The 105,997-nt window shown below is 43.3% G+C and overlaps 4 protein-coding genes across 13 annotated transcripts; 2 read left to right on the top strand and 2 right to left on the bottom strand.

Annotated features, from left to right (window-relative positions):
- The first annotated feature begins 7,981 nt into the window (after nucleotides 1–7,981).
- LOC106570528 (oxysterol-binding protein-related protein 3) lies at nucleotides 7,982–38,551 on the top strand. 4 transcript variants are annotated; one of them, XM_082961284.1, is made up of 22 exons: nucleotides 7,982–8,090; nucleotides 24,730–24,922; nucleotides 25,397–25,513; nucleotides 25,979–26,032; nucleotides 26,147–26,260; nucleotides 26,344–26,520; nucleotides 26,777–26,873; nucleotides 26,976–27,076; nucleotides 27,258–27,350; nucleotides 27,543–27,699; nucleotides 27,806–27,930; nucleotides 28,085–28,195; nucleotides 28,299–28,395; nucleotides 28,514–28,758; nucleotides 28,972–29,109; nucleotides 29,587–29,650; nucleotides 29,794–29,872; nucleotides 29,968–30,112; nucleotides 30,662–30,806; nucleotides 30,955–31,081; nucleotides 31,265–31,387; nucleotides 32,964–38,551. In XM_082961284.1, exons 2-22 carry the CDS (start codon nucleotides 24,857–24,859, stop codon nucleotides 33,061–33,063), a joined length of 2,475 nt encoding a protein of 824 aa, XP_082817410.1. In that variant the 5' UTR covers nucleotides 7,982–8,090; nucleotides 24,730–24,856; the 3' UTR covers nucleotides 33,064–38,551. The 4 variants fall into 4 exon arrangements, with proteins under 4 accessions (XP_082817410.1, XP_082817408.1, XP_082817411.1 ...); XM_082961282.1 differs by having other exon boundaries at nucleotides 28,511–28,758; XM_082961285.1 differs by having other exon boundaries at nucleotides 26,780–26,873; nucleotides 28,511–28,758; nucleotides 32,964–34,608.
- Nucleotides 38,552–38,860: 309 nt separating this feature from the next.
- Nucleotides 38,861–50,916, top strand: LOC106570529 (gasdermin-E). 4 transcript variants are annotated; one of them, XM_014142954.3, is made up of 11 exons: nucleotides 38,861–39,336; nucleotides 44,529–44,767; nucleotides 44,968–45,160; nucleotides 45,481–45,664; nucleotides 46,137–46,245; nucleotides 46,414–46,572; nucleotides 47,007–47,140; nucleotides 47,312–47,501; nucleotides 47,572–47,642; nucleotides 47,922–48,176; nucleotides 49,421–50,916. In XM_014142954.3, exons 2-10 carry the CDS (start codon nucleotides 44,557–44,559, stop codon nucleotides 48,153–48,155), a joined length of 1,485 nt encoding a protein of 494 aa, XP_013998429.1. In that variant the 5' UTR covers nucleotides 38,861–39,336; nucleotides 44,529–44,556; the 3' UTR covers nucleotides 48,156–48,176; nucleotides 49,421–50,916. The 4 variants fall into 4 exon arrangements, with proteins under 4 accessions (XP_013998429.1, XP_045550867.1, XP_082817413.1 ...); XM_045694911.2 differs by having other exon boundaries at nucleotides 45,588–45,664; nucleotides 46,123–46,245; nucleotides 47,922–50,916; XM_082961287.1 differs by having other exon boundaries at nucleotides 45,481–45,592; nucleotides 47,922–50,916.
- Nucleotides 50,917–50,993: 77 nt separating this feature from the next.
- LOC106570530 (protein PALS2) lies at nucleotides 50,994–93,053 on the bottom strand. Of its 4 annotated transcripts, XM_045694908.2 has the most exons (13): nucleotides 92,959–93,040; nucleotides 73,354–74,053; nucleotides 69,370–69,488; nucleotides 67,515–67,667; nucleotides 62,959–63,111; nucleotides 62,585–62,812; nucleotides 58,707–58,838; nucleotides 58,118–58,214; nucleotides 56,007–56,075; nucleotides 55,618–55,779; nucleotides 52,942–53,144; nucleotides 52,573–52,701; nucleotides 50,994–52,335 (listed from the first exon to the last, which is right to left on the bottom strand). In XM_045694908.2, exons 2-13 carry the CDS (start codon nucleotides 73,511–73,513, stop codon nucleotides 52,159–52,161), a joined length of 1,782 nt encoding a protein of 593 aa, XP_045550864.1. In that variant the 5' UTR covers nucleotides 73,514–74,053; nucleotides 92,959–93,040; the 3' UTR covers nucleotides 50,994–52,158. The 4 variants fall into 4 exon arrangements, with proteins under 4 accessions (XP_045550864.1, XP_013998433.1, XP_013998434.1 ...); XM_014142958.3 differs by lacking the exon at nucleotides 73,354–74,053 and having other exon boundaries at nucleotides 92,959–93,053; XM_014142959.3 differs by lacking the exon at nucleotides 73,354–74,053 and having other exon boundaries at nucleotides 69,388–69,488; nucleotides 92,959–93,053.
- Nucleotides 93,054–94,540: 1,487 nt separating this feature from the next.
- Nucleotides 94,541–96,867, bottom strand: npy (neuropeptide Y). Its single transcript, NM_001146681.1, is given in 4 exon segments — nucleotides 94,541–94,590; nucleotides 94,934–95,023; nucleotides 96,192–96,379; nucleotides 96,794–96,867. Coding segments are annotated over 3 exon segments (303 nt in total). The 5' UTR covers nucleotides 96,794–96,867; the 3' UTR covers nucleotides 94,541–94,565.
- Between the last annotated feature and the right edge of the window lie 9,130 nt (nucleotides 96,868–105,997).

The following is a 105,997-nucleotide window of genomic DNA, read 5'->3' as shown; positions in this document are numbered from 1 at the left end:
GAGAAGCAGGGAAGGAGAGGGGAGGATAGGACATTTAGAAGGGTGTATCTTTCACATCCACTGACTTTGCTGGACTATCAGTCTCATCTCACATGCAACGCTAATACAACGTTACAATGACTACAATGAAACCCAGAAAATAAAAATCCAAAGGGCTCATAACATTACAGTCTGCACCATCTGGAATATACATTTTCTGGTTCCTCAAACCTGTTTCGGGGGAACTCCAGTCACCCTTGACCTTTTGGGTGAACACTGTGGCTTATAGAGGAGGGGGTAAGGGGCCCGAGGGATACTGAGGGACTTCAGTCAGCCTTCTGAGAGTAGGCAGGGGGAGAGAGAGAGAGGGGGTTCCACATCTGGAACACATTATGGAGCCACTATTTATCAGTTGAAAGAAGGGAAGAGATACAGTACAGAGAAAATGTGGAGAGCGATAGAGAATTGAGAGAGAGAGAGAGAGAGAGAGAGAGAGAGAGAGAGAGAGAGAGAGAGAGAGAGAGAGAGAGAGAGAGAGAGAGTGGACAGTGAGAGAGAGAGAGAGCGAGAGAGAGAGGGAGAGAGAGAGAGAGAGAGAGAGTGGACAGTGAGAGAGAGAGAGAGAGAGAGAGAGAGAGAGAGAGGAGAGAGAGAGAGAGAGAGAGAGTGGACAGTGAGAGAGAGAGGACAGTGAGAGAGAGAGGGAGAGAGAGAGAGAGAGAGAGAGAGAGAGAGAGAGTGGACAGTGAGAGAGAGAGAGAGAGAGAGAGAGAGAGAGAGCGGACAGTGAGAGAGAGAGGACAGTGAGAGAGAGAGAGAGAGAGAGAGAGAGAGAGAGGACAGTGAGAGAGAGAGGACAGTGAGAGAGAGAAGGGGGAGGGAGAGAGAGTGGACAGTGAGAGAGAGAGGACAGTGAGAGAGAGAAGGGGGAGGGAGAGGGAGAGAGAGTGGACAGTGAGAGAGAGAGGACAGTGAGAGAGAGAGAGAGAGAGAGAGAGAGAGAGAGAGAGAGAGAGAGAGAGAGAGAGAGAGAGAGAGAGAGAGTGGACAGTGAGAGAGAGAGGACAGTGAGAGAGAGAAGGGGGAGGGAGGGGTGTTGAAGGAAAAAGAGAGGGCTTTGAAAACCTTTCATCGCATGTGTTTGATACAACATGTCAACACACATAATGGAGTTGAATCACATCATTACACTACAGGGACATTATGTCTATAATCTCCACACTCCAATCCATTGTTGTGTGAGATAACACCACAATGCACCACAAATATGCTATGCTAGTCATAAAAGAGCAGGACCACACACACACACACACACACACACACACACACACACCCACACACACACAGCAATAATTCCCGAGGTGTGGTATATGGCCAATATACCATGGCTAAGGGCTGTTCTTAGGCACGACGCAAAGCGGAGTGCCTGGATACAGCCCTTAGCCGTGATATATTGGCCATATATCACAAACCCCTGAGGTGCCTTATTGCTGTTATAAACTGGTTACCAACGTAATTAGAGCGGTTGATATGGTTGATATATCACAGCTGTTAGGCAATCAGCATTCAGGGCTCGAACCACCCACTTTATAATACAGGATACACTCTTAGGTTCATGCATTCACACCCACATTACTCAAGTCAATCTGTCCAGATCAACATAGACCTGTTGATTACAGAGAGAGTGTTTAGCATTGATGTCATTGGGGATCAGCACTGAAACAAGATGCCATGTATGTTAGTTAGGTATCATAACATCTGAAGTGCATCTCTGGTTTCACTGCTACAAGCCTGACAATCAAGACTAGTGATCTCTCTAGGACTGGTCTTGGAGAACAGCACCCTCCGCTGACAGTGTGAGAAACACTATGGGGAAGTGGTGCAGAACTGTATCTAGACTGCAGTGACCACATTAAACCTGTAGATGGCATCATTTCCTATGAAAATATAGGCCATGTCATTGCTCTGATTAATTTTATTAGTATTTTTTTATTTAACCAGGCAAGTAAGTTAATAACTAATTCTTATTTACAATGACGGCCTACCCCAGACAACACTGGGTCAATTGTGCGCCACCCTATGGGACTCCCAATCACGGCCGGATGTGATACAGCCTGGATTTGAACCAGGGACTGTAGTGACGCCTTTTGCACTGAGATGCAGTGCCTTAGACCACTGTGTGTGTGTGTGTGTGTGTGTGTGTTGTTAGACCACTGCTGTTGAGGGTGGGTCTACTCTGCATTAGGCAGTGGTCTGGTTGTGTTGTTACCATGGAGGCAATCATTCTGGTCAGGTATGTGGAGATTGGTCATTCTGGTCAGAGTTTGGCGAGTGATCTCTGATTTAAACATAAACACACGCTAGATAATAGCTATGCACACAGGGAGCGCAAATCCACCATTAGATCAATCCAAAATTAGGTTAGGGCAGGGTCCTCACCCAACAGCAGCTAGCCTTTCAGACAATCTTTTTTCTGCTTGTTGTTTTCCATGTCTGTGTTGTCATAGCAGTGGGCTGGGGCAGGAAGCACTCATGCCATGCAAAGTAGGACATTTGTTTTGTTTAGTAAACAAATGTAGGAGTGAAGCTAACTAAAGCGGACTAAAGCAGTTCATTTGAACGGTGTGTGTTCCTTCCCAAATGAGAAAGCTCCAAAGAACTGCTTGTCAAGAGCATGAAGTATGTGTAGCTCAACAGGTAGCACAATCACATAGTACAGTAGTACAGGTTCTCTCTCATCTCTCTCATCTCTCTTTTTCTCTTACACACACACACACACACACACACACACACACACACACACACACACACACACACACACACACACACACACACACACACACACACACACACACACACACACACACACACACACACACACACACACACACGCCAACATGGACCGACAGACAGACACACTTCGAGTATATAGATGACTGATGGGGAGATTCTCAATTGGATAAAAGTCTCTCCTCGACTCCTCCGTCCTCCTCTGTGACCGGGAGCCGATAAGTGGTTGAGTGATCGAGGAGAGTGTTCATTTGTTATTAGGTGTCTGCACCCCTCCTCCATTACCTACTTCAGCAGAGGATGCACAAGAGTATCCTCCTGGCAGGTAGCGCGGAAGTGTTTTAAAATCTGCCACACTCCCTTAGAATCAGTTGTTGATTTAAAGGGGATAAGATGCACACATTTACAAACAATATGCTACTTATCCTTTTATTCATACAATATCTTGAACAACTAGCTAAATGTGTTTCTATCACTACACATTTATTTTAGGATTTTTTTTGTAAAATTCTCCCCAATTTCGTAATATCCAAATTGGTAGTTACAGTCTTGTCCTATCACTGCAACTCCAGTACGGACTCGGGAGAGGCGTAGGTCGAGAGCCGTGCGTCCTCCGAAACACGACCCCGCCAAGTCACACTGCTTCTTGACACAATGCTTGCTTAACCCGGAAGCCAGCCACAACAATGTGTCAGAGGAAACACCATACATCTAGCGACCGTGTCAGTGTGCATGCGCCAGGCCCGCCACAGGAGTCACTATGGCTCGATGGGACAAGGACGTCCCTGCCGGTCAAACCCTCCCCTAACCCGGGCGACGCTGGGCCAATTGTGCACCGCCTCATGGGTCTCCCGGTCGCGGCCGGCTGCGACAATGCCTGGGATCCAACCAGGTTCTGTAGTGACCGCTGCGCCACTCGTGAGGCCCATCTAGGGATTCATTGAAAGGAAAAAACAAAAACCAATCAGCGTAGATAAAGGGGAGGAGACAGGTTAAAGAAGGATTTTTAAGCCTTGAGACAATTGAGACATGGGTTGTGTATATGTGCCATTCAGAGGGTGAATTTGCAAGACAAAATATTGAAGTGCCTTTCAACTGGTATGTGCCAGTCACACCGGTTTTGTCAAGAACTGCAACTCAGCTGGGTTTTTCACGCTCAACCGTTTCCCGTGTGTATCAAGAATGGTCCACCACCCAATGGACATCCAGCCAACTTGACACAACTGTAGGAAGCTTTGGAGTCAACATGAGCCAGCATCCCTGTGGAACGCTTTCGACACCTTGTAGAGTCCATGCCCTGAAGAATTGAGGCTGTTCCTAATGTTTGGTATAATTAGGTCACACTAGTCACATGTTACACTAAGAGAGAAATAGAAATGGTGTCTTTTTGTAGGCACTATCTCCATGGTTTGGGAGTATTCTTTTTTTTAAATTGTGTATAGTTTTTGGATAAATGCCAAAAATAAGATCTGTATTAAACACAGGATTAGGAGACTTATACATTTTGTTGTGAAAATAGACCAAATTATTAGGGTGAGGCAAATGGGCTACTAATAGCTTACTACACAACATACACTTAGTATTACTTTCTTAGCTACAGTATACAGTTGAAGTCAGAAGTTTACATACACCTTAGCCAAATACATTTAAACTCTGTTTTTCACAATTCCTGACATTTAATCCTAGTAAATATTCCCTGTTTTAGGTCAGTTGGGATCACCACTATTTTAAGAATGTGAAATGTCAGAATAATATTAGAGAGAGAATGATTTATTTCAGCTTTTATTTCTCTCATCACATTCCCAATGGGTCTGAAGTTTACATACACTCAATTAGTATTAGGTAGTATTGCCTTTAAATTGTTTAACTTGGGTCAAACGTTTCGGGTAGCATTCCACAAGCTTCCCACTGTCACGTTCTGACCAGTAAAGGGGTTATTTGTTATTGTAGTTTGGTCAGGACGTGGCAGGGGGGTGTTTGTTTTATGTGGTTCGGGGTTTGTTGGGTTATGTTATTATGTAAGAGGGGTGTTTGTTTAGAGTGTTCCGGGGTTTTTGGGCTATGTTCTTGTTAGTTTATCTTCTATGTTAGTTCTAGTCTTTTTATTTCTATGTTTAGTTAATGGGGTTGACCTTCAATTGGAAGCAGCTGCTCCTCGTTGCTTCTAATCGAAGGTCTTATTTAAGAGGGGTGTTTTTTCTATGGGATTTGTGGGTAGTTGTCTCCTGTTTAGTGTCTGAGTACCTGATAGGACTGTTAGTGGCGTTCGTATAGTATACGTGATTTGTTTGTTTTTCCTTCTTCACATTAAAAAGAAGATGAGTATACACGTTCCCTCTGCGTTTTGGTCTGATCCTTACGACACCCGTTACACCCACAATCAGTTGGTGAATTTTGGCCCATTCCTCCTGACAGAGCTGGTGTAACGGAGTCAGGTTTGTAGGCCTCCTTGCTCACACACGCTTTTTCAGTTCTGCCCACAAATTTTCTATAGGACTGAGGTCTGGGCTTTGTGATGGCCACTCCAATACCTTGACTTTCTTGTCCTTAAGCCATTTTGCCACAACTTTGGAAGTATGCTTGGGGTTATTGTCCATTTGGAAGACCCATTCGCGACCAAGCTTTAACTTCCTGACTGATGTCTCGAGATGTTGCTTCAATATAGCCACATACCTTTCCTTCCTCATGATGCCATCTATTTTGTGAAGTGCACCAGTCCCTCCTGCAGCAAAGCACCCCCACAACATGATGCTGCCACCCCCGTGCTTCACAGTTAGGATGGTGTTCTTCGGCTTGCAAGCCTCCTTTCCCCTCCAAACATAACGATGGTCATTATGGCCAAACAGTTATATTTTTGTTTCATCAGACCAGAGGACATTTCTCCAAAAAATACGATCTTTGTCCCCATGTGCAGTTGCAAACTGTAGTCTGGCTTTTTTATGGCGGTTTTGGAGCAGTGGCTTCTCCTTGCTGAGCGACCTTTCAGGTATGTTGATATAGGACTCGTTTTACTGTGGATATAGATACTTTTGTACCTTTTTCCTCCAGCATCTTCACAAGGTCCTTTGCTGTTGTTCTGGGATTGATTTTCACTTTTCACACAAAAGTACGTTAATCTCTAGGAGACAGAACGCGTCTCCTTCCTAAGCGATATGACGGCTGCGTGGTCCCATGGTGTTTAGACTTGCGTACTGTTGTTTGTACAGATGAACGTGGTACCTTCAGGCTTTTGGAAATTGCTTCCAAGGATGAACCAGACTTTTGGAGGTCTACCCATTTTTTCTGAGGTCTTGGCTGATTTCTTTAGATTTTCCCATGATGTCAAGCAAAGAGGCACTGAGTTTGAAGGTAGGCCTTGAAATACATCCACAGGTACACCTCCAATTGACTCAAATGATGTCAATTAGCCTATCAGAAGCTTCTAAAGCCACAACATCATTTTCTGAAATTTTCCAAGCTGTTTAAAGGCACAGTCAACTTAGTGTATGTAAACTGCTGACCCACTGGAATTGTGATACAGTGAAATAATCTGTCTGTAAACAATTGTTGGAAAAATGACTTGTGTCATGCACAAAGTAGATGTCCTAACCGACTTGCCAAAACTATATTTTGTTAACAAGAAATTTGTGGAGTGATTGAATAACGAGTTTTAATGACTCCAACTTAAGTGTATGTAAACTTCCGACTTCAACTGTACATATCTCCCTGGCATATTACATCATTTATGCAGCAGCATACAAGACATTTGTGCGCACATTCTGACATCAAACTTTAATATTGAGGTCTGCCATTCTCTGTATTTATGGTGCTTTCAAGACAACTCGAGGTAAAAAAAGGTTGAATCATGACGATGTCAGTGATCTTCAGGTCGTAGCTCTAGAAAGTGGCTCGAGTTCCGGATTTACAAGTTTTTTGAAAGTTCAACATTTATTTTCCCAGTCGTATCATTTTTTTCCGAGTTCCCAGTTGTGTCACTAGTCAGATTTTGCAGTTCCGAGAGAACAGTTGTTTTGAGCGCAGCACAAATCATTCTTCATTGACAGCATGGCCAATGTTTATAATTTTAAACTAGGAAAAGATATCCTTAATCTTAGACTTGGGACCACACAGCCACTCAACTGAATAGCAGGCTAATGATTGCTTGCAGTTAGCCACGGATTCCTTCCAAACCACTCATTGTTGAATTTGCAATTTCCAACTTGTTGTGTAATGTTTATGTCCAATGGCCGATAAGCACCAATACGTTTTATCTATCATTTCTCTTCATTATTTCTCTTCATATGACAAGGATTAAAAAGGATTTGCCAGTAGATTGTTGACTTGATTCATGATGATGACTGCTAGCTAAGATTTTGAAAGTATGATGTTGACATGATCAGTCCAATCAAAGCTACTGTAGATATAATGTGATTTGACATCATTTTATCTGTGGCCAATGACCTTGAGCCTTCTTGGATGGGCACTTCTAATGTAACTCTACGGCAGCACCCAAGGGGCTTACATTTTCGATCTCAACCCTTAGACTTGGCGGTGACATAATGTTCCCATGAGTGACAGAACACTGGGCCAATCCCGGCGCAACGCTCCATATTTTCTGCTGGTAATGCCCCACCAACACAGAAAGCACAGAACTACACTCTAAAAAGAGAAGGTTCCTGGAGTATCCTTAGGGGGGTTTTCAAATTGAAACTGTGGGGGAACCTCTATGCAAAACAGGCAAGCCCCCAAAACAGTCTCTGCCCCACCTGCCAATTTACCACTCATTAAATTACTTTTTAAAATTTAACTAGGCCAGTCAAGAACAAAATGTTATTTTCAATAGCCTAGGAACAGTGGATTAACTGCTTTGTTGAGGAGAAGAATGACAGATTTTTAACTTGTCAGCTCAGGGATTCGATAACGCTCTAACCACTAGGCTACCTGCCGCGCCAAGTATTTACTACATTAATCACTACTGGTTTACTACACATCTAAACAGCAATCAAGTAGTAAAAGGTTTTGTGTAGATATTGTGTAGTAGTGATGAGTAGTAATTCAGTAGCACATTTTCATGAGAGCAAGCTGGACCTACCACCTGGACATTTCTAAAGTATTTTACCACGTCATTGTACGGTGGTGTGTTCAAATGTGCCGGCCCCCTTATGTTTGTTGAGTGACGTATGCTCTTTTTACTCGCGAGTCATTGGAGTAAAAGGCTTTCAATCACCCCAGCCTTAGACTCTCCCATCGATGCATTCACTCACACAGCAAGCCAGAGAGTGATAGTTCCCTACAATTTGTGCTGGATTTTATTCACTGAAGTTTTCATCTCAAAAGTGAAAGTAAGCGTTTTTTTGTATTTCATTTAGTATTTAGGCATCTGAAAATGTTGTTTACTTTGCTTTTGCAGTAGGCTACCACGTTGGCTGGTGTCTGATGTGGCACCCTCATCATAATTTGGCACCCTCATCACTATAATTACGCCTAGGCTACGCAATTCATCGACGCGAACTACCTTTAACGCTTATTGAAGGTATCTTCCCGGTGGACTTTTTAAAGAGCCCTGACGCTTGCTCTAAACGTCAGCACGCATCATTTGCGTTAAGGTTTTGAAAACGTATAACCCATCTTTCATATCAGCGATAACTATTTGATTTTTGAAAATTATTTAACGTTAGATGACACCTTTTTACGGTTTGCGTTGCCACAAGGCCATATCTCCACGTTACTTGTGCTATCTAGCATACTCCAAACACCTGTGTGTAACGGAAAAGGCCGGGAAACACGTTAACTGCAATTGCGTCACACGATCCATATGCCTCCATCACACCTTCACCGTTAAAATGGTACGCAGCATCTTCTGGCTATGTGTGCAACAAAAATTCAACATTCACCTTCTGCTACCATTTGTCAAGCCGTCTATGCATACAGTTTGACACATACTTCGATAAATCCAATTTTTGAACCACACAGAACGCATTGCAACTGCCTCTGCAACGCTGCAAGGCAAACAGCGTTCCATTGGAAATGAATGTACTTCTGGCATATCAAAATGCAAAACGCTGTCGGTGTGATTGAGGCGATGCTCCGAACACATTTTCAAATCAAGCATAAATTCTCTTAGTAGCCTACTATAAGTTAGCCCGGGGTTTCCCAAACTAAGTCTTAAGGCACCATCTAGGTGCACGTCTGGTTATTTGTTTTGCCCTAGCACTACATAGCTGATTTAAAATAACTAAAGCTGGATGTTGGTTATCTGAATCAACTGTAGTACTAGGGCAACAAACTAAACGGGCACCTGGACTGAGTTTAGGAAACCCTGAGTTAGCCTACCATGCAGGTTCGCAACTTCCATCATGCTTCCCTTTGCTGACACTGAATCTATGACATTACTTAGGATGCGTAAGACAGAAGTAGATAATTTACTAAATAAAACGATTTGTTTGAACAACAATGTGCATAAACAATTATGCCTTGTGCCGGATTCGACCCCATCCCCTGCAGTCTGTGTCCTGGTCATGACTTCCCGACTCTACCTACTGAGCTACCGTTCAGTTGACAGAACATAAACAAATCCTAACTACATTGTAATTAGGGTGTCTAGTAGAGCTAGTGTTTGATAACGACATGGATCGAAGAAAGCACTGGAACCGCAGCGAAATCGGTGTGATCTCGCGTTTTGTTTGAAAAACCACGTGATCAAACGGAAGGTTTGGACGTTATTGATCACGTGATAATGATCCTTTGAAACAAGCATCGATACATTGTCGGGTCGGTAGTGAGTCAGAAACTGCATCGGAGCTCCGGTAGCAATCGTCCCATCCCTAGTAAGTGTATATTTAGCATTTGTGGGATTATTTTGATGTGACATGAAAGTAAAGACCTTTTATTTTTCTAAAACTATTGCAATTGACAATTGACTCACGTTTAGATACTCTGGCAGCGAAAAACTACCCCTGAAAATAAGTGCTTTCAGAAAATATTCAGACCCCTTGACTTTTTACACATTTTGTTAGTCAGATTTTTTTGGGTCACTGGCCTACACACGATAATACCCCATAATGTCAGTGGAGATAGATAGATATCTCTCTCTCTATAGATATCTTTTAATGAAAAACTGAAATGTCTTGAGTCAATAAGTATTCATTCCCATTGTTATGGCAAGCCTACATAAGTTCAGGAGTAAATCAAGTTACATAAGTTGCATGGACTCACACTGTGTGCAATAAGTGTTTAACATGATTTTTTTGAAGGACCACATTGTCTGTACTCCACATACAATTAATTATCTGTATGGTCCCTCAGTTGAGCAGTGAATTTCAAACACACATTCAACCACAATGACCAGGGAGGACTTCCAATGCCTTGCAAGGAAGGGGACCTATTGGTAGATGGGTAAAAAAAAAAGCAGACATTGAATATCCCTTTGAACATAGTGAAGTTACTAATTACTCTTTGATGGCGTATCAATACACCCAGTCACTACAAAGATACAGGCGTTCTTCCTAACTCCGTTGCCGGAGAGTAAAGAAACTGCTCACGGATTTCACCATGAGGCCAATGGTGACTTTAAAACAGTTTAATGGCTGTGAACAACATAGTTACTCCACAATACTAACCTAATTGACAGAGTGAAAAGAAGGAAGCCTGTACAGAATAAAAATATTCCAAAACATGCATAATTTTTGTAACAAGGCACAAAAGTAATACTGCAAAAAATGTGGCAAGGCAAATCACTTTTTGTCCTGAATACGAAGTGTTTTATGTTTGAAGCAAATCTGATACAACACATTGAGTACAACTCTCCATATTTGGCATAGTGGTGGCTGCATCATGTTATTGGTATGCTTGTAATTGTTAAGGACTTGGGAGTTTTTCAGGGTAAAAAATAAACGGAATGGAGCTAAGCACAGGCAATATCCTAGAGGAAAACCTGGTTGTCAGCTTTTCACCAGACTCTGGGAGATGAATTCCCCTTTCAGCAGGACAATAACCTAACACACAATGCCAAATCTACACTGGAGTTGATTACAGTGAATGTTCCTAAGTGGCCGAGTTACAGTTTTGACTTAAATCTACTTGAAAATCTATGGCAAGACCTGAAAAGTTGTTTAGCAATTTGACAGAGCTTGAATTTTGAAAATAAATATGGGCAAATGTTGCACAATCCAGGTGTAGAAAGCTCTTAGACTTACCCATAAAAGTTCACAGCTGTAATTGCTGCTAGATGCTAGTTGATTCTAACATGTATTGATTAAGGGGGTTGAATACTCATCTAATCAAGATATGAGTTTTTATTTTTCATAAATTCTAACATTTGTAAAAAATAAAAAATAAAATATTCTACTTTGACAGTATTTTGTGTAGATTGTTGACAAAAAATGACAATTAAATCCATTTTAATCCCAGCCAGGCTAGCCTACTACTAGTCTGATATAATCAGGATGTAATACACAATTAATTGGTATATGTAGCCTGAAACTAATTCCTGTAGAATTGTCTGAATGTTCCATACAGGCCAGAATGTTGAATAAACTTACTCTACTGGTTGTCTGTATATCCACAGGAAAGTGTTTTAACTTGACTTTTTAGGGAGCTAGTATTTATATGGTTCCGTTTGCCACTGAGGTAAAGAGAATTTTATATATATATATTTTTTTTTTCTCGTCAATAGATTCCCACGAGGGACCAGTATGTAAAAGGAAACACTTACTAATGTAAGTTTGTCTGCTAAATGACTAAATGTAAAGGCTGTTGAACAACGCATGCCGTGACATTGAAAATGGAATAGAATCAGGGGAGGCTGGAGAACAATTCACACCATTTTTTTGTGCTAACTACTAGCAGTTATATATAAAAAAAAAAGGTTCTCAATCCTCCCCTGATTCAGAATATACAATTTTAATTGTCATGGCTATTGACGAGAGAACCAAATATCAAGTAGAAAACTAACTTTACCTCGGTTCTGAACCATATAATGCTAATAAGTCAGGTAAACAATATTTTCAGGTGGATATTTTGTTAAAAAAAAAAGTATGTGCAGTTGGTCTTTTTGCTGCACATTCAAACAACCGGTAGAGTAAGTTTAATTTTATTAAACATTTTGGCTTGTAAGGAACATTTACATGATTTTGCAGGCATTAGTTTCAGGCAAAGAATTGTGTATTACAGCCTGACTAGCCTACTACATTTGATTAGCTAAGGCTATTTTGTTATTGAATTGCTTTAGGTTGTCTTGGCATGTCTTTATATTCTAAATTGAAGGAAGCCTAGCCTAAAGACAAGTTATGGGTCGCGTTCCACTGCTTAGACGTTGCATGCATCAACCAATGGTTGCTTTAACTTATGATGTGGTTAGCTGATAGGTAAAATACCTTTCCAGGCGTTGTAAGCTCTGGCAAGCATCAACAACGCCTGGGTAGAGGAATGCGCCCAGTATGATGATGGTGGTAGCCTGAACTTGTAAAACGCACATTCCAACAGGACATTTGGACCATCTGAAATATTCTCAAATATATGATTTGAATATGCCTGCTGTGCTGTGCTGAGTTTCTTGTGATCCTAAGGAAAAAGGGGAAAGACAAGCAGTCGTGGCAGTAAAGGCAGACCTTTGCTGTCAGATGACCCTGGACTATTTCGTTAGGCTGTCAGATGACCCTGGACTATTTCATTAGGCTGTCAGATGACCCTGGACTATTTCGTTAGGCTGTCAGATGACCCTGGACTATTTCATTAGGCTGTCAGATGACCCTGGACTATTTCGTTAGGCTGTCAGATGACCCTGGTTAGATTTCAGAGTAGTGGTGCTTTCAAGGCAACTGTAAACTCGAGTGAGGTCAAATCGTGACGTCATTAATCTTCATGTTGGAAAGTCTGAGCTCAAGGATGATGCCCGAGTTTCCCACTTGGAATCCCAAGTTGGGTGACCATTAAATATATTTTTTCCAGAAGGAGCTAGTTTTTTTTTTTTCTTCCTAATTTGTCTTGAACGCACTAAAGTCGGAGGTTGGAGCTTTCTGAGTTCTGAGTTAATTATCTTGAATGGGGCATAGGTCTGTCTTAAATTGTCAGCAACACACTCCTTATCAGTCACTTCAGGGAATTTTCATTGCGACGTCTTGTCTAGGGCGGAAATATCCCACATAGCCTAATGACTCATATTGACAGAGCACCCACAGAAATGTAGCTTAATACAGAACATCTCTATATGATTTTGTGATTTCCTTGACTATAATGTAGGCCTATTCACTAATCATTCTAACTATCTGAGCTCTCAAAATAATGATTCCACCCTTTGATGTGACTTAGGCTACATTTTAAAGTAACTGTCCAATGAAAATCCAGAAAAAACACTTAAAAAAATTACACCTCTAATCTCACACATCTAAACTGTATATAACAGGCCAATCAGCTGTTTACTTTCCTGAATATTTTTTATGACGTATACGCCCACACCATTCTTTTGTTGGGGTAGGCCCACACCATTCAAACACAGAAAAGCTTCTTTTTAATATAGTTCTCCTTCCAAAATGTTTTAATTATTTCACTCATATTGTAATTAATTATAGGTCATATTTCATTGACATCTCAAACACTGGACAGTTACTTTAACTCTAGCTGGTGGCAACACCAAAAAAGAGATCCTGTTTTGGTCGATAATGGCTCCGGTACTATAAATAGATCCATGTGATATGCCCTCAAATTTTCCTTGAAGCCCAAACAAACGGAATACATCCCCTCCCATGTCGGTTGTCTCCATGGTAACTGTATAGAATGAGGTTTGGCTTCAGTATGTCTCAGCTTTAGTCGAAAGAGTTATACAGTAGTGCAGGGGTGGGCAATTCCAGTCCTCCAGGGCCTGATTGGTGTCACAGTTTTGCCCCAGCTAACACACCTGACTCCCATAATCACCCAATCATGATCTTCAGTTTATAATTCAATATGATTAATCAGCTGTGTTTGCTAGGGATGGAGAAACAGTGTGACACCAACCAGGCCCTCGAGGACTGGAGTTGCCCACCCCTGCGGTGTGTGTGTGTGTGTGGTCCTGCTCTTTTGACTAGCATAGCATATTTGTGGTGCATTGGAATGACAGCTCAGACTCACTAGCCTGCTCAGACAGGTAGCTACACACAATTTCTTTATCAGGGCCGTCATGGATTTTAGGCACGGCATCTTGTAGTCTGGTTCTAGATATGCTATTAGGTATTTAATAGTGCTGGGGGGGGGGGGGTCGATAGTTACATATCAAGATATTGTCAAAACGGCACATTGTCAATAATATCGCAATATTATTTTAGCGCTAGTTGGCAGTACTTGCACAACTCCAGTATTTTTTTCCTTCATAGCTTGTTTTCCATCTTCTTTTGAAATAGAGGGACAATTTGTTTATAGCACTTATTTCCACGACTGATCAAAACTAATTTTCTTATTTCATCACCTTCTCATTTAACTTCTCAAATTATTACCAAACAGGACTTCACTGCTGTTGCTTCCCTGTCTCACTGTCTGCCATTTATCCAACTGTTAACGATGACGTGTGGAGCACTTTATATTCGTGGAAAATCATTTGAAAGATGCATAGCCATCTCTTCCTACTTACAGCATTGTTGCGTAAGGTATTTGGTGAATTTACATTTTTGCTTTTATGATCATGATCAGAACCTGTTAATGGTAGTTTTGTGATAACTGCACTGTGATTTTAATTTAGTGAAAAGAACAATGATTTTCGGTTAAGTATGTTTTCTAAACTTTAACAATTCCAAATTCGTTTAAACGTCACATCCCTACTCCCTTCCCCATCTTAATCAGGGAGGTGGCTGTGTAAATGCAACTGTCCTTGTATGGTCCTGAGCTACCTGGCAGACTGGCTTTGCTTCACAGGGCTACCTCTGTTCCATCAGCTCTGTGCCTGAGTTAGCCTAACTCTGTGATTTAAAGTTGACTTTTATCACTCGTGTTTGATGCGTTCGAATAGCTGCTTTCACGATGAAAAGACAGTCAAGATGCTGATGCTTTGATATATTCCCACAGTGTTTCTCTTGACAATATCATGTGATAACTTTAACCAGGTCATTTACAAGCTGTCATGGCCTTAATCATTGCCTTGGTTTCATAAGACACAAGGCCACAATAGAACTTCCAGTGCCCAACCAGATACACCTCCAGGGGTGTACAGTATAAGGTAACTGAAGTGTTTTGAACACTTATTTTCTGATTGTTGTCAAGGTTATGCAGAGCACAACAAAGCATGTACTGCAATATAGGTCTTCCTGTTGCTATTAGCAATGCTTTGTGTTGACATATACAATCTAATTCTGCTGCAGTTGATTAGCCTGGAAAACCATACTGTTTTCGGTTTCACTTCCCTAAGTAGAGCAAAACTAACTTGAAACGGAGCTGAGTACTTGACAGCGTGTTGTAAATGATTGAGTTGCAGCTTGCATTCAAGCCTACAGGAGATCTGAAAAGCAGTGGATTGGTATTGTCGTGTTCTATAATGTTTTGGTGTTCCCCTCCCTCTGTCTGACTCACCCTCCCTCTGTGACTCACCCTCGCTCTAGTTTGACTCAGTGTTTATTTAGCTAGTATCTATGGAACCAGTTGGAGGGTAACACCGCTGCTGTGTACAGTCAATTCAGTGGACTCAATGGATAAGGGTTTTGTGTGTAGAAGTTGTGTGCAGAGTGTTTTGGTTTAATGGTTAATGTTCAGTGTTTTGGCAGAGGGTATCTATGCAGTGAACTGACATAGCTTTTTAATGGACTGGATTTAAACTGCTCCCTTTACTCTCTTCCGAACGTGCTAGACGGCCAGTTCTTACAGCCTTTAGCCGTACCCTTATCCTACTTCTCCTCTGTTCCTCTGGTGATGTGGAGGTTAATCCAGGACCTGCAGTGACTAGCTCCACTCCCACTCCCCAGGTGCTCTCATTTGTTGACTTCTGTAACCGTAAAAGCCTTGGATTCATGCATATTAACATTAGAAGCCTACTCCCTAAGTTTGCTTTATTCACTGCTTTAGCACCTTCTGCCAACCCGGATGTCTTAGCCGTGTCTGAATCCTGGCTTAGGAAGACCACCAAAACCCCTGAAATTTCCATTCCTAACTATAACATTTTCCGCCAAGATAGAACTGCTAAAGGGGGCGGTGTTGCAATCTACTGCAGAGAGAGCCTGCAGAGTTCTGTCTTACTATCCAGGTCTGTACCCAAACAATTCAAGCTTCTACTTCTAAAAATGCACCTTTCCAGAAACAAGTCTCTCACTGTTGCCGCTTGCTATAGACCACCCTCTGCCCCAGCTGTGCCCTGGACACCATATGTGAATTGATTTCCCCCATCTATCTTCTGAGCTTGTGCTGCTAGGTGACCTAAACTGGGACATGCTTAACACCCCGACCATCCTACAATCTAAGCTTGATGCCCTCAATCTCACACAAATGATCAATTAACCTACCAGGTACAACCCAAATCCGTAAACACGGGCACCCTCATAGATATCATCCTAACTAACTCGCCCTCCAAATACACCTCTGCTGTTTTCAACCAAGATCTCAGCGATCACTGCCTCATTGCCTGCATCCGTAATGGGTCTGCGGTCAAACGACCACCCCTCATCACTGTCAAACGCTCCTTAAAACACTTCTGCGAATAGGCCTTTCGAATTGACCTGGCCGGGGTATCCTGGAATGACATTGACCTCATCCCGTCAGTAGAGGATGCCTGGTTATTCTTTAAGTGCCAACCTCACCATCTTAAATAAGCATGCTCCATTCAAAAAATGTAGAACTAGGAATAGATATAGCCCTTGGTTCACTCCAGACCTGTCTGCCCTTGACATTACAAAAACATCCTGTGGATTTCTGCATTAGCATCAAATAGCCCCGTGATATGCAACTTTTCAGGGAAGTTAGGAACCAAAATACACAGGCAGTCAGGAAAGCTAAGGCTAGTTTTTTTCAGAAATTTGCATCCTGTAGTACAAACTCAAAGTTTTGGGACACTGTAAAGTCCATGGAGAATAAGAGCACCTCCTCCCAGCTGCCCACTGCACTGAGGCTAGGAAACGCTGTCACTACCGATAAATCCACAATAATTGAGAATTTCAATAAGCATTTTTCTACGGCTGGCCATGCTTTCCACCTGGCTACCCCTACCCCGGTCAACAGCCCTGCACCCCCCACAGCAACTCGCCCAAACCTCCCCCACTTCTCCTTCACCCAAATCCAGATAGCTGATGTTCTGAAAGAGATGCAAAATCTGGACCCTTACAAATCAGCCGGGCTAGACAATCTGGATCCTGTCTTTCTAACATTATCTGCTGAAATTATTGTAACCCCTATTACTAGCCTGTTAAACCTCTCTTTCATATTGTCTGAGATATGGGGGAGACACTCTAGACCCAAACTGCTACAGACCTATATCTATTCCCCTACCTTTCTAAGGTCTTTGAAAGCCAAGTTAACAAACAGATTACCGACCATTTCAGAATCTCACCGTACCTTCTCCGCTATGCAATCTGGTTTCAGAGCCGGTCATGGGTGCACCTCAGCCACGCTCAAGGTCCTTAACGATATCATAACTGCCATCAATAAGAGACATTACTGTGCAGCCGTATTCATCGACCTGGCTAAGGCTTTCGAATCTTCGAATCACAACATTCTTATTGGCAGACTCAACAGCCTTGGTTTCTCAAATGATTGCCTCGCTTGGTTCACCAACTACTTCTCCGATTAGAGTTCAGTATGTCAAATCGGAGGGCCTGTTGTCCGGACCTCTGGCAGTCTCTATGGGGGTGCCACAGGGTTCAATTCTCGGGCCAACTCTTCTCTGTATACATCAATGATGTCGCTCTCGCTGCTGGTGATTCTTTGATCCACCTCTACGCAGACGACGCCATTCTGTATTCCTCTGGCCCTTCGTTGGACACTGTGTTAACTAACCTCCAGATGAGCTTCAATGCCATACAACTCTCCTTCCGTGGCCTCCAACTGCTCTTAAATGCAAGTAAAACTAAATGCATGCTCTTCAACCGATCGCTGCCCGCCTGTCCAGCATCACTACTCTGGACGGTTCTGACTTAGAATATGTGGACAACTACAAATACCTGGACAACTACAAATACCAAGGTGTCTGGTTAGACTGTAAACTCTCCTTCCAGACTCACATTAAACATCTCCAATCCAAAATGAAATCTAGAATCGGCTTCCTATTTCGCAACAAAGCATCCTTCACTCATGCTGCCAAACGTAAACTGACCATCCTACCAATCCTCGACTTCGGCGATGTAATTTACAAAATAGCCTCCAACACTCTGATCAACAAATTGGATGCAGTCTATCACAGTGCCATCAATTTTGTCACCAAAGCCCCATATACTACCCACCACTGCGATCTGTATGATCTCGTTGGCTGGCCCCCGCTTCATACTCGTCACCAAACCCACTGGCTTCAGGTCATCTACAAGTCTCTGCTTGGTAAAGCCCCACCTTATCTCAGCTCACTGGTCACATAGCAGCACCCACCCGTAGCACGCGCTCCAGCAGGTACATCTCACTGGTCACCCCCAAAGCCAATTCCTCCTTTGGTCGTTTTTCCTTCCAGTTCTCTGCTGCCAATGACTGGAACGAACTGCAAAAATCTCTGAAGCTGGAGACTCTTACCGCCCTCACTAGCTTTAAGCACCAGGTGTCAGAGCAACTCACAAATCACTGCACTTGTACATAGCTTATCTGTAAATAGCCCATCCAATCTACCTCATCCCCATACTGTATTTATTTATTTACTTGATTATCTTGGTCCTTTGCACCCCAGTATCTCAACTTACACATTCATCTTCTGCACATCCTACCATTCCAGTGTTTTTAATTGCTATATTGTAATTACTTTGCCACCATGGCCTATTTATTGCCTTACCTCTCTTATCCTACCTCATTTGCACATGCTGTATCTAGATTTTTCGACTGTATTATTGATTTTATGTTTGTTTATTCCATGTGTAACTCTGTGTTGTATGTGTCAAACTGCTTTGCTTTATCTTGGTCAGGTCGCAGTTGCAAATGAGAACTTGCTCTCAACTAGCCTACCTGGTTAAATAAAGGTGAAATAAAAAATTAAATAAATAAACTGTTGGAGAGTTCTGCCATACTAAAGGGTATCCATGCAGTCTTAGTGTAATAATCTGTTGCCATGACTGCTGTAGCTGAGGTGTAGTCTGATATCTAGGCTCAGTGGTTGGTTACCTCCCAAATGGCAACCTAAATCATATAAGTGTACTGTATTTGACCAGAGCCTTATGTGCACTGGCCAAAAGTAGTGCACTAAATGGGAATTAGGGTGCCACTTGGGGGTGCAATTCCACAGTAATGGAATTGAGGTTTGATTTTTAAAATGTAATTTGAAAGTTGAACAATTTACCAAAACCTATTTAGTGGAAGAACTGCGTAGATGCAAACTTTGGCAACGGGATCACGGTAAAATCTCCCTCTGATATTTAATTCTGTTAAATATCTGCTCTGAATGAAGATTGAAAGATGAATGGGCTGTCAGCTGTGACATGGCACCTTGTGATTTGAACTACAGTAAGTGAAGTGGATTTACACCCGATAATGGAATTACATCCTGGGTCCCTGATCTGGACAACACAGAAATGCATCATAATGGATATGTCATTCTCCTCATGTTTACAAGTTTGGACAGCACAGCACAATATACTATACTGTTACAATATACAATACAATTGTACTATACAATACAATTGTATAGTATACAATATACTATATTAGACTGTGCTTTACTCACTGTACTGTGCTGTGCTATCCAAAATTGTGGAACTTACGTCTATTATATGTTCAGATTTGTTCCAGTCTGTCTGATAACATCAAGGCCAGAGTGGACTGACTAAATTTCAATGTACATGGACATCCGGTGTCTGTCGGTGCTCAGTGGTAAATGGGAAGAAAGAGTGTCAATAAGCGCTGGGAGAGATGGTATGAACTGGACAGCGAGGCAGAGCGAGGGAGGGGTTTTCCACAAATTACCAGTTTTAATCACTTTATAATTCAAAGAAATATTGATATCAGTAAAATCACTAACTAATTGGTAGGTCTAACATTACTTGTTAGTTCTGTGAACTTTAATTACAGTGCCTTGCAAAAGTATTCATTCCCCTTGGCGTTTTTTCCTGTTTTGTTACATTGCAACCTGTAAATTAAATGGATTTTTATTTGGATTTCATGTAATGGACATACACAAAATAGTCCAAGTTGGTGAAGTGAACTGAAAAACAACTTCTTTAAAAATGTTTTTATATATATATTTTTAAACTGAAAAGTGGTGTATGTATTCACCCCTTTGCTATGAAGCCCCTAAATAAGATCTGGTGCAACCAATTACCTTCAGAAGTCACATAATTAAATTGCACACAGGTGGACTAAGTGTCACATGATCTCTCTCTATATATATATATAATATATATACCTGTTCTGAAAGGCTCCAGAGTCTGCAACACCACTAAGCAAGGGGCAGGCACCACCAAGCAAGCGGCACCATGAAGACCAAGGAGCTCTCCAAACAGGTCAGGGACAAAGTTGTGGTGGTACAGATCAGCGTTGGGTTCTAAAAAAAACTTTGAACATCCCACAGAGCACCATTAAATCCATTATAAAAAAAATAAAGAATATGGCACCACAACAAACCTGCCAAGAGAGGGCTGCCCACCAAAAACTCACGGACCAGGCAAGGAGGGCATTATTCAGAGAGGCAACAAAGAGACTAGAGATAACCCTGAAGGAGCTGCAAAGCTCCACAGCGGAGATTGGAGTGTGTCCATCGGACCACTTTAAGCCATACACTCCACTGAGCTAGGCTTTACGGAAGAGTGGCCAGAAAAAAGCCATTGCTTCTTAAAGGAAAAAAAATGAGCAAACACGTTTGGCGTTCGCCAAAAGGTATGTGGGAGACTCCCCAAACATATGGAAGAAGGTACTCTGGTCAAATGTAGGTTTTTGGCCATCAAGGAAAACACTATGTCTGGCGAAAACTCAACACCTCTCATCACCCCGAGAACACCATCCCCACAGTGAAGAATGGTGATGGCACATCGGCAGGGACTTTGAAACTGGTCAGAATTGAAGGAGCTGGAGCAGTTTTGCCTTGAAGAATGGGCAAAAGTCCCAGTGGCTAGATCTGCCAAGCTTATTTAATTTTTATTTTATTTCACCTTTTATTTAACCAGGTAGGCTAGTTGAGAACAAGTTCTCATTTGCAACTGCGACCTGGCCAAGACAAAGCATAGCAATTCGACACATACAACAACACAGAGTTACACATGGAATAAACAAAATATACAGTCAATAATACAGTAGAACAAAAGAACAAGTCTATATACAGTGAGTGCAAATGAGGCAAGATAAGGGAGTTAAGGCAATAAATAGGCCATGGTGGCGAAGTAATTACAATATAGTAATTAAACACTGGAATGGTAGATGTGCAGAAGATGAATGTGCAAGTAGAGACACCCCAAGTGACTTGCAGCTGTAATTGCTGCAAAAAGTGGCTCTACAAAGTATTGACTTTGGCGGGTGAATATTTATGCACGCTCAAGTTTTTTTTTTTTTTTTTCGTATTCCTTGTTTGTTTCACAAAAAAACAAAAAACATTTTGCATCTTCAAAGTGGTAGGCACGTTGTGTAAATCAAATGATACAACCCCCCCCCCCCCCCAAAAAAAAAGTAATAATTTAATTCCAGGTTGTAAGGCAACAAAATAGGAAATATGCTAAGAGTGAATACTTTCGCAAGCCACTGTATCCTCCCTCCATGAGGGAGCAAAACTAGAAAATATATTAAAGATAATATTGCACAAGGCAATATTTCTTACATTTACAGAAGGTAAACAATTTCTACAAAACGTCAACGTTATTGTGTTGTTGTAGTTCTGATACCTTTTTTTTATACTTTCTGCTAGAAGTTTTCTAAGATCCCCTTTCCATCTGTTTTATCCTGAAATCAAAGCCTTTACTTCTGCCTAAAATGGAAAATGTTTGAAAAATGTATCCTTGCCTTCATTTCCCCAAAATATAGACTCTTACAATAGCTTTCATTTGACACCCAATTAGACATGCTCCTATGAACTTCCCATGTTGCTGATCATGGGTCCGTTTCCATGGAAATACTCAGTGGTTGGAGTGTTGTGTCCCAGCGAACATTCCTTCCTGCTGATGACTCATGTCCTGGGCATGGCTCTGACTCTTGAGAGAGGCCTATGGGGAACCAGACAGTGTACACACACTAACAGACAAACCACCACCACACACACAAACATTAGCGCCTTTAGTTGAACTAGACAGCACGTTGGAAAAACACAGACGCATGCATTCTATCCATAAGGCACTGTGTAAATTTCCACAGTATTCAGTCTCTTACAAACTGCAATCCACCCAAAGCATTTCCATGTTTAGGGAGTGGGTCTATAACACACCAGGTTTGGGCATGCCACAGCCTGGATGGAGAAGAGAGGAATGTGAGAATGTGGGCAGATTTGTTCACTTCTTATTAACCATTGACACGCAGTGTACATCCTGATTATCAACATGTTTTTCATACTGTGCCTCACTAAGAATGTTGATCTACAGTGCCTTCAGAAGTGTTCATACCCCTTGACATATTCCACATTTTGTCTTACAGTGTGAATTCTAAATGGATAAAATATTTTTTCTTACCCATTTAGACACAATACCCCATAATGACAAACTGAAAACATGTTTTTATACATTTTGCTTATCTATATGAAATACAGAAATATTGAATTTACATAAGTATTCATAACCCTGAGTCAATACATGTTACAATAATCTTTGGCAGTGATTACAGCTTTGTCTTTTTGGGTAAGTCTCTAAGAGCTTTCCACACCTCGATTGTACAATTCTTCAAGCTTTGTCAAGTTGGTTGTTGATCATTGCTAGACAGCCATTTTCAAGTCTTGCCACAGACTTAAGTCAAAACTGTAGCTAGGCCACTCAGGAACATTCAATGTCGTCTTGGTAAGCGTCTTGGTAAGCGATATTTGTATTCTGTACAGGCTTCATCCTTTTCACTCAATCATTTAGATTAGTATTGTGGAGTAACTACAATGTTGTTTATCCATCCTCAGTTTTCTCCTATCACAGCCATTAAACTCTGTAACTGTTTTAAAGTCATCATTGGCTTCATGGTGAAATCCCTGAGCAGTTTGCTTCCTCTCCGTCAACTGAGTTAGGAAAGACGCCTGTATCTTTTGTAGTGACTGGGTGTATTGATACACCATCCAAAGTGTAATTAATAACTACACAATGCTCAAAGGGATATTCAGTGTCAGCTTTTTTTTACCCCTCTACCAATAGGGGCCCTTTGAGGCATTGGAAAACTTCCCTGGTCTTTGTGGTTGAATCTCTGTTTAAAATTCACTGCTCAACTGAGGGACCTTACAATTATCTGTATGTGTGGGACCTTACAATTATCTGTATGTGTGGGACCTTACAATTATCTGTATGTGTGGGGTACAGAGATGAGGTAGTCATAAAAAAAAAATGTTAACCAATTATTGTTGCACACAGTGAGTCCATACAACTTATGTGACTTGTTAAGCAAATATATACTCCTCAACTTATTTAGGCTTGCCATAACAAAGGGGTTGAATACTTATTGATTTAAAGACCTTTCAGCTTTACATTTTTTTATTAATTTGTAAAAATGTCAAACATAATTAATTTTTGACATTTATGGGGTATTGTGTGTAGGCCAGTGACACACACAATCTCAATTTCATCCATTTTTTAATTCAAGCTGTAACACAACATATGGAATGAGTCAAGAGTGACTTCAGAAGGTTTTCACCCCTCTACATTTGTTTTTTTACTGCAAAAGCAGCCTTGGAAAAAAGCAGGCTTGTATTTATTTATTACTGTACACCACAGCAAAACATTATGCAATGTGAAAACAAGTGTTTCTTATTTAACCTTTATTTAACTAGTCAGTTAAGAACAAATTCTTATTTACAATGACGGCCTAGCAACAGTGGGTTAACTGCCTTGTTCAGGGGCAGAACGACAGATTTTTACCTTGTCGGCTCAGGGACTCGATCTAGCAACCTTTTTGGTTACTGGCCCAATGCTCTAACCACTAGGCTACCTGCCGCCCCTTTGTTGTTAAACAAGTTCAGGCAGTCCCTCCCCATTTTGGTCCGTTTTCTTCTGTTTGGTGCAGTGAATTACGACCCAGGTGTTTGCAGTGCTGTAATCGAAGCCAAGGTAATGTCTACATAGGTTTTGGCCTGGTGCCTTGGTATAGAATGTGGACATTGAATTGGCATTGCTTTACTAATATGTGCTGCTAGCAACTAACGTTTCCTGTCTCCAAATTCACAGAATGTGGACATTTTATTCATCACAATAATGTTTATGCTACTAGCAACTGCAATACAGCAGAATTCTGTGTCTCTACCAGTGTTTGAGTATTAGCATGTGTAGCTACTGGTTAATCTAGTCCTCTGAGATTTGAAGACTTGTATAACCCTGACTCACTTGTGGACTCTGCTGATCAGCACAGTAGCTGTGACTGACTGGCCTGGGAGTCATGTGGATTTGACTGGGCTGCTGCCACTGGTTCAATGCACTACACCATAGTTCATATAGAGAGGTTGGCATTTCCCCATACACAGGGTGTATGCTGCGGAAGTGTTTGTGTCAGAGAGCTCATGCAAACATAAAGAACACCTGACGATCTCGTGCCTAACCTAAAAGTGCACCTAGTTTTGAGGAGGTAGGATAGTTTGTCTGTTCTCTCTGAGAGAAGTCACGTCTCATTGGTCTGCTGCTTCACTAAAGCAACCCTACAGTGGAATGTGGCTTTCATTTCTCTCAGCTCACCTGTTTGTCTCAACATGCTGAAAATGAAGTAATAATGTTCTGTTAATCACCGCGTCTCTCTCTTCCTATTCAACAGGGGTTATTCATGATGACGCCCTCTTGAGGTCGGTGTGCTAGGTGATGTTCCTGTTGACCCCGTTGTGATCTTGTTGGTTTCCACTGAGACTAGACGATCGTAAGCACAACTGTCGAGTCACAGAAAGATGACATCAACATCCCCCTCCCACAGCGACAGCAGTAGCGGCTCGTCCAAACATGGCATCCATCAGGTGTGTGTGTGTGTGCGTGCGCATCTCTGTGTGTGCGTGCGTGCGCATCTCTGTGTGTGTGTGCGTGCGTGCGCATCTCTGTGTGTGCGTGCGTGCGTGCGCATCTCTGTGTGTGTGTGCGTGCGTGCGCATCTCTGTGTGTGCGTGCGTGCGTGCGCATCTCTGTGTGTGCGTGCGTGCGTGCGCATCTCTGTGTGTGCGTGCGTGCGCATCTCTGCGTGTGTGTGCCTGTCTGAATGAACTCCGCTCTGTCTCAAATGTCTTGTTGCGACATTAATATTTTGATGCTTATCTTGACTGACCAAACGTCAGCTGAACTGAAATGAACTGGCTATGGCCTGACTGGAGGGTACCTAGCAACACTCCTAACCCTCCCTGCCTGGGTTAGAGGACACATTAAGGCAGAGATGCAGCCTCTCCTCCTCTGTTCACGTGGTTGTGTATGTGTGTAACCCGATGCGTCTCTGTCTACAGGACAGCTGGGAGATCATAGAGGGGCTGAAGGGTAACCCTGGCAACATCCAGGAGCCAGAGAAACAGGAGGGCTTCCTGCTCAAGAGGAGGAAATGGCCCATGAAGGGATGGCACAAGGTGGGTGCAGCCTCCCTGACCTCTTTACCTCTTGCTGCAGGTAAATCTCAAGTGTCTATCCTTGATTCCTTGCATCCTCTCTCCTCACCTTCTCTACATACATTGGAGGAGAAGGTCATAGGTTCTCTTCAGACCTTCTCTTCTGAACTGAAGGATGTGCGGAGAGGACGTGAGGAATCAAGGAGGCACTTGGCTCTTTTTAACCCCTGAGTTACCTGAAGGGCTGGCACATAGAGGTGTTCTACCTGACACGTACATGGTGCTTATCTAAAGCGCTGATAAGACGCTTATGTTAAGTTGGAGGTGAAGTTTAAATGGATATCTTGTTCATGTAAAAAGCTTTTGTCCACAACTGTAATATCTAAATTGTTGTGACGTTATTTCCTTGGCCCAAAGCAGATTAATGAAAGTTTGAACGTGACAGATGGATGGCTAAAACAGTTTGTACTTTCTCTTGCTATCCAGAGATACTTCTTGCTGGAGAAAGGCATTCTGAAGTACTCCAAATGTAGAGCTGATGTAAGTGCCTATTCAAAAGTATCTGTCAAGCAGATGCAATGCACACACACACAATTGAGTTAATGTATGCGTCATAGTTAGTCACACACACTGACGTTTTGCTTTTGTTTCCAGCTGAAGAAAGGCAAGCTGCATGGCTGCATTGATGTGGGGCTGTCTGTCATGTCAATCAAAAAGAAAACCAAGGCCATCGATCTGGACGCCAACAACAACATTTATCACCTCAAGGTTTCTCTCTCGTTTCTCTCTCTCTCACTCTCTCTCTCTCTCCCTCTTCTGTTTAAATGACATCACATCTCGCTGTCCAATAGGTGAAGTCTGAGAAGTCTCAGGAAGTGAAGTCACAGGAGTTGTTTGATGATTGGGTGTCGAAGCTACGACATCACCGTGTCTTCCGTCAGAACGAGATTGCCATGTACCCCCACGAGAGGCACCTGTTCCACCCCTCCTCACACCTCTCCCCTAACCTCAACGAGTCCATGAGACGGGTACGCTTCTCTTTAGACAGGGATATATGATACATTTTGTGCTTTCCCCCTAATGGTTCAAATTTTGGAGATGGTAAGCTGACCCTAGATCTGTGCCTAAGAGCAAACTCTTACTGACGCTTCTTGACTGACCAATCATAATTTCATTATTGTACTGTATGTATTTTATATGAATCACTGTATGTCTATGCATATTCAATTCATTGTCTCTCACCCTTCCTCTCGCTCTCTCCCTCCCCTGCTTTCTCTCTCTCAGCAGCACTCCAGTCTGGCTAAGCAGGCGTCAGTAGTCCAGCAGGCTAAGGTCAGTGCCTGGCTTCACTCCTCAGAAGACATGGACAGGTGCTGCAGAGGTAGGGAGATCAAACATCTCCTGATGGATCTCACCTTACTTAAGTTCTCTGTATCGACTCGCTCTCACCTTCTCTAATTCATATCCCTCATCGTTCTGTCAGACTTGGAGGACTGTGAGTCTTACCTGTTGGAACTCAACCTGCTGCTGAAGAGTATGGAGGTTCTCCACCGCACTTACTCTGCCCCCGCCATCAGCCTCATGGTAACACAACCTTTGCCCTTTAACCTTGACCCTAACCTTGACCCAGTACACATACTGTACTCAGCCCCTTTAACCTTCACTACCCTTACTCTGACCCTGCTATGAGTACATGGTAGGTATGCACACCTCTCCTAACCCCTAGACTTTAACCCTAACCTCTCCACTTCCACTGGGACACCAGGCCTCAACATATGACATTCCCAAGAAGGAGAAGAGGGGTCCCAGGAAGTGGCGTTCAAAGAATTACACCAAAGATGCCCCGGCCACGCTACAGGTACAAGCTGTTTCACGTTCTCTCAAAGCAACAGCTGCTACCATTCCATGTTAACTTTGACCTGTGCTAAATCTTACAGCCACTTGATAGTGTTGCATTGACTAAAGACTACTAGGAAAATAGTTCTGCGTGACACCCAATACATCCCCCACCTGTAGTTGTCTTTAACCCAGAGGTCCCTCCTTCCACCAGGTTCCTGGCTGTGGCTCACCGCCTGCCTCTCCTCATCTCCATACCTCCCACCCAAACCTCTCTACTGCTGAAGCCAACACCTCCTTCCTGGAAACCCCAGACTCACCGACTGATGCCAACCGCCTCCAGGAAGACTTCTGCAGGCTGGCTAACAATAGTGAGTCCCTGGTGTCAGATCGGTCCACTGGGTCAAGTACAGGTATTTTACAGGCTGGGTATGATGGTTAAAACACAATTATTTTTCTCGCTCTGTGTGTCTCCAGTTCACTCCACTCTGCGGTCAGCCTATAGTTCTCTATCAGCAGAGAGAGACAGAGTGAGACACACTATTGACCTGAAGGCCCCTCCTCCAGCACAGGTCATGGGCCTCAAGGCCGGTTATGGCTCGGTGAGTTGGGTGTGTTTGAGAGAGAGCGTGTGTATGTGCTGTGTTCCACAATACTGCACATGTCAAGTTGATTTCAGGAGATTGTTTATATGCCAAACATGACATTGGGACTGATCTGAACCTCTGCTGCCAATCAACCTCTTCTACCAATCAGGGTCTCCCAGATGGATCCCGCCAACTTGTCCACCAGGCGTCCAATGAGTCCATGTCGGAGTTCTTTGATGCTCAGGAGTACCAGCTGACCTCCAGCTCCTCTGAGAACGAGGTGAGCCTTAAGATCAGATTACCCAACCCTAACCATTAGGGAGATCAACAATGATCTGTCCCTGAACAGTCATTCATATGTTTTTTTCTCTGTTTGTCTCCAGGCTTCTGATGATGACTCGTATATCAGTGATGTCAGCGACAGTGTTTCCATGGACACCGGCTACAGCAACGAGGGAGGAAGTGAGAGACATGACTCTGGTATGCCGTGCGGGTGCATGGGCCAGCATATGAGTATTTCTATGACAAGCATACAATTTGTACGAGTGAGCAAAAGTTTGCTACCTCCATTTTAAGCACCCCCCAACCCACTCAGCAGGCTCAGGAGGAAGTGGTGTTCAGGTGGCCCGCAGGCGGACTACCCTCCCCTCCCCCCAGCCCAGCAGCAGCAGTGTCAGTCTATGGAACATCCTCAAGAACAACATAGGGAAGGACCTGTCCAAGGTAGCCATGCCTGTTCATCTCAATGAGCCTCTCAACACACTACAGAGGCTGTGTGAGGAGGTGGAGTACTCTGAGCTGCTGGATACAGCGAACCACACACAAGACCCGTACCAGAGAATGGTGAGGGTATAGGATGCAAGGACACACACACACACACACACACACACACACACAATGCCTAGCAACGCATGGTGAGAGAATTTGGACATACTCACACCATGATTCTTATGATGCATTGTGGGAACCCAGACACGCAACCTCTACCTACACATGGTAAGTAACACAGTCTCTGTGTGTGTGTGTGTGTGTGTGTGTGTGTGTCCTGTGCTGCAGGTGTATGTGGCAACATTTGCAGTGTCTGCATATGCCTCCAGTTACCACCGGGCAGGAAGTAAACCCTTTAACCCTGTCCTGGGAGAGACCTACGAGTGTGACAGACCTGACAAGGGCTTCAAGTTCATAGCAGAACAGGTAAACAGGAACTATACCTACAGGAACAAGTTGGGGCGGCAGCGTTGCCTAGTGGTTAGAGCGTTGGACTAGTAGCCGAAAGGTTGCAAGTTCAAATCCCTGAGTTGACAAGGTACAAATCTGTCGTTTTGCCCCTGAACAAGGCAGTTAGCCCACTGTTCCTAGGCCGTCATTGTAAATAAGAATTTGTTCTTAACTGACTTGCCTAGTTAAATAAAGGTCAAATAAAATAACATACAGTAAACCAAGAATCACTGGGCTGATTCATTTAGTGCTTTCCACTAAATAGGGGGTTGGACCCCCTATTCCCATTTAGTGCACTAAATTTAACCAGGGCCCATAGTGCTCTGGTCAAAACTAGTGCACTATATAGGGAAAAGGATGCCATTTGGAACAGAACCGTTGCATAGGATGACTGAAGACTCATAACATTGTCAGTCACATGTATTCACCAGTTGAACCCCCTGTCTGTCTTAGGTGAGCCATCACCCACCTGTTTCAGCATGTCACTGTGACTCTAACAACTTCACTTTCTGGCAAGGTGAGCTTCTATGTTTTCAGTAAACATGTCACCACCTTTTCCTTCTATTTCTGATTGTTATTGTGAGGTTATCTGCGCCACTCACCTACTACCCCTGTCTGTCTCTCTGTCCCCTGTCTGTCTCTCTGTCCCATCTCTCTCAGATGTCCAGTGGAAGAATAAGTTCTGGGGGAAGTCCATGGAGATTGTTCCCATGGGAACCACTCATGTGACCCTGCCAGGGTGAGTCTCCTTGATTTGATAGAGTGTGTGTGTGTCAGAGCTGCTTTCATATGAAATAGAGGTGTGTGTGTGTGACAGTTGTTTGTCATCCTCAGGTTTGGAGACCACTATGAGTGGAACAAGGTAACGTCCTGCATCCACAACATCCTGAGTGGCCAGCGCTGGATAGAACACTACGGAGAGATGTCAATCAAAAACACCAGCAGTGACGCCTGCCAGTGTACAGTGACCTTCATCAAGGTGAGGAGATGGACTATACCATACCTGTTACATGAAGGGTGCGTCCCAAAAGGCACCCTATGTCTTATACAGAGCACTACTACCCATAGGACTCTGACCAAAAGTAGTGCACTATATAGGGTGTTATTTAAAACAGCCTAACGCAATTCAATGTAAATTGGCCAACACGTATGAAACCCTGGGCCAGCGTTTCCCAAACTCGGTCCTGGGACCAACGGGTGCACCTTTCAAGTGATCAGCTCATCATCAAGCTTTGATAATTCGAGTCAGCTGTGTAGTGCTAGGGCAAAAACCCAACACACCCCTGAGGGTATTATCAGGTGTAACAGCACCATCTGTTGGGGAACAGGAGGAACAACATCCTGGTGACCATTATCCTGGAAACCTTCAGTAACTAATGAGTGGTGGATGGATTCATGTATTATTTAGAATTCATCACATGATTGACAGCGTTTTATGGGTTTCCGATTTGTAACAGTACATTTGTATTTGTTTTGCATCATTAGTTTAATTTGTTTATTATTCATGTTGTGCATATTTAATCCACAGGCGAAATCGTGGAGCTCAACGGTGAACAAGATAGAGGGAGTGGTCACAGACAGTGGGGGGTGTGTCATCCACTCATTCTTTGGCAAATGGCATGAAGGCGTGTACCAAGGAGACACGCCCTCTGCCATCTGCATCTGGAGAGCAAGTGAGTGACTGGCTCTTTGGGCTGTCCGTCACAACTCACACACCCATATTCACAAACATAAAGTGGCATTCCACGTAAATATTATAGCTTATGATCTTTTACCTTGAAAATAGTTTAAAATAGTGATTTTTGTCATGTGTTTGTGTAGATCCCATGCCTGTGGACCAGGACCAGTACTATGGCTTTACACAGTTTGGTGTGGAGCTGAATGAGCTTGATGCCGCCCTGAAGCCCTTCCTACCCCCCACAGACACACGCTTCCGTCTCGACCAGAGGTAGGACAAACCCCGGGATTCTCTCTTCCTCTCTCTCTTCTTCCTAGCTCTCCCTAATCCAGTATTCCTTTCTCATACTTCCCTGTATTATATCACCCTTCTCATAGGATCCTTTTCACTCGAGTGTCTCTTTTCAGTCTCTCTCTGTCTCTCTCTCTCTCTCTGTCTCTCTCTCTGTCTCAGGTGTTTGGAAGAAGGGAACATTGAGGGGGCTGAGGAGCAGAAACAGAGGATAGAGCTGCTCCAGAGAGAAAGGAGAAAAGCCCTGGAGGAGAACAACATGACGCACAAACCACGCTTCTTCAAGTACGCCACCGTGTGCCTGCCTGCCTGCCTGCCTGCCTGCCTTTCTGTCTGATTCCAGCAGACAAGGGAGTTCATTGTTCACACATTTAGCCACGTAGACAGAACAAGGCTGTCTTAATTCTTAACTGCACAGTATCCTTTACAGCAGTGGTTCCCAACATTTTTCGCTTACCAGTAAGCCTATCATCTCATGAGTCTTCTCACGTACCCTGTGTGGATAGGCCAAGGACCCCTGGTTGGGAACCACTGCTGTACAATATAGAAAAGGTCTGACGGAATGGCACCACTCTGTCTATATAACTTACCACACTGTCACAGGTCTGTCATGTGAATAACACTCCATTAGCCTCTGGGCTCCATTTTAACAAATCTAATGCAATGGTAGATCTAATTGGCTTACAAAAACTAAATAACATGGGTCTACATTATCTTTGCTAAATACGTTAACTTGAACCCATTTGCAGTCCACGTTGTTCTAAGTCACTGCATGGCCTCAATAGCATTCACACTGACATAGGGGCTAGGCTACTGTAAATGACATTATATCTGAGCATGACAATAAGCAAGATTGAATTCAGTATTTTTAAGACCTAAAAAGAAAAGGAATAATTTGAATCAAATTCTAAACAAAACAACTTGTTTTAAATAGACTATGTTACACTTACAGGCACCATCATTTGTCCCGTGGGCATAGAGTATTAAAACAACATCGACTATGGAGGGTTTTACACGCATCCAAAAACGGGACCTGCATGACTAAAATAATGTGGGCCTGCCTACGATGCATAGATAGAAAGGGAATGTCAGATCACTGTTTTGCTTCTATTTGAATAAAGCTTTGGTGATTAAGATTTATTTCCCAGCGGTCTCAGGAGCCGAACTCTTTATCAACAGTCTTGTCTACTTCATTGTTGTGTTGGGCAGGACAAAAAAAAGCCTTTATTGAGAGGAAAGGAGGCTATGCTTGGTTTTTAACCAAATACATTAAATGGTTGGGGGGGAAACATTCGTTTTTTATGGTTCTAAATACAAAGTATAAAGGCACCAAAATCACATTAGGCTGCTCTTGTTCTATGTTCATATGGGCAGTGTGTGTCACGGCTGGATAGGCTGTATCATAACCAACTGTGTTACCACTAAAACCAGCTTTTGGTTGGTCTTAAGTATCCTATCAGCACTGCCTGAAAATAGAAACTTGGATCATGTTTTTAAGGACACACCTCAAATATTTCCACCTCTCCCATCTGGGCGCAAGCATGCTGATGTTAGACAGGTGAATTGCCAAACTTGGCGTTAGGGCTGGGAAATGCCGGTGCGACAGTTTTTTTAAATGACGAAATTGCAAACCTAACGTGCATTTGACACTAGCACCGCCTTATTTCCAGCCGAACATGGAGCCCCTCAGTGTCTGACTGGTTGTTCTGTGTAGTCATGAGATCTCACTGTTCTACTTGAAGGTGTACTGAGGGTTAGGGTTGTACACTTACAGCCAGGTTATGCAGTATGTTTGTTTGGAATATGTGTTAAGTTTTATTTATATATAGAAATGTGACTGCTGTTTTTGTTTATTTAACAGGAAATCAAAGGATGACACGTGGCTGAGCTCTAATACATACTGGGAGCAGCGGAAGGACCCTGGATTCAGCTGTACAGAGGACTTCCCTGTGCTGTGGTGACCCTGTAACCCCACAGGAGTACAGATCTAGGGTCAGATTATCCTTGCCCACAACAGACACAGGATTTTCCAAAACGGGGATCTCCACCTCCACACCAAAATTGCCGTCTATCAAGCCGTCTGCATCACCACACTTCTTTACAGCTGTGAAGCCTGGGTCACTTAGTCGCCACAACAAGCAGCTCTAGCGATTCCACAGAAGATGCCTGCAGCGCATCCTGGGAATCGCCTGGTGTGACTGTGTCCTGTACAGAAATACTTGCTAAGACCAACTGCAAGAGTATGGAGGCCATGGTCACCCAACACCAGCTGAGCTGGCTTGGGCATGTCATTAGAATATCTTGGGAGTGCTTGCTGTGGAAGATCCTGTATGGCAAGATACATCTTGGCCGGCGGTCTGCAGGGGGGGGGCAGCTAAAAACGTGGCTGAGGAAGTGTAACATCAAACCCACAGACATGGAGGATGCTGCTGCCGACCGTTCCACCTGGAGGCAGCTCCGGAGCGGTCTACAGAGGAGGAGAGGAGCTCCGGAGAGACAGAACTATGCCTGCCCCCGCCAACACAGACATATGCCCCACCTGCAATAAAGTTTGGATCTCAGATTGGACTCTACACTCACTAAAGAATTGACCGTTAACTAAGAGGTGGAAGTCCTCATCGGATACGATGGACTACCACAAGCAAGCCCACAACAAACCTTAACCAATACAGGGAAAACTCACAACTGACCTTAGATCAGCACTCGGGAGACAACACTAGTCAAAGCTCTGACCCGGTGACTGGGGACTGCTGAGTGTCAGGGTGACCAAGACCAAAAATGAGCTTCCCGTGTCTGTAGGTAGAGCTTAACTAGGGCTCGATCTCTTCAACCTAATACAGAGTTTTCACTTGATTCTTTGTTTAAAAGAAAAGAAAGCATCTTTTAATTTTTTTGGCATGACTTTAGTCTTTCCAGGGATAGGGTTTTCTTCTTTCAATTTGATCATTTTCTCTATGTATATTTTATACTGTCACTGTAGTTCGGATGCAGTCCAGCCACCAAAGTGCCTTAATATGGAATGCTGTTCTATTCACAGTAACCTGCTGTAGATGATTATGCAAATCCTCACTCACTATTGGTGAGTTGGTGCTTCTGCGCACTTATGTCATTCTTAATGTGGTCTATATAGAAGATCACTGGTGGGGTGTTGAGGTATGCATCCCAAATGGCAACCTATTATCTATATAGTGCTATTTATGGAATATGGAGCAGGGTGTCATGTGGGACACAGTCAAGGGTTGTAACTAGGGGGATTTAACTTGTTCTAAATGTCAAGCATTCTACTGTAAGAGTATGATTCTGTCCAATCACAATACAGATTGTTTTAATACTCCTTAACCACTGGCTGACAGTACGTATGAAATAAGGCCTTATGGAACTTCCTAACACTGCGTGTTAAAGCCTGTATGTTGCCCGGTTATGATAAGATGTATACTGTATATCAGTAAAGAATAGGGCCGTACTATCTTTGAAGATAAACGATAAACAGTGAGACTGTTATACTATATTTGTGTGTGTGTGTTGGATTGCAGAGGCTGGTGGGAGGAGCTATAGGAACGGAGTCAAACCTCTTTTCCATGTTTGTGTTTGAGACTGTTCTATTGATTCTGTTCCAGCCATTACAATGAGCCTCATAGCTCCTCCCACCAGCCGCCTCTGATTGGGTGTTCTAGTGAGTGTTTGGGTGCATTCCAGAGGATCGTCTTTGATGGTCACCGCCTTCCAAAGTGTGTTCCATTATGGGGATAAACCATGTGATCAAAAGTCATGAAGTTTTGACTTCAGTCGACTGCAAGTTTCTGCAGTTGCTCTTCGTCAAGTTAATCAGCCTGCATTTTGGGAGTCTGTATTGCCAATCAATCATTAGGGTGTTTTTGTTTGACCCACGAGAACGTGACCAAAGACCTGACTGAAACCAGAACTAACTTTGCTGTGATTCATGTATACAGTAGATATGTACAAATGTGATATTTGAGGCTCTCACCAGTTGATAGTATAATGTACACACATTTACAGTTTCTGAATTTGTGATATGGGGGTTGGAGACATGTTTATTTCGACATTACAAAGAAAAACTTAGAAACAATGGCAACACCGGCATGTTGGGCTGACCCTTGCTGTTGAAAAACCACATCAGTGTCTGACTTTTGTCTACAGTCTGTTGCCTTACCACTCAAACGAGCACTTTTGTGTTTAGTGGGTGTGAGACAAAGTGTTTAGGGCCCATACTTGCTAACACAAGCAGTCATTTACATTTAAATGGTTTCTCTGGCTCAAATCGTTGATTTACTTGCATGCGAGAGAATGCTACATTGTAGCTGGTCCCATCAGATAACATTGCACATGTTCGCACTCTGCTAACCTCACCAGATAGCAGTGTTTTTTTATTTCCTGAAACAAATTCTTCAGCAGCCTATCAAAGATCTTAGACTTTATATCCACCAACCAAGGGCATTTATTAAATAGGTCAACCCTGGCCACTAGAGGGATATTTTACAAATTCAAGGTGAACTTTTTTTTCCCATTGTGCCAATATTGCATTGATGCATCATTGACTAGCATACTACTAATGAGGGGTCGCGAGTTCTAACTGGGGAAAATCAGTTTGAATGGTCGTCTAACTCGGAATTCCAAGTCAAACTCAAGCTTCTTTCTAGAGATCTCTTTCTAAGATCACTGATGTCATGATTTTGACCAGTTTTATTCCCCCCCCCCCCCCCCCAAGTTCCCAGTTGTCTTGAACGGACCATGAGGTACACTACATGAGCAAAGTATGGTGAAGCATGATTCATCACTCCAGAGAACGTGTTTCCACTGCGCCAGAGTCCAATGGTGGCGAGCTTTACACCACTCCAGCCAACGCTTGGCATTGCGTGAGGTGATCTTAGACTTGTGTGCGGCTGCTCGGCCATGGAAACCCATTTAATGAAGCTCCCAACTAACAGTTACTGTGCTGACGTTGCTTCCAGAGGCAGTTTGGAACTCTGTAGTGAGTGTTGCAGCTGAGGACAGACGATTTGTATGCGCTTCAGCACTCGGCGGGCCCGTTCTGTGCTCGTGTGTGGCCTGCCACTTAGTGGCTGAGCCTTTGTTGCTCCTAGATGTTACCACTTCACAATAACAGCACTTACAGTTGATCAGGGCAGAAATCTGACTTGTTGGAAAGGTGGCATCCTAGGACGGTGCCATGTTGAAAGTCACTGATCTCTTCAGTAAGGCAATTCTACTGAAAATGTTTGTCTATGGAAATTGCATAGCGATGCTAGATTCTATACACCTGTAACCAGGTGTGGCTGAAATGGCTGAATCCACTCATTTGAAGGGGTGTCCACATACTTTGTGTATATACAGTGCCTTCAGAATGTATTTAGTACCTTTTTTGTCTTAACATTTTGTTATGTTACAGCCTTATTCTAAAATTGATTCAATTTTTCCTCAATCTTCACATAATGACAAAGCGAAAAGTTTTTTTTTTTTATGTTTGCAAATGTATAATAAAAAAAATGTAAAACAGAACTTATTTACATAAGTATTCAGACCCTTTGCTATGAAACTTGCAATTGAGCTCAGGTGCATCTAGTTTCCATTGATCATCCTTGATGTTTCTACAATGGCAGGTAGCCTAGTGGTTAGAGCGTTGGACTTGTAACCAAAAGGTTGCAAGATCAAATCCCCAAGCTGACAAGGTAAAAATCTGTCGTTCTGCCCCTGTTCCTAGGCCGTCATTGAAAATAAGAATTTGATCTTAACTGACTTGCCTAAATAAAGGTAAAATAAAAATGTTAAACTTGATTGGAGTCCACCTGTGGTAAATTCAGTTGATTGGACATGATTTGGAAAGGCACACACCTGTCTATATAAGGTCCCACAGTTGACAGTGCATGTCAGAGCAAAAACCAAGCCATGAGGTCAAAGGAATTGTCCATAGAGCTCCGAGACAGGATTGTGTGTCGGTACCCTTCCTCAGATCTGTGCCAAAACATTTCTACAGTATTGAAGGTCCTCAATAACACATTGGCCTCCATCATTCTTAAATGGAAGAAGTTCGGAACCACCAAGACTGGCCGCCTGGCCAAACTGAGCAATTGGGGGAGAAGGGCCTTGGTCAGGGAGGTGAGAAGGGCCTTGGTCAGGGAGGTGAGAAGGGCCTTGGTCAGGGAGGTGAGAAGGGCCTTGGTCAGGGAGGTGAGAAGGGCCTTGGTCAGGGAGGTGAGAAGGGCCTTGGTCAGGGTTTTTATAGTAGAGTGACCAGATGGAAGCCACTCCTCAGTAAAAGGCACATGACAGCCCAGAGAAACAAGATTCTCTGGTCTAATGAAACCAAGATTGAACTCCTTGGTCCTAGTCTGAATGCTAAGTGTCACATCTCAAGGAAACCTGGCACCATATTTTTTCAGCAGCAGGGACTGGGAGACTAGTCAGGATTGAGGGAAAGATGAACGGAGCAAAGTACTGAGAGATCCTTGATGAAAGCCCCAGTCTGAGGTCCTGAGAGCAGGTTAAGGTTCTTCTTCCAACAGGACAATGACCCTAAGCACACAGCCAAGACACTGCAGGAGTGGCTTTGGAACAAGTCTCAATGTCCTTGAGTGGCCCAGCCAGAGCCCAGACGTGAACCGGATCTAACATCTCTGGAGACCTGAAAATAGCTGAGCAGCGACGCTCCCAATCCAACCTGACAGAGCTTGAGAGGATCTGCAGAGAAGAATGGGAGAAACTCCCCAAATACAGGTGTGCCAAGCTTGTAGTATCATACCCAAGAAGACTCGGCTGTAATCACTGCTTCAACAAAGTACTGAGTAAAGGGTCTGGATACTTGTGGTTTTTATATTTAATAAATTAGCAAAAATGTCAACCTGTAAAAATATATTTTAGAATAAGGCTGTAACAATGTGGAAAAGTCAAGGGATCTGAATACTCTGAAAGCCCTGTGTAGTGTATGTTAAGGACTATCAAAGATGTTTAGAAAATAAATATTGGTAGAAAGTGATAAAGCGAAATAAATGGTCTACACCAATACCCACATGCACCTGATAATAAACAAAGCAATGAGTGCTCTAAACAGCTGACTGCAAACAATGATGAAGGAATAGACTTTTGAAGGGAGCATGGCAAACAAATTGTGAAAATGAGCAAGTAGCCTACAAAGGGAAATCCATGTGTTTAAAGGACTGCAGTTGAGGCCTAAATTCAGCACTACTGAGTGGACAGGAAGAGAGGTGTGGGTGTTTGGAAGATTTTATTTCAATATTTACCACTGTAAAACATATTTACCACTACATTTGTAACAAATAGAAGGGTTAAATTAGCATTATTTAGATAACCCAAAGTTGGACCTTTTTGCATTTAGGGGAGCTGAGGCCCCGTGTAATTCACACCCTGATTTTTATGACACTTTTATTGTTGGTGTTATGACATGGTGTTGTAAAAATTGGCCTTCACTCTCTGCCTTGTCTATTGTCTTTATCTTCATGTGCTCGATAATGCGCTGATGCATTTGTTTCTTGTGTGTGTGTTACAGCAATCAGGAACCTTGTTTTACCTTTGTGTTAATCATTAGCAGCTGAAGACTGCTGTTGAAAGAACAGTTAGGATGATGAATACAGAATGATAATGAGACTTGACTCCTTCCTCATATTGTAAGTCAAAGGACAAAGTAGCAGTTATGTTTGGGTTCTGATTATGTAATGGACAACACCTGATTTCAGAAACACTGTGTGGAATTCAGTTTGCTTGATGCATGTTAAGTTAGGACTGAGTTTGACACACACACACACACACACACACACACACTGCTCATGTGATGTCAATTACCTCGGTAGACACTGTGGGGGCGTGGTGGAAACAGAGGCCCAAAGTCTGCCCTTTCAAAAGTGCAGAAGTAGGACGAACCCACTTTGTCTGACTGACAACTCTCTGCTCCAATCGATACCGTAACAATCTTTGGATACCCTATCGTATAGTTGTTGGTGTGTAGCGGCACTCATTTCATCAGAATGTAAAATAAAAATCCAAGTAGCGGGATAAGTATCAATGGGTGGTAAACTGTTTGTCTACTACTGTATAACAGAGTACAACAGTTTCAAGTTATAAGAACAGGGCATCTGAATAGTTTTACACTTTCTTTCGCTGCTGTGCCTCAGGTGACTTTTACTAGAACCGACATTCCAGAAGTGACAGGGTGGATGCGCTGCACTCGATCCCTGTTTAATAAATCCAGACTCTACAACAAGGTAGGTTATGAACGAGTGTTTTTTTGGCGTTGAATATACTTAATTTTTTCATCAAATCTATGCACCTAGTACAACCTTAACGTGAAATGCCTAATTACAAGACAAGAAAATTACATAACGAGGCTATATACAGGGGGGTACTGGTACCGAGCCAATGTGCGGAAGGTACAGGTTAGTAGAGGTGAATTAGTGTTTGTTTTACATACTTCTCTTTCCACATTCAAACCTTACATTTTATTTCATAATATGGTGTATTGGATCATTTGTTTCTATCCTCCTGTCCACATCCACTTTATATACATATGATTTTTACTGCTGAAAATGATGAGCTTTCTTTCAATAACAGCACTTTTTCTTGGAATTCCTAATCAGAATCATGTTTTATTTGGGATCTTATACTTTTGGGCATCAGCAAAGCATGCGTCATTTAGTTATTTTTTTATTTATTTAACTAGGCAAGTCAGTTAAGAACAAATTCTTATTTTCAATGACAGCCTAGGAACAGTGAGTTAAAACTGCCTTGTTCAGGGGCAGAACGACAGATTTTTACCTTGTCAGCTCAGGGATTCAATTTTGCAACCTTTCGGTTACTAGTCCAATGCTCTAACCACTAGGCTACCTGCCGCTCCATAATGAGGGACTAAGGAGGGGAGGGGGTCCTCCTTTTACCAAATTGGGATTTCCCAACCACTATATGAGCCAGTACACTGAAATAACCTCATTAAGACTGGGTTCAGGGAAGGGTTGAAGGCACTGGTCTGGAGGGAACAGAAAGAAGTGAGGGCAGTGTTGGGACTACACATGGTTACATATCTGATTTCTGGTAGCTACCTTCCCTCATTTCTCTCTTGATCTCTCATTGAAGATTTCTGATTTCTGCTTCCCTTTTCTCTCCCTTTCATTCCCTGACTCCTATCGTGAGTTATTTTATTTTAAACATTCCAAACACTGAGATGGATTATGCTATTCTCTCTCTCTCTCTCTCTCTCTCTCAACCCTCTCCTCCCTCTCTTTCTCTCTCTCTCTCTCTCTCCCTTCTTTTTCCCTCAATCTCCCTCTCTCTTCGCCGCTCTTCCGCTAGATTGCTTTAAACTTGTTTTCTGAGCTGCTAGATTGCGAGGGGTGGCGTTAGGGGGTAAATGGTGTTATGTTAACACAGCACAGGGGGCTTCCCTCTTGTAAAATTAGTGAGTCTGTTAGAACACACTTGGGGTGTTAGGTGCACCTCCTACACATTTGAAGGTGAAATTAGGGGAAATACGGTATGACATTTGGAGATCACTAAAGAACACAACAGTAGTCAAATCTTTGTATGATTCATGTTGGTAGGAAATAGGGGCGCAGGTTGGAGACATACAGTGGGGTCTGAAATTATTGACACCCTTGATAAAGATGAGCAATAATGACTGTATAGAATAAACAATTCAAATATTGATCAGTGGAGGCTCCTCAGAGGAGGAAGGGGAGGACCATCAGTGAATATATATATATATATATATATATATATTTTTTTTTTTTAAATAGTGAAACAGTCAAAGTTAATTTTAGATAAAACTATACAAAAATATATTCACGTAACCAAATAATTGATTAAAACACTGTTTTGCAATGGTCTACAGTAGCCTCAATAGCACTCTGTAGGGTACCACCATGGTGTAGCCGGAGGACAGCTAGTTTCCATCCTCCTCTGGGTACATTAACTTCAATACAAAACCTAGGAGGGTCGTGGTTCTCACCTTCCATAGACCTATACACAAATGATGACAATTTACAGAGGATGTCCTCCAACCTATCAGAGCTCTTGTAGCATGAACTGACATGGTGTCCACCCAATCAAAGGGCCAAATAATGAATACTGAAAGCATAAGCTACAGCTAGCTAGAACAGCAGTGCATAACATGTGGTGAGTAGTTGAATCAAAGAGAGAGAAAGACAATAGTTGAACAGTTTGATCAAATTCATTTCTTAAAATATGAAGTGAGAGAAAGAGAGCGAGTGCTATATTTCGTAGTTTTTTTATTGTTGCTTTCACTTAGCTAGTGAATGCACCTAGCTAGTTTAGCATGCTCAAACACCCAGCTCAATATCCAACACTGGAAGTCTTCCAAGTCAAGGTAAGCTTTTGGCTTTATTAGCTTATTGCCACCAGGGGGTTCTACTAAGCTAACATATGGAATTGTTTTAAGATGGTCATACCATGGATCATTTAGCTATTTGATTTAGAATTTTAGGTACCGTTTAGGTATCAAAAAAAGTATCAAAAGGACAATTGTTTTTAAGTGTCTGTTTTCTATCTGAGAGAACCTAGAGTAAAACAACGACGTGGTCGTGAGAGTCTCACCTTTCCATAGAGGGGTCAAATTAGTGTGTAACCCAAACTGTTCAGACGCTACAGACAGAAGATGGCAGATCGGTGGTACCGACATCAGACGAGTCCCGTGACGCGTGTGGGGGTTGTAGGTGTCCTAAAGAAAAACAACCGACATACACTACCATTCAAAAGTTTGCCGTCACTTAGAAATGTCCTTGTTTTTGAAAGAAAAGCTTTTTTTGTCCATTAAAATAACATCAAATTGATCAGAAATACAGTGTAGACATTGTTAATGTTGTAAATTACTATTGTAGCTGGAAACGGCAGATTTTGCTTTTATGGAATATCTACATAGGCGTACAGAGGCCCATTATCAGCAACCATCACTCCTGTGTTCCAATGGCACGTTGTTAGTTAATCCAAGTTTATAATTTTAAAAGGCTAATTGATCATTAGAAAACCCTTTTGCAATCATGTTATCACAGGTGAAAACTGTCATGCTGATTAAAGAAGCAATAAAACTGGCCTTCTTTAGACTAGTTGAGTATCTGGAGCATCAGCATTTGTGGGTTCGATTACAGGCTCAAAATGGCCAGAAACAGATCTTTCTTCTGAAACTCATCAGTCTATTCCATGCGAGAAATTGCCAAGAAACTGAAGATCTCGTACAACGCTGTGTACTACTCCCTTCACAGAGCAGTGCAAACTGGCTCTAACCAGAATAGAAAGAGGATTGGGAGGCCCCGGTGCACAACTGAGCAAGAGGACAATTACATTAGTGTGTCTAGTTTGAGAAACAGACACCTCACAAGTCCTCAACTGTCAGCTTCATAAAATAGTACCCTCAACACACCAGTCTCAACGTCAATAGTGAAGAGGCGACTCTGGAATGCCGGCCTTCTAGGCAGAGTTCCTCTGTCCAGTGTCTGTGTTCTTTTGCCCATCTTAATATTTTATTTTTATTGGCCAGTCTGAGATAAGGCTTTTTCTTTGCAACTCTGCCTCTTGACGTTGAGACTGGTGTTTTGCGGTACTATTTAATGTCTCCACATTGACTCTGTACCGGTACCCCTGTATATAGTCTCCACATTGACTCTGTACCGGTACCCCTGTATATAGTCTCCACATTGACTCTGTACCGGTACCCCTGTATATAGTCTCCACATTGACTCTGTACCGGTACCCCTGTATATAGTCTCCACATTGACTCTGTACCGGTGCCCCTGTATATAGTCTCCACATTGACTCTGTACCGGTACCCCTGTATATAGCCTCCACATTGACTCTGTACCGGTACCCCCTGTATATAGTCTCCACATTGACTCTGTACCGGTACCCTTGTATATAGTCTCCACATTGACTCTGTACCGGTACCCCCTGTATATAGCCTCCACATTGACTCTGTACCGGTACCCCTGTATATAACTCTCTGTTATTATCTATGCATTGTCACTTTAATAACTCTACCTACATGTACATATTACCTCAACACCGGTGCCCCCTGCACATTGACTCTGTACCGGTACCCCTGTATATAGTCTCCACATTGACTCTGTACCGGTACCCCCTGTATATAGCCTCCACATTGACTCTGTACCGGTACCCCTGTATATAACTCTCTGTTATTATCTATGCATTGTCACTTTAATAACTCTACCTACATGTACATATTACCTCAACACCCCCTGCACATTGACTCTGTACCGGTACCCCTGTATATAGTCTCCACATTGACTCTGTACCGGTACCCCCTGTATATAGCCTCCACATTGACTCTGTACCGGTACCCCTGTATATAACTCTCTGTTATTATCTATGCATTGTGACTTTAATAACTCTACCTACATGTACATATTACCTCAACACCGGTGCCCCCTGCACATTGACTCTGTACCGGTACCCCCTGTATATAGCCTCCACATTGACTCTGTACCGGTACCCCTGTATATAACTCTCTGTTATTATCTATGCATTGTCACTTTAATAACTCTACCTACATGTACATATTACCTCAACACCGGTGCCCCCTGCACATTGACTCTGTACCGGTACCCCTGTATATAGCCTCCACATTGACTCTGTACCGGTACCCCCTGTATATAGTCTCCACATTGACTCTGTACCGGTACCCCTGTATATAGCCTCCACATTGACTCTGTACCGGTACCCCCTGTATATAGTCTCCACATTGACTCTGTACCGGTACCCCTGTATATAGTCTCCACATTGACTCTGTACCGGTACCCCCTGTATATAGCCTCCACATTGACTCTGTACCGGTACCCCTGTATATAGCCTCCACATTGACTCTGTACCGGTACCCCTGTATATAACTCTCTGTTATTATCTATGCATTGTCACTTTAATAACTCTACCTACATGTACATATTACCTCAACACCGGTGCCCCCTGCACATTGACTCTGTACCGGTACCCCTGTATATAGCCCTGCTATTGTTATTTACTGCTGCTCTTTAATTATTTGTTATTCTTATTTCTTACTTTTTTTGTTGTTGGTATTTTCTTAAAACTGCATTGTTGGTTAAGGGCTTGTAAGCATTTCACTGTAAGGTCTACTACACATGTTGTATTCGGCGCATGTGACAAATACAATTTGATTCGATTTGATAAAGATTACCGATAATGACTGTATAAAATAAATAATTCAAATAAGGAGCTATAATGTATACTCCAAAAAATTGCTAAATTATATTATTTTATACTAATACAATTGCTCAGAGAACGTTTTTGTTTAACACATAATAATAACAATTTTCAAAAAGGTAGTAGTCAAAATTGTTGACATAGTTGCCATAGGTAACTTCATCTTACACACAAACGCCTCAAATACTAAAGTAATTGTGTCTCCACCTTCCTACAGGTGTTGGCCCTGTCCCCCCCAACAAGTGATGTTTGCCAAGGCGACCGCAAACTTTGTCCGTCAGATCGACCCGGATGGAACTCTGATCTCTGTCTCACGCCTTAACGACTCAGACAAATTGGTTCCCATGGCACTGGTCGTCAAGCGCAACCGTTTCTGGTTCTGGCAACAGCCCAAGTACCAGCCCTCTGGCTTCACACTCAGTCACCTGTTGTTAGGAGACAAAGAACTCACTCCAGGTAAAGTAGAGCCATGGTTACTCCTCATATACACCTCACATACATTTCATATTTTGCCCATACACAGCTGTCTAAAACATATCTGGCCATTCATACCTTACACATCTGACTTAATCCTACTTTGTGCGTTTGTCTGTCTGTCTGAATGTGGGTGCACTCTTCCTACGCTCTTGTCTCTGTCTCTGTGCTTGCTCTCGCAGACGTGTCTGAGTCAGACTTCCTGTCCTATGAGGGTAGGTTTGGAGACAACCTGAGTGGGAAGCTGGATGCCAAGGCTGGGAACGTCAGTGTCAACTTGGAGGGGAGGGGCTCCTCCAGGCTCCAATCATCATTCGGCAAACTGAAGAAACAGGATGTTGATATACAGAAGCTACTGCTAGCCTCCAATGACAGGTACTTCTCTCTCAATGTCAATTTAACGGCTTTATCGGCATGGGAAACATATGTTTACATTCCCAAAGCAAGTGAAATAGATAATAAACAAAAGTGAAATAAATCAAAAACTGAGTAAACATTACACTCACAAAAGTTTCAAAGGAATAGAGTCATTTCATATGTAATATTATGGCTATGTACAGTGTTATAACGATGTGCAAATGGTTAGTGTTTCTCTCTATCTCTCTTGTTTTTCCTTCCTCACACCAGACCCAGTCTCTCCAGTTGTCTTCATGTACATCCCATTCAACCTCTTTAACCTCCCTCTCTGTGTGTAGGATGGTGGACATGCAGCATATTCTAGTGCAGCAGTGTCAGAAGCATACGGAGGTGTTTGCTGTATTGAAGGAGAGGGTCCTAACCACCATCCCCTGCTCCATCTCAGAACAGGTCCAGGAACAGGGCACCTGCCAGAGGGTTCTGGGATTACTGGGCAACCTGGGGACACATGCATTATTAAATGTGTGTGTACACTACCATTCAAAAGTTTGGGATCACTTAGAAATGTCCTTGTTTTTTAAAGAAAAGCACATTTTTTGTCCATTAAAACAACATCAAATTGATCAGAAATACAGTGTAGACAATGTTGTAAATGACTATTGTTGTAAATGACTATTGTAGCTGGAAACGGCTGATTTTTAATGGAATATCTACATTGGCGTACAGAGGCCCATTATCAGCAACCATCACTCCTGTGTTCCAATGGCACGTTGTGTTAACTAATCCAAGTTTATCATTTTAAAAGGCAAATTGATCATTAGAAAACCCTTTTGCAATTATGAAAACTGTTGTTCTGATTAAAGAAGCAATAAAACTGGCCTTCTTTAGACTAGTTGAGTATCTGGAGCATCAGCATTTGTGGGTTCGATTACAGGCTCAAAATGGCCAGAAACGAAGATCTTTCTTCTGAAACTCATCAGGTGTGTGTGTGCAGGAGAATGGCAGTATAGAGATGGACAGTGACATTTCCTTGGAGATTCCCCCTCTCACTGTCATCGCCTACAGCCTCATAGAGCTAGAGGTCAGGAAAGATGGACACTATGGTGAGTGTGTGTGTGTGTGTGTGTGTGTGTGTAGTTGTATCATGAAAGGCTGTGTGTGATATGTGTGTGACCTACTGCTATAGGTACTATTACATTGCGGTTTTACATGGTGAATGAGTAATTCTCTTTCTTTCTCTCTCTCTCTCTGTATTTTCTCTGTATTGTCAGAGCTGTGTCTCCAGCATGGTACTCTTGGAGGATTCGAGGCAGACTCTGGGAGGACCTCGCCGTCCCAGGATTCCTTTGATGCCCTGTGTGTAGTGGACGGGCTGGAGTGGACAGAGAAGGAGATTCCTGAAGGAGCACCACTCAGCACACTGCAGAAAAGTATGTTTCTTTATTTATACATCCATCCACTCATTCATTGCTGATCCAGGTCAGTTGATAATTGAGTTCCCTTTAATGTTGACGTTGAGATATACAGCAGTTGATTTGACCAACATGTGTTTGTGTGTGATATTGTGTCAATGTATAAAACAGGAAGTGAAATCTGTAGACAGCTATTCCACAAAAGAAGTTGAGAATTGTCTTCTTCTTTTCATCAAATAAATAATACTGAGAGAGGAAGTGCAGTGCTGAGTTTGTGTAACTTTGGATAAAATATTTAATGTAACAATTGTGATTTACGTTGTTGTGATTTTTCACACACAGAAACAGCGTTATATAGTGGTCTGTTCGTTCTGTCGTCAATGATGTGTCATCAGAAAAGTGAGCCTAATAGTCAAGCTCTGATTGGTTATTTATCTCTCTCTCCCCTACAGTTTTGCAGGGGTTGGACTTGGAGGTCTATGCAGGTCAGTTAGCGGTTCTCCCAGAGTTGACCCGGTTCGCTCTGTTACAAAAACTCCGGGAGGTTCTAGTGGACAGAACCACACTCTCGGTTCTGGAACACATGGTAAGTTTCACAGGGCCCAGGGCCAAATGTAGTGCGTTATAAAGGTATAAGGGGTCCATTTGGAATGCAGCCCCTGTCTGATGGCATTATTTGGTGGAGTTTTTAGACCAGGCACAGTCATATCTGACACAGTATGATTTGGAAATAATTCTGTCTCTCTCTCTCTCTCAGTTGGAGGGGTTGTGTAGAGGTGAGGAACCTGACCCTGCAGAGGTAAAGCAATTAACTGTGACTCAAAACAAATCTGTTTTCGCCCTATTGGACCTGGTCCAGAAAGGCCCAACCAATGAGATACAGGCTGACAGAGCCTCCGCCTCCCCTCACCTGACCGCCACTCACCTGCTGGTCAGCGCCTTGGAGGGTGAGTGTGTGTGTGTGTGTGTGTGAGAGTGTGTTGCATTCTCTAACCCATGTGTGTTGCATTTCTGTAGCGTTGCCTAAAGCTGCTCTGACTCTGCTGGGAGAATCTAGCCCTGATGTCCTGGAAGCTCTCAACACTCTGGTCAGTATGATTTTATTCACTATGATTCACAAGTCACTTTAAACGACTCACCATTCAATACTGAAGCCCTCAACCCTCTGGTCAGTCTGATTCAATTCACTTTATGATTCATGAGTGACTTTATACAACTCACGATTCACTATTCCTGATTCACAAATAAGGCTTTGATATGAATACTCTGGACAAAACATGGACTGAAATAATGAATCAGATACTAGTCATTATCTATTCCACTGTAGACCCTGTAACTCTTACCAACCTGTGTTGTCTGTCCCACAGGTGACCAAGCTAAAGGTAAACAGTCAGTCCCTCCCCCTTGAGTCGCTGCCCCTCCCCCTACAGGATGAAGGGGCATTCCATTGGGCAGAGCAGCTCCTCTTCTCCTCCAAAGTGACGCTGCGGAGAGAGACTGACAGGCTTTGGGCGGAGACAGGAAGAAAGCCAGGAGTTTTTCCATTGGTCATGTGCATCGCTGTGCAAGGACTTACATCTCTGTATACTGGGAAAGAGTAGCGGGCATAGATAGATGGATGGGTATGTTTAAAATGTATTACCTTTTGTAAATTCCAGTGCATCGCTTGTGTGTTTGCCTTATATACAGTCGTGGCCAAAAGTTTTGAGAATGACACAAATATTAATTTCCACAAAGTTTGCTGCTTCAGTGTCTTTAGATATTTTTGTTACTATGGAATACTGAAGTATAATTACAAGCATTTCATAAGTGTCAAAAGCTTTTATTGACAATTACATGAAGTTGATGCAAAGAGTCAATATTTGAAGTGTTGACCCTTCTTTTTCAAGACCTCTGCAATCCGCCCTGGCATGCTGTCAATTAACTTCTGGGCCACATCCTGACTGATGGCAGCCCATTCTTGCATAATCAATGCTTGGAGTTTGTCAGAATTTGTGGGTTTTTGTTTGTCCACCCGCCTCTTGGGGATTGACCACAAGTTCTCAATGGGATTTAAGGTCTGGGGAGTTTCCTGGCCATGGACCCAAAATATCGATGTCTTGTTCCCCGAGCCACTTAGTTATCACTTTTGCCTTATGGCAAGGTGCTCCATCATGCTGAAAAGGGCATTGTTCGTCACCAAACTGTTCCTGGATGGTTGGGAGAAGTTGCTCACGGAGGATGTGTTGGTACCATTCTTTATTCATGTCTGTGTTCTTAGGCAAAATTGTGAGTGAGCCCACTCCCTTGGCTGAGAAGCAACCCCACACATGAATGGTCTCAGGATGCTTTACTGTTGGCATGACACAGGACTGATGGTAGCGCTCACCTTGTCTTCTCCGGACAAGGTTTTTTCCGGATGCCCCAAACAATCGGAAAGGGGATACATCAGAGAAAATGGCTTTACCCCAGTCCTCAGCAGTCCAATCCCTGTACCTTTTGCAGAATATCAGTCTGTCCCTGATGTTTTTCCTGGAGAGAAGTGGCTTCTTTGCTGCCCTACTTGACACCAGGTCATCCTCCAAAAGTCTTCGCCTCACTGTGCGTGCAGATGCACTCACACCTGCCTGCTGCCATTCCTGAGCAAGCTCTGTACTGCTGGTGCCCCGATCCCGCAGCTGAATCCATTTTAGGAGACGGTCCTGGCGCTTGCTGGACTTTCTTGGGCGCCCTGAAGCCTTCTTCACAACAATTGAACCGCTCTACTTGAGGTTCTTGATGATCCGATTAAATAGTTGATTTAGGTGCAATCTTACTGGCAGCAATATCCTTGCCTGTGAAGCCCTTTTTGTGCAAAGCAATGATAACGACACGTGTTTCCTTGCAGGTGACCATGATTGACAGAGGAAGAACAATGATTCCAAGCACCACCCTCCTTTTGAAGCTATCAGTCTGTTATTCGAACTCAATCAGCATGACAGAGTGATCTCCAGCCTTGTCCTCGTTAACACTCACACCTGTGTTAACGAGAGAATCACTGACATGATGTCAGCTGGTCCTTTTGTGGCAGGGCTGAAATGCAGTGGAAATGTTTTGGGGGGATTCAGTTCATGGCAAAGAGGGACTTTGCAATTCATTGCAATTCATCTGATCACTCTTCATAACATTCTGGAGTATCTGCAAATTGCCATCATACAAACTGAGGCAGCAGACTTTGGGAAAATGTATATTTGTCATTCTCAAATCTTTTGGCCACGACTGTACACTCAATGAATTATGTATTTTTGGAGACACTTACAAAAAGCTGTAAGAGAATCTACTCCAGAATATGAAAGTAAGACTTGTTTTCAGAAACTTTGTGTTTGGAAAGAAATTGTAAACCGAAGTCATTTGTGATTGAGTCGACATACGCAGCGTTTACCGTGAACGGCGTCTCCGCTAAAGCAGGAAAATTGCCTTAAAATGTTAATCATGCTGTAAAGCTGAACTTATGCAATGCGGATTGAATAGAGCCCTCACAGTATATTACCTCTACATTTAATGTAGAAGTGTTTATAAATATATTATATTCTTGTTTACAATAAAAGTGACTCAAATGACACAATGCATCATTTTGTACTGAAGAATGTTTGTTTCAAATGCTTGTTTTGTTTTTCACGTTTTGTGTTTGCTTTTCATGTATTGTGCAATTGATGTGTATATAGTTACAGGTAACTGCCAAAATAAAGGAAACATCAACATAAAGTGTCTTAATACAGCATTGGTCCACTGCAATCCAGAACAGTTTCAATGTGCCTTGGCATAGATTCTACAAGTGTCTGGAACTCTATTGGAGGGATGTGACACCATTCTTCCACAAGAAATGTCATTTTGTGTTTCTGGAGTGGCGCTGTCTCAGGCGCCACTCCAGAATCTTCCATAAGGGTTCAATTGGGTTTAGATCTGGTGACTGAGATGGCCATGGCATATAGTTTACATAGTTCTCATGCTCAACTAAACATTCAGTGACCACTCCTGCCCTGTGGATAGGGGCATTGTTATCCTATGGAGGCATAGCCATGGTAGCCTAAATATCATGCATTGTTATACATGACCCTAAGCATGATGGGATGTTAATTGCTTAATAAACTCAGGAACCACACCTGTGTGGAAGCACCTGCTTTAAATATGCTTTGTATGCCTGTTTATATTATCTTGGCAGTTACCTGTCTATTGCCTCTGTAAGACATCTAGTCAAAGCATATTACTATTTGTGTAAGATTATCAGGCTTTTTAATAATATATCAATATGTTGCATTTCACAGTTCTACGTACTTGCAATGCTGCCGCTAAACTATGCATTCTGTGTTTTTAATAAAATGTACTGTATATTTATGAACCATCCATTGTCTCTGAATGGCGTTAAATATTAACTAAACATAGCCATTACCCAAAACAACAAAGGACAAATACTTTCCAGATGAATTTCTGTAAATTTAATGTAACAATGTATTGCTTTAGAGATGTTTCAAAACACAAGGTTGTTGTTGGGACCTTGTTCAGAATGACCACAGAAAACAGTCAGAATATAGTATTTGTGTTACAGCAAAGGAGGGCTTTGGTGCTTTGACACTGGAGGAGGACTGTGGGATAGTATTGTTTCGTGCCACAGCAACTAATTAAAAAACGTCAAGCACCTTACATACAGATCAGGGTAGATGGTAAAAACAGGATGTAGTCTGTTCAATTTAGAAAACAACACAAAGCAAAGGATCATGGGAGACAAAATTCACTAAGCTAAAAATGATCATCATAGCCACAAAAGACAGTGAATCCTACGGTAATAAAAGAAAAACTAAGAAACACAGTGTTAAAATGCTGATATTCAATAGTACAATGTAAAGTGTAAAGCTCTTTTCCGTTCATTCTCTTTGTAGGATGTGTGAGGGATAGATATTCAGACAAGTTCATTTTTGCCGAGGTCACAATTCTAAAGAGGTAAATACAAACAAATCAGGGGGTAGCCTAAGTACACTGTAGGGTATTGGGGGGGGGGGTCTACGACAATCACACAAGGGATGTCCACAGGATTCGGTCTGAGACACACTAGTTGTCATGGCAATGACATGCGCTGTATAAAAGGTTTCCTTGGCAACACTGCTCAGAGTTCTGGAATATTGCATAGTGTCTCACCTTCATTCTTGACCTGTGTTGATTTAACAATAATAGATAGTCTTCTAGAGCAGTCCCCAGACAAGAAGAAAAAACATCATTCATTCTCGGGATACAACTACAAAAAAACTACTGTAATAACAAATAAATAAAAAAATATGGCCCAAATGTTTGGCCTTGATGTTTATTTTTTGTTTGTTTTTGAATTCCACATTGGTATGAATAGAAAGATCGTTCGTAAAAAGTTACAAAATACTAAAATATTTAAGAACTCTTTCCCTTCGAGTTTCCAGTAGAAAACAGTTGCATTGTGTGCAGGAAGTAAGGAGAGAGGAGGCGGCGCTTGGTTTGGTTGCTTTTCCCCCCGTCAAAGTACCACAGATTACCAACCCCCTTTCTCATGTCCTTTCCCCCGCCTCGGTGGTTGAACACACACGGTCAAGTTGACCCAGTCAGACAGTGTCCGGTTGGGGTTCAGTAGACCCAGTTAACGGGGACCCACTGTGGTTCGGAGCAGAGTTTGTCGACGGCAGCCTGTAGCGTCTCGAAGGCGCGGTCCAGGTTGTCGTTGGTGATGATGAGGTCGAAGTAGTGGTTGTATGCCCTCTGGATACGAGCACTCTCATCAACAGTCTTCCTCAGATCCACATCCTGACAGAGACAGAGGGTGAGTGTGTGTCTTTATCTCTGTGTGTGTGTGAACCTTACTGTGATGCAGTATGGGTAACAAGTCACTATGTGAGTGTTGTGTGTTCTAGAGAGATAATGTTCCATAGAAACCTGTGTTACGCCCTGAAATCACATTACAATGGAAGGATACCAGAAAGCAACATGTGAAAATAATCTAGGAATAAGTGGCTGTGTCTATGCCCAGGAAAAGGTCCTGACCGTGAGTTGTTTGGTGGCGATTCCGGCATCCACCGTAGCTTTGTGCATGGCCTTGAGCGTCTCGAACTCTGGTGCTGCGATGAACACCACATACGGCATGAACTCTGCAGTCTTTAGTACCTTCAGAGCCTACTGTCCAGACAGAGAGGGTCAGTCAACCAGCTAGAGATGACAAACACATCTACAGACAGACAGACATCCACAGACAGACAGACAAACAGGCAGGCAGACAGACAGACAGGCAGGCACATATGTACAGTATCTCATACTAGGATTCTATCTGGAATTGAAAGGTGTTGTTTTACAGTAAAACTATGTTGTACTTTTTAAATGCACTTTAAATAAAGTTTTATTTGATTTGATTGTGACCTGTGGGTTAACGTCCAGGATGCAGGTTCGTCTGGTGTCCACCACCTCATGGATGGAGTCCATCTTGGTTCCATACAGGTTCCCGTCGTACTCGCCGTGCTCCAGGTAACGGCCCGCCTTCACGTCCGCCTCCATCTCCGTCCGTGTTACGAACTGGTACGAGTTACCGTCCAACTCATCGTCACGGGGACGCCGGGAGGTGACTGAGGGAGGAGCGGTGGGTGGAGGAGAGGAGCGACAAGAACAGAGAGACAGTTAGAGAGAGGAGAGATAAGAGACAGATGAGAGAGAATGTATATGATTGAGTGAAGAGAAGAGTGGAGCATTGAGGGAAGCTCACAAGTCAGTCTGACTTAAAACATTCAAATTAAATGTTCTATTGGGTTTCTGTCTGATCTGACAGAGAGTACTGAGCGTACAGTGGTCCATTAGGTTCTGGAGGGGGAGGGGGTTCTAGCATAGAAATAGAACAGTAATGACACCAGTAATTACAACAGTAATTACACCAGCAGTTACAACAGTAATTACATCAGCAGTTACAACAGTAATTACACCAGCAGTTACAACAGTAGTTACACCAGTAATTACAACAGTAGTTACACCAGCAGTTACAACAGCAGTTAAACCAGCAGTTACAACAGTAATTACACCAGCAGTTACAACAGTAATTACATCAGCAGTTACAACAGTAATTACACCAGCAGTTACAACAGTAGTTACACCAGTAATTACAACAGTAGTTACACCAGCAGTTACAACAGCAGTTAAACCAGCAGTTACAACAGTAATTACACCAGCAGTTACAACAGTAATTACAACAGTAACTACACCAGCAACTACAACAGCAGTTACAACAGTAATGACACCAGTAATTACAACAGTAATGACAACAGTAGTTACACCAGCAGGTACACCAGCAGTTACAACAGCAGTTACACCAGCAGTTACAACAGTAATTACACCAGCAGTTACAACAGTAATTACAACAGTAACTACACCAGCAACTACAACAGCAGTTACAACAGTAATGACACCAGTAATTACAACAGTAATGACAACAGTAGTTACACCAGCAGGTACACCAGCAGTTACAACAGCAGTTACACCAGCAGTTACAACAGTAATTACACCAGCAGTTACAACAGTAATTACAACAGTAACTACACCAGTAATTACAACAGTAACTACACCAGCAACTACACCAGCAGTTACAACAGTAATTACACCAGCAGTTACAACAGTAATTACAACAGTAACTACACCAGCAACTACAACAGCAGTTACAACAGTAATGACACCAGTAATTACAACAGTAATGACACCAGCAGTTACAACAGTAATTACACCAGTAATTACAACAGTAGTTACACCAGTAATTACAACCAGTAATTACAACAGTAGTTACACCAGTAATTACAACAGTAGTTACACCAGTAATTACAACAGTAGTTACACCAGTAATGACACCAGTAATGACACCAGTAATGACACCAGTAATGACACCAGTAGTTACACCAGTAATGACACCAGTAATGACACCAGTAGTTACACCAGTAATGACACCAGTAGTTACACCAGTAGTTACACCAGTAGTTACACCAGTAATGACACCAGTAATGACACCAGTAATGACACCAGTAGTGACACCAGTAATGACACCAGTAATGACACCAGTAATGACACCAGTAATGACACCAGTAATGACACCAGTAATTACAACAGTAATTAAACCAGTAATGACAACAGTAATTACAACAGTAATTAAACCAGTAATTAAACCAGTAATGACACCAGTAATGACACCAGTAATGACACCAGTAATGACACCAGTAATGACACCAGTAATTACAACAGTAATTAAACCAGTAATGACAACAGTAATTACAACAGTAATTAAACCAGTAATGACAACAGTAATGACAACAGTAATTACAACAGTAATTAAACCAGTAATGACAACAGTAATTACAACAGTAATTAAACCAGTAATGACAACAGTAATTACAACAGTAATTAAACCAGTAATGACAACAGTAATTACAACAGTAATTAAACCAGTAATGACAACAGTAATGACAACAGTAATTACAACAGTAATTAAACCAGTAATGACAACAGTAATTACAACAGTAATTAAACCAGTAATGACAACAGTAATTACAACAGTAATTAAACCAGTAATGACAACAGTAATTACAACAGTAATTAAACCAGTAATGACAACAGTAATTACAACAGTAATTAAACCAGTAATGACAACAGTAATTACAACAGTAATTAAACCAGTAATGACAACAGTAATTACAACAGTAATTAAACCAGTAATGACACCAGTAATTACAACAGTAATTAAACCAGTAATGACAACAGTAATTACAACAGTAATTAAACCAGTAATGACAACAGTAATTACAACAGTAATTAAACCAGTAATGACAACAGTAATTACAACAGTAATTAAACCAGTAATGACAACAGTAATTACAACAGTAATTAAACCAGTAATGACAACAGTAATGACACCAGTAATGACAACAGTAATTAAACCAGTAATGACAACAGTAATTACAACAGTAATTACAACAGTAATTAAACCAGTAATGACAACAGTAATTACAACAGTAATTAAACCAGTAATGACAACAGTAATTACAACACTATGGGTTACAGACTCACAGGGGATGGTGGTTCCGAAGTGTGTTGGGTTGAGGACCACCAGTCGGTTCTTGAGGCTACGGCGGCCCACCCCCTGGGCTCCAATCAGAACCAAGGTCTTCCTCTGGAACGGGGGCATCTTGGCCACCTCCTCATAGATCTGCAGCTCGTGCCTGTCAAACTCTGCCCTCAGCCAATCACAGAGAGGAACACAGGAGAGTTAGCCAATCAGACAGGAGAATGTTGAGTTGTCAGTCAATAGGGGAAGGGAATGTGGAGATAAACAGCCGATCAGTAAATGGGGAACTACACAAGTCAGGAAGTAAAAGAGTGAGCCCCAGCAAAAACAACCAATGACAAGAATGAGCCATGACAGATTTAGCCAATGAGAGAAGGGTATGAATGCTTACCTGCGTTCCTTGCTGTTAGGTACATCATTTTCTTCTTTTTCTTTCCAGTTATTGTACCGCACAGAATCCCTGTTGACACACATCAGTACATCACACATCAACACACATTAATGCACATCAACACACAATAATACACATCAACACACATCAGTACATATCAATACACATCAGTACATATCAACACACATCAATGCACATCAACACACAATAATACACATCAACACACATCAGTACATATCAATACACATTAATACACATCAGTACATATCAACACACATCAACACACACGTCAACACACGTCAACACACATCAGCACATATCAACACACATCAGTACATATCAATACACATCAGTACATATCAATACACATCAACACACATCAATACACATCAACACACATCAGTACACATCAACACACATCAACACACATCAGTACACATCAATACACATCAATACACATCAGTACACATCAACACACCCCAACACACCCGTCAACACACATCAACACACACATCAACACACACATCAATACAAGTGGAAGCAAGTCTTTCCTATCTGTCGTTGCATCTGAAGGCCACAAGGAGGCAGGCTCAACCCATTCTAAGGTAATAATCTATTAAATCATTATGACTTCATTGGCTGGTCTCACAGTTTAAAGACAAACTAAACGATTTCAAGTAAGTGCTCTCCACTGTCATGGATGTGTTATGGAAAAGGTCCTCGCAGAGTTGCTCAGAGCATGAGCCAGTCAGCTCAGCTCAAATCAAATTATATTCATCACATGCGCTGAATACAACAGGTGTAGGCTTTACCGAAAAATGCTCATTTCCGAGCCCTTTCCCAACAATGCAGAATGAAAAAGTAAGAACAATTTGGAACACATTTCTAAATAAACAGTAACAAAATAAAATAGCAATAAAGAAACTATATAGAAGGAGTACTGGTAGTGAGTATGGTGTCAATGTGTGGTGTCAATATGCGTGTGTGTGTGTGTGTGTGTGTGTGTGTGTGTGTGTGTGTGTGTGGTGTCAATATGCGTGTGTGTGTGTGTGTGTGTGTGTGTGTGGTGTCAATACGCATGTGTGTGTGTGTGCGTGTGTGTGTGTGTGTGTGGTGTTAATATGCATGTGTGTGTGTGTGTGTATGCATGTGTGTGGTGTGGTGTCAATATGCGTGTGTGTGTGTGTGTGTGTGTGTGTGTGTGTGTGTGTGTGTGTGTGTGTGTATGCATGTGTGTGGTGTCAATATGCATGTGTGTGTGTTTTGTGTGTCTGAACGTATGTAGTGTGTGTGTGTGTGTGTGTGTGTGTATGTGTTTTAGTGCTGTAGGGTGCAAATTTCTGTTTGAAAAGGCTAGCCTTTGCTTTCCTAACTGACTGTGTGTTTTAGGTCCTGAAAAGTTGCATATCGCGGGGACTATTCGATGCTAGTGCAGTACACCACAGGGTGTTTATGTGCTGGTCAAGGGCAGTCACATCTGGAGTGAAACAAGGGCCACATCTGTTCTTAGTTCTAACACTTTTGAAAGGGGCATGCTTATTTAAGATTGTGTGTGTGTGTGTGTGTGTGTGTGTGTGTGTGTGTGTGTGTGTGTGTGTGTAAATATATGTTGGAGTATCAGTGTATGTGTGAGTGTGTGGGTAGAGTCCAGCGAGTGTGTGGGTAGAGTCTAGCGAGTGTGTGGGTAGAGTCCAGCGAGTGTGTGGGTAGAGTCCAGCGAGTGTGTGGGTAGAGTCCAGCGAGTGTGTGGGTAGAGTCCAGCGAGTGTGTGGGTAGAGTCCAGCGAGTGTGTGGGTAGAGTCCAGCGAGTGTGTGGGTAGAATCCAGTGCATAGAGTCAGTGCAAATAAAAAGGGGGTCAATGCAAATAGTCCGGGTAGCCATTTGATGAACTGTTCAGCAATCTTATGGCTTGGGGGGTAGAAGCTGTTCAGGAGGCTTTGGTCCCAGACCTGGTGCTCTGTTCAGGAGCCTTTTGGTCCCGGACTTGGTGCTCCGGTACCGTGTGCCGAGCGGTGGCAGACAGAACAGTCTAAGACTTGGGTGGCTGGAGTCTTTGACAGTTTAGCGCATCTTGCTGAAAATGGAGCGAAGAGGCGAAGTAAAGCCTACCTGAGCCGTCAAAGTCTCGTGGGACGAAGGCTTTCCTCTTCTCCTCCAGAAACTGACTGGGGATCAGTCCAGTGGCTCCACCAACCACATGACATGCCTAGCACAGGACAGAGCACATCAGACGACAGAACCAGTCTCACTCAACCAGTAGAAATCGCTATACAACCAGCAGAAACCAGTAAAACCAGGGAGCCGCTGGTTCAAAAACCCGAGCCGACAAGGTGAAAAATCTGTCCATGTGTCCTTGAGCAAGGCACTTAACCCTTATTTGCTCCAGGGGTGCCGTACTACTATGGCTGACCCTGTAAAACAACACATATCACTGCACCTATCCAGTGTATGTGACAATAAAACATCTTATTTACTATCTATAGAAACCAATACAAAACCAGTAGACAGTAGTAACATATTTAAAACCAGTAGAGACCAGTACAAACCAGCAGAGTACAGTGAACAACCAGTAGACAACATTAAAAACCAGTAGATAAAAACAGTTTGTTGTTGTTTTTGAGGATGTGGTCTGTAAATGTGTGGATGTATAAAATCTAGTGGAGGAGAACGTCCTCTTGAAACACGTCATCATCACCACCTGCCACCAGTTGGGGTCCTCTCTGTTGACGATCTGAAGGAGGTCCCCCCTCTTGAAGCCAATCCCCGCCTCTCGACAAGGGATCAGATGGTCATTGGCTGGATCGTAGTCAAAGTGTGGTTGCACATACACCTGAAAAAAGGGAGGTATGATGGTAATCAATGGTGCTTCTACAACCAACCTAAAACTATATGAAGTCAATCTGATTCTCTCTATTTACAGCAGCCAGGTAGATAATGTTGGTGTAATGATTTGCGTTTTGAAATGTTAGAGATTAGACTGAAGTTTTGGTTTAAAACAGAATTAAAGGGCAACTGAACGCACAAAAAAATACTTCTCAGGTTGAAAATGGTCAATGTGGCATTGATATTAGTCAGAAACATTTATTCCAGTGCCAAAATGTACTAAAAAGTGTAAGATTATTGGGGTCAGTACATTCCAAAACTGAGTTGTGTGAGATTTGTGTAACTGAGGTAGTCAAGACTTAGCCCACTGGGCACAGACATCAATTCAACGCCTATTCCACAACGCAGAAACAACGTTGATTCAACCAGTGTGTACCAAGTGGGAGCTACATGAGGGTTGGGTTTGGATTACCATCATGCCCACTTGCCCACTAACATGGGATTGTAATAGATAAAGTTGTAAAACAAAACGGCACAGAAGCACACAGTGATTTGAGAAGCTGATTTAGCTAACGTAGCCTGCTGGCTCAATGTGCCTGTTAGCTAGCTTCATTGACAAAAACATAGCTAAATTTCCATCTAGCAAGTGATTTGGGTCACTGATAAACAGTGTGTAACTTGTGCATGATTTACAATAGTTTGACAGTGCTTATCATGAAGTTGTATACATGTTAGCAGAAATCAGCCATGAGCGCAGCCAGCAGCAGCTGACCGAATACTGTCTGCAGTACATATAGACTACTGTTCATGCAAATGTTTTAACTTGAGAAATACGGCACCAAACTAGTTAGATGTAAAACTGCTTGACTAAGACCTCCTCGGCGATATATATAAAGAACATACCACACCCACATCAAACCACACCCACATCAAACCACACCCACATCAAACCACAAGACGCAAATCAGTTTTTTTCTTAATGAGCAGCAGAAAAGCCTTTGTAAAATTAGTGAGTTCAGCCCCCGTTAAGTGCAGGTAGACAGCGCATTCAGAAAGTATTCAGGCCCCTTCCCTTTTTCCACATTTTGTTACGTTACAGCCTTATTCTAAAGCGGATCAAATTATTTTTTTCCTTCATCAATCTACACACAATACCCCATAATGTCAGTGAAAACAGGTATGTAGAATCTTTTACAAATGTACTCAAACTTAAAAAACAGAAATACCTTATTTACATAAGTATTCAGACCCTTTGCTATGAGACTCAAAATTGAGCCCAAGTGCATCCTGTTTCCATTGATCATCCTTGAGATGTTTCTACAACTTGATTGGAATCCACCTGTGGTAAATTCAATTGATGGAACATGATTTGGAAAGGCACACACCAGTCTATATAAGGTCCCACAGTTGACAGTGCATGTCAGAGAAAAAACTAAGCCATGTCGAAGGAATTGTCCATAGAGCTCTGAGACAGGATGGTGTCGAGGCACAGATCTGGGGAAGGGTACCAAAAAATGTTGCACCATTGAAGGTCCCCAAGAACACAGTGGCCTCCATCATTCTTAAATTGAAAAAGTTTGGAACCACCAAGACTCTTCATAGAGCTGGCCGCCCGGTCAAACTGAGCCATTGGGGGAGTAGGGCCTTGGTCAGGGAGGTGACCAAGAACCCGATGGGCACTCTGACAGAGCTCCAGAGTTCCTCTGTGGAGATGGGAGAACCTTCCAGAAGGACAACTATCTCTACAGCACTCCACCAATCAGCCCTTTATGGTAAAGTGGCCAGACGGAAGCCACTCCTCAGTAAAAGGCACATGACAGCCCGCTTGGAGTTTACAAAAGGCACCTAAAGGACTCTCAGACCACGAGAAACAAGATTCTCTGGTCTAATGAAACCAAGATTGAAATCTTTGGCCTGAATGCCAAGTGTCACGTCTGGAGGAAACCTGGCACCATCCCTACGGTGAAGCATGGTGGTGGCAGCATCATGCTGTGGGGATGTTTTTCAGCGGCAGAGACTGGGAGACTAATCAGGATCAATGGAAAGATGAACGGAGCAATGTACAGAGGGATCCTTGATGAAAACCTGCTCCAGAGCACTCAGGACTTCAAGATTGGGGCGAAGGTTCACCTTTCAACAGGACAACGACCCTAAGCACACAGCCAAGACAACGCAGGAGTGGCTTCGGGACGAGTCTCTGAATGTCTTTGTGTGGCCCAGCCAGAGCCCGGACTTGAACCCTATCGAACATCTCTGGAGACCTGAAATAGCTGTGTAACATGATTCCCCATCCAACCTGACAGAGCTTGAGAGGATCTGCAGAGAAGAATGGGAGAAACTTCCCAAATACAGGTGTGCCAAGCTTGTAGCTTCATACCCAAGAAGACTCGAGGCTGTAGGCACTGCCAAAGTTGCTTCAATGAAGTACTGAGTAAAGGGTTTGAATACTTACGTAAATGTGATATTTAAGTTTTTTTAATATATTAATTTTAAAAAAGACCTTTTTTTAAAACAGTTTTTGCTTTGTCATTATGGGGTATTGTAGGCAGATTGATGAGGGGGAAAAACTATTTAATCCATTGTAGAATAAGGCTGTAACGTAACAAAATGCTGAAAAAGTCAAGGGGTCTGAATACTTTCCGAATGCACTGTATACTGTACAGACACTGGAATGTATTGGGGTGAAGGTCATGCTGTTCACACACACACACACACACACACACACACACACACTGGGATATATCTAGTGCAGAACAGATCACAGATGTTCACACCAACAGTGGTATTTGCCAAGAGAGGCACTGTGTCAGCTTACACTGTCAGCCAGACAGAAACAGTGAAACAAGATCCAGACTGGATGTGTGTGTGACATTTGAGATTGTGTGTGAGGTGTACAGTATGGGTGTGTGTCTGTTCACTATGTGTCAGTTGGTGTGTGTGGGTGTGCGTGTGTGCGTGCATGTGTGCGTCTGTGTTAATGTGTGTGTGTGTTTATGTGTGTTTGTGCGTCTGTGTTTATGTGGCCCAGATATCATGTAGAGAGTTATTAACAGGGCTGTCAACCAGGGTTTAGATTCCAGAGCAGAGCATTCTGGGACTGCCCCAAGACTAACATCACCACCAGCCCCTCCCCACCACCACACAACATCTGCAGCAGCAGTCTGGGGGGGGGGGTTACTGAGAGAGAGACAGAGAGAAAGACAGAGAGAGGGAGAAAGAGAGAGAGAGAGAGAGAGAGAGAAAGACAGAGCGAGGGAGACAGAGAGGGAGACAGAGAGAGAGAGACAGAGAGAGAGACAGAGAGAGAGAGAGAGAGAGAGAGAGAGAGACAGAGAGACAGAGAAAGAGAGAGGGAGAAAGACAGAGAGACAGAGAAAGAGAGAGGGAGAAAGAGAGAGAGACAGAGAAAGAGAGAGGGAGAAAGAGAGAGAGACAGAGAGAGAGTGAGCGTGAGAGAGAGAGAGAGAAAGAGAGAGACAGAGCGAGGGAGAAAGAGAGGGAGAAAGAGAGGGAGAAAGAGAGAGAGTGACGGAGAGTGAGAGACAGAGAGAGACAGAGAGACAGACAGAGAGAGACAGAGAGAGAGAGACAGAGAGAGAGAGACAGAGAGAGAGACAGAGAGAGAGAGACAGAGAGAGAGAGACAGAGACAGAGACAGAGAGAGTGAGAGAGGGACCGAGAGAGAGCGAGAGAAAGCATAAATGCTTGAGAGAGGGCACATGTTTGCATCCATGTGTGTGTGTGTTTGTGTACCTGTGGTGGGGCAGGTGCATCTCTATAACTAGGCAGTATCTTCAGAGTGATTCCTCCGCTGCAGTCCTTCAACATCTCCTGCAGCTCAGTGGGGTTGTTACCTACGTCCCGCCCATTCACTTCCTTTATAATGTCACCCACGTGTAGTAGACCCTGCCTGTCAATCATTCCTCCGTGGAGGATCCTAGCGATGACCAGCTCCTCCTTCTCCACTCTGAACGTCACTCCCTGAGAGAGGGAAGGAACGGAAGGTCAATGAAATCATATTACAGAGATGCAGAAACACACACAAACATGCTCACACGCACACGCACAAACAACCTAATATGTGCACATACACACTCCCCCTCTGACTCCCTCTGTCTCCCTCTCACCAGTGGTTCTCCAGCCTTCTTGCGGATGCCGATCATGCGTACAGCGTCGGCCTGCATCAGAGCACTGTTCACCAGCGCCTCATTGGACAGCTCTGCTGGGGGCACGGCCTCATAGCACTTAGATGCTACCATGTCGTGGGCCTCCAGGAGGGACTAAGAGGGGGAGAGAGAGGGATAGATAGAGAGATAGAGAGATAGAGAGATAGAGAATGAGCAGGAGAAGGAGAGGAAGACGGGTAGGAGAAGGAAAGATGGGAGGGAAGAAAAACATGGAGGTTATAAATTGTGTTTGTTGTCTTAATCTCTGGGGAATGTGGGACGCTAGACACACTATTCAACAGCCAGTGAAATAGCAGGGCGGCAAATTCAAAACAACAAAAATCTCAAACATACAACTATTATATCCCATTTTAAAGATACACTTCTCGTTAATCCAACCACATTGTCCGATTTCAAAAAGGCTTTACGGCGAAAGCATAACATTAGATTATGTTAGGACAGCACCGAGACAAGAAAAACCACACAGTCATTTTCCAAGCAAGGAGAGGCGTCACAAAAACCAGAAATACAGCTAAAATGAATCACTAACCTTTGATGATCTTCATCAGATGGCACTCATAGGACTTCATGTTACACAATACATGTATGTTTTGCTCGATAAAGTTCATATTTATATCCAAAAACCCCATTTTACATTGGCGTGTAATGTTCAGAAATGTTTTGCCTCCCAAACCTCCGGTGAATGAGCACATCAATTTACAGAAATACTCATCATAAACGTTGATAAAATATTCAACAGTTATTCAAAGAATTATAGATACACTTCTCCATAATGCAACCGCTGTCAGATTTCAAAAAAGCTTTACGGCGAAAGCAAATTTTGCAATAATCTGAGTACAGCGCTCAGATATCAAAACAAGCCATACAGATACCCGCCAGTCAACAGAAATGACAAAAATTACATTATAAATATTCACTTACCTTTGATGATCTTCATCAGAATGCACTCCCAGGAATCCCAGTTCCAGAATAAATGTTTGTTTTGTTCGATAAAGTTAATCTTTAAGTCCAAATACCTCCATTTTGTTCGCGCGTTTAGTCCAGCAGTCCAAATTCACTAAGCGTGTGAGTTTACTCCAGACGAAAAGTCAAAATAGTTATACTACAGTTTGTAGAAACATGTCAAACGATGTATAGAATCAATCTTTAGGATGTTTTTATCATAAATATTCCATAATATTCCAACACGACGATTCCTTTGTCTTCAAAAAAGAAATGGAACACAGCTAACTCTCATGTGAGTGCGCGCCACTGAGCTCATGTCATTTTCTCACTCATCTACTTCCAGGAGCACTTGTTCTCTCCCGATTCACAGTAGAAGCATGAAACAACATTCTAAAGACTGTTGACATCTAGTGGAAGCCTTAGGAAGTGCAAAATGAACCCTAAGTCACTGTATAGGCAATCACTTGAAAAACTACAAACCTCAGATTTCCACACTTCCTGGTTAGATTCTTCTCAGGGTTTTGCCTGCCATATGAGTTCTGTTATACTCACAGACATCATTCAAACAGTTTTAGAAACTTCAGTGTTTTCTATCCAAATCTACTAATAATATGCATATCCTACCTTCTGAGCCTGAGCAGCAGGCAGTTTACTACGCGCACGGCTTTCATCCGGACGTCAAAATACTGCCCCCTACCCTAGAGAAGTTAAGCTGTAAATTGGAAGTTGTGTTTTACAACATGAACACCAGTCCCTTTCTGACGTAAAAAAAATATTAGGCTCCACCAAAATAAATGTCCCACATACAATTACAGGGATGGAACCATTTATCTTAAACCCCAAACCCTCCCTCACTCCTTCCCAGTTCTCCTCCCTCCTTGGAGAAGCTGGCAGGAGGTGTGTGTGTAAGGGCTGACAGAGGGGAGAAACACAGCCTAGTTTAAAGGGGAGAGAAACAGCCTAGTTTAAAGAGGAGAAACACAGCCTACTTTAAAGGGGAGAGGAACAGCCTAGTTTAAAGAGGAGAAACACAGCCTAGTTTAAAGGGGAGAGGAGAAACACAGCCTAGTTTAAAGAGGAGAAACACAGCCTAGTTTAAAGGGGAGAGGAAAACACAGCCTAGTTTAAAGGGGAGAGGAAAACACAGCCTAGTTTAAAGGGGAGAGGAAAACACAGCCTAGTTTAAAGGGGAGAGGAAAACACAGCCTAGTTTAAAGGGGAGAGGAAAACACAGCCTAGTTTAAAGGGGAGAGGAAAACACAGCCTAGTTTAAAGGGGAGAGGAAAACAGCCTAGTTTAAAGGGGAGAGGAAAACACAGCCTAGTTTAAAGGGGAGAGGAAACACAGCCTAGTTTAAAGGGGAGAGGAAACACAGCCTAGTTTAAAGGGGAGAAACACAGCCTAGTTTAAAGTTGATAAACACAGCCTAGTTTAAAGTTGATAAAAACAGCCTAGTTTAAAGTTGATAAAAACAGCCTAGTTTAAAGTTGATAAAAACAGCCTAGTTTAAAGGGGAGAAACACAGCCTAGTTTAAAGGGGAGAGAAACAGCCTAGTTTAAAGTGGAGAAAAACAGCCTAGTTTAAAGGGGAGAAACACAGCCTAGTTTAAAGGGGAGAAAAACAGCCTAGTTTAAAGTGGAGAAAAACAGCCTAGTTTAAAGGGGAGAAACACAGCCTAGTTTAAAGGGAAGAAAAACAGCCTAGTTTAAAGGGAAGAAAAACAGCCTAGTTTAAAGGGAAGAAAAACAGCCTAGTTTAAAGGGGAGAGAAACAGCCTACCGTAAATTCCGGACTATAAGCCGCAACTTTTTTACCACGCTTTGAACCCCGCGGCTTAAACAATGATGCGGATAATATATGTATTTTTCCCGCAAAAAAACACATTCTGTGACGTGCTCAGTTTTTTGGCGGCATGAAGCTTTCATTAGACCAATGAAATTGCTGAACGGGTTAAGGTCAAACAACTTTTTTGTTTACTGTTTAGATTAAATTGAGCGCTCTCAAACTTCCCATCATTCTGATTACGGTAGTCATTTTGTCACCCTCATCATGGCAAAGACACTGAGAAATGCATATGATGCAGCTTTCAAGTTGAAGGAGATTGATCTGGCTGTTGGAAAAGGAAATAGAGCTGCTGCACGGGAGCTTGGTCTTAATGAGTCGATGATAAGACGTTGGAAACAGCAGCGTGAGGAATTGACTCAGTGCAAAAAGACAACTAAAGCTTACTACAATTTTTTTATTTTTGTTACAAGCCGTGTTTCGTTAAAGCCTATTTATTTTTGTTACAAGCCGTGTTTCGTTAAAGCCTGTGTAAAGTTAATTTCTTTCAATGTACCGGTAGGCACTTGCGGCTTATAGACATGTGCGGCTTATTTATGTTAAAAAAAAAAAAAAAAATTACATTCAGTGGGTGCGGCTTACATTCAGGTGCGCTTAATAGTCCGGAAATTATGGTAGTTTAAAGTGGAGAAAAACAGCCTAGTTTAAAAGGGGAGAAACACAGCCTAGTTTAAAGGGAAGAAAAACAGCCTAGTTTAAAGGGGAGAAAAACAGCCTAGTTTAAAGGGGAGAAACACAGCCTAGTTTAAAGGGGAGAAACACAGCCTAGTTTAAAGGGAAGAAAAACAGCCTAGTTTAAAGGGGAGAAAAACAGCCTAGTTTAAAGGGGAGAAACACAGCCTAGTTTAAAGGGGAGAAACACAGCCTAGTTTAAAGGGGAGAAAAACAGCCTAGTTTAAAGGGGAGAAAAACAGCCTAGTTTAAAGGGAAGAATAATCAACTTTTTTCCCACCTCCTGCAAATGAAGGGAGAGAGATGTAATATATGGAAGGCATGTGTTGTTAAGTGAGGGCTGAGTAAGAGAACAGAACATAACTCCATACATAGCCTACACCGTAAAACTGTCATACACAATCACACTCTCTCTCTCTGTCTCTGTCTCTCACTCTTCTCTCACTGTCTGTCTTGTCTCTCTTACTCTGTCTGTGTCTGTCTCTCTCTCTCTCATATCAAGGTCTTATCTCTGAGCTGACAGCATGCATGCTTCTGATTGGTGCAGAGATATTCCATTCTCAAATATATAAATCCTATTGGTTCACACTCTGAAAATCCCTCTAAGTCCTCTGATAGAATACTGACCTCTATCCATTGACCTAAGGGAGGGGTTTGATCCTAAACCATCTCCCCTTTCATAACAAGAGCTGAGATGCAAGTACATGTACAGTATAGAACTGTTGCTGTACCAATATAGAACCATAAACATTGAATAACACCATAACATTTTCTGCTCATCTTTTGCCCAATCCAAAATTGTCCCCATATGAGAACCCTTTGAAGAACCCTTTTGGTTCCAGGTAGAACCCTATTGGGTTCAAGGTAAAACCCTTTCCCCCAAAAAGCTCTCCTATGGGGACAGTTGAATAACCTTTTTGAAACCCTTTTTTCTAAGAGTGTAGCCAATGCTTTCAGATTCACAAGAAGAACCAATAAATAAAGGCTAGCATTAGCATCAAATACAACCTTAAACTTTAGTGACTGGGTTCCTCACCTGGAAGTGGGGCTCCTGGAGGATTCGGGAGAGTTCCGCTGCACTGTCGTCGCGGACGCTGAGGGCGGTGATGTCACCCAGGATGTCTGTGACCAGCTCCATGTTGTTGTCCTGCACCGCCTCCAGCCTCACGTCCTCCAATCGCTCGTGGGCCTGTGGGGGTCAGAGGTTAAAGGTACACTATAGAGTATATCAGCTGTAGCAGTGACTAACCCACCCATGTGAATATATCAGCTGTAGCAGTGACTAACCCACCCATGTGAATATATCAGCTGTAGCAGTGACTAACCCACCCATGTGAATATATCAGCTGTAGCAGTGACTAACCCACCCATGTGAATATATCAGCTGTAGCAGTGACTAACCCACCCATGTGAATATATCAGCTGTAGCAGTGACTAACCCACCCATGTGAATATATCAGCTGTAGCAGTGACTAACCCACCCATGTGAATATATCAGCTGTAGCAGTGACTAACCCACCCATGTGAATATATCAGCTGTAGCAGTGACTAACCCACCCATGTGAATATATCAGATCAGTGTTGTGTACATGGGTTACAGCCCGTGTCAATCTCAACCCACAGAGGGGTGAGTCTGGGGGTCTTCACTCCTCCCTTCTACTTGATTTATGAATTAGGACCACTAATTAAGGAAAAAACTCAAATCTGCAGACACTAGGCCTTCCATGGAATGAGTTTGACCCCCCTAGCTTAGAGTGAGCGTTTGTGTGTGTGTGTGTGTGTGTGTGTGTGTGTGTGTGTGTGTGTGTGTGTGTGTGTGTGTGTGTGTGTGTGTGTGTGTGTGACTTGTGTCATTGTGATCATCAGGGCAACCATCAGGGTTGTGTTACGTATTAGCATGGTGATACCTTAGCGAGGAGCTGCCTGCCAGCGTGTGGTCTGCCAGCCTGTAACCTGCCAGCGTGTGGTCTGCCAGCCTGTAACCTGCCAGCGTGTGGTCTGCCAGCCTGTAACCTGCCAGCGTGTGGTCTGCCAGCCTGTAACCTGCCAGCGTGTGGTCTGCCAGCCTGTAACCTGCCAGCCTGTAACCTGCCAGCCTGTAACCTGCCAGCCTGTAACCTGCCAGCCTGTAACCTGCCAGCCTGTAACCTGCCAGCGTGTGGTCTGGCAGCCTGTGGTCTGGCAGCCTGTAACCTTCTAGCCTGTAACCTGCCAGCGTGTGGTCTGCCAGCCTGTAACCTGCCATCCTGTAACTTGCCAGCCTGTAACCTGCCAACCTGTAACCTGCCAGCGTGTGGTCTGCCAGCGTGTGGTCTGCCAGCCTGTAACCTGCCAGCGTGTGGTCTGCCAGCCTGTAACCTGCCAGCCTGTAACCTGCCAGCGTGTGGTCTGCCAGCCTGTAACCTGCCAGCCTGTAACCTGCCAGCATGTAACCTACCAACGTGTGGTCTGCCAGCCTGTAACCTACCAACGTGTGGTCTGCCAGCCTGTAACCTGCCAACGTGTGGTCTGCCAGCCTGTAACCTACCAACGTGTGGTCTGCCAGCCTGTAACCTACCAACGTGTGGTCTGCCAGCCTGTAACCTGCCAACGTGTGGTTTGCCAGCCTGTAACCTACCAATGTGTGGTTTGCCCGCCTGTAACCTGCCAGCCTGTGACCTGCCAGCCTGTGACCTGCCAGCCTGTGACCTGCCAACTTGTGACCTGCCAGCTTGTGACCTGCCAGCTTGTAACCTGCCAGCTTGTAACCTGCCAGCCTGTAGCCTGCCAGCCTGTGGCCTGCCAGCCTGTGGCCTGCCAGCTTGTGGCCTGCCAGCTTGTGGCCTGCCAGCCTGTGGCCTGTCAGTGTGTGAGTCACTCTCAGTGTGTTCTCCCCTATGTGTGTCTGCTACCTTGATGAGTGACCGTACAATGGGACTCTCCATGATGCCTCTGAGGAAGATGAGGTCGATGTCTTTGGCCCCCGTGGAGGTAGGCAGCTCCCCCAGGTTGTCCAACACCTGCTGCATCGCTGTGGGGGGAGAGGAGAGGGAGGGAGGAGAGAGGGTGAGGGATAGGGGAGAGGGGGAAGTGGGGAGAGAGGGAGAGAGATGGGTAGAGAAAGGGAAGGGAGGAGAGAGGGGGAGGGATGAGGTTAGAGAGGGGAAGGGGGGAGAGAGGGGGAGGGACTGAGTAAGTCACACACATACAGTAGATGCAAGACACACACGCAACAAAAGTTAGTTGAAAAAAATAAATAGAGCAAGTGAAAGCGTAGGCCTTAGTGACACCTGCCCCGTCTGTACCCTCTCATACTGCCTTAGTGACACCTGCCCCGTCTGTACCCTCTCATTCTGCCTTAGTGACACCTGCCCCGTCTGTACCCTCTCATACTGCCTTAGTGACACCTGCCCCGTCTGTACCCTCTCATTCTGCCTTAGTGACACCTGCCCCGTCTGTACCCTCTCATTCTGCCTTAGTGACACCTGCCCCGTCTGTACCCTCTCATACTGCCTTAGTGACACCTGCCCCGTCTGTACCCTCTCATACTGCCTTAGTGACACCTGCCCCGTCTGTACCCTCTCATACTGCCTTAGTGACACCTGCCCCGTCTGTACCCTCTCATTCTGCTTTAGCACAGTCCAGCCAAAACACACAACCACATTCAAATTCTACTTAGAATTCTCATGCCAATAGAATACAGTAGAAGTCTGTGCAACCTGCGGCCATGACTGTAGTTCATTCACTCCCTCTCAATGTAGTTCAATAGACCAGTCCTTTTCACTGCAGTTGATAGGTCACAGCAATAAAAAACTGTCCAATTCAAATCCAAACTGTAATCCAGTCAGTCAAAAGACAACGTCAAAAACTAGACAAGCCTGCAAATCAGTTCTTCTGTAGTTTTTTTTTGGTAGTTAGGTTTTGGAGTTGAAGCTTGTCCATCAGCCCGGGAAATGTTCCTCAAAGGAAAACAACTTCCATCCAGAAGTCCACTAGACAGAAAATAGTGGTTATATCGTCTTTCCAATTATCTCAATGAATTCCATTTCAGTCTGGTCCTGAGATGAAGACTTCTCTGACCATGTGTGTGTCCTCTCTTGTCCTGACAAGGAGAGAGGTGTGGACTATCCAGGTATCAGAGAGCTAAGACGTTAAACCTAGGGTCTCAAAGCACCGGTAAGCCCCTGTAATACACTTACAGCACTGTGGAGGTGTGTGTGTATGTGTGTGCGCGTTTGTGTGCATGCATTTGTGTGTGTGTGTGTGTGTGTGTTTGTGTGCCTGAGATTAAATATGTAAAGCCATGAAGACAATGAAGTCCTCTGCAAGAATCTAGTTCTCTTCACAGTTTCTCCTCCACTCTCTCCTTCTGCTGGTCTCTCTCTGGTTTCCCACGATACGGTCCTGTAGTAGAATGAATCAAGGCCCAAGGAGGTGTGATATATGGCCAATATACCACGGCTAAGGGCTGTTCTTAAGCACGACGCAACGCGGAGTGCCTGGACACAGCCCTTAGCTGAGTCCTAACTGTACACTATCATTCAAAAGTTTGGGGTCACTTAGAAATGTCCTTGTTTTCCATGAAAACATACATGAAATGAGTTGCAAAATGAATAAGAAATATAGTCAAGACATTGACAAGGTTATGAATAATGATTTTTAATTGAAATAATAATTGTATCCTTCAAACGTTGCTTTTGTCAAAGGATCCTCCATTTGCAGCTTTTACAGCCTTGCAGATCTTTGGCATTCTAGTTGTCAATTTGTTGAGGTAATCTGAAGAGATTTCACCCCATGCTTCCTGAAGCACCTCACACAAGTTGGATTGGTTTGATGGGCACTTCTTACATACCATACGGTCAAGCTGCTCCCACAACAGCTCAATAGGGTTGAGATCCGGTGACTATGCTGGCCCCTCCATTAGACAGAATACCAGCTGACTGCTTCTTACCTAAATAGTTCTTGCATAGTTTGGAGCTGTGCTTTGGGTCATTGTCCTGTTATAGGAAGAAATTGGCTCCAATTAAGCATGGCGCTGCAAAATGGAGTAATAGCCTTCCTTCTTAAAGATCCCTTTTACCCTGTACAAATCTCCCACTTTACCAGCACCAAAGCACCCCCAGACCATCACATTGCCTCCACCATGCTTGACAGATGGCGTCAAGCACTCCTCCAGTATCTTTTCATTTTTTCTGCGTCTCACGAATGTTCTTAGTGATCCGAACACCTCAAACTTAGATTAATCTGTCCATAACACTTTTTCCAATCTTCCTCTGTCCAGTGACTGTGTTCTTTTGCCCATCTTAATATTTTATTTTTATTGGCCAGTCTGAGATGCGGCTTTTTCTTTGCAACTCTGCCTAGAAGGCCAGCATCCCGGAGTCGCCTCTTCACTGTTGGCGTTGAGACTGGTGTGTTGAGGGTACTATTTAATGAAGCTGCCAGTTGAGGACTTGTGAGGCGTCTGTTTCTCAAAATAGACGCTCTAATGTACTTGTCCTCTTGCTCAGTTGTGCACCGGGGCCTCCCACTCCTCTTTCTAGTCTGGTTAGAGCCAGTTTGCGCTGTTCTGTGAAGGGAGTAGTACACAGTGTTGTACGAGATCTTCAGTTTCTTGGCAATTTCTCACATGGAATAGACTTCCTTTCTCAGAACAAGAATAGACTAACGAGTTTCAGAAGAAAGTTATTTGTTTCTGGCCATTTTGATCCTGTAATCGAACCCACAAATGCTGATGCTCTAGATACTCAACTAGTTTAAAGAAGGACAGTTTTATTGCTTCTTTAATCAGGACGACAGTTTTCAGCTGTGCTAACATAATCGCAAAAGGGTTTTTCTAATGATCAATTAGCCTTTTAAAATGATTAACTTGGATTAGCTAACACAACGTGCCATTGGAACACAGGAGTGATGGTTGCTGATAATGGGTCTCTGTACGCCCATGTAGATATTCCATTAAAAAAATCTGCTGTTTCCAGCTACAATAGTCATGTACAACATTAGCAATGTCTACACTGTATTTCCGATCAATTTGATGTTATTTTAATGGACAAAAAAATTGCTTTTCTTTCAAAAACAAGGACATTTCTAAGTGACCCCAAACTTTTGAACGGTAGTGTACATTTGCAAAAATGTCTAAAAACCTGTTTTTCGCTCTGTCATTATGGGGTATTGTGTGTAGATTGATGAGGGGGAAAAAATATTAGAACAAGGCTGTAACGTAACAAAAAGTGGAAAAAGTCAAGGGGTCTAAATACTTTCCAAATGCACTGTATGTATAATAATATAGTAATATCCAGGCTTTATATAAATGGATCTCTGCCTGAATCTCATTGTAATTCATGGGGAGTATAGAAATATCTCTGTCACTCACAGACCTGAACCATGGCATGATCTGAAGAGGTATTATTAGAACACACGCATACACGCGCATACACGCGCATCATTTTTCATTGCATCATGCATATGCAGGCAACCACATATATCACCCCTCACAGCTAAACTATATATATCTGGCAACCACAAATATCACCCCTCACAGCTAAACTATATCTATCTGGCAACCACATATATCACCCCTCACAGCTAAACTATATCTATCACCCCTCACAGCTAAACTATATCTATCTGGCAACCACAAATATCACCCCTCACAGCTAAACTATATCTATCTGGCAACCACATATATCACCCCTCACAGCTAAACTATATTTATCTGGCAACCACATATCACCCCTCACAGCTAAACTATATCTATCTGGCAACCACATCTATCACCCCTCACAGCTAAACTATATCTATCTGGCAACCACATATATCACCCCTCACAGCTAAACTATATCTATCTGGTAACAACATTTTTCCACAGTATCAATATCTGCAACTGAGAATCTCACCTCCGGATGTGTCGGCTCCCTCTGTGGGCTCAGCAGCCACCCCCTCCCTGGCCGACCCATCTCCTGTCTCGCCTTGCTCTCCCGTCCCGGCTGCATCCGGAGGGGACTCCACCGCTACCTCCACCCCGTTGGGACAGGCGTCCTCCATAGCCAGGACCATGAACGCTCTTCGACCGCAGCTATGCTAACCTAACCACAAGTCAACCACCACCACCACTAAGTGATAGCTGGTCTAAAACTGGCTCCTCTGCCCTTAACCTTCAGTCTACTACACAATGACCAACAGTCTCTACCCTTCAGTCTACTACACAATGATCAACAGTCTCTACCCTTCAGTCTACTACACGATGATCAACAGTCTCTACCCTTCAGTCTACTACACAATGATCAACAGTCTCTACCCTTCAGTCTACTATACAATGATCAACAGTCTCTACCCTTCAGTCTACTACACAATGATCAACAGTCTCTACCCTTCAGTCAACTACACAATGATCAACAGTCTCTACCCTTCAGTCTACTACACAATGATCAACAGTCTCTACCCTTCAGTCTACTACACAATGATCAACAGTCTCTACCCTTCAGTCAACTACACAATGATCAACAGTCTCTACCCTTCAGTCTACTACACAATGATCAACAGTCTCTACCCTTCAGTCAACTACACAATGATCAACAGTCTCTACCCTTCAGTCTACTACACGATGAAAGACCCTCAAAGAGAAGGAAGGGATGGAGAGAAGGAAGGGATGGAGATAAAGAAAGATGCAGAGGAGATTAAGGACAGAGAAAGAGAGAAAGACTGAGAGAAACAATAGAAAAGCAATTTAACAGAGATAGGAGATGAAAGACAGAGATAGGAGATGAAAGACAGAGATAGGAGATGAAAGACAGAGATAGGAGATGAAAGACAGAGATAGGAGATGAAAGAAATAGAACTAGAAGGAAATAAAAGGGAGAGAGACACTAAGGACAGAGAGAGATCGAGAGAGATGGAGACAGATAGCTTGCTCACACAGATGTGGACACAGATTCAGTCGTTCTCAATCCCCTCCCTCAACACTCCCTTTAATACCTCACCCCCACCACACACACACACACACACACACACACACACACACACACACACACACACACACCCTCCTAGCCCCTCCTTACACCAAATCCCCAAATCCTCTCCTGCTGTTGAGCGTTTGTTTGAGTTCACATGCAATCATTAACATTTTTCTGGACTCTTTCGGTTGCCCTTCGAAACTCCTCTCCCTTTCTACAGGCGACTGATACAAACTGATCTTAGATCTGTGTCTAGGGGACATGTTCATTCCATCTACATTCTACATTCTACACAATTAGGTGGTACTCCTGTGAGCCCCTCCCCTTCGCTCTCAATGCCCCTCCCCCTCTCACACAGCTGTAGATTAAGAGGATATGATCTGCAGTCCCTAATCCACTCCGCCCCCCCCCCTCCTTCACCACCCATATCCCTCCCTCCCTCTTCCCAGTAAGCCCCACCCCATCCCTATTCCCAGTCAGCCCCAACCCCATCCACAGCAAATCTGAGCAGGATTTTAATCCTACTGCAAAAACACAGGATTACAGAATCTACTCTGGATTCTCTCTCTACCTCTCTCTCTCAGTTCTCAAAGTGCGGTACTCTCTATCACTGCGGTAAATCTCCAAAAGACATGGTATCTGATATATGCACTCAATAATTTTTTTTATATTATTAAGAATTAATAACTAATTCTTATTTACAATGAAGGCCTACCAAGAGAAACAGAGATGTGTTAACATTAGAAAGTGTGCTCACAAATAGCGTTATACCAATGTTATATCAGCATTATATTAGCAATATACAGGTTTTTGCACTGCCATAGAGTGTACCAGTGTTAATAGCAGATACAGGAGATCTCTTCCTCTACCTGTAATCATGGTTGTGACTGGGTTGTCAGGGTGGAACTGTAGAGACAAGGCTACAGTCAGATAGTGGTAGTAGCCAGGGGCAACACAAGGCTACAGTCAGATAGTGGTAGTAGCCAGGGGCAACACAAGGCTACAGTCAGATAGTGGTAGTAGCCAGGGGCAACACAGGGCTACAGTCAGATAGTGGTAGTAGCCAGGGGCAACACAGGGCTACAGTCAGATAGTGGTAGTAGCCAGGGGCAACACAGGGCTACAGTCAGATAGTGGTAGTAGCCAGGGGCAACACAGGGCTACAGTCAGATAGTGGTAGTAGCCAGGGGCAACACAAGGCTACAGTCAGATAGTGGTAGTAGCCAGGGGCAACACAAGGCTACAGTCAGATAGTGGTAGTAGCCAGGGGCAACACAAGGCTAAAGTCAGATAGTGGTAGTAGCCAGGGGCAACACAAGGCTAAAGTCAGATAGTGGTAGTAGCCAGGGGCAACACAAGGCTACAGTCAGATAGTGGTAGTAGCCAGGGGCAACACAAGGCTAAAGTCAGATAGTGGCACATTCAGTACATTACACCCACACAAACGCTTGTTTATATACAAAGAGACATCCTCTATAGTTATCGCTCTCACACACACACAAACACACAGATGCTTTTAAACATGGAAAGTGCATTCAAATAAACATGCATTTAAGACACACCCACACATTCCCATAGCCTAAACACAAACACATATAATGACACCTGTAGGATAAAGATGAGGACAGGTGGTGATCTTACCTGTGTCTGACGGTTAACCCCAACCCTCCCTGTCCTTCTACAATCTACTCATCAGAGAGAGAGAGCGAGAGAGGGCTGGGAGGTATACCATATTTTACAATATACCAGTATTGATGCAAGGTCCAGTTTGGGTTTGTATTTTACTTTACCTAGCCCCACCCCTGTCACTCAAGGAGCACATTTGTTATTCCTCGAGCATGAGACACTTCTGTTCAATCTGCATGGTCAATGCAGCACATGAAACAATGTTGATGACAACGATGCTGTTTTCACTTTGCTTGTTAATATAAATCCACTAGCGTTTGTCTTTTCTTAGTAAGTTGGGCATAAATCTTGTTAGCCGCTAATCGCTAATGCTAATCGCTAGCTAGCTAATAAATGTACTAGCAAACTTAACCTGTTTAGGATAGGGGGCAGTATTTTCACGGCCGGATAAAAAACGTACCCGATTTAATCTGGTTATTACTCCTGCCCAGAAACTAGAATATGCATATAATTGTTTGATTTGGATAGAAAACACCCTAAAGTTTCTAAAACTGTTTAAATGGTGTCTGTGAGTATAGCAGAACTCATATGGCAGGCCAAAACCTGAGAAGATTCCATACAGGAAGTGCCCTTTCTGACCATTTCTTGTCCTTCTATAGCCTCTTTATGGAAAATAGAGGATCTCTGCTGTAACGTGACATTTTCTAAGGCTCCCATAGGCTCTCAGAAGGCGCCAGAACGGGGAATGATGACTCTGCAGTCCCTGGGCGAAAAACAGTAGGGGATTTGGAAAGTGGTCGATCTGAGAACAATGACACGGGCGCACGCGTGCATGTGAAGACACCATTTTCTTCTTTCAGTGTTTGAACGGATACAACGTCTCCCAGTCTGAATATTATCGCTATTTTACGAGAAAAATCGCATAAAAATTGATTTTAAACAGCATTTGACATGCTTCGAAGTACGGTAATGGAATATTTTGAATTTTTTTGTCACGATACGCGCCGGCGCGTCACCCTTCGGATAGTGTCTTGAACGCAATAACAAAATGCCGCTATTTGGATATAACTATGGATTATTTGGAACCAAAACAACATTGGGTGTTGAAGTAGAAGTCCTGGGAGTGCATTCTGACGAAGAACAGCAAAGGTAATCCAATTTTTCTTATAGTAAATCTGAGTTTGGTGAGTGCCAAACTTGGTGGGTGTCAAAATAGCTAGCCATGATGGCCGGGCTATCTACTCAGAATATTGCAAAATGTGCTTTCACCGAAAAGCAATTTTAAAATCGGACACCGCGATTGCATAAAGGAGTTCTGTATCTATAATTCTTAAAATAATTGTTATGTTTTTTGTGAACGTTTATCGTGAGTAATTTAGTAAATTCACCGGAAGTTTTCGGTGGGTATGCTAGTTCTGAACGTCACATGCTAATGTAAAAAGCTTTTTTTTTATATAAATATGAACTTGATTGAACAAAACATGCATGTATTGTATAACATAATGTCCTAGGAGTGTCATCTGATGAAGATCATCAAAGGTTAGTGCTGCATTTAGCTGTGGTTTGGGTTTTTGTGACATTATATGCTAGCTTGAAAAATGGGTGTCTGATTATTTCTGGCTGGGTACTCTCCTGACATAATCTAATGTTTTGCTTTCGTTGTAAAGCCTTTTTGAAATCGGACAATGTGGTTAGATAAAGGAGAGTCTTGTCTTTAAAATGGTGTAAAATAGTCATATGTTTGAAAAATTGAAGTTTTGGGATTTTTGAGGAGTTTGTAATTCGCGCCACGCTCTATCATTGGATATTGGCGAGGCGTTCCGCTAGCGGAACATCTAGATGTAAGAGGATAACTAGCTATACAGCCTGATAATACCAGTGATGGTGTAGGCCTACAGTACCAGTCAAAAGTTTGGACACCCCTACTCATTCAAGGTTTTTCTACATTGTAGAATAATAGTGAAGACATCAAACCTATGAAATAACACATATGGAATCATGTAGTAACCCAAAAAATGTTAAACAAATCAAAATCTATTTTATATTTGAGATTCTTCAAAGTAGCCACCCTTTGCCTTGATGACAGCTTTGCACACTCTTGGCATTCTCTAAACCAGCTTCATGAGGTCGTCACCTGGAATGCATTTCAATTAACAGGTGTGCCTTGTTAAAAGATAACTTGTTGAATTTCTTTCCTTTCTTAATGCGTTTGAGCAAAAAAAATGTAAAAATAAAGACAAACCCTTGAATGTGTAGGTGTGTCCAAACTTTTGACTGGTACTGTACATCTGCATGTTTTTTGTGCAACAGTATATTCTAAATCAAAGAGAAATACATTAAGCAGGAATATGTTAGATACATGAAGTAGATAAGAGAAAACATTCAATGTAGCCAAAGATTTATAGGGTCCCCTAGGAAACACTGTCACAATATCTCCTCCCTGGCATTTTCATTTGTTGTCACGTCAAACACTGTATTCACTATTATATTCTGAGTGCAGGAAAGCACCCTAGGGTCACACACTACCCATAAAGCACCCTAGGGTCACACACTACCCATAAAGCACCCTAGGGTCACACACTACCCATAAAGCACCCTAGGGTCACACACTACCCATAAAGCACCCTAGGCTCACACACTACCCATAAAGCACCCTAGGCTCACACACTACCCATAAAGCACCCTAGGCTCACACACTACCCATAAAGCACCCTAGGGTCACACACTACCCATAAAGCACCCTAGGCTCACACACTACCCATAAAGCACCCTAGGGTCACACACTACCCATAAAGCACCCTAGGGTCACACACTACCCATAAAGCACCCTAGGGTCACACACTACCCATAAAGCACCCTAGGGTCACACACTACCCATAAAGCACCCTAGGGTCACACACTACCCATAAAGCACCCTAGGGTCACACACTACCCATAAAGCACCCTAGGGTCACACACTACCCATAAAGCACCCTAGGGTCACACACTACCCATAAAGCACCCTAGGGTCACACACTACCCATAAAGCACCCTAGGGTCACACACTACCCATAAAGCACCCTAGGGTCACACACTACCCATAAAGCACCCTAGGGTCACACACTACCCATAAAGCACCCTAGGGTCACACACTATCCATAAAGCACCCTAGGGTCACACACTACCCATAAAGCACCCTAGGGTCACACACTACCCATAAAGCACCCTAGGGTCACACACTACCCATAAAGCACCCTAGGGTCACACACTACCCATAAAGCACCCTAGGGTCACACACTACCCATAAAGCACCCTAGGGTCACACACTACCCATAAAGCACCCTAGGCTCACACACTACCCATAAAGCAAATGTTGACCTTTTATTATTTAAAAACATAAAATACCGTCATTTTTCCCTAAATACTGTGATATGATATTTTTGCCAATTCCCCCAGCCCTAGACCAGGGGTTTACACAATCTGTATCTGACACAGTCTTGCTCCCGCTCTCTATTCGCTCTCTCTCTATTCGCTCTCTCTCTATTCGCTCTCTCTCTATTCGCTCTCTCTCTATTCGCTCTCTCTCTATTCGCTCTCTCTCTATTCGCTCTCTCTCTATTCGCTCTCTCTCTTTCTCTGGAGGGTCATCTCATTCTTGTCCAGAGGAGACCAGACAAGGACAAAGATCCCAGGTACTGATGGGGTCCATCGTTCCTTCAGCATGACTCTGATGGCCATTGTGTCCACAGTCACTTAAGGACGTTGCTTACATCATCAGCCTGAATGTCAATTCATCAGAATGTAAATGTCCTCTATTACAGGTCAGCAGCATTAAGCCCGATCCCTCCATCCCACGCAGGGAGCTCTGAATAACTCTGATGAGATGAAATGGGTTAGCAGAGGAAGCCATCAAGCAATTAAAATAATCACCCACTGCTTAGGTCTTAACCATGGCAGCAAGCCTTAAGATTAGGGTTGCAAAATTCAGGTAACCTTCCCAAATTTCCCAGGTTTTCCATAGAAATCTGGGTTGGAGGATTCCGGATTTTCTGCTTATTTCATCCCAATTCCAGAAATCTTCCAACCGGGACTTTGGGAAAGTTACTGGAATTTTCCAACCCTATCCAAGATGACCAAGGAGGTCAAACCCTACTGATGACCTTTGACCTTCAGCTCCAATCTGGACCACTGTGTGACAATATGGTCAAACAAGTACAGCCACCATAGAATTACAGCTAGTAAAGTCTTAGTTAGCATCCCAAATGGCATCCTATTCCCTATATAGTCTACTACCTTTATATAAAAAGTAGTGCACTATATAAGGGAAAAATAGTGCACTATATAAGGGAGAAAGTGCACTATATAAGGGAGAAATAGTGCACTATATAGGGGAGAAATAGTGCACTATATAGGGGAGAAATAGTGCACTATATAGGGGAAAAGTAGTGCACTATAAGGGAAAAGTAGTGCACTATATAAGGGAAAAGTAGTGCACTATATAAGGGAAAAGTAGTGCACTATATAAGGGAAAAGTAGTGCACTATATAAGGGAAAAGTAGTGCACTATATAAGGGAAAAGTAGTGCACTATATAAGGGAAAAGTAGTGCACTATATAGGGGAAAAGTAGTAAATCAAATCAAATCTATTTATAAAGCCCTTCTTATATCAGCTGATATCTCAAATTGTTGTACAGATGCCTAGCCTAAAACCCCAAACAGCAAGCAATGCAGGTGTAGAAGCACGGTGGCTAGGAAAAACTTCCTAGAAAGGCCAGAACCTAGGAAGAAATGTACAGAGGAACCAGGCTATGAGGGGTGGCCAGTCCTCTTCTTGCTGTGCCGGGTGGAGACTATAACAGAACATGGCCAAGATGTTCAAATGTTCATAGATGACCAGCAGGGTCAAATAATAATAATTAGTGCACTATATAAGGGAAGAGTAGTGCACTATATAAGGGAAGAGTAGTGCACTATATAAGGGAAGAGTAGTGCACTATATAAGGGAAGAGTAGTGCACTATATAAGGGAAGAGTAGTGCACTATATAAGGGAAGAGTAGTGCACTATATAAGGGAAGAGTAGTGCACTATATAAGGGAAGAGTAGTGCACTATATAAGGGAAGAGTAGTGCACTATATAAGGGAAGAGTAGTGCACTATATAAGGGAAGAGTAGTGCACTATATAAGGGAAGAGTAGTGCACTATATAAGGGAAGAGTAGTGCACTATATAAGGGAAGAGTAGTGCACTATATAAGGGAAGAGTAGTGCACTATATAAGGGAAGAGTAGTGCACTATATAAGGGAAGAGTAGTGCACTATATAAGGGAAGAGTAGTGCACTATATAAGGGAAGAGTAGTGCACTATATAAGGGAAGAGTAGTGCACTATATAAGGGAAGAGTAGTGCACTATATAAGGGAAGAGTAGTGCACTATATAAGGGAAGAGTAGTGCACTATATAAGGGAAGAGTAGTGCACTATATAAGGGAAGAGTAGTGCACTATATAAGGGAAGAGTAGTGCACTATATAAGGGAAGAGTAGTGCACTATATAAGGGAAGAGTAGTGCACTATATAAGGGAAGAGTAGTGCACTATATAAGGGAAGAGTAGTGCACTATATAAGGGAAAAGTAGTGCACTATATAAAGGGAAAAGTAGTGCACTAAATAGGGAAAAGGGTGCCATTTGGGACATATTAACAGCCTAATTATCCTCCACATACAACACCCGTTCAGCCAGTCACATTCTATTAAAGGTCCCCAAAGCACACACATCCCTGGGTCGCTCGTCTTTTCAGTTCGCTGCAGCTAGCGACTGGAACAAGCTGCAACAAACACTCAAAACTGGACAGTTTTATCTCCATCTCTTCATTCAAAGACTCAATCATGGACACTCTTACTGACAGTTGTGACTGCTTTGTGTGATGTATTGTTGTCTCTACCTTCTTGGCCTGTGTGCTGTTGACTGTGTCCAATAATGTTTGCACCCTGTTTTGTGTTGCTACCATGTTGTGTTTCTACCACGTTGTTGTCATGTTGTGTTGCTACCATGCTGTGTTGTCATGTGTTGCTGCTTTGCTGCTTCACTCTTTATGTAGTGTTGTCTCTCTTGTCGTGATGTGTGTTTTGTCCTATATTTTTATTTTTAATCCCAGCCCCCGTCCCCGCAGGAGGCCGTCATTGTAAATAAGACTTTGTTCATAACTGACTTGCCTAGTTAAATAAAGGTTCAATAAAAAAATAACATCTGACTGGCAATGCAAGCAGATCACAGGATATTACAATCCTACTTCCTGGGCACCGTTTTTAATGAGCAGCACTTTAATTTCACCGCCCTCCTTCATATCGGCCTTCTCTCCATTGAATCCACTCAGTCCGTCCATCATGTTAGTGCTAATTGGCCCATTACAGCGGAGAGAAAGATAGAGCGAGGTTTACTGGCCGGTTTCATTACGTAATGCAGATTACAATAAGTCCCTGCACGCTGATTGGGAGTGAAAGATATCCCCTGGAAGAATGTTAATGGCAGCAAAGCCACTAGGGCAATTCTTCCTCCTCATCGAATCATCCACACCACTGGGCCCCTCCAGGGTCTCTCTACGGCCGAGGTAAAGGAGGGAGTGAAGGAAAGGAAAGCATGGAGAGAGAGAACACTTAAAGAAGTGGAGAAAAAAAAGAGAGGAGGAAGGGAAGCAGAGAGAGAGAGAGCAAAAGAAGTGGATGAGAGAGAGGAAGGAGAGAGAGAGCAAAAGAAGTGGACGAGAGAGGGAGAGAGAGAGGAAGGAGAGAGAACAAAAGAAGTGGACGAGAGAGAGAGGAAGGAGAGAGAGGAAGGAGAGAGGACAAGAGAGGAAGGAGAGAGAGGACAAAAGAAGTGGACAAGAGAGAGAGGAAGGAGAGAGGACAAAAGAAGTGGACAAGAGAGAGGAAGGAGAGAGGACAAAAGAAGTGGACAAGAGAGAGGAAGGAGAGAGAGCAAAATAAGTGGACGAGAGAGGAAGGAGAGAGAGGACAAAAGATGAGGACAAGAGAGGAAAGGGCATCAGCTCTTAGAAGAGGAGAGGAGACAAGACCTTAGTGTGCTCTCATCTCAACAGAGGAGAGGAAAGGGGTGAACTCACATTGAGAGAGCAGACACAGGAGAGACAGAAGCTGTTCAGTACTTGAAGGACCTTGATGGAAACAAGAGAGTGGGTGCACACACCTGAGAAGTAGAGAATAAGAGCGAGAGCACACTTTTGGGACTTAAAAGACCTGAGGATGAGAGGAAAGGGGCAGTGTACACATAGCCTAGGTCCTGAAGGAGAGAAGAGCAAGGAGAGAGGCAGCTGCATACACACACATACAAAATCCATCCTTTTCAGTACAGAGAGTACAGAAAGCAATATCAGGGAGGGTCACCAGCACACAAAGATGGCTGGTCAGGGACGTGTGTGAACCAACAACCAACCAGAGGCCTCCCCTTGCCCCTGGTTGCCATGCAACCAGATGACGGACAGCTCGTGACGGAGGGATTATGAAGGATCAGAGTGTCTGTTTTTGTGTAAAACGCCACAGCAGATCATGTCTGTGTTATGCATGCAGGAGTGTGTGTGTGTGTCCACACGGTATTAAAAGCACAGAGAATCGTTTTGTGGCCTCTGGTGACCCCTATGAGAGGAGAAATACTAGACTGAGATCTAAATCCTATAAATGTTACAAACTGATCTCCATTGAAGTGTTTTGATTCTCAGTTTCTGTGAATGCTCTACTCATTTAAGTACATCCTCAAAGGTCCTTAAATGAAACACACACACACACACACACTGCATCTTAACGCAACATCCATTCATGTACACACAAACAAACAAACACATAAACAAGTGAGAGTGACTGTTTTCTCTCTGTCCATCTCCCCAGCACAAAGAAGCAGAGAGGACAGAGTAATAGCTGTCACTCTGGATTTTTCTCAGTCAATTGAGAATCACAAAGGAGGCCAGTAACCCGGATTGCCTTGAAGCCACCATGTCCTCCCGAGCAGGGCTGGCTGCTAGGACTCCTGGGGTAGCGCGGAGCAATTAGTGAACTTTGCTGCAACGTTGCTACAATAGCCTGTACACTCAGAGACTGTGTTATTCAATTCTAGCAGAGCTTTCTCTGGACAGTGGGGTATGCCACGTGTGTTGGCTGGTGTGTGTTGTGGGGAGAGGAGGATTTGGTTGAGAGGCTGCTAGTTTAGCCAATCTCTAATGACTTCTCTACAACCATCCCAACCCTAAACCACCCCCCCCCCCCCCCACACACACACACACACACACACACACACACACACACACCGAGCAGCCGCTGCCACAAGCCCCCGGTCAGACTGTGTGCCTCTAAATAAGAGGATTACACTGCCAGAAACAAGATGGCCATGTTGACAGATTAATAATAATATTCATTTTAACAACAATCACATTTATCCCATCGTCAGTACATTTATTTCTGTCATTTAGCAGATGCTCTTATCCAGACTGACTTTTAATCATACTTCACTACAATCTCCATATAATTTAACCAAAAATGCACTGTCATTTGATGCTGAACGTTTGTTTTGGACACATAATTACATCCTGACCACAGCTTATCACAACCCCCAGCGCGCGCACACACACACACACACACACACAGCTTATCACAACCCCCAACACACACACACACACAGCTTATCACAACCCCCAACACACACACAGCTTATCACAACCCCCAACACACACACAGCTTATCACAACCCCCAGCGCGCGCACACACACACAGCTTAACACACACACACAGCTTATCACAACCCCCAACACACACACACACACACACACACACACACAGCTTATCACAACCCCCAACACACACACACACAGCTTATCACAACCCCCAACACACACACACACACACACACACACACACACACACAGCTTATCACAACCCCCAAAACACACACACACAGCTTATCACAACCCCCAACACACACACAGCTTATCACAACCCCCAACACACACACACACACACACACACACACACACACACACACACACACAGCTTATCACAACCCCCAACACACACAGCTTATCACAACCCCCAGCACACACATACACACAGCTTATCACAACCCTCAGCGCACACACACACAGCTTAACACAACCCTCAGCACACACACACACACACAGCTTATCACAACCCCCAGCACACACACACACAACACACACACACACACACACACACACACACACACACACACACACACACACACAGCTTATCACAACCCTCAGCACACACACACAGCTTATGACAACCCTCAGCACACACACACAGCTTATCACAACCCCAAGCACACACACACACACACAGCTTAACACAACCCCAAGCACACACACAGCTTATCACAACCCTCAGCACACACACACAGCTTATGACAACCCTCAGCACACACACACAGCTTATCACAACCCCAAGCACACACACACACACACAGCTTAACACAACCCCAAGCACACACACAGCTTATCACAACCCTCAGCACACACACACAGCTTATCACAACCCCCAGCACACACACACACACACACACACACACACACACACACACACACACACACACACACACACACACACACACACACACAGCTTATCACAACCCTCAGCACACACACACAGCTTATGACAACCCTCAGCACACACACACAGCTTATCACAACCCCCAGCACACACACACACAGCTTAACACAACCCTCAGCACACACACACACACAGCTTCTCACAACCCCCAGCACTCACACAGCTTCTCACAACCCCCAGCACTCACACACACACACACAGCTTCTCACAACCCCCAGCACTCACACACACACACAGCTTCTCACAACCCCCAGCACTCACACACACACACAGCTTCTCACAACCCCCAGCACTGACACACACACAGCTTCTCACAACCCTCAGCACACACACACACAGCTTATCACAACCCTCAGCACACACACACACAGCTTATGACAACCCTCAGCACACACACACACAGCTTATCACAACCCTCAGCACACACACACAGCTTATCACAACCATCAGCACACACACACAGCTTATCACAACCCTCAGCACACACACACAGCTTATCACAACCCCAAGCACGCACACACAGCTTATCACAACCCCCAGCACACACACACACACACAGCTTATCACAACCCTCAGCACACACACACACACACAGCTTATCACAACCCCCAGCACACACACATACAGCTTATCACAACCCCCAGCACACACACACACAGCTTATCACAACCCTCAGCGCACACACACACACACAGCTTATCACAACCCTCAGCGCACACACACACACACACACACACACACACAACTTCTCACAACCCTCAGCACACACACACACAACTTCTCACAACCCTCAGCACACACACACAGCTTCTCACAACCCCCAGCACTCACACACAGCTTCTCACAACCCCCAGCACTCACACACAGCTTATAACAACCCCCAGCACACACACACAGCTTATCACAACCCCCAGCACACACACACACACAGCTTATCACAACCCCCAGCACACACACACACACAGCTTATCACAACCCCCAGCACACACACACACACAGCTTATCACAACCCCCAACACACACACAGCTTATCACAACCCCCAACACACACACACACACACACACACACAGCTTATCACAACCTCCAACACACACAGCTTATAACAACCCCCAGCGCGCACACACACACACAGCTTAACACACACACACAGCTTATCACAACCCCCAGCACACACATACACACAGCTTAACACACACACACAGCTTATCACTACCCCCAGCACAGACACACACACAGCGTATCACAACCCCCAACACACACACACAGCTTCTCACAACCCCCAGCACACAAACACAGCTTTTCACAACCCTCGGCACACAGACACACACACACACACACACACACACACACACACACACACACAGCTTCTCACAAACCTCTGCACAAACACACAGCTTATCACAACCCCCAGCACACACACACACACACACACACACACACACACACACACACACACACACACAGCTTCTCACAAACCTCTGCACATACACACAGCTTATCACAACCCTCAGCGCGCACACACACACACAGCTTATCACAACCCTCAGCGCACACACACACACACAGCTTATCACAACCCCCAGCACACACACACACACACACACACAGCTTATCACAACCCTCAGCACACACACACAGCTTATGACAACCCTCAGCACACACACACAGCTTATCACAACCCCAAGCACACACACACACACAGCTTAACACAACCCTCAGCGCACACACACACACACACACACACACAGCTTATCACAACCCTCAGCACACACACACACACAGCTTCTCACAACCCCCAGCACTCACACAGCTTCTCACAACCCCCAGCACTCACACACACACACAGCTTCTCACAACCCCCAGCACTCACACACACACACAGCTTCTCACAACCCCCAGCACTCACACACACACACAGCTTCTCACAACCCCCAGCACTCACACACACAGCTTATCACAACCCTCAGCACACACACACACAGCTTATCACAACCCTCAGCACACACACACACAGCTTATCACAACCCTCAGCACACACACACAGCTTATCACAACCATCAGCACACACACACAGCTTATCACAACCCTCAGCACACACACACAGCTTATCACAACCCCCAGCACTCACACACAGCTTCTCACAACCCCCAGCACTCACACACAGCTTATAACAATCCCCAGCACACACACACAGCTTATCACAACCCCCAGCACACACACACACACAGCTTATCACAACCACGAGCCCTTAACGAGCAGCATCTTTATTTATTTTTATTTAACCTTTATTTAAACTAGGCAAGTCAGTTAAGAACACATTACAATATACAATGACGGCTTACGCCGGCCAAACCCTAACTCGGACAACGCTGGGCCAATTGTGCACCGCCCGATGGGACTCCCAATCACAGCTGGTTGTGATACAGCCTGGAATCAAACCAGGGTCTGTGGTGGCGCCTCTAGCACTGAGATGCAGAGACTTAGACACTGCGCCACTCGGGAGCCCATATCTCATGATATACAGTAACTTATCGTGTCACATGACCCTCTGTCTTCCTCCAGCCTCTCTCCTCTACCAACTGCTGTCTTCCTCCAGCCTCACTCCTCTACCAACTGCTGTCTTCCTCCAGCTTCTCTCCTCTACCAACTGCTGTCTTCCTCCAGCCTCTCTCCTCTACCAACTGCTGTCTTCCTCCAGCCTCTCTCCTCTACCAACTGCTGTCTTCCTCCAGCCTCTCTCCTCTACCAACTGCTGTCCTCCTCCAGCCTCTCTCCTCTACCAACTGCTGTCTTCCTCCAGCCTCTCTCCTCTACCAACTGCTGTCTTCCTCCAGCCTCTCTCCTCTACCAACTGCTGTCTTCCTCCAGCTTCTCTCCTCTACCAACTGCTGTCTTCCTCCAGCCTCTCTCCTCTACCAACTGCTGTCTTCCTCCAGCCTCTCTCCTCTACCAACTGCTGTCTTCCTCCAGTCTCTCTCCTCTACCAACTGCTGTCTTCCTCCAGCCTCTCTCCTCTACCAACTGCTGTCTTCCTCCAGTCTCTCTCCTCTACCAACTGCTGTCTTCCTCCAGCCTCTCTCCTCTACCAACTGCTGTCTTCCTCCAACCTCTCTCCTCTACCAACTGCTGTCTTCCTCCAGCCTCTCTCCTCTACCAACTGCTGTCTTCCTCCAGTCTCTCTCCTCTACCAACTGCTGTCTTCCTCCAGCCTCTCTCCTCTACCAACTGCTGTCTTCCTCCAGCTTCTCTCCTCTACCAACTGCTGTCTTCCTCCAGCCTCTCTCCTCTACCAACTGCTGTCTTCCTCCAGTCTCTCTCCTCTACCAACTGCTGTCTTCCTCCAGCCTCTCTCCTCTACCAACTGCTGTCTTCCTCCAGTCTCTCTCCTCTACCAACTGCTGTCTTCCTCCAGTCTCTCTCCTCTACCAACTGCTGTCTTAATAGTTACCAGAGAGTGGGAGAAGAGAGATGAATGAAAGAGGAGAAAGCCAAGAGAAGCAGCAAAAGGTGTGGAAAGAGAGCAAGAAGAAAAGGGGGATGGGTAGAGAGGTGAAAGAGTAGGAAAGAGCAGGTCAGGGTGTGTGTGTGTGTGTGTGTGTGTGTGTGTGTGTGTGTGTGTGTGTGTGTGTGTGTGTGTGTGTGTGTGTGTGTGTGTGTGTGTGTGCGTGCGTGCGTGCGTCTCAGGCCTGATTGAAATGAGGAAACCCAGGTTGTAATGTCTGCTATATTCTAACAGAGATTGGACATGTCATAACATCCACTTATTCAGAAGATACAATGACCGAGTCCAGCTCCAGACTGTGGCTCTGTGGGTGTGAGACAAGCATGAGTGTGCATCCCAACAGCGCCAGCGTTCTGGTCAAAAGTCCTGCAGTATATAGGGAATAGGATGCACTTATCAAGAGAACATCCCTGGTCATCCCTACTGCCTCTGATCTGGTAGACTCACTAAACAGAGAACATCCCTGGTCATCCCTACTGCCTCTGATCTGGTAGACTCACTAAACAGAGAACATCCCTGGTCATCCCTACTGCCTCTGATCTGGTAGACTCATTAAACAGAGAACATCCCTGGTCATCCCTACTGCCTCTGATCTGGTAGACTCACTAAACAGAGAACATCCCTGGTCATCCCTACTGCCTCTGATCTGGTAGACTCACTAAACAGAGAACATCCCTGGTCATCCCTACTGCCTCTGATCTGGTAGACTCACTAAACAGAGAACATCCCTGGTCATCCCTACTGCCTCTGATCTGGTAGACTCACTAAACAGAGAACATCCCTGGTCATCCCTACTGCCTCTGATCTGGTAGACTCACTAAACAGAGAACATCCCTGGTCATCCCTACTGCCTCTGATCTGGTAGACTCACTAAACAGAGAACATCCCTGGTCATCCCTACTGCCTCTGATCTGGTAGACTCACTAAACAGAGAACATCCCTGGTCATCCCTACTGCCTCTGATCTGGTAGACTCACTAAACACAAATGCTTTGTTTATAATTTTTTTCTGAGTGTTGGAGTGTGCCGCTGGCAATCCTTAAACATTTTTTTTTTACTTTTGATAGTTAAGTATATTTAAAATCAAATACTTTTAGACTTTTACTCAAGTAGTATTTTACTGGGTGATTTTCACTTTTACTTGACTCATTTTCTATTAAGGTATCTTTACTTTTACTCAAGTATTAAAATTGGGTACTTTTTCCCACCACTGGGCGTAGGTCATGTCGGTCTCTCTAGCTCTGCTTGGGCGATTCATGATCAGGAACGGCATGAGACTGCTGCTATCCACCTTTAATCTATGCAGCAGTGCAGTAAGCAAATAAACTAAACTAAATCAAGAACGTACACCAGCCAGTACAAAACCAAATACTCCGCTTACGTGCACGGAATAAGGGTTGTCATATTAAGATGGACTGATTCCAACCCTCATTCCTTCCTTGACTAGCTTTCCACCAATCCAGTTATGTTATAGGCTATATCACCCAAGGAAGGAAAGAAATATGCATTCATTTGAACAGTTACCTAAGCCTACATTAAAGGTGCAACACATAGGATTTATTTGTATTTTTGCGTTGTAATTTCAGAAAATATCCATAATGCATAATATCCATAGTGTACAAAACATTAAGAACACCTGCTCTTTCCATGACATAGACTGACCAGGTGAATCCAGGTGAAAACTATGATCCCTTATTGATGTCACTTGTTAAATCCACTTCAATCAGTATAGATGAAGGGGAGGAGACAGGTTAAAGAAGGATTTTTAAGCCTTGAGACAATTGCGATATGGATTGTGTATGTGTGCCATTCAGAGGGTGAATGGGCAAGACAAAATATTTAAGTGCCTTTGAACAGGTTATGGTAGTAGGTGTCAGGCGCACTTGTTTGAGTGTCAAGAACTGCAACACTGCTGGGTTTTTCACACTCAAAAGTATCAAGAATGGTCCACCTCCCAACAGACATCCAGCCAAATTGACACAACTGTGGGAAGCTTTGGAGTGAGCATGGGCCAGCATCCCTGTGGAACGCTTTCGACACCTTGTAGATGCTCTGATGAATTGGAGTAACACCATGATATTAAAGGTGTTGCACATTGGATGTTTTGCAATGTAATTTCAGAAAATGTCAATAATATATCTGGCGGTAATAGTGGAATGATAGTGTTTCACAGTATTACTTACCAGCCAGTGTTGTGATTGGCTGTGATATTCGCCAATTGATTTCTCCTGCTGGAGGGCATCTGTTGTCAAAATGTTCTGACTTTGTGGCTGTGCTATCTAGTGGAAATCACTGTCATTTCCTGGGTTGCTAAAATTTTACACTTTTCGCTCAATTTCAGTTTGTGCGAGAAAACAATAATAGTGTAGGGAATTATTGTACCATCTAAAATCGCTGTGGCATATCTTTAAAATATATATCGTTTTTACATCTGTTTGAAGCGTGGAACAAAACCGAAAGGTCCACCAGCTTCAAACAGCTGTAAATACTATATTATTGGGTATTGAACATACATTTCACGGCGATTTAGATGGAACAATGATTCCCTACACTGTTCATTGCTTGTTTAATCACATAAACTGAAATTGAGAGACAGCGCGATTTCCACTAGATAGCACAGTCACAAAGTCAGAACAGTTTTCACATTTTGACGCTCCGGCGAGAGAAACCAATAGGCGAATATCAAAGCCAATCACAACATTGGCGGGTAAGTAATACTGTGAAACACTACACTATCATTCCACTATTACTGCAGATATACACTGAGTGTACAAAGCATTAGGAACACCTTCCTAATATTGAGTTGCACCCTCTTTTGCCCTCAGAACAGCCTCAATTCCACCCCCAAGGATCCACCGGGACGTACCTAATCACCTCCACTTCTAAACCCAGCCAGAAAAATACGCAAGAGAATAAAGCTAACCAGCGTCACTATGACCAAAAAGGACAATGGTTTACAGGCAAAAGGTTCATTCATCTAAACCTTTTATAATGACTAAGATTATCAAATTCAGATGGTCAGGATTACGAGTTTATCTAAGTAGTGACATTAGAAGGCATTCTACACTACTCAGACAAATCTGAAGGCAAAATCAATATCCTGCGTCTGCTGCCCTCTGCCTTCGGACCAGACGCTGCTACAGCTATACCCGACCCGACCCGACCCACGTCCATTCACCAGCTCAGCACAAATAAACTAAACCTGCTAGTTGGTCAACAAACAATGGTGTTTTCACTCTAGCCTATCAAATCGTGTCGGGGCCTTGGAACATTCTACACCACTTCCCTTGTCTCTGCTGGTGCGGTGCTTTTGGGATAGTGGGGATTCCTGCTGCCTGACACTTCCTATCAGCGGCGCGATATATTCAGGTACAGATCCCGTTACGGCGATTAGAAATAGACCGATACCCAGGAAATAATGAATGGGCGGACGAGTGGTCTACACGCGTTCCAAATTATGGGTCTGTTTTTGCTGTCAATTGTTAGCAAATAACATTAAACTCATCACACACATGCGGCCATTTTTGTTACCCATCCAAGGCATTGTAGCCTGCACGTTTGGAGAGTATTATCATCATAGTCAACAGCATCCGATTCCAAAACAAGCACTCAGCGTATGAGCAAGGCAATCACATCGGACGAGCAGTAAACCATTCCAAATACAGGTCCCACAGCCACACACACATCACGGACAGCACACAAGGTTTGACTTCATCCTTACGTGCTAAATCCATCTTGGAGACCAAAAAGTCCCCCTTTCCTTTCACATATAGTTTCTCTGTAGAATCAACTTCAATCGCCCATTCTGACTTACCGGTAATCGTGTGGCTGTCTCAGTTGGAAATTCAATCCCCCCTCAGCTGTCCTGGTCCCACTGCTTACTAGCCGTGTGTACACGATGTCAATCAAACCATTACACCGCGCCCCTGCTGATGACCTATATCAGAAATGGACGAATCATAGCCGAGCTCTATCGGGAGATCCATCCCCCACGTCCAACGATGGGATACAGTGGAACAATTCATAACGCGAATGACATTGTAATTGAATGTTACATTTGTGATTTTTTTTTACTCACGAATTCTTTATTCATGAAATAGAGAGCCCTTGATGGTATTGATATTACAGCCTTGCCTATGTATTATTTTACATGTGTGAAAAAGGCTACGTAAAGAGCTTCAATGTTAAGAGTAGGCAACTGTGGACCATTAAAGTAGACAATGGCGTGCTTAGTTAATTGAATTAAATTGGGTGGGAATTAAACATTGTGTGGGATTAACTGGGAATTAGAGGGCAGGATTAGGAATTTGTTTTCTATGCACCATTTGAGACTAGCTGTACAAATAGCCTGCAGTGTTGAATGAACATTGTGTGCCAGATATGACAGGCTATAGAATAACATAAGGACCCATCCTATTAGATGGTAATTTGCACTTAACCTGAGATTTCAAAATAGGTGGGCTATTTAGGTCAGTATTCACCATAACAACAAGCATATTAATCAGAAACATTCTGTCATCAAAATGCACAACATTTTGAATGACATTTTATCTGCTCTCTCCTCTAACTCCCTCACCTTGTCCTATTTTATGTCTAGATTCCTCCAATAGCAGTATACTCATTCTATTCATTCACATTCTACACTTGTTGGCATGACAATAATTCGATGATGACTTGATGTTGGATAATATGACAAAGTGTTGCCAAGGTTATTCCATTGCAATGGACAGTTCATTACAAATGTCCCACGTTATAGTATAATATTTTGTATACCTTTTTGCATTAACACCTATGTGAAAGAAGCGTAATGCTTTCTACAGGGAGACTACCTACACAGTAGTTACTCTGACTTCAGGCCAGGAAACGCCATATCGTGTTCAATGCAGTAAAACCTATCAACCACAAGAGTGCGCCCTTAGCCACCAAATTGCCATTGGCCTGAAAAGAGTTGAGTACAATGCATCTAATAGCTCTCTGGGAATTGCAAAAATGTGTTGTGATGTGAGAGTGCGCATACACATGTGTTTAAAGACGTACAATCTCTCCAGTAGAATGTACAAAGCCAGAAGGAACCTTCATTTATGCTCTTGGCTAAAGACTCATTTCAAATAAGTGTACAACTACAGAAGAGAAGTAGATCCGTTATATAATTCATATTTAATAGCACAGTTTTGACCATACAATCAATAATTCTCTCCCCTGATTTAGAATAACAATGCACAGATAATGACTTTCATAAGACCCTGAACAGTTATCTGGCCTCTGGATGGAGGATGGGGAGAGAGGGGGATGCATACGTCATGAAACCCATTGGGGTTGCTAGGATGGGACGTCGGCCATGGTGAGGCGGCCATGTTGTTGAGGTCAGTTGCTCGTCGCCACGGCAATGAGCCCGGGTGTTGGGCCGGGACAGAGACACTATTACCACAACGACGGTTCATCATATCTGGGAAGAGACAAAATATAAAGTATCAGATAAAAATGATGTCCAAACTACCACAGTACTTTCTTCTGTTGAGACCAGAGGACCAGGGCCCATATTTATACAGCGTCTCAGAGTAGGAGTTCTGATCTAGGATCAGTTTAGACTTTTAGATAAAAATAAATAAGATTACATAGACAGAGGGAACCTGCACTCCTACTCTGAAACACTTTATCAATACACACACACACACACACACACACACACACACACACACACACACACACACACACACACACACACACACACACACACACACACACACACACACACACACACACACACACACACACACACACACACGTACCTGGACTGTGGGAGCGTGTCTGTGCTCTCCTTCAGCAGCAATTCTGAGATCAGTGTATCCAGTGTGTCGGGGCTGGACCTCTTCCCATACCTGGGAGAGAGAGAGAGAGAGAGAGAGAGAGAGAGAGAGAAAGAGAAATGGGAGAGGGTGAGACAGGAATTTCAGGAATTCATATTTGCATAGACTAAACTTCAGGAACTAGACCATGTGTGCTGCCCCCATAAGATGATTTACCCCAACTGTTCTAGAGTCAATATGAATATATGTCTGGTAAAAAAAATTAGAGCCCTTCTGTATAAAAAGAGAGGACTGTTTTGTTGGTTGTCAAGTCTGCTCCTCTGAAGATAAGCCCTATTGGAATTCGTTAAGACCCTTTCCCCACTCTTAACACCAACACTCTAACAGAAGAAACACATTCACAATAAAATCTGGACATTTAAATTATTGTAGCCATGGGCACACCAGCAAAAAATGTACCAGAAAACGACTTTTACACTGAGGTTAGTGAACAGAGTGTGAGTGGATGCAGGGTGACGGGCTTCATCTGTAAAGAGGTGTGTGGGATGTTGCTAATTAAGAATCAGGGGGGTGCAGCTGTTGAAATAAAGACGTTGTTTCATATAGACAACACATCGAGTAATTAGTGACAAGTTAATGTGACTCATCTTTATTATTTTAGTCCCCTGAATGATTGGATTAGTTGGTATTTGGACTAGAGCCAGTAATAACACAAATATTAAGCTTCAAACCAAAGTGTAATTTTAGCTACTAGTAGCTGAGTTCATAGTGTCCCACTCCATATAGTTAGTTAGTTAGTTAGTTAGTTAGTTAGTTAGTTAGTTAGTTAGTTAGTTAGTTAGTTAGTTAGTTAGTTAGTTAGTTAGTTAGTTAGTTAGTTAGTTAGTTAGTTAGGAAGTTAGCTAGTTAGCTAGTTAGGCTAGTTATTGAAAGGTTTAGCCTATGGTACAGTAATCTATAGTCTGATATTATTCATTTGATTAGCCTACTTGCACAATTTGTATTGTTGTTTCTTTTAAGTGCTCATTTGCACAGCATTTTGGGCTGAAGCCCATTCGTTTGTATTAAAGGTGCTAACATATACGTTATTATTAGCCTACTACAGTATCATATGATGATGTCATTATGAATTAATAGCCTGTGGCTCACTAATCAAATATTTCAATTGGATAATCACAAATCCAAACTTCAGCCCTTTAATTAAATCAGCAATGTATCACACCCGGATCACAGCACTCACCTCTGCCTTGTGATGAGGTTGATGTAATGTCTGAGAGCGGAGTAATACTTGGCCAGTTCCTCCGCGGGCGCATCTTCGCCGGGGGTTTCGGGTTTGACCGGGTAGCCTTCCGCAAGCGTCCCGATGCATATGAAGGTCCAGACGAGGAGCGTCACTGCGCCCAGCCAGGTACCCAAGTTAGGATGCATCTTTAATGTTTACGAATCAAGAAAAATATCAGGGTCTGAATTGCTTAGGCTACGCAGTCTTATCAAAGTTAGTTTACCTGGGGAAAACTTTTAGAAGTTGTATATGTTCAAGACAATAATGATGTCTGTTCCCTACTACTACCCCACAAACCGTAGTCTACATTAACTGGAGGATGACTCATGGTTATCTACAATTGTTGTTTAAAATTAAAATGATATCTATTTATTGACTTCCTCAGATTAATTGTTTAAAAATGTCCGTTTCAGTGAAGGCAATGAAATTAGTAGATAGGATACAAGCTTTATAGAAAACCCCTATAAAGCCGGTAGGTACATTAGATAAAAAGGTTAAGAAATCAAAATCTAATCTTGTTTAAATCATGTCTATAGATGTAATAGAGGTATGCTACTTACATTGACTTGAAGGTTTAAATTATAGTTTGGATAGAAGTTGTCCTCAGGCGTCTTTCTGCTGCTGTGCGTTCTGCATAGGGTACCCACTCTGGGGCGCGATTTTTATAATGCTGAGCGCAATACTGGGTGGGGAGGGCACATCACAAGATGCGCTCCATTGAACGTAAGTCTCCAAATCACGATTCTGAAAATGTGCGCGGACAGACGCGTCACCGCAAGCTGTCATCGCCCATTTTAAACTATATTAATTAATGCGTTAAAAAAATGATTGCTTTTTAAAAAATGTCAATAGTGGTGGAAATTATTTATTTTTTTCCCCTCTCAAACGAATTAACAACATCACTCTGGAGTGGAATAAAATGGGCTGAAGAGACATGGCGCAGAACCAAGACCAATTTATGTGATGATTATGATGCCTGGGTTGTCAATATCGACAGAATTGTCTCACTTGGGGACAAAGTCTGAGTGAAAAATGTGTTTATTATTTTAAAAACCTCCATTAATCGCCACAAGCACGCACGCACACACCCACTTAAACACACGCGCACACACACACGCTGCACACACACCGACACACGCATGCACACAAGCACAGGGCCATAACCAGGGTCTGAGTTCTAGTGAGGTCCGTAACGGGATGGGTTAAGAAAGTTGAACTTCATTTGCTGCATTTCTATGCAATTTAAAAACTCTAAAATGCTATTTGGAGAACAGCAAAAACAAGCAAAAATGACCCCAGCCATTATCACATTGGTTGCTATAGCTTCCATCACCTCAGTCCATCTACAAACACACAGCCCATTAGCTATACAATAACATTAACTCAGGACCGGGATTAAAAACTATCATGTAATACTTACAGAGGGATCTGTTAGCAAAAAACATATTTTATTAACAAAAGTAAACAAATGAGTTCGCTTGACAGAACACATTTCCTGCAATTCTACACATTTTGTCATGGGGTGTTGAGAAATTGTTGCGGTTTTAAAGCTAATTTCCTCCAATTCAACATATTTTGCAATGACTTATGACATCTTATTATGATATTTGAGAGAGAGTGACAAACAAAATCAATGGGGTCCCCTGGAGGTTATTTTCCTCCTCTCTCTTTTATGTTTTACAGTCAATCAAATTACATATTTTTTTCTGTCACCCACACCCCCAAAAGAGAAATGTGATAGGAATTGATTAGATCTCATTAGCATCCTTTCTTTCTCTCCTAGACGTTTTCTGAATGTGTTTTCATGCTACTCTAACACCCTCCTTAAGCCCCTCAACTGAAATGTGGGGAAAATATAAAGTATTTCTAATGAACAGAAAGATCAGTTATTGTTCAGATGAATAAAAAATAAAAAATACCAATAATATATATATATACACACACACATATACAGTTGAAGTCGGAAATACACCAAAATACACTTAAGCCAAATACATTTAAACTGTCACGGTTGTCATAGGAAGAAGCGGACCAAAGAGCAGCGTGTGTGTCGTTTCACATTTTTATTTACTCTGTGAAACTATGCAATACATAAATAAACTGAATAAACAAAACAACAAACCGTGACGCAGAGGTAAAACAAACACTACTCAAAAATAATCACCCACAAAACCCAGGTAGAAAAAACCCTACTTAAGTATGATCTCCAATTAGAGACAACGAGGACCAGCTGCCTCTAATTGGAGATCATCCCAAACAAACCAACATAGAAATACAAAAACTAGAACCTAACAACATAGAAATAGAACACATAGAATAAATTCCCTGTCACGCCCTGACCTACTGTACCATAGAAAATAACAGCTTACCATGGTCAGGATGTGACATAAACTCAGTTTTTCACAGTTCCTGACATTTAATTCCTGACAAAAATTCCCTGTCTTAGGTCAGTTAGGATCACCACTTTATTTTAAGAATGTGAAATGTCAGAAAATAGTAGAGAGAATGATTTATTTCAACTTATATTTCTTTCATCACATTCCCAGTGGGTCAGAAGTTTACATACACTCAATGAGTATTTGGTAGCATTGCCTTTAAATTGTTTAACTTGGATCAAATGTTTCGGATAGCCTTCCACAAGCTTCCACAATAAGTTGGGTGAATTTTGGCCCATTCCTCCTGACAGAGCTGGTGTAACTGAATCAGGTTTGTAGGCCTCCTTCCTCGCACACGCTTTTTCAGTTCTGCCAACAACCTTTCTATAGGCTTGAGGTCAGGGCTTTATGAAGGCCACTCCAATACCTTGACTTTGTTGTCCCTAAGCCATTTTGTCACAACTTTGGAAGTATGTTTGGGGTCATTGTCCATTTGAAAGACCCATTTGAGACCAAGCTTTAACTTCCTGACGGATGTCTTGATGTTGCTTCAATATATCCACGTAATTTTCCTGCCTCATGATGTCATCTATTTTGTGAAGTGCACCAGTCCCTCCTGCAGCAAAGCACCCCCACAACATGATGCTTCCACCCCCGTGCTTCACGGTTGGGATGGTGTTCTTCGGTTTGCAAGCCTCCCCCTTTTTCCTCCAAACATAACGATGGTCATTATGGACAAACAGTTCTATTTTTGTTTCATCAGACCAGAGGATATTTCTCCAAAAAGTACGACCTTTGTCCCCATGTGCAGTTGCAAACCGTGGTCTGGCTTTTTTATGGTGGTTTTGGAGCAGTGGCTTCTTCCTTGCTGAGCAGCCTTTTAGGTTATGTCGATATTGGACTCATTTTATTGTGGATATCGATACTTTTGTACCTGTTTCCTCCAGCATCTTCACAAGGCCCTTTGCTGTTGTTCTGGGATTGATTTGCACATTTCGCACCGAAGTACATTAATCTCTAAGAGACAGAACGCGTCTCCTTCCTGAGCGGTATGACGGCTGCGTGGTCCCATGGTGTTAATACTTGCGTACTATTGTTAGTGCAGATGAACGTGGTACCTTCAGGCATTTGGAAATTGCTCCCAAGGATGAACCAGACTTGTGGAGGTCTTCAATTTATTTTCTGAGGTCTTGGCTGATTTCTTTTGATTTTCCCATGATGTCAAGTAAAGATGCACTGAGTTTGAAGGTAGGCCTTGAAATACATCCACAGGTACACTTCCAATTGACTCAAATGACGTCAATTAGCCTATCAGAAGCTTCTAAAGCCTTCACATCATTTTCTGGAATTTTCCAAGCTGTTTGAAGGCACAGTGATCTTAGTGTATGTAAACTTCTGACCCACTGAAATTGTGATACAGTGAGTTATAAGTGAAATAATCTTTCTGTAAACGATTTTTGGAAAAATTACTTGTGTCATGCACAAAATAGATGTCCTAACCGACTTACCAAAACTATAGTTTGTTAACAAGAATTTTGTGGAGTGGTTAAAAAACAAGTTTTAATGACTCCAACCTAAGTGTATGTAATCTTCAGACTTCAACTGTATATATATATATATATATATATATATATATATATATATATATATATAAATTGAATCCGGTCATGCTTCTTGCTCCACTTATCCTTGATAGCCTGAGCATCATCCCCATCCTACGCCCTCCAACGCTTCCCACGTCATGACAGCACAAAACACATCCTCCTGATTCTAACTTTAGGATGGGCAGCACTTCAGAGCACCGAATCCCAAATCATTTTTATAGAAAAGCTACCATTGACTCTGATACAGATTTTAAAGGAATTTTGTGTGGATATTGAATGATGCTCTCAAATCATAGATAAACTTCTATTGAATGCTATTTAAAGTGTTATTACAGTAAGAGGTTTGTGCGTCAGCTGGGTGGATGCTTGGATGACGTGCCAAGCTATCACATCACTCTTGAGTTAAGGTCTTTTGTTGTAACCGTGTAAGAGCGCTTTCTTTTCTTTCTGTCTGACGTGTAGGAATATGAAGGGTAAAGAAGCTGCTACTCAGTCAAGTTCACATGGTGTGTGTGTGTGTGTGCATTTGTATGTGTCTGTGTGTGTGTGTGCGCGTGTGTGTGTGCGTGCGTGCGTGCGTGCGTGTGTGTGTGTGTGTGTGTGTGTGTGTGTGTGTGTGTGTGTGTGTGTGTGTGTGTGTGTGTGTGTGTGTGTGTGTGTGTGTGTGTGTGTATGTGTATGTATGTGTGTGTGTGCGTGCGTGTGTGTGACTTGTATAACTGGAGTGGCAGAACATTGAACTCATATCTGTATGTACTGGTCCAGGATTGGTGGATAGTGAAACATTATTAAATGTCATTATTAGCTACATGTCTCTCATATCAGATTTACAGAGCCTATGTCTCTCAGACACAGCAGGGCTCATAGTCTATGCTACTCAATGATGAGGGGAATTCTCTGAGAATCTCACGACCACTAAGATGTACTGCCTGTGTAGATTTCTGTTGAAGAAGCTCCTCTTGGTGCTAGAAAAAGACATCTGTCCGCAGTGAATAAATATTTCACATGATTCGTCCACTATGATTTGTTTTACTTTCCTCCTCCTTATTCAAAGTAGGAAGCAAAATGAGAACAATGCATTTCATTACATTTCCCCCATGTCTTTTCTTATACCCCGATGGGTCATTGGCCCGAAGTTGTAAACAACAGGCTGAGCCAGGCCAGTGGGCACTAGACTATATAGTTATAGGCTGAGCCAGGCCAGTGGGCACTAGACTACATAGTTATAGGCTGAGCCAGGCCAGTGGGCATTAGACTACATAGTTATAGGCTGAGCCAGGCCAGTGGGCACTAGACTATATATGAGAGTCTGAGAGAAGTGGGAGAGAGGAGGAGTGAGAGTTGGTGGGAGGAGAGAGACAGACAGACCCACAGACATAAAGACAGTCACACAGACATACAGACATAAAGACAGATCGACAATTCAACCTAACAACCGTCAGGGAAAGAAAGAGTGTATCCTTGGGGAAAAGGATAAGTTATAAGTTACTTTTTTCAAAATGTGTCCCCGAATGCAAGAGATAACTTGATGTTTTTTTTGTGCACATATTTGTATAGCTTCTTATGTTGCTTCTCGTTCTTCTTCTTCTTTTTTCCAGAATGTATTCTCTATCACTTCAAGATGTATTGTAGATGTCAGAATAATACTTTACAGATAAAACAATGTTTCTTTGTTGATAATTTGCTGTTCGGTGAATTGCGGCATTCGCCTGAGTGGTTGTATTGAGGCCAGCAGAAAATTGAGGTTCGGTCTCTCACTATCTCGTCTCTCTTTGTGTCTGATGCTCTGGCCGCTTATACTGCCTGCCTATACTGCCTGCTTACACTGCCTGCTTATACTTCCTGCTTATACTGCCTGCGTAATCTGTCTGCTTATACTGTCTGCTTATACTGTCTGCTTACACTGCCTGCTTACATTTCCTGCTTATACTGCCTGCTTATACTTCCTGCTTACACTGCCTGCTTATACTGCCTGCTTATACCTCCTGCTTACACTGCCTGCTTATACTGCCTGCTTATACCTCCTGCTTACACTGCCTGCTTATACCTCCTGCTTATTCTGCCTGCTTGTTCTGCCTGCTTATACTTCCTGCTTATACTTATTCTTCCTGCTTATACTGCCTGTTTATACTTCCTGCTTACACTGCCTGCTTATACTGCCTGCTTATACTGCCTGCTTATACTGCCTGCTTATTATTCCTGCTTATACTGCCTGCTTATACTGCCTGCTTATACTGCCTGCTTATTATTCCTGCTTATACTGCCTGCTTATACTTCCTGCTTATACTGCCTGCTTACACTGCCTGCTTATACTTCCTGATTACACTGCCTGCTTATACATCCTGCTTACATTGCCTGCTTATTAAATGCATGCTTTTCAACCGTTCGCTGCCTGCACCCGCCCGCCCGACTAGCATCACTACTCTGGACGCTTCTGACCTAGAATACATGGACAACTACAAATACCTAGGTGTCTGGCTAGACTGTCAACTCTCCTTCCAGACTCATATCAAACATCTCAAATCCAAAATCAAATCTAGAATCGGCTTTCTATTTTGCAACAAAGCCTCCTTCACTCACGCCGCCAAACTTACCTTAGTAAAACTGACTATCCTACCGATCCTCGACTTCGGCGATGTCATCTACAAAATAGCTTCCAATACTCTACTCAGCAAATTGGATGAAGTCTATCACAGTGCCATCCATTTTGTTACCAAATCACCTTATACCACCCACCACTGCGACCTGTATGCTCTTGTTTGCTGGCCCTCGCTACATATTCGTCACCAGACCCACTGGCTCCAGGTCATCTACAAGTCTATGCTAGGTAAACCTCTCCCTTATCTCAGCTCACTGGTCATCATAGCAACACCCACCCGTAGCACGCGCTCCAGCAGGTATATCTCACTGGTCATCCCCAAAGCCAACACCTCTTTGGCCGCCTTTCCTTCCAGTTCTCTGCTGCCAATGACTGGAACGAATTGCAAAAATCGCTGAAGCTGGAGACTAACATTTCCCTCATTAACTTTAAACATCAGCTACCTGAGCAGCTAACCGATCACTGCAGCTGCACATAGCTCATCTGTAAATAGCCCACCCAATCTACCTACCTCATCCCCATATTGTTTTTATTTACTTTGCTGCTCTTTTGCACACCAGTATCACTACTTACACACCATCATCTGCTCATCATCATCTGCTCATCTATCACTCCAGTGTTAATCTGCTAAATTGTAATTACTTTGCTACTATGGCCTATTTATTGCCTTACCTCCTCATGCCATTTGCACACACTGTATATAGACATTCTTTTTTTTCTATTGTGTTATTGACTGTATGCTTGTTTATTCCATGTAACTCTGTGTTGTTGTTTCTGTCGCACTGCTTTGCTTTATCTTGGCCAGGTCGCAGTTGTAAATGAGAACTTGTTATCAACTAGCCTACCCGGTTAAATAAAGGTGAAATAAAAAAATAATAATAATAAAACATCCTGCTTACACTGCCTGCTTATACTGCCTGCTTACACTGTCTGCTTATACTTCCTGATTATACTTCCTGCTTATACTGCCTACTTATACTGTTTGTTTACACTGCCTGCCTTTACTTCCTGCTTATACTTCCTGCTTATACCTCCTGCTTATACCGCCTGCTTACACTGCCTGCTTACACTTCCTGCTTGTACTGCCTGCATATACTGTTTGCTTACACTTCCTGCTTATACTGCCTGCTTACACTGCCTGCTTATACCCCATGTGTGTGATAGGGAGGGAGAACAGAGAACACAGTATCCCCTAACTCCTGCTATTACCACCCCCTAATATTACCGCCCCCTACTATTACCACCCCCTACTATTACCGCCCCCCCTACTATTACCGCCCCCTACAATTACCGCCCCCTACTATTACCACCCCCTACTATTACCGCCCCCTACTATTACCACCCCCTACTATTACCACCCCCTACTATTACAACCCCCTACTATTACCGCCCCCTACTATTACCGCCCCCTACTATTACCACCCCCTACTATTACCGCCCCCTACTATTACCGCCCCCTACTATTACCACCCCCTACTATTACCGCCCCCTACTATTACCGCCCCCTACTATTACCGCCCCTACTATTACCGCCCCCTACTATTACCGCCCCCTACTATTACCACCCCCTACTATTACCACCCCCTACTATTACCGCCCCCTACTATTACCACCCCCTACTATTACCGCCCTCTACTATTACCACCCCCTACTATTACCTCCCCCTACTATTACCACCCCCTACTATTACCACCCCCTACTATTACCACCCCCTGCTATTACCGCCCCCTACTATTACCGCCCCCTACTATTACCGCCCCCTACTATTACCGCCCCCTACTATTACCGCCCCCTACTATTACCGCCCCCTACTATTACCGCCCCCTACTATTACCACCCCCTACTATTACCACCCCCTACTATTACCCCCCCTACTATTACCGCCCCCTACTATTACCGCCCCCTACTATTACCGCCCCCTACTATTACCGCCCCCTACTATTACCGCCCTCTACTATTACCGCCCCCTACTATTACCGCCCCCTACTATTACCGCCCCCTACTATTACCGCCCCTACTATTACCGCCCCCTACTATTACCGCCCCCTACTATTACCGCCCCCTACTATTACCGCCCTTTACTATTACAGCCCCCTACTATTACCGCCCCCTACTATTACCGCCCCCTACTATTACCGCCCCCCCTACTATTACCGCCCCCTACTATTACCGCCCCCCCTACTATTACCACCCCCTACTATTACCGCCCCCTACTATTACCGCCCCCTACTATTACCGCCCCCTACAATTACCACCCCCTACTATTACCACCCCCTACTATTACCACCCCCTACTATTACCGCCCCCTATACGTCAATGATTACTACCAGGAAAAACCCAATGACAACGGAACATACTTACTGCAGCCAACTTGAGACATTTCATTTAGATTTTAGCCACTTAGCAGACGCTCTTATTCAGAACTACTTACAGAAGCAATTAGGGTTAAATGCCTTGCTTTGCTCGAGGGTACATCGACTGATTTTTCATCTAGTCGGTTGGATATTCAAACCAGGCGACCGTTCGGTTACTGTCCCAACACTTTAACGGTTAGGCTACCTGTAGCCCCCATTAAAGATACTATCCTTATTTTCCCTCAAAAGGTAAATAGCTTTGAGGCCAATTATCTCTTGAAATAATGTTTTTGAGATTACAGCTATTCGAAGTTAAGGCAATAATCTTTCATGAAATTAATGTATTTTGTAATTCTCTTCCAATTGTGCTGTTTGTACAGTGATAATTATTAGAAAGGTTTGCGTGTGTACAATTCTCTTTAGCGCGCGTGTGTGTGCGTGTGTGAGTACATGCGCTCTTGTGTGTGGTGTGTGTGTGTGCATGCTTGTGTGTGTTTGTGGTGTGTGTGTGTGCTTGCACTCTGCTTCTATATCTGACATTATTTTTGAGAACAGAACAAGTTCATTAGATGTGGATGAGGACCTTACAAATAAAATGCACCATTATGACAACCTTTAAAACAGACAAGAACATTAAAACCGACAGAACAAAGACAGAGGATGCTGACAATGATGCGACACCTGTGACCTCATAGGTCAGGGGTCATACATTAGTTGTCAGTACCACAAATACTGAGAGATCTAATGAAAGTTGTCACTTTAACCATTGAACATCATTCAACCATTGAGGGCCAATAAAACGTTAACCTTTTACTGCAGTTGGCTAAATCAG

This window comes from Salmo salar, chromosome 14 (genome assembly GCF_965601325.2).
Source record: "Salmo salar chromosome 14, fSalSal1, whole genome shotgun sequence".
NCBI lineage: Eukaryota > Metazoa > Chordata > Actinopteri > Salmoniformes > Salmonidae > Salmo > Salmo salar.
This window is presented reverse-complemented; position numbering and strand designations above follow the sequence as displayed.

What these genes read in the sequence shown, in the direction of transcription:
- LOC106570529 (XM_014142954.3), top strand. Translation starts at nt 44,557, where the DNA reads ATGTTTGCCAAGGCGACCGCAAACTTTGTCCGTCAGATCGACCCGGAT. An exon ending in CTGCTAGCCTCCAATGACAG is followed by an intron (nt 45,161 to 45,480) that starts GTACTTCTCTCT and finishes CTCTGTGTGTAG; the next exon opens with GATGGTGGACATGCAGCATA. An exon ending in GCTGGTCAGCGCCTTGGAGG is followed by an intron (nt 47,502 to 47,571) that starts GTGAGTGTGTGT and finishes GCATTTCTGTAG; the next exon opens with CGTTGCCTAAAGCTGCTCTG.
- LOC106570528 (XM_082961282.1), top strand. Translation starts at nt 24,857, where the DNA reads ATGACATCAACATCCCCCTCCCACAGCGACAGCAGTAGCGGCTCGTCC. An exon ending in ACAACATTTATCACCTCAAG is followed by an intron (nt 26,261 to 26,343) that starts GTTTCTCTCTCG and finishes GCTGTCCAATAG; the next exon opens with GTGAAGTCTGAGAAGTCTCA. An exon ending in GTACAGTGACCTTCATCAAG is followed by an intron (nt 30,113 to 30,661) that starts GTGAGGAGATGG and finishes TTTAATCCACAG; the next exon opens with GCGAAATCGTGGAGCTCAAC.
- LOC106570530 (XM_045694908.2), bottom strand. Translation starts at nt 73,513, where the DNA reads ATGGTCCTGGCTATGGAGGACGCCTGTCCCAACGGGGTGGAGGTAGCG. An exon ending in AGAAGGCTGGAGAACCACTG is followed by an intron (nt 62,813 to 62,958) that starts GTGAGAGGGAGA and finishes TCCCTCTCTCAG; the next exon opens with GGAGTGACGTTCAGAGTGGA. An exon ending in TCGCCACCAAACAACTCACG is followed by an intron (nt 52,336 to 52,572) that starts GTCAGGACCTTT and finishes TGTCTCTGTCAG; the next exon opens with GATGTGGATCTGAGGAAGAC.